Source organism: Wolffia australiana, chromosome 3 (assembly GCF_029677425.1).
Source record: "Wolffia australiana isolate 7733 chromosome 3, ASM2967742v1".
In the NCBI taxonomy this organism is placed as follows: Eukaryota; Viridiplantae; Streptophyta; class Magnoliopsida; order Alismatales; family Araceae; genus Wolffia; species Wolffia australiana.
In genome coordinates this window covers 16,077,667-16,221,845 of record NC_135837.1, presented here as the reverse complement: position 1 = coordinate 16,221,845, position 144,179 = coordinate 16,077,667, and the positions used below count along the sequence as shown (strand labels likewise).

At 38.5% G+C, this 144,179-nt stretch overlaps 8 protein-coding genes, 1 long non-coding RNA gene, 1 other non-coding gene and 1 pseudogene across 13 annotated transcripts; 4 read left to right on the top strand and 7 right to left on the bottom strand.

The window, feature by feature from the left end:
- Positions 1 to 1,420: 1,420 nt before the first annotated feature.
- On the top strand, positions 1,421 to 20,909 carry SOL1 (carboxypeptidase D). Of its 2 annotated transcripts, XM_078572756.1 has the most exons (15): positions 1,421 to 1,674; positions 2,602 to 2,656; positions 2,757 to 2,852; positions 3,096 to 3,126; positions 3,216 to 3,272; positions 4,206 to 4,301; positions 4,488 to 4,610; positions 4,744 to 4,848; positions 10,245 to 10,291; positions 17,251 to 17,376; positions 17,500 to 17,602; positions 17,755 to 17,817; positions 19,807 to 19,890; positions 20,049 to 20,112; positions 20,505 to 20,909. In XM_078572756.1, exons 1-15 carry the CDS (start codon positions 1,539 to 1,541, stop codon positions 20,819 to 20,821), a joined length of 1,503 nt encoding a protein of 500 aa, XP_078428882.1. In that variant the 5' UTR covers positions 1,421 to 1,538; the 3' UTR covers positions 20,822 to 20,909. The 2 variants fall into 2 exon arrangements, with proteins under 2 accessions (XP_078428882.1, XP_078428883.1); XM_078572757.1 differs by lacking the exons at positions 2,602 to 2,656; positions 2,757 to 2,852; positions 3,096 to 3,126 and having other exon boundaries at positions 1,486 to 1,674.
- A 168-nt stretch (positions 20,910 to 21,077) lies between these two features.
- On the bottom strand, positions 21,078 to 21,651 carry LOC144701071 (eukaryotic translation initiation factor 1A). The gene has a single exon (XM_078572758.1). The coding sequence runs from the start codon at positions 21,613 to 21,615 to the stop codon at positions 21,178 to 21,180; it is 438 nt and encodes a 145-aa protein (XP_078428884.1). The 5' UTR covers positions 21,616 to 21,651; the 3' UTR covers positions 21,078 to 21,177.
- Positions 21,652 to 44,388: 22,737 nt separating this feature from the next.
- On the top strand, positions 44,389 to 45,366 carry LOC144701069 (uncharacterized). Its single transcript, XR_013580920.1, has 3 exons — positions 44,389 to 44,620; positions 44,792 to 44,888; positions 45,145 to 45,366. It is a non-coding gene; the product is annotated as an uncharacterized LOC144701069 (long non-coding RNA).
- Positions 45,367 to 46,112: 746 nt separating this feature from the next.
- Positions 46,113 to 47,680, bottom strand: LOC144701068 (3-ketoacyl-CoA synthase 17 pseudogene; annotated as a pseudogene).
- A 10,571-nt stretch (positions 47,681 to 58,251) lies between these two features.
- On the bottom strand, positions 58,252 to 62,103 carry LOC144701067 (Exostosin family protein). Of its 2 annotated transcripts, none has more exons than XM_078572754.1 (6): positions 61,922 to 62,103; positions 60,966 to 61,247; positions 60,222 to 60,508; positions 59,400 to 59,632; positions 59,131 to 59,288; positions 58,252 to 58,810 (listed from the first exon to the last, which is right to left on the bottom strand). In XM_078572754.1, exons 1-6 carry the CDS (start codon positions 62,051 to 62,053, stop codon positions 58,709 to 58,711), a joined length of 1,194 nt encoding a protein of 397 aa, XP_078428880.1. In that variant the 5' UTR covers positions 62,054 to 62,103; the 3' UTR covers positions 58,252 to 58,708. The 2 variants fall into 2 exon arrangements, with proteins under 2 accessions (XP_078428880.1, XP_078428881.1); XM_078572755.1 differs by having other exon boundaries at positions 60,966 to 61,237; positions 61,922 to 62,060.
- Positions 62,104 to 86,875: 24,772 nt separating this feature from the next.
- On the bottom strand, positions 86,876 to 86,947 carry TRNAG-UCC (transfer RNA glycine (anticodon UCC)). The gene has a single exon. It is a non-coding gene; the product is annotated as a tRNA-Gly (tRNA).
- An 86-nt stretch (positions 86,948 to 87,033) lies between these two features.
- On the top strand, positions 87,034 to 88,221 carry GONST4 (golgi nucleotide sugar transporter 4). The gene has a single exon (XM_078572753.1). The coding sequence runs from the start codon at positions 87,070 to 87,072 to the stop codon at positions 88,096 to 88,098; it is 1,029 nt and encodes a 342-aa protein (XP_078428879.1). The 5' UTR covers positions 87,034 to 87,069; the 3' UTR covers positions 88,099 to 88,221.
- Positions 88,222 to 107,107: 18,886 nt separating this feature from the next.
- Positions 107,108 to 108,264, bottom strand: LOC144701064 (Nucleotide-diphospho-sugar transferases superfamily protein). Its single transcript, XM_078572751.1, has one exon. It carries the CDS (start codon positions 108,229 to 108,231, stop codon positions 107,269 to 107,271), a length of 963 nt encoding a protein of 320 aa, XP_078428877.1. The 5' UTR covers positions 108,232 to 108,264; the 3' UTR covers positions 107,108 to 107,268.
- A 4,576-nt stretch (positions 108,265 to 112,840) lies between these two features.
- Positions 112,841 to 114,901, bottom strand: LOC144701063 (uncharacterized). The gene is made up of 9 exons (XM_078572750.1): positions 114,684 to 114,901; positions 114,547 to 114,613; positions 114,332 to 114,360; positions 114,044 to 114,252; positions 113,788 to 113,906; positions 113,593 to 113,694; positions 113,447 to 113,522; positions 113,174 to 113,327; positions 112,841 to 113,094 (listed from the first exon to the last, which is right to left on the bottom strand). The coding sequence occupies exons 1-9, from the start codon at positions 114,882 to 114,884 to the stop codon at positions 112,933 to 112,935; spliced, it is 1,119 nt and encodes a 372-aa protein (XP_078428876.1). The 5' UTR covers positions 114,885 to 114,901; the 3' UTR covers positions 112,841 to 112,932.
- Positions 114,902 to 116,190: 1,289 nt separating this feature from the next.
- On the top strand, positions 116,191 to 121,961 carry LOC144701062 (Enhancer of polycomb-like transcription factor protein). Of its 2 annotated transcripts, none has more exons than XM_078572749.1 (5): positions 116,191 to 116,370; positions 116,485 to 118,589; positions 119,126 to 120,277; positions 121,118 to 121,322; positions 121,396 to 121,961. In XM_078572749.1, the coding sequence occupies exons 2-5, from the start codon at positions 116,589 to 116,591 to the stop codon at positions 121,770 to 121,772; spliced, it is 3,735 nt and encodes a 1,244-aa protein (XP_078428875.1). In that variant the 5' UTR covers positions 116,191 to 116,370; positions 116,485 to 116,588; the 3' UTR covers positions 121,773 to 121,961. The 2 variants fall into 2 exon arrangements, with proteins under 2 accessions (XP_078428875.1, XP_078428874.1); XM_078572748.1 differs by having other exon boundaries at positions 116,446 to 118,589.
- Positions 121,962 to 135,597: 13,636 nt separating this feature from the next.
- On the bottom strand, positions 135,598 to 137,281 carry LOC144701061 (alpha/beta-Hydrolases superfamily protein). Its single transcript, XM_078572747.1, has 2 exons — positions 136,800 to 137,281; positions 135,598 to 136,152 (listed from the first exon to the last, which is right to left on the bottom strand). The coding sequence occupies exons 1-2, from the start codon at positions 137,180 to 137,182 to the stop codon at positions 135,729 to 135,731; spliced, it is 807 nt and encodes a 268-aa protein (XP_078428873.1). The 5' UTR covers positions 137,183 to 137,281; the 3' UTR covers positions 135,598 to 135,728.
- Positions 137,282 to 144,179: the final 6,898 nt, after the last annotated feature.

Below are 144,179 nucleotides of genomic sequence, written 5' to 3'. Positions count from 1 at the left end.
CTATTTTCCTAGCAAAAGAAAAATCAAGATAGGTTCCTCAAGGTTCTTCATGCATTTACTCTCATCTGGTTTTAGTAGTTCAGTTAGATAAAAGGAGGGATTATTTATCAATTTTCTGTTTTTGTTTTAAAAAACCCTAAAATAAGTACTCTACTCGTTAATCAAGTTCTCACTTAATAAAGGGAAAACTAAATTTCATTCAGTCGTTGTTCATTTGAAATTGAAAATTTTCTAAAGTACTTATTCAATTATGACATACCAAATGAAATATAGAAGTTTTCTAAATTACTTATTCATCATTATTTTTTTGAAAATAATAGTTTTAAATTTGGAAGGGATTTACTTGTCTATATTATATTCGCTATCCAGTTTAGTTAGGTTGTGATGTCCATTGAAGCATATATGTAATGGACAAACTCCGATAACCATGCTATATTTGCTTACTTAAAATTGAAATGAACATAAACAGTTTTTTTTTCATGAGGTAGATCTTCCAATTCTTATTTATCTGGTAAAGAATTGACCATGGATCAATTTCCTTTTTTTTGTAAGTAAACTCCCATAAAGATGAGCTTCATATTGCTCGTCCCAATATATATCCCAATCAGAGTCAATGGGATGACGGTTTCTCAGTCTGAATCTGTAAAATGTTAATTTTGATCAAAACACACATCACATTATACTAGGTCTTCTTATTCCTTAAGTTATTTTTCTAAAAGATTCTCGATACAATTAGGAAGACATTTTTAATAACACTCATGAATTACTGGACACATGAGTCAATGTATCTCATTTGTCATTTAATATCAATGATTCAACCAGATCGTGATGTAGCATGAATGATCTGATCAGATCAGTTGATAGATCACAATATAGGGCATCAAGATCGATTCCTCTCCATATAACATTCAAATGTTGGCCTCAAGATGGGTGAACCCTACCCATATAGCTCTGAGGGCTTTCCAAAGTTTTCATTATATTTAATGATTATAAAGTATTTTAATTTATTTTGACAGTTGTTTTAAGAATATATACAGATTCAGTTCTTGAACACAAGATAATCAAATAATCTCATCAATCATGCAGGCACCCATATCTAGAACGAGGATTTAACCAATATTTATATGAATGCATATGAAGACATTTCATAAAAACCCTAAAAACTATTTCAAAATATAATTTAATTGAGCAAAAAGGCTTACCTTCCAAAACACGATGTTCACATACATGATTTTTAGAGTTCTTGATGTAGCCTTGCTCAATTTTGTCTCAAGGGCGAACTTCGTGCGCGGTGCGGTGCGATTTTTGAACCGCGCAGCATGAATAAGCCAGTAGGACTTAGTAACTTGTGATAAAATAATTTCATGTGGACATTCTTAACGAAGTAACTTAAGACTTGAAGAGAATAACATGAGCAGACTTTAGACTGATATAAGTTTTGATTCTTTTGCGTGTCGAGACTGTCTAGTTTCCCACAGCGCCGAGAGGAGAACGCGGATGATCGATCCAAGAGAGAGCTGTCGAGGAAGAGATAATCGATGAAAGGCAGCGGCGAACGAGCTACTATTGATGAAATTTCAGTTTTCTTCGTCTTCCTGTCCGCTGTTTCGTTTGCTTCTTTTCTACCCTTGAAGACGGTGGCCAATGGCGAGGTTTCTTCCCGAAAGATCACAGGTGAATTTTCCATCAACGATATCCCACATGGCGGCCGCCCAACTTCCGTCATTTTGAAGATCTTATTTGCGTTCTCTTGGATTTTAAGTAGATACATTGATTGCGGGATGAAGTCATTGTTGTTAACTTGGAAATCGTCTCGTGTTCCACGTTAGACCTTGCAAGTTGGTTACTTTCCTTTTTCTTGTTTGACGTCAAGTTTACTTTACAGAGTCTTATCATTAACTTCTTTGCAAGCAAATCAGTATCCGGAGTGTGATTCGTAGTTAGATCGATGTGGAAGCACTTATTTCGTGGACGCATTTAAATTATTTGTTAATCCTCTTGGATTGGGAGAAGTAAGGAATAATTGGGTGGGAAAAAGAGCCGGCCCTGTGGGAGTAAGATTGGGAGATATGACTCGGCGAAAATCGGAAAGGTGAAAGTATAATAGAGAACAAGCAATTCTAGCTCCGGTGCTCATTTTTGTGTCTGGCATACGTTTGAGCTGAACTTATTTTTCAGGACATTCATGCAAAGTTTCTTACTGAATCACACTCCTGAAGTTATTCTGAGCTAGTAATTCGAGTCTCTAAGCTTGAACAAATAGCCGTATGATTACTTTTATTTCATACTTTAAATAAATAAACGACGGGGCACGTTTTTTGATATTATTTCATCAAATATTCATGTACTCAGATACAGGTCTTTTTATTACTAGGTTTGGCGCTAAGTTACGAGTTGCTGATTTCTCAATTCATGTACTTTAAATGATAACCGAATTTTAATATGTATGCTACTATAATATGCCCCATTATGTTGGCCAAAAAACTTCGAGGCTTTTTCACCCTTGACTTGTCAGCATTCTTTGTTTAATCGGGATATTTTCAATGGACATTTTTAAGTAACTAGGTTTATTTTCAATGGATATTTTCGTGGATTATTCAGAAATGCCCAGCTGGAAAACTGGTCGACACCTTATGGAAAGATCACCAGAGATAACGTATGTATGACACATACTGATTTTTCTTTTACTTCTGTGTGCACGTTTTCTAGAAAGGTGACTAAAGCTTTTACTGGATTTTTTCTCCGAACTGTGCCAGGAAGGAATTCACAAATGGATACATGAGCAACTTGGAACTCGAGCATGCATTTAAAAGAATTAGTCTCAAATGCAGAAACATATCTAGAACTTACAGGTAAAGATGTCAAGAGTCAATTTCAAGGAAAGCAAAAAGGAAGAATGATTTTGAAATCGTTGCTTGAGTTTGTCTTACAGACTGAAAATACATGAAATTGTATAGAAAAGGTTAACAGGTGTTCTAAGGCACAGTATTTCATATTCGTTTCACATTATCCTCGATCGAATGTCATCCCAATAAATGTGTTCACTGACTGATATTCTTCCTCTCATATTGAGGGATTTTCGGGACTTATTCCAGTATCGGCCAGAGTGTGAATGGATTTTCGCTGGTACAAATATTGAAACTCGGCGGATAATGATATTTCTTAGAAGATTCTGCTTGTTTGAACTCTAACGCGGATGGTTTTGGCTGCTGTAGTGGGCAATTGAAATCTCCGACAAGCCAGGAATGACAGAACCAGAACCTGCATTCAAGGTATTGTGTTATTGACTGAGACTGCTGGAAGTAGGAATCTTTCTCCGAGTGGAATGGGGTTATCTCCATCCTATTGGGCCTATCATATCCGTCCTTTGTGCTTTCTTATTGGACATTTTAAGGGCCTTCCCTTCTCCATCTTAGCATTAGCACTATCCCCCACTTGATGTATCCCATTCATTCTCTCTAGTTGAATTATTTGTTGCTCTTAGTTCTCTATTTATGAACTTTTTCTCGATAGGGCGGTGGCCTCTTCCTGTGGCCCTATTACCCTTGTCTCCTTGTTCACGTATCTTCTTCTCATCTCTCTCATCAGCTTCTGCATGCATGATTACTCACTCTGGTGAATATTGTTTTGGATAGCACCTTCAAATTACCAGACTTGTGAGATTTCATTCTCTTTGTGACGTCAAAGACTTTGTGAGCTCAACTTTTCAGTATTATAATTACGATTAACATCTTTCAGAAAAATAAAATTAGTAAGCGATTTATTCCTACATGTTTCTGCTGTCATGGATTTATTCTGGATTAGAATCTGGAGTCTGCGAGAAGGTCTGAATTTAGTTTCAAGCTTGTTAGATGACAGTATTTTCTTTACCCACTTTAGTTTTCATATTCTGCACTCCGCTGAATTTAGCTTTGAAACATCATATATTGCATTAGAGAACCCTGTATCCGTTCAAATTTTACGAATTGGATTGCGAGAACACAATAGGTGAGCAGTGTTTTTCAAAGGTCAAAGTCATTCCTCCTGAAAATATGAAACCCAAGACCACCTCTTTTGTACCTCCCTCATTCTCCTTGCTTCCATGTCAAAACATTCAAGAATTTTGCTTGATCTTTCTTATTCCCGTTTATGTTTCGTGGGGCATTGCTGTGGACGTCTAACTGATTTTCGTCTCTTTAATATTTGCTGATTGGTAACTAGTGCAGTTTATTGGAAACATGCATGGCGATGAACCAGTTGGTCGTGAGCTACTTTTCCGACTTGCTGATTGGTTGTGCGACAATTTCATGAAAGATCCTTTGGTATCCTCCCACGCTCATGTATCATTTTCCTCAGTTATTAATTCGTCTTGGTTATACTATTCATGTTTCTTCGTTGCTACTTTGGTTTGGTTGCTTATTTCATTAGAATCTCGTACACTTTAATCATCTCAAGGACCTGTACCTTTACTTTTCCTTGATCCTGTTTATTTTCTTTGTTTTCTGTAGGCAACTTTTATTGTGAAGAATGTCCATCTTCATATCCTTCCAACAATGAATCCAGACGGATTTACTCTAAGAAGGCGTGAAAATGCAAATAATGTGGACCTAAATCGAGATTTTCCTGATCAGGTGAACGCTACACCATATTTATTTACTATTTTTGGGAGGAGATGCCACTAGTTCTTTGATATCAATAAACCTCTATATGTGGGGGATTCTCCGTTTGGATACTTCATTGCTCTGATCTGGGATTTGTCTGTAGTTCTTCCCCATGAATGATGACATGTACTTGCGCCAGCCAGAAACTCTGGCTGTCATGAACTGGATTAAAGAGCAACATTTTACGGCTTCTGCAAGTCTGCATGGGGTACCATCTTTACTCTGCTCCCATATTTCTCATTGCCATTTTTTCTGATCTGGTCATTATTTGGTTTCAAAATTGCATGATTACTATTCTGATGCGGAATGTCTTTAGAAGTGGAAGAAGCTGTTCAGAACGATTTCCATAAAAAAATTACAATGGAGACAGCGTTCTTCTCTGCTTCTCTTCCTCCATTCGGATGCTAGTGCACATGCTCTAAACACCTATAATAATCCACGCGGATTAAATTTTTTTAACCGTTTAGAAAACAATTACATCTTTTTTTCTTGTTTCAAGCGTCTGCTCTCTTTAAAAAAAAAGGTGTGCAATTCGATTTTAAGTATCTTATTTATAACGGCTGAAACCTACCCATTTTAGCAAAGAACTATTCACTAAAGGTACCCCTTAATGAAATTGCTGGGTTGTTATCTTGTCCAAGCTTTTCTATCTGCTGGATAAAAATTCTTCTCAAAATTTGATTTAGTGGTCCGCATTTAGGGAAAAGAAGACATTCTCTTTTCCTCTTCCTCCCTGTCCAATTGAAATGGTCCATAAATATACTTTGAGTTGAGGAAAGTATCTTCTCGTCATTGTCTAAAAACCTTTGGGTGGTTTCCACTTTGTTGGGCGACTGCCCTCCTTCAATTATTATTTTTTTAATTGAATGTCTTCTAAAGAACTGTCCTATTATTCAGTTGTAACTCTGGTGGGAAAGGTGGCTTTGATGAGGTGTGGGAACCAGAACTCAAATGATCATGAGCATTTGTCCGATTCGTGCATCTGTCCCTTGATAGATGAAATTAATCCAATCTAAATTGAAGTATACTGCCAAGTGCCGCATACATGACCCATCCAGTACTAGATTGATCACCTAGAATCATCACTAGTAGATTCTTTCAAGTTGGACTCTCTCTTTCCATTGTCTTCCTTTGATTCACCTTTCCAAATAGTTTTAATCATATACACAAATGCACCCCTTTCAACCGACTGGGTGGGATGGATAAAAAGATAAATTACATCCCACTTTTTCGCGGTGCTAGTGAAGGGTCTTCCCGAAGGCCGCAACAAGGGGTCAGACAAGGATGCCCTCTAGCGCTACTGCTCTTTGTCTCGGTCGTGAACGCCTGTGCCATAAGCACTAGAGATTCTTGCTCCAACGGGCTGCTGAAAGGTTTTCAGACCCCTAGTTTCCTGGCAGGTATTCCTCTACTACAATATGCGGACCATACCACGTTTTCCATAGAGAGGTCGAGGGGGAGGCTAAGAACATATCCGTCCTACTAGATCTTTTCGCAGATTGTTTGGGACTACATATTGTTGAAATATTATTGTGTAGTGGGCTCATTAATGTTCCACTGTCTAATGGGCCCTTATTCTGACCCATTTGACTAATCTTCTCTCCCTCTTCTATAAGAAGATATATCAAACTCTAATGGGGTAAAATTTTCTACTTTTTGCTCTGATTTCTCAATATGAGTTTCTACACGTATTAGTCGCGCCAAATCAGCCTTTGTTGGTTTTGGATTATCGCAAGAGAAAGTCCTCTGTTTCAGTACCTTAGGGACACCTAGTGGTATACTTCCCGTGAGATATTTGGGTCTTCCATTAACAGGGGCTCATATCAAATCCGCAGATTGGCATCCAGTGGTGGAGAAGGTAGAGCAGAAATTGGAGGGATGTTAAACCAGAGTGATGTCGAGGGGGAGGATGACTGGTGGTGCTGCTACACATGTGCTCAGCGATATCCACCTTCTACCTCTTACCGCTGAAATTACCGGTGGGGGCCAGGAAGTGTCCGCAAGGTATGATGAGATGATTTCTATGAAAAGCTCAGGATCGGAGGTGGGAAGGGGGATGGCCATTGTATCGTGGGATATAGTGTGCAGACCTATTCATTTGGGGTATTGGGAGTACTGAAATTGCAAGCTCTCAACCTATAATTACTGGCCAAGTGGGTGTACATACTCATGGGACCAGATACATCTATGGCTGCATGGGCATCGAAAGACATATATGGATCAAGCTTGGACTAGGAGGTTTGTGCAGTTCCAGTCCGAACGGTATCCGCATTCTGGGAAAAGCTGAGGCATGTGTTTCCTCAAGTCCCGGATTTCTGTGAAGCCAAGCTGGGAGATGACACGACATTTTGTTTTTGGCTAGATGCATGGTCCACCCGATGAACATTGAAGACAGAATTCCTGTGCCTGTTTGCCCTTGCACAGACCCCCATGCCACAGTTCAAGAGTGCTGGGATGGCGTATGGACCCCATGTCTGGGTGACACCCAGTCTGACTAAAGAGTGGAAGATTTTACAAGGATGCAGCAGATCCTATTATACTTACGTCTGCTGGGAGGGACGCATGATGGGTGGATATGCACATCCTCTGTTCGAGATGCTTATACAAAGCTCAGCGCAGACACATAGGGGAAGACCTGATGATCCTCCGTGCGTGTCGCATCATATGGCAACACAAGTTCCCCGTTAAGGTGGGATGTTTCTGTTGGCTGCTCCTTCGACGAAGATTAGTAACGAAGGATGTCTGGAGGAGATGGCTCCCAGAAGCTTTGGCAGAGTGTGTGATGTGCACAAACGGTGATGAGGACTGCATCCATCTCTTCTTTGATTCCCCGAGCCATATGGACCCATCAGCCAATCACAGGGGTGGATGTCTCTGTGGAGGCCTTTTGAGACTCTATACAGAGTGGTACTCTCAGGGGGCAAGAGGGGCAGGTTTGACCCTTTGCAGTGCTCTGGGCACTACAGCTGCACAGGAGCAAAGTCATTTTCAACGAAACAGGAAGCAACAATGGACGCTGTGGTACAAGCAGCTGCAGATTTTTCCTCTGCATGGTTTAAAAGCCCGTGGCCAAGGCTCAGGCAGCCTTTTAGGCCTTACATGTACTTAATGATCATATCTTTTTTTCTCATTGGGAGGTCAACCAATTTTGTGTGATCTCCCCTCCATTTTTCTTCAAAAAAAATGACCTTCACCTCAAGCTCATCCTCATAAGTTGAGATAGAGGTTGACTGCTGTTCAGTGAGCCCAATATCTCACAGAGCTGGTAGATGTGGAAGGACTCATGAATGTGAAAACTGGCATATTGAGATTTTAGGCCTGAAGATTTTATTTGGTCGAAATATTTAGGACTTTGATTATCATTAGACGTGCAAGTGAAAAATCTCCTATGTTGAGGCCTAAAATTTATACCACCACGTTATTTAAGCAGAGGGTGTCTTTAGTGGCTTTTACTGCGTTAGATGAACTATGATAAGACTGAATATCATTCAGGTTAAATCTTGAGATTCTTTTTTTTAAGAAAACAGGGCAGACCACCCGGAACCGGTGGCCCACCTGATACTATTAAAAAAACAAAGTCATGTACACATCATTTACAGATATGACTGCACGGCCTGTTTTTATCCCCCTACACCCCAAAAAGACACTAGCGCCACAACATTGTATATGCCACTCTCAACTGAAGCCTTTCCTCCCTTCAACACCACTTCGTTTCGGTGCAACCATAACGCCCATAGTACTGCGAGAATTCTCCCCCACTCCATTCTGCTCGGTATCTACCAGTCGTGACTGATGCCCAAAAATCGTCGCCTGAGGATATATTCACCCCTGAAATCTGCTGCTATGCCCATACACCCTGAGCGAGATGACACGTGAAGAGAAGGTGTGAGCAGTCTTCCTTGCCCCCAGCACACAAGGGGCAAATGACGGGCTCTGCTGGTGCCCACCTCCGCCGATAGACCCTTGTGACGATTTTCCGTCTCCTCAACAACGAACAGAAGAGTCTCACTTTAAAGGGAATCTTTAGTTTCAACAGTATGTGACATGCCTGACTGACTGCTGGGTCATCCCTTGCTACCCCTCGAATCTTCAAGTATGCATCCTTCACTGAGAAAGGTGGCCCCCGCCATACCCATCCATCTCGAGAATCCGCCGATGGGCTGAGAGGGAGGAGGATCTCTTGCATCCCCAACCGGAGGTCCGATAATGTCTCAGAGAGGGTTGGGACCCAAGCCCCGTCCCAACATTTGCTGACTGTGGCAATTGGGTTCCTTGTCAGAGCAAATAGTCTGGGAAACTTCAACTTCAAGGGACCTTCAACTTCAAGGTTACATCTTGAGATGATTTTGTTCTAAATCTAAGTATTTCAAACTTTATCACAAAAGTGATCAGTTCTCAGGGACAAATGATTGAGACAGGCCAGGTAATCTGATAAGATCCTTGAACAATTAATTCGAAACACGCCGTATTGGTTCACAATAACCAAATATGGAAATGTAGAATCAAGAAAACCACCGAATGAATAACATTCCACCAGAGGTGGAAATCGTCTGATACAAGTGTATGGAAGAAAGAACAGCAAACCAGGATCTTAGGATCCGATATCTGGATGCAGGCCTCTCCTGCTCTCCAGCCTTTCCCGCGCGCTGGCGAGCCTTCACTTCTTGAATCTCGATGCTTCTTTAGGCTGGCGTCCTTCTTTATTTATAGGGTGGTTATTACCCATGTAGTTGGGCTGACGTGGCATCACTTTGAGCGATTGCTCCTTCTTCTCTTATAAGTTCTTGGAAAGAACTTATCATAATCTCACCATTTCCTCAGTGAAGATAATGCTATATCTTTTGCTGTATATGAATGTTCAGAGAAATGAATAGCCTACTTACAAATTCTGGCATCTGGTATCGGAATCAGAGACCTGGACTGATAATTTTGGCATGGTGCCCCTATTTACGTGAAACCTCCTGTCGATATTGATTATTCCTTGTTGTTTTGGCACGTGTGGCAATTAGTTGTCAATTATAATGTTTCTTTGTTCAAATGCATATATATTTTAAGGAAATCAGAAAGAAGTTTCTGAAAAGGTACAAACCCAACTATTGTCTTGGTATTTCTTGAGAGGTAGACACATTGAGTTTTATTGTTTGGAAGAAGATCCAAGCCTGGCATATTGCACCAAGAGCTTTCTATGTATCCTAAAAGGTGTGATAGAAGTTTTTCAGAGTCAAGATTAGAGGGGGCGTAATTAACTTTTAGTTGCTTCTGTGAAATACATAGTTTGAAAGTTTCTTCTTAGACATTTGAATGAGGCTGAAAGTTATGTGAAATACATAGTTTTCAAACGGATACATCTTTTAAATGACTTTAAATGACTTATGGTGCTGTATGATGAAACAATCATCAAACCAGAGTTCCTGAATACTTAATCTCTTGGTTTTCTAGATATATCCAAAACATGTCTAACAGAGGTGTACAGAAAATTATTAGACTCAGAAGATAAGGTGCCGACTCTGATATCACTGTTTTGAGTGCTCTTATTATTATGCTTACATTATCAATATGCTATTTTGATTAGTGCTTTTCATCAGTGACCAATGATTTTTGTAGGGTGCTCTAGTTGCAAATTATCCATGGGATGGGACTCCAGATTCAAGGTGATGACCTCAAACTTGTCTGTTAATGGAAGCTTAAGCTGCTTCAGTTCATTCTTGTTTTAAGTTTTTGCCTCTGCATTAGGATGATCTCAATCAATATATTGATAATACCAATTAAATTATCTATTTTGGCTTTTTGTCAAAGCGTATGATGAAAGGGGACAAGGATCTCTTCGACAATCTGAGTTCTTGGACCCCAGTGGTACCGCCACCTTAAAGATACCCTAAGGAAAGGAAACCTCGATTCTTACTTAATAGAGAGGGAGAACTCATCTTATTAAAGATACACTATGGACCCTAGTATCTGGCCCATTGATTCAGTTCACCTATAAAGAGAGACATCATATGGGCCTAAATAAATTGGGCCCCTATGGTTACATTAGAAAAAAAACTGGGGCTAATAAATCTCAGGCTGACCGTTTTTATCGAGAAGAAAATATAACCTTGATATTTTAATCAGGTTATTGTGCAAACGAATGATTATCTGAATGAGGGATATTGGTTATCTCCAAGATGACTTCTTGAATTCCTAGAAATGATTATTGCAAAGCGGCAGTGCAATTGGACAATTAGTGTTTCTCATAAACCTTGTATGTCGTATTATCTTTACTGTGTTAAGAGGTATAGCTGATAGCAAGGGCACTACTTTGTGGACAAGGTCCCACATAATGTGTTTGGGCCACTTATCAAGTGAGTGGCCCACTGACACGGAGTAAAATAAGTCATGCGGGTCACTTATAACGTGTGGGATACTCGCATGAAATAGACAAAGGAATGAAATATAAATAAACTGACATAACCCTGATTTATATCCTTCAAGTGTTCCATCTGCATTAGACTTTGGGACATGTATCCATCAGTATCTAACTAATTTCTTACCATGCAGTAGTGGTATTAACTCCCAGGTTTGATTCTTACCATGCAGTAGCCTTTCTCCATTCTTTACTGCCCAGTGACTCTTCCCATATCTTGGGAACAAATGTGAATTCAAAAAAAATCTGTACTGTGAACTGAGGTTACCTTATGAGATATGGTCACCCAGAGAATATGTGATTTAGTGTCTGCACAGCCTCACTCCGTTGCGTGTAGCAGTTGGCCACCCATGTTCATCCTCATCTTAGATGTTGTTGGCTCTGGTTCTCTACATCACTTTGAAGCAGTTATTTCTGATGGTTCCTTCTGGGAGTCAAGTTCTCCTTTGACATGATTGCACATGAATCAATTTTAAAGATATGATGAGTCAGAGACTTCTCTGCTTTTAGCTTGCCTCAAACATCTTGCGGTGTGACATTGTACAATGTGATTGATGTGTCTTTGATAAGTTCTTTCCAAGAACTTATAAAAGGAGAAGGGGCAACCGTGCAAGTCATGCCACGTCAGCCCAACTACATTAGGGGATAACCACCCTATAAATAAAGGAGGACGCCAGCAAAAGGGATATCGAGATTCAAGAAAAGTCAAAGGCCCGTCAGCGCGCGGGAGGGCTGGAGAGCAGGAGAGGCCTGCGTCCAGATTTCGGATTGAGAGATCCCGGTTTGCTATCTTCTCATTTCTCAATTGTACCAGACGATTCCCACCTCTGGTGGAACGCTATCCCATTCTGTGGTTTTCTTGATTCTACAATTCCATATATGGCTATCTTGGACCGAACGGTGTTTTGTCTGAATCGTTATTGTTCACGGATCCTATCAACTGGTATCAGAGCATTGATCCTGCGACATTTCAACGCCAAGAGGAATTTCAGACCGATTATATCCGCTGAAGAAAGTTTACTTCGATTATCTGACAGTTTCAAGAAATTGGGTGAAAGTAACCGTTCTTGAATTTTCAAGAAATAGTATTCTGGTTTATTACTTCAGGAAATCCTTCTATCATTCCATCCATATTACAATTGATAGAGTTCGAGCAAGATTTGTATCGAAAATTAACTGATTCTTTGATTTCAAGAAATCGTCATCAGATCATCCTTACTTTCATGAATCACGATACGATTACTCCAACAATTATCAGAGAAGTCCTCTGGAGAAATTTCACTGTTATTGATTCAGTTTATTTGGTTACATCTGCATGGAAGGGTCAATGGAAAAAGGAAAAGGTTTACTACAAGAGCAACCTGACACCGCCGACATTCTTTCAAATATTTTGATTCAATTGCAGTCAATGAATTCGAAATTAGAAGGTTCAACTCAAGCTCTGAATCAACAACAAGAGGAACCCAAGAGAAGATGTGCACGAATACCAGTCAATCAAGAAGCATATACAGAAGGAAAATCAGAATTTCGCAAAGGAGATTTGCCATACTTCAATGGGGCAAATGCTCAAGGATGGCTAAATTGTGTGGAAAGATTTTTTAAGGTACATCGCATTCCTGATTCTGAGAAACTTCATTTAGTATCTTTGCATATGGAAGGTCCTGCTCAGGGCTGGTTCATATACACAAGAAAATTTTGGATTTGATCACTGGTTTGTATTTCGGCAATATTTTGAAAAAAGATACAAACTCTCCTCTAAATCACTTTGTGAAAGATTAATGAATCTACAACAGAATGGTTCAGTATCAGATTATAGGTCAGAGTTTGAAGACCTAGCTGCATTCTTATCACATTTACCTACAGATGTGCATGAGACAGCGTATCTCAGGGGCTTACAACCAGACATTAGATCAGAATTGAACAAATATCGACCATATGACATACAAGAAATAATGGATTTCTCATTAGAAGCTGAGAGCAGTCTACAGGTACTGGATAATAGAACTGTAAGGAAGACGAGCACCGGGAGAAATTCTAATCCAAGCAACAATTATCGTCAGGGCACCCCTTATATTCAATGTGGCAAATATCAGAATAATGCGCAAGTTTCACGCCCTTCTGCTCCAATCATAACAACGGACCAAGCAAACAAGCAAGGAAAGAAGAAATTTACTCGATTATCCACAGAAGAATTCCTTCAGAGAAAAGAGAAAGGCTTGTGTTACAGTTTCAACGAAGTATATACCCCTGGCCACAAGTGTCAAAAGAAGGTGAACATTTATATGCTGCAAGAGGAGGAAGAAGAAGAAGACGCCCAACCTGTCCCAGAAGAAGACCTCATGCAACTAGACGAAGATCCAGCAAATTATGGAATCCTTATGGCAGTCCAGCCTCAACCCAATTTCCTTCCTTATAACTTATAACACACATGGTTCTTTGAGGCTATGGGGATTTCTCAGAGGTAGGAAGGTGAAAATATTGATCGATGGGGGAGCTTCTTACAACTGCATCAACAACAATCTAATCGCTCAAATGAATATTCCAGTACAACCTTATCATAAACTTCATATAGTTCTAGCTGATGGGTCATACAGACAGACCACAGGACTTTGCACTAATGTACCTTTGCAATTCCAGGGAATTTCCATACAACAGAATATGATTCCGTTTGAATTGGGAAAGTTGGATATCATCCTAGGCATCACTTATCTCAGATCCTTGGGTTGGTTTCACTCTAACTATGACCATCTTATGTTGAAAATTTTATGGCAGGGGCAAATTGTTACTATTAAAGCAGACCCAGAGTTAAACGGGAAACGACCCTCTTCGTTTGAAGATGAAAGGGCTAATGAAGATTGGATAAATTCAATACGACACGTGCACTGGATAAATCAGCGACACCTCTTTGCCACAGCCGAGGTAAAATCTCTTGATCCTGCTTCATATTTGCATGCATTACAGTCCAAATTTGCATCGGTATTTAAAAAACCAAGAGAGTTACCACCTTCTAGAGATTGCGATCATAAAATTCATCTTATGCCGGGATCCACACCAATCAACATGAGACCTTACCGATATTCTTACTTGCACAAAAATGTTCTAGAAACTTTGACACAAGAACTGCTTGATATGAATATTATTAGATCATCAAATAGTTGTTTCTCAAGCCCAGCTTTATTGGTTAAAAAGAAAGGAGGTTACAGATTATGCATCGATTACAGAGCTCTGAACAAGATGACCATTCCTAATCGTTTTCCTATACCAATTGTGGATGAATTGTTGGAAGAATTACAGGGAATGTCTACTTTTTCGAAATTGGATCTCAGGTCTGGCTATTATCAAGTAAGAATGGACCCTTCAGACATCCACAAAACTGCTTTCAAGACACACCAGGGTCATTTTGAATTCAATGTAATGCCTTTTGGACTTTCTAATGGCCCAGCGACATTTCAATCCCTCATGAATACAATATTTAAAAAGTACTTACGGAAGTTTGTACTAATGTTCTTTGATGATATTCTAGTTTACAGCAGAGATTCAAGTCAGCATGAAGAACATCTAGTCACCGTATTTGAAGTTTTAGCCCAAAACAGTTTACACATCAAACCAGAAAAATGTCAATTTGGTAGAAAGTATGTGGAGTATTTGGGGCATGGAATATCAATTGCAGGCGTATCCACTGATCCTTCAAAAATAGAAGCCATTTCACAATGGAAGTCTCCAACAACCATTAAACAATTGAGAGGTTTTCTGGGTTTAACTGGTTATTACAGAAGGTTTGTCCATAAATATGCGGAGCTTGCTCTACCACTTGCTACTCTATTGAAAAAGAATTCTTTTAGATGGTCAGATGAGGCTGAAATAGCTTTCAAGAATTGAAAAGCAGCATTGTCATCAGCTCCAGTCTTACAATTACCTGCTTTTTCTCTACCTTTCTCCTTAGAAACTGACGCATCAGGTCACGCTGTGGGAGCAGTCTTACTACAAAAATCGCATCCAATTGCGTATTTCAGCGAAGTTTTATCTCCAAGAACCAGATCTAAGTCTGCATATGAAAGGGAGTTGATAGCGGTGGTGTGGGCTATCCATAAATGGAAGCACTACCTTATGTTTCAGAAGTTCTCTATATATACCGACCAATTCAGTCTGAGATTTTTATCTGAACAGAAAGAAGTTCCCTTACATTATCATAAGTGGTTATCTAAACTGCTTGGTTTCAATTTTGATATTCATTACAAGACATGAAAGAAAAATATAGTAGCTGATGCCCTCTCCAGATCTATAAATGAAGAGGAGGGAGGATGTTGCTCACTTACATTCACACATTGGCTAGACAAGCCCACAATCTATCAAGAAATCCTTCAAGATCCGAGGCTTTCTAAAATCAAGAGCACATTAGAGCAAGAGGTTGAAGCAGTTCCAAATTATTCTATTTGCCAAGGCCTCCTTTGCTAAAAAAATCGTATTTTGCTTACTGAAAATTCATCTTTAATACCATTGGTCTTAAGAGAATTTCATGATTCCAAAATAGGAGGACACGGTGGATTCAGGAGAACTATTAAAAGAGTATCTCAACAAGTATTCTGGAAAGGAATGAGGAAAGCGATCAAGATATATGTAAGTCAGTGTCACATATGCCAACAACACAAAGCATCGACATTATCTCCAGCCGGATTATTACAGCCACTTCCTATTCCTGCACAAATATGGGAAGATATCTTTATGGATTTTGTAGAAGGCTTACCAATATCACATGGGTTTGATTCTATAATGGTAATTGTTGATAGACTAAGCAAATATGCACATTATTTAGCAGTCAAGCACCCATTTTCAGCAAATTTGATTGCAGCATTGTTTACTAAAGAGATTGTTAAACTGCATGGAACTCCTAGGTCAATCATTTCCGACAGAGGGAGCTTGTTCACCAGCAATTTCTGGAAGGAAGTTCATAAACTACAGGGCATGGAGTTAAAATTTAGCTCTTCTTACCATCCAGAAACAGATGGGCAGACTGAAGTCACTAGCAGAGGGTTGGAATGTTATCTTTGTTGTTTTTCCTCAGATAATCCAAGAAAATGGAGCCAGTGGCTTCATTGGGCAGAATATAACTACAACACTTCTTTCCATACATCCATAGGGACATCCCCATTCAAAGCGGTCTATGGAAGGGGTCCCCCCTCCTTGCTCAGATATGGTTCTCCAGCTTCCCCTTTTGACTCCATTGATCAGCTATTAAGAGAAAGAGATTTAATGCTCACAAATCTCAAAACACATTTATCTAAATCCCAGTCCAGAATGAAAGCTCAAGCCGATGAACATAGAAGAGATGAATCCTTCAAAGAAAACGAACTGGTTTATTTGAAAATTCGACCCTACAGGATGAAGAGTTTAGCAAGAAGGACTTTTGAAAAGTTAGGCCCGAAATATTTTGGGCCATACAAAATTTTAAAAAGAATTGGTCAAGTTGCATATCGCCTAGATCTACCAACATCATCGACATTGCATCCTGTATTTCATGCATTATTATTAAAACGAGCCTTGGGAGATTCATGTACTGCACAATCTCTTCCTCCGTTTCTAACTTCAGAGCTGGAATGGCAGGTTTCTCCAGAAAGCATTCTCCAAACTCGGCAAACTTCAAAGGGGTTAGAAGTGCTAGTAAAATGGTCCAATTTACCGTCCTGCGAGGCAACATGGGAAGATGCGCAACTACTCCACAAATCGTTTCCTCAATTTAAGCTTGAGGACAAGCTTAAAGTCCAAGCAGGGAGTATTGATAAGTTCTTTCCAAGAACTTATAAAAGGAGAAGGGGCAACCGCGCAAGTCATGCCGCGTCAGCCCAACTACATTAGGGGATAACCACCCTGTAAATAAAGGAGGACGCCAGCAAATGTACCAGACGATTCCCACTTCTGGTGGAACGCTATCCCATTCTGTGGTTTTCTTGATTCTACATTTCCATATCTGGCTATCTTGGACCGAACGGCGTTTTGTCCGAACCGTTATTGTTCACGGATCCTATCAGTCCTCTTCTCAGCGCTCTCGTTATCCTGGTATATTAACGATAAACCATCCAGTTTTGTTACCTTGTTCATGAATACTATTCTAAATTTTACCTCTGCAATTATCATCGTACATTATTTCATTTGAATTGTCATTATACTTAAAGAACTGTCCAAACCGATATTGTTTGCATATTATTTCAGGAAGGAATATAATGCGAGTCCGGATGACAAGACTTTCCGTGAAATGGCCAAAGTTTACAGCCTTTCTCACTTGAACATGTCCATGAGTGCTGAATTTCCTAATGGCGTGACAAACGGTGCCCATTGGTGAGTTTCATAAAGAATCTTACTCTCGTAGTTTTGAAATGCTCCAATTGATTATCCAATCTACTGATGGGTGAATGATGTTGCCACATATGTGAGTCATGAATAGCTTCCTTACTTCTTTAGGTACCCAATTTATGGAGGCATGCAAGACTGGAATTACATTCATGGTGGGTGTTTTGAATTGACTCTTGAACTTAGTGATATTAAATGGCCCAAGGCAGCTGAGGTTTGTTCTATTTTCTGCAGTGTCATATTCATCGGATATTAATGATACTAGCTGATTGTACATGATTCCCCTTTTAGAAATTTCTAAATAGCCTCCAGATTTCTCTTTATTGAACTACTTATATCTCCCTCCCTCCTACTATATGTTTGCAGCTAGAGGCTATTTGGATGATGAACAGAGTGAGCATGCTGAATCTTATTGCGTGGACCGTCAAGGTAAGATTGATCTAAGAGTCTTTTTAAGTCATTTGACAAACCGGTGAGTGTTGTTATGTTCTCAATAGCTAACCACTAAGTCCCGAGTTTATTGACGGGACGGTTTTTTTGTCGGTGGACGAAAAACCGTCCCGTCCTTCGTCCCTGAGCTAAAATCGGACGTAGGACGGGACGAAATTAGTCGCGTCCCGCCCCGTCCTTCGTCCACGTCCGGGACGATCCAGAACTATATTCCCCTTGTCAATATCAGTTCCAAATAACACATGGGTATTTCCCCAATGGACATTTCCAATGTTTTATTCTATCATGTTGAACTGGGTTATGAGCTATGTCAATAGCACACTTAATATCACAATAAAGTACAGTGGAACTGTCATGAGTTATAGTGAGCTCCCACAAAATACCCCTGATTGAAAGAATTTCACAAATCCCTTTTTTCTACTGCTCTAAGGTTCCATCGAGAACCTATCATAATACAAAGAGAAATCACCAAAATACACACATGTGGTCTGATGTGCCCATGTGTATTCAAATTAAGGGGGTGGAGTTAGGGCCTATAAATAAAGAATGGGAGGAGGGCAGTCATTGATACCCTTTTTTAGACTTCAAGTGGGAGATCCTCCTGCTGCAGATCTTGAAGAAGGTCAAATTGACTGAATTCCTTTTATGACGAGGGAGGCATCGATCCGTCTCTCATCGGATATCATTCTCAGTTCTCTAATATTGCTCTACGTCTCATCCACAGATAAGATAATTGTGTGAAGTCTTCGATTTATGAAATTTTTTTGTCAATCTTGTCATAGAAGCTTCACAAGTTTTTTGTCCTTGTGATCACCTCTTCTTCATTGTGTCCTCAGGTCTCTGCTCAATCCCTACCTCCTCCATTCGTTCTCTTCCCTGACCATTCCCGTTCTCCTCTCCATCCCCAGAACTCTCTCATTCGTCTCCGTCTTTGACCCATCCATCTCTATCCAATTGAGGTTTACATTATGGGAGTCACATCGAAGAAAAACTTCTGGAGAGAAATGTATCAGTATTCAACAAATACGCACTTAAGGACTTTCAGACTGAGCTTATCGGTTGAGTTGTGTATTTGCACAAAGGCTGTGCACCCAAAATTTCTGGGTTTCAAGCCAGCTCCCATTTTGACAAGGGAAAAAACTAAGTAATGAGGTCTCGTAAACTCTTATTATAACCAAGAACTTTTGGGGGCAAGCAATTGATCAGATGGACAGTTGTTAGCAAAGCCTCTCCCAGAAAATATTTTGGTACTTCTCGGTGAATGACTCTAGTCGTCTCGACAGCATGCCCAATCTTCCTTTCAGCTACGCGGTTTTGTTGGGGTATGTTAAAAAATGCCAACTCATGGATAATGCCGGTAGTCCAAAGGTACACCCACAATTTTGCATTGAAATAGGCTCTTGCATTAGAACAGAGAAATACTGATTCAAATGATGCAGAATTTGAAAAAGAATATAGAGGACTTTAACATAGATCCAACAAGCAAAAAACCTTGTATCCTATAAAGATCGATTGGTACTAGCTGCCACATTTTCCTTGCTCCCTTGCATTTTAAAAGAGTAGCATGCAGTGGCAGGTAGTCGTACTGGATTTTAACATAGGTAGCACAGATTGATTTGAGATCTTTTTTTTTTGAATTAAAATACTTTTGAGTTATGACAAATATTTTGATTTGAGATCTTTACTAGCCGGCACTAAGAAAGTTGTTTAAGAGGGTATGGACAAATGTCATGTGTAAAAAAAAGCGGAGAAGTTTGCAAAAATAAAATAAAAATGATGGAAGTACATGGCAGTCATACTTCAATTGTATCCAAAATAGACAGTATTTAGAAATACATTTTGGAGGGAGCTTGATCTTCCAGATTTTTATTTTCAGCGTATTCTTCCAGCCGTTTTTTTGGTTTTTAATGTTCTTTTTTTCTCTGATAATGGTATTACAGGATTGATATTTATTCTCTTATCTTTTAGGCCGGACTGCACGGAAGAATTGTATCGTCATCCACGGGGCAACCCTTACCAGCCTCTGTTTCAATTAAAGGGATAGATTATAAGGTATGCATGTTTAATGCACCAAATTATACCGATTGAAACTAATGAATGCATGAACTTGTAGAGATGGACACTGTTTCCCCAAAGTCCCCTAAATAATGTTAGCGTTTGATACTTCTTTCTTAGCACAAAACCCCTTAACCTAATCCCGGAGCTTTCAGGTGAATGCTAGCTTACAATTCGGCGATTTTCATCGCATGCTTGCTCCAGGCCAGGACTATGAAGGTTTTATTTTTACACTTCCCTATGATTCTTTAAAGATAATCATTCTAACCGAATACTTTCTCCCTTCTGATACCTGGGACCATATTAAAACCTACATATTTTTCTTCTGAACCATATCAAAAATTTCCAAAAAATATGGTCATTGAACATTTTTTCACGTTTATGGAAGATGTAATCCCCACAAACTTTTGTAGCAGGGATCATATAAAAACCTACACACGTGATTATAAATCATTTTAAAACTTTCCATTTGTTCTTCTCCAGTAATCCCTGTGCCCTGAACATTTTCCCACTTATACGGAAGATTATGATCCTCATTGTTAATTAGCATAAACATGTTGTACGCTACAGTAAAAACTTAAAGAACAAGTTTAAACTTTGTTTCCGTGCAGTGACAGCGTCGAAAAGTGGATACAAGTCTAAGACCACTCGCATCACACTGCTTGAAGGGGAAGCCATGAACTTAGACTTTGTTCTTGAGCCTGTGGATGAGATGGGCAGCAAATTCAGCCTCATTTCACCCCTCAATTGCCTATGCAACGACAAGGGGCGATGGAGCCCTTCAGATTCTTTCAGAGACTTCTACTTACCCCTGCTTCTTGTGACTCTTACCTTGATTCTTCTCTGGGCTTTGCTGAGGAGAAGGCAGATCTCAAAATTCATCCGCCGCAGACACCCCAAGAGGGTGCCCCAGGTTTCCTACGCATAGTAGGGTTCCTCGCAGTCCAAGAACAAAGATCTGATCTTGTTGTATTTGTAGAATAAAAAGTGTTCAAGCTAAAAGTTTTTCCATTCAATTTTTCAAATTGCACTTCTTCCTGACTCGTTTGTCAGCAAAGAAAAAGGTTTTCTTCCCTGCCCTAATTATATCAAACAAAAAAACTACCAAGGTATTAAACATCCGATGCCTGTTTAGGGTTTCTATTAAAGCAAAGGGTAATCAATATAATTCGAGATATCTGTCGGATCAGAAAACAAGTATACGATAAACAATGGAGGTGTTACACAAACCAGTCTGCCAAGACGAGATTATCTCTACACTCTCCCCGCTTTCTCAAGAATCCCTCAGATCTTGTCAATATCCTCGTCCTCGAACTCGATGTAGTCATCACCAGCACCCTCATCTTCCTCGTCGAGCCCACCGGCAATACCCTCGTTGAGCCTCGTGTTCTCAGGAAGCTCGCCATACGCCTTCAACAAACGAGCTTCATCCGGCATATACTTGAGAATCACATCGGCCTTATCGTCCTGATAATCGCGAAGACCGACTAGCACGATGTCTCCAGCGGCGATCCATACCTTCTTGTGCATCTTCCCTCGTATGTGGCAGAGTCGCTTCGTCCCATCGATGCACATCGCTTCACACCTTCCGTTGCCGAGCATGCGCAAAACCTGCGCGTACTCCTGCCCATCCTCCTTGAACACGAGCTCACGCTTGTCATCGTCTGCCTCGTTCTTCCCTCTCTTCCGATTCTTCCCTCCCTTTCCCTTGTTCTTCGGCATCTTCGCAAAAACCCTAGATTTCTGATTTGCTCGATCTTGGAAATTGTTCCTGCCTCCACATTTATAGTGTTCTTCGCGCGAGGCGGTGGGCCGCTCTGGAGACTGCCACACGAGTTCAACGGCCTAGATCGATACACGTCATCGCCGGCCCGGCCTCATGATAATTTGTTACAAATTAGGAAAACAGGAAATCTGATTAAAAAATATTTTCCCGCTCCGAAATCAACGCAGTCGGGAAGCTTTGAAACCATTTCAACGGTTCAGATCGGAACACGTTATTTGGTCTGGTCCGAACCGACATGATAAGTCATAGAATTTTTAAATTGTGTTGAAATGTCAAAGAAAAAAATTTCCATAGAAAGTTTTGCTATAGACTTCTACTGTGGAACTTTCAAAGCAAAATAATAGATTCCAAAGTAGGCTTTTGAGCCCATTTTGGAAAAAAATTTGATGCCCACATTACAACTTTGGCCTCCTATCCTTGCATGCCAATCGGGTTTGTACTATGCAGAACAGTGGCATCTAGTTGCCTCTTGGCCATGCCTCTTTGCGGCCAAAACACTGGGATTTTGTTGCCATGTTAGAGGCAGAACACTGGGATTTGTTGCTTCGTCAACATCAGAACACTGAGATCTAGCTGCCTATAAATTAATGCAAAACGGTGGCATTTGGTACCTCTTGATAACCAAAACACGGGCATTTGGTTGCCTCTTGGCAGCCAAAACACTAGGATTATGTTTCCCTATTAGAGGCAGAACACTGGGACTTGGTTGCCATGTTGAAAGCACAAACTGGGATCTAGTAGCCTTATCAATAGCAGAACACTGAGAACTAGTTGCCTCTAAATTAATGCAGAACAGTCGCATTTGGTTTCCTCTCGACAGCCAAAACACTGGGATCTTGTTGTTTGTTAACATCCAAAACACTAGAAATTTAGTCCCATGTTAGGCACAGAACACTGGGATTTAGTTGGCTTGTCAACAACAAAACACTGAGATCCAGTTGCCTCCAAATTAATGCTAAACGGTGGCATTTGGGACCTCTTGACAACCAAAACACTGGCTTTTGGTTTCCTATTTTCAGCCAACACACCGGGATTTTGTTGCCCTGTGAGAGGCAGAACACTAGGATTTGGTTTCCATGTCAACATCAAAACACTGATATCTAGTTGCCTACATAGTAGATTAAGCCATCATTCAATTTTGGATGATGAAACCTAAATTACTGTGGAAGGTAGTTCTTATAATGACTGTGGAATCTCAGGGGAAATCATTGTAATGATTCAATGGGAACTAGGTTCTCAATGCTACTCGTGGAAAAGAGAGAATTATTATATTCCTTTCTATATTAATAAGAGAGGATTACATGCCTTAATATATGCTAATGGCAGTAGGATTAGAGAATTAATCCATGTGGGAAAAAATAGAGAGAGAGAGAAAGTGATAGTGGATTAGGTCTAAAGGGCCTTATATAACAACCCCCCCACGAGCTAGAGCATATAGATAAATCATCCCCAGATTGGTACTAATCCTATCATAGGAGATTCCTGACAGGCTCTTGGTGAAGATGTCCGCAAGCTGCTGAGATGATGCGACAAATGAAGTCGAAATGATCTCTGCTATTACTTTGTCACGAATGCAATGGCAGTCCCCTTCAATATGCTTGGTCCGCTCGTGGAACACTTTATTTTTGCATAAAGATAGCAGCTTGATTGTCGCAGTACATAGTATAGGAGTTAGAGAGTCTACACCAAGCCCTTGTAACAAAAGTTGAAGCCATACCATCTCTCGAGCTGTGGAAGCCGTGGGACGATATTTGGATTCCGCACTAGAGCATACAACCTCCTTCTCCTTCTGAGAGCGCCATATGACCAGATTGCCACCAACATAAGTACAATAGTCAGTAGTGGATTTGTAATCTCTCAGGTCTGTCGCATATGACGCATCAGAATAGGCTTCAACTCGAAGATGATGATGGCATCGATAAAGAAGTCCTCTCCCAAGCACACTTTTGATATATACAGGTACTTGTAATGTTCTTGTCTAATGAACTTGACATGGCTCCTGCATAAATTGGCTAAGGACACTAACCGCATATGCAATGTGGGGCATGTCACTATGAGATGAATGAGTTTCCCCAGCAATTGTTGATACTGGTCAGCATGAGCCAGGAGTGGCAATTAAGTATCCCAAAATGATTGACGAGACTTCATAGTAGATGATGCTCGCTTGCATCCCATAAGTCCCGTTTCTTGGAGTATATCTAGGACATACTTTCTTTGGGAGGGAGAGAGAGAGAGAGAGAGAGAGAGAGAGAGAGAGAGAGAGAGAGAGAGAGAGAGAGAGAGAGAGAGAGAGAGAGAGAGAGAGAGAGAGAGAGAGAGAGGGTTTGTCACCCTGATAAGCAAACTCAATGCCGAGGAAGTATCGAGGAGTCCCCAAGTCACGCAAACTAAGATGTTGCATGAGATGGGCCTTGGTGGCCCTAATATCCTCGTTGGCGCTGCCGATAATAAGCATATCATCCACATCAACTGCAAGTATGATAATACCTGCATTACTGCTCTTGGCGAGCACTGTAAGATCAGCCTGACACGGGGTGGAGCCAAAATTCTTGAGAAGTCTGCCAAATTTGGCAAACCACGCGCGAGGACTCTGGTTAAGGCCATAGATTGCCTTTTTCAGATGACATACCTTGGATGACCCTCCTGGAGGAACATACCATAGAGGTTGCTCCATGAAGACTTGCTCCCCCAAATCGCCATAAATAAATGCATTAGACACATCAAGGTGATGCATACTCCATGCCTGGTTAACTGCCAAAGAGAGAATTACTCGGATGGAATTGAGACGAACTACAAAAGAGAAGGTTTCTATATAGTCGATCCCATATACTTGGGTGAAGCCATGAGCAACCAATCGAGCTTTATGTTTGGCAACTGACCCATCAGAGTTGTGTCTGAATGTGAACACCCATATGCACGTTACAATATTGGCATCCTGTAGACGAGAGACTAATGTCCATGTGCCCTGTGAGATAAGTGCATTTATCTCAAGATCCATGGTGGCTTTCCATGAAGGTACCTGTGGTGCCTCACCATACGTCCTGGGTAATGACTCAAAGGCAATGACCAGGGCAAAGGTGTGGAAGGAAGGAGAGAGGCGATCATAGGAGACAAAGTTAGAGATATAATGTTGAGTGCACATACATATACCTTTGCGTAGGGCAATGGGAAGGGAAAGATCATTTGTGGTGGATGTTGAAGAGGCAGGTATTGAGGCACTATCAGGGACTAGCGGATCTGCATCTAGCGCCGGTGAAGGTGAAGAAGCTGGAGAGGCAAGTGTCGAGGCACCATCGGAGACTAACGGATCTACATTTGGCACCGGTGAAGGAGGCTGAGCCATGGATGATCTAGTGGGAGCTGATGAATTAGATCGTGGACAGATGGGAAGAGAAGGGGGGAATCCATTAAATTGAGCATAGGAGAGAAGCCCGGTGGAGGTGTTACAGAGACACGAGGAGGAGTCATTTCTGGAGAAAAGAAGGGAGACTCCTCATGGAATGTAACGTCGCCTGAGATGACATAAGTCCAGGTATATGGAAAATAAACACGATACCCTTTTTGCGTCCAAGAGTAGCCAATGAAGACTCTTTTTTGAGCACGAGGGGCTAGTTTAGAAAGAGATAAGGGTTGATCTTGGACGAAGGCACTACAACAAAACACTTTTGGACGTAAAGAAAAAATAGTGGTATTCGGATGAAGACAATGAAGTGGGATGTCGTCATTGAGGGCTGAGGAGGGGAGGAAATTTTGGACATATGTGGCAATGAGAATAGCATCCAACAAGAGATATTGAGGGACATGCATTTCGATAAGAAGTGTGCAAGCTATGTCAAGTAAGGAGCGGTGTTTTCATTCGGCGATGCCATTTTGTTGTGAGGTGTGAGGATATGAGGTTTAATGAATTATATCATGATCATTAAAGAATGTTTGAAGTGAGGTTTGAACTATTTCCGAGGTATTATCGCTACAAAATATTTTTGGGGTAGTGGAGTATTGAGTTTGTACCTCATTGAAGAACTGGATGATTGTAGAGGAAACTTTGGAGCGATCGTGGAGAAGATAGGTCTAGCTGACTCTGGTATGGTCATCAATAAGGACTATGTAGTACTGATGGCCAGTAATAGGAGTACGCGAAGGACCCGAAACATCACAATGGACTAGGTCAAACAGAGAAGATGTGGGTGGTCCATCATGGCGTGGATAGGAGGAACGATAATGTTTCCTTAATTGACATGAATCGCACAACAAAGGAGTGAGAGAAGGAAATATTTCTTTAAGTTTTCAAAAAATGGATGTCCCAAGCGTTGATGCCACGAAAAAAAAGATAATTATGAAGCAGGAGAAGATAAAAGTGCCCGACGACTAGAAGGGATGTCATCGGAGACAAGTTCGTAGATCCCCCATCCATTCTTACGACCCAAGCCAATCCTCCGCTTGGTATGTAGATCTTGGAAGGTGCAATAAGTAGGAAAAATATTACAGAGCATTGGAGGATATGGGTGATGCTGCTGACTGAGAAAAGATTGGCTGAAAATTTGGGGACATGGAGGACTTGGGTAAGAGGTAGGTGTGATGAGGGTATGATATTGCTGAGGCCTTTGATTGGACATGTCGGACCATCGGCAATGGTGATAGAAGGAGATAGCGAGGTTGGTTTGTATGATGAAACGATGGAGGATGTGTTGGTCATGTGTTTAGAGGCCACTAAGTCAATAATTCATGGCGAAGATGAAGAAGCAAGAAAGGCGTTTGTACTAGACGTGAACAGAGCAGATGTCGTGAATCCATGATGAATGAGAACATCCAGATAGGCCTCTAAATTTCTAGAATGCATCTGACTCAGCTGATGTGAGTGTTACTGAAATGCCAGTAATGGGACACTTGATGGCGAGGGTGGAATTTGATTAGCTGAAATTTCCACCGCTAGCTGGGCTGATTTCGGTTTCATAATCTAAGTGATGTCAGGAGCACAATCTCTAGAGAGAAGAGGACCCCTAATCTGGGAGGAGATTGACGGATGTAGTCTGCCAAAATAGGCGCCAGCTATCAACTCCGGGTGATAACGCTCCAGCGCTCACAAGTCTGTCGTATGGCTGGTAGACATCCAATTCTTGAATTATTACCTGGAATTTCCCAAAGTGAGCTTGGAGGTAGATTCTCCTTGCTTACATTAGAGGAATGTTTCAAAGATTTCCATTATGCGACACTGTTGCTTCGATTGGCGTACATGTTCTCCAACATTGTCCACAGTCACTTTGTCGATTGGATACGAGCTAGGGGCTCAGCGATTGGCTGTTCAATGCTCTTGAATATCCTTGTTTATATGGCCTAGTCAAGCTGATTCTAATTTGCATATGCCTGTGATTTCATGATGGGATGTTCTTCCATTAAATGATGACCTAGGTTGTGAGCCGTCAGGAAATGCTCAAATCCCGATGCCCATGACCCATAATTGTGTCCATTGAAGATATACGCCAACCGAGTGAGTTGCGCTGTGATAGAATGTCGTGGAGCACCTTGTCTGAGCGGAGAAAGATCCAAGGTCAATGGGTTTGAATCATTTAGATGATCCATACCTCAAGACTTGGCGAAGGATTATGGTTCAAAGATGATTGCCGACTAGGAAGATCGCTGGAATCAACAGCAAGGGCGCTAGAAGAAGGCCTCAAAAACACTGGGAGGACCGATTGCCTTGGAGTAGAGCGGTGGGGTAGCAGGATGTGACGACGTTGCAGAGTTTGACAATATGGCAGCAAGGCATACTCCTACGGGAGCGACGCAAGCAGCTGCGACGGACGCTTGGGCAGTTGGGAAGTTGTAGAGAAGCTATAGTGGAGGCCGCTACGAGGCCGCGGTGGAGACCATGAGAGGGCGTGGCAGAGTTCTCGTTGGTGGCTGCGGCGGAGCCTTCGACGACGCTGTGACAGAGCCCAGGCGGGGCCGTGGTTGAGCCCTAGGCAGTCGAGCCAGCGGCGGGTGGCCGCACTGGAGCTGTGGCGGCGACTACGGTGGATCGCTGCGGCGACCGCGGTGGATCCGCGGAGACGACTACGGTGGAGATGCAGCAGGGTGCTGCAGTGGGGTCGCGGCGACGGTCACGATGGAGACACAACGGAAGCCACGAAAGGCCATAGCGGAGGCTGTGGGAGGCCGCAGGAGGCTGCGGCATGGCCACAAGAGAAGCGACGAGCAGACGAGGAGTTGCCATAGGGCAATCTTATGATTGGCGAGGAGGAGGATGGTGGGGAGACACGATCACCTGATTGAGCTGGCGAGGAGTGGCCGGTGAGGAGGATGACTATTGAGGAGGATGGCCGGCACTAGAAGGACAGGTGGCACCTGAGAGAGATGTCGGCACTGGAAGAACGGAGGAACCGACATCGGTTTTTATAAAAAATATTAAATTTTAGGATCAATCGATGATCTGATACCATGTGGAAAGGAGAGAATAATTGTATTCCTTTATATATTAATAATAGAGGATTGCATGTCTTAATATAGGCTAATGACGGTAGGATTAGAGAATTAATCCACGTGGGACAAAAGAGAGAGAGAGAAAAAAGGATGGTGGATTTGGCCTAATGGGCCTTATTTAACACTACTTGAACGAGCTGTTGGCGCCTGAGGTCTCTTGTGTGACATGCAGTGATATCACTATTGTATTTTTTTCCTTTGTGTCATGGACATGGGTGAGTGGGCTACGTGTATAATTGAGATATTTATGCAACTTCTCTCCAATAAACTCTTCTAAACTCTCAACCTTACACATATAAAACCCCCTTGGGTGACGTCCAGGGCACGACTGGATTGGTCTACAGCACAACCCTTGGGTTGGTCGTACTCGGTACCATATTTTTGTCAATAAAAAAGAAAATAAAGAGAATGGGAAAGCAGAGATCAGGAAAGGGAAGAGAGAAAGGAAATGAAAAGAAGAAAAGTGAGAGAAGGGAAGGAGATTAAAGAATAGGAAAAAGAAGATAATGGAGATGAAGGGAAGGTTATGTAATCTAAAATCCCAAAATCTATATTTTTTGTAATCCAAATGCAGTTTTACCTCCATCTAAGTCAAAAGCAACAAGGAGTACATCTTTCAAACCCAAAACCTCCAAATAGTAGGCCTTAAATCAAGTTCAAAGCTCACTAGTCACCTCATTCTTTTCTTTTTTAAGTATTCGAGCATGTTGGCGATAATTATTTCTCTTCCTCTTACAGATTGATGAGATTTTGCACCAAGATTAGAGCCTCCAAGTAAAAAGTGCAAACCACTATATTATTGACAAAAAAAGCACAACTATGTGCTCTATTCATCACCAATTTCTGAGGTGTCTTCCTTCTAAAGAGAGAAAAAAACTTGAATGTTCTCATATGAATGTGAGAGATCTCAGCTGCCCATTTCTTTTATTAAAGTTGGATGGTTCAGATGATGCCAACTGGCATCGCAGGAGAGGCCACGACGTACACGTCATTGGGTCCATAGTGGGGTTGAAGTCTTAATTGTTATAGCATCATCCAATGGCATGTTCTTCCACATGAACCTGATTGAACTTAAAAATAGTAATCCAATATGGAAATATTTGAATTTCTGGAAGGGTATAAAAGACGGTTAATAAATTAGAATGAAATAAACCCTCTTGGCTTTCTATGGGTCACCTTGTGCCAGGTAGGTGATGCGTCCGGTCCATGTAGCTGTGGTGCCTGGTAAGAATGCCCCTAAATTAACACATCCATGACAGATGCTGATGTGGGATGATGCCTATACTTTTGGTACTTTTTAGGTTATAAAACTCATAATAATTCTGAAATAAATAATATAGCTTAGAAAATTAATATCGTTTAATTTATGGAACACTTTTTAATGTAATTTACTCCATTGGTTTCTAATATTCATCTTCTTTTAACCATGCCACCTGAAATAAATAAATAATGAGAAAGAATCAAGATTATTTTTCAGGAATAAAAAGTTTGACTTGAAAAACCAAACTAGAAAAACTGTGATTATTTTAATATTTGCCTTTATCCTTTGCTTCCTTGTTCGCCTAGTTATGTTCTGAGTGAAATAAAATAAAAAAATGCAATCGATTTCAAAAATTTTTACTTTGAGAATAGTAAAACACGAATAAAAGGTATAATTAATCTTTAATAATGTAAAAACTATGACTTATGGGAATGGTATGGTAATAGTGAAAATACCGTAAAATAACATTAGCATCCATCATAATCATAAGTATTAGGCATTAAATATAGTGATGGAGGATATAAATGCACAAGATTCATGTTATCAGTCAGCATAGGTTGGCTCAACTTAGAAGATTTCTTGGTATTTCCTAGCCCACTCCACACTTTCCACTAGGCTTTTATCGTTGGCTCGGTAGTGCGATATCTTGCTATCACATATTCTTGAATTACTATCCCTCTTTAATCTCATGATTGAGGCAAGTAACTGGATTAGTTTGACCTACTTTCTGCCAACCCATTGACCGCCTCCCATGTGTCCAGTATCATCGTTCATGACCAAATTTGTAAAATATTCCCTCAATAAATCGAATAGATCTAGTAGTTACATATTTTATTGAATATAAATGCAAAAAATCTATAAAAATCCTTAAAATTTATGAAAGTACCAGAATAATTGTGCTTTCTCACCCAAAATACTTTCATTTAATTATTAGAAAAGAATATAAATCTAAGAATAATTATTTTTATGCATGAATCATTAAAATACATATAATAAATGATCACATGTAATATTTGAATAACTCAGATTCCCAAAAACAATTTAATGAGATCTAAATACATGCAATTTATATGGTCTCACACATGCACAATAGTTTGATAATTTATGTTCTCGTCGATGCATTCTAATTTATTCATAGATCATCCAATACCCTAGTAACATAGAACATAGCCACTTTAAATAGGTAATGCATAATCATACCTTACATCTGGATATGCTATTGTATATTTAGTTTCCGTCAAGCCAATTACACTTTTATTCATGTTTAAGTTCATCGAGATAAATATTTATTCATTATTATGATTATGTGGTGTTTATAATGAAGTCCCTGAAAATGCTCAATTGTTTGTATTATTATGATGAGGTCATAATTATACAATGATCACTAGTCTATATATTGTAAATATTTCCTATTTGATGGATACCCAAGACATACATTAAACTATCCAAAAAGAAGAGACATGTCTGATCCTACTTATACAATCATTATGGCTAATCTTGTAACCATTAGTGTAAAGACTCTAAGGGTAGTCGGTTCTTTAAGGAAATATTTCACTGAATTGATACATGTAAAACCTTGAATGATATTATACATAAAGATTAATTAAAGTGGTGCTTAAATTGATAACACATATTACGAGTTTAATTCTATGATATGTACATGTTTTATGCATTAAAATAATTTATTATATGTTATCTAGCTTAATAGACTTAAATCTAATTTTAAGATTGATCTTATGGAGCATGATGTATCAAGCGGGACCCCATGGGTTAGAAGCTTCACCTATCAAATGGATTAAATAGATCCTTGATTAATTCAAAATGTTTTTATAGCTGATTAATAAGGTTGGCCAATAAATGTTATATTATTTTTTGAGAGATTTAGACACAATTCAAATATTTAGCTTATGAAAATGCATAATAAATTGCATCCACAAGTGGGATGATAGTTTTTACTGGCTTAAAACCTTCAATCAACTGGTGTTTGCCTTAAGTTGTTTCACTTTTTGTTATAGAAAACCTGAAGGACATGAATGGTCAAAGTTTGTGTATGATGTCTATTTAAACCCTATAATGCTCGTTATTCTAGAGTTCATATTCATCTGATTTATTTTTATTATGTGTTTGATGAATTACGTCTTCTTGATCAACTAGAGATTAAATGACTTATTTTGTGTTCCATCCCCAAATCCATTTTCCATATTTTTTTAACATTTTATGCCTTTGATCAACTAGAGATTCATGCTGAGGTAAAGATGTTACACGATGATAAACTTGCTTATGTGCTGCCTATTTACCCTTTATACATTAAATACATGATACTAGTATCAGCATTTGGTTATTAGTAAGAGACTGATTATAATTTTCTAGGTTCCTCCCTTTTCCATATAATTTCACAACATAAGTTTTTTACTACATTTTGAAGAATACAATTTGTATGAAGTTCATCCCTTGAATATATAGCAAGAATTACGGATAAAAAGGGATTTCATCAAGATTAAATAGAATATTTTTTAACAAAATATTCTTTACACATTGACATTACCATTTATTTGATATTCATAATGAAATTTTATTATTTATATAATTTATGTATCTCAGAAAATTTTTTTAGAGGAGATTTGCTGGATACAATTTTCAGACCGGCATGACTATTTTATGGATTTTAAAATATTTTTATAAGGTTGGTTTTATGCGAAATACTTTTTTGTTTTATAATTTGAGCAGTAAATTGTCATTAAAATAATGTCCAAAATCAATCTTGAACTATACAGGCTAACGTAGGTTTGATACATACTTTGAACAGTATGATTTTTGTGGTCATTGGTTAGTTAGTATTATTTTAATATTTATTTAGTTTTCTATGTATATGCTATCATTTTCTTTCCATATTTAATTTTAAAATTATGGTTTATTTGTTCTATTTTAAATCATTAAATGGCTATTGCACCTCCAATATTATCTCACCTCGTTCTTTACAGTGCCTTAACTTCAAGTAACCTGGATTCAAAAGGTGATACACGATGAAATACAAAAAGGATGCAAGGAAATTTCTTATCTTTTACAAAGCAGAACAATCACAAGTAGCCATGCTAGCTATTTTTTTTATTTTATTACAATTAGTATTGAATTAGTGGCAGTGCATATTTTAAATGGGGGAAAAATATTGTTATATTCTTTACAATTTTTAAAAGTATGTGCTTCAATTCAAGTTGGAGAATACAAAAAATTTTTAGAAATATTTTTTTTCAAAGTTTCCATCATGAATATAATCACATTCTACCTTCTAAAATTAAGTTAGTTTAAGTTCAAGAAGCATACGTGCAGAAGTTAGCATATTTATAAGAACAAGTGAACCCCTTGATGGTATGGGCCCTTGATCTAGACTCACATGGTCATGTTAAAAGTGGCTAGGATACCTGTCAGGGCAAGGAATAAACATGAAAATCAAATGGTTAACATATTATTTTCTATTCTCCACAATTTTCATATCATTCTTTCATAATATATTTTCCTTGTTATCTCCATATTTTATTTTTTTGGTCTATATCTTGTGATTATGCTTCATCATTTTCTTAATAGAAAGGGTTTATATTTATCAAGAGTATTTATTTGATCAGCATGAACCTTTCTCATTTCTATTAAGACATTATTTTATGAGTCAATTATTTACAATATTTATTGATTTAATCAAATAAAAAGAACTGTTAGACCCCAACATTTGAGTTCATGAAAGGTCCTGATCATGAGTTGGTCTTAAAATTTTCCGATAATTTTGATGATAAACATAGTTACCTTTAGAAGCTAATAGTAGATGTAAGTTCATGATGAAGTAAATGGATGACACTATCTAGCTAACTGAGATAGTGGTAGAAAATAGCCATTAATGAATGAACCTATCACATGGAGGGAGAGACTTAGAACAAAAGAAGTGAGAAGTTATAAACACATTTACCTGATTATTTATTGATTCTAGACCAATTACATGAATTGTCCTGGACATAGTGTTTAGTTAGAGATATACTATTTATCAAGAATGACTCAAAAGGTTATACCCATGTGCCTGACTATGTCATTATCTCATATGTCAAGTTATCTAGTTCTGATCATGTCCAAGATAATGTAAATCTTTCCAACACTAGATCTGGTCCATTCACTCAAAATGAACCAGCTAAATAAGTAACTTCAATCTACCCTAATCATTCAGACCATATCACTGACTTATTAATAGTAATCTTTTTCCTAACTCAAATTGTGAAGCATTCAAAATTTTAAATAATTTATTTTTAGTTTTCATGTAATTTTATATTTAAGTTAATTAAAGAGTACATAAAATAGACCTCCACTTGTGTTCGACAGAATTTGACGGCACATTTGTGGCAGCAGAACTTTGTGCACATGGGTATAGCGAATGTGGTGACAATGGGAGTTACTCGCATATTTTATGCACAAAGCCAGTGCTAGACACACATAAAGTTTTATGTGGTGGCAGAAATGGGTCCGCATGGGCAGGCGTATTGGTAGTAGTGGGTATGCGCAGGCATGATTATGGATAACATATTATAGATAAATGTTTTCCTTTTAATTTTTACAACTAATATTATTGGATATTATCATATATTATTGTTCTTTAGATTTATTTTAGTGTGATTTTTCATTGGTGCGCAATCATTATATCTTATTTCTTATAGTATATCAATCAATTTTTTTGATAATGTGAGTAATTTTACTTTTTTATAGGCATATTTGACTTTTCAGAAAGCACCCCAATTTACCCAAATACTCAATATCAAAGTATTTCCTTAGCTTATTATTCATGAATTCACATCAGTGATATCACTTCATCAAGTATCCATAAAGGATTATAATCTTCAAAACATATTATTTTAGTTTTTACCGTTTACTTTTTGTAAATTCTTATGTAGGATTCAGATTGTGTTAATATCATCTACAATATCAAAAATTATAAGAATGCACATCACAGGTTTGAGTGTACCCTTGTTTAGTTCAGACACAACCTATAGTCCAAGCCATGATGGGAAAGCAGAATAAATAAAAATAAAATCATAACTTTAATGTTAAAACCCAAAATACATTGATGATAAATCCACACATGTCTGACCCCTAAACCTATCCACATAGCCATTGCATGTCAAATCTCATTATTTTCCTCTTTGATCATTGTTGTTAAAGACCTTTATATACCATCTCACCACTCAAGTTATTCTAAGGGAGGAGGTTTATGTTGGGTTCTAGAGGCTTTGACATTGATGAAGAAATCAAAATGACATGCAACGGAAGACTTTTGCGAAATTGCATGGCATCGATAAAACTATGAAATGAAGTACCTTTGCACGGATTGCATTCGTGATTTCTTAGATCTCGGAGCGAGACAAGTCAAGCTACTCAAATGTGCAGCCTCTAGATGTATCCACATGATCTCGTTGACACGCCCTGGTCTGCCTCCATCATCGTCGTTACGCATTGTCGTCGTTACACCGTGCCGATCACATCGGGCATGGAGAGGGTGTGTGGGGAGAGGGAAGGAGGAGGGGAAGGCCCCTGAACAATTCTTGCATGGATGAATTTCGTTCAGGGCCTTCTTCTATTTATACTAAGTGGGTATTTTTCATAAAACCCCCCCAAAACTTAAGTATATCTTCTGACGTCCAAAAGAGCATTTGCGTGTGACACTCTAGGGCCATGTATCAGTCTAGTTAAAGACTGTAGTGGTCCAATAACCTTTATTGGCCTTCCAAATTAATTAAATATATCATCATTTAACCCAACCGATAGGTTGAGTATCCAACACATGGGGTGCCAAGCTACACCCCGTGTTCTAGAAGATACAAAGGAGTGTGTATCTACTCACTCATGGAACCTGTTCGTCACTGGTTACCGTGTACATATAATCCTACATCCGCTTGATGCTCCTTGGACGACTTAGGGTATGGTCAGCTGTCAAACCCTAATCGGTCATCCGAGTTGGTACTAATGCATTCGGAAACCATCGGAGGACTCTTCTCCGATATTTTACTGCCTTGGCCAAGGACTTCATTGCATCGTCTTCCTTGAGCTGTCACCTCTTATACCGAGGGTGGAAGATCCCATCTTGACCACTCAGTCTTCTTCGTGAACTTCTTGATGTACCCGAACTAAGACCGTTTAGAATCCCATGATTAGAGACTCGTTGGCCATAGCCAAAGTACAACCATCTGTCCACAATACGTCTTTGGCATCTCAGGTGTAAGGACCACTTACACAACCATGACGTGAATCAACCTGATTGACAGTTCGGTATAATACCATTCAGGGATTTGTACAGATCAATTCAATGAACTCTTTCCACTAGAGAGCACCCATTGTCTATCCTTAGTGTCTCCACACTAATGGCTATGGGAACAACCATACTCATCATATGAATGAGGCTACATAGTGTTATTCTATCTGGATACTTTGATGTCCTTCTCGTGTATCCTTTGAATAGGAATGTTTAGAACGCATGCATAAAGACTAGTGATCGCCGTATTATGATCTCATCATAATTCACTAAGTCCGATCATGTATTCACGGACTTCATTATAAGCATTACACTAGCACTATAATAAATACGTTCTATTAATGAACATGCAACGAGATGTGGAACGTGTGATTGGCTCCTAGGCCACATATATTTCCACATTAGTTTATCCATAAGAGAGGGATAATAAGTGAGGTGCCTGAAGATTAAATTACATTTGTTTTTTTTCGACTCAATTGGGAATCATTTATACTTAAGAAATCTTTGGACAAATATTCTTACACTTTTACATCCTCCAACGTCTAATACAACCTGTGGGCATGACCCCATACTCTATGTACCACTCTGGTAAATGAATTTGTGAGCCCAAAAATTCTTATTCATAAAACCTAATTAATTAAATACAGCTAACATATGAAATAATAAATCATGGATTCATTAAAAACTGATAGATAGGTTTTTTCCAACACATGATATGGCAAGCTTCAATGCATGTTTGACAATGTACAAGGGATTTAATTAACCCTTTCATTGAACCTTTTATAATAGCTCGTCAAAGTACACTATTAGAAATACTCAGGGCATAGAAATATGTTCCTAATAGTGTCCTAGTTGGAACTGATGCATCGGGAATTTATCAGAGAACCCATTTCCCATATTTTTCATAAATAGGCCAAGAATTTCATTACATCATCTTCCTTTAGGTTATCTTCTCTTATACCAAGGGCAAACAATCTCATCTTGACCATGCTTTCACCTTTGTATAGTGTTTATTGTATTTGAGGTAATACTGCTTAGAACCCACTGACAAAGGACTTCTAGGTTATATTCAAAACACAACTATGCATAAAACCATCAAATGATTCATACATATCAATGTAGTGAAATCTTCCCTTAGACATGCTTATCATATGGTCATGGGTCGAGAGTTGTATTCTATCTGGATATCTATATGTTATTCTCAAATATCATATTAATATTAATGTTTACCTTAATTTATTTTTTAAATAAGTGGTTACCTTTACATGATTTCATAATTATTCACTTTTCATTGCATAAATCCATGGGTTTTATTATAAAGTAATAAAATTAGTATGATTTTTTTCAATTAAATTAAGTGAGACATGGATCTAAAATTGACTTGTATATATTAAAATGACAAATTTACTTATAAAAACATGAATTTACAATGACTTTTGACATCTAAATCTGTGTTTGTAACCAAGCTATTTGAAAAGTGCTAAAATTAATCTAAATACCATTTTATACACATTAAAGATAATTAAAACTAATCCTAATTGAATTTTATGAATTTGGGCTATTCGGCCATTGGGCCAAAATGGTGTCCTTCACATTTGGGTTTCAAAAAAGAAGTTAAAGAGGTGTGGCCCACATCCTGCCTCCATCCAGTAATCCCTCTAAAATTCATCTTAAAGAGGAGGACAATATTGAAAATCTGGAGCTCTCAACTAATCAGAAAAGATGAATATATGAAATGGAGAATAATTAGGAAATGATAGAAGGGCCTTTCAGTATCATGCCCTAGATATGGTGAGAAAATACCTATCTCTCCTTTTTCTGGGCAGGATCTCGTTGTGTCTAGCTAATTTGATAAGGCTTCAGGATTTGAGTTTTTCAACCTGGTTGATATAAGTGTTTCAAGTGTCCATACATTGTTCTTCCTCATCTTGCAATAAAAATGTCTTACACTCAGAAAATATAAGAGTTTGAGTTGAAGGGAGGTCACTAAGGGCTCAAGATACAAACGTCAACAGCTTAGGAACTAGATCTGATTGTTTCTCATCGTTTTCAATACATTTATATCTATTTTCCTTTCATTCTATCATTTTGACTCTATCCACTCAAGTCTACTATATATTTATAAAAAGTGCCACTTTCTCTCTCCAAAATCTACATTTAATCTCTAGTTTGGTATCTAATAATTCATTAAAATAATTCATTTCTCCTCATATCCATTTTCACCATCACTCGTTGGTGTTGCCTGCAGCTACTCCCTCAGTTCATATTTTGTGGGTCAACTTGTGAAAATTTTGCAACTGTCAGACTTACCCAAAATTTGGATAAGTTTAGAGGTTTTCAGAGGGGCCTCATCTTCTGATGACATGTTTGTACTACATACCACACACCATACTCCCATACGCCCTCTACCCCTACAAGCTTTGATAGACAATCACTGGTGATGTAACTTAGAGGGATTTTTGCATTTAAAATATTTTAAATAACAGGAAATGATAATATAAAGCTCTCATTCTCTGACTCCCTCCCTCCCTCTGTCTCTCTCTCATTCACTATCTCCTTCCCTCGGCCTCTCACTCTTTCTCTCTCTCTCTCCCTCTTCCTCTCTCACTTTATTTTTCCCTTCCTCTCTCAATCTCTCTTACTCTTCCTTGTCTCTATATCAATTTCTCTCTTTGTGTGTTTCTATCTATCTCTCTCTCCCTTTCTCAAAACCTCTCTCTGTTTCTGTCTCTCTCTCTCTCTCCCCTTCCCACAATTCCCTTTTTCCCTATGTCTTTCTCCCCTTCTCTAACTCTTTCTTGTTGGATCTCATACGAGGACTTACACACATTATACTATATATCTATGGTTATTGTTGAAGTTTTTTATCCCATCTAATGTGATTTCATACGGTTTGGATTAAGGCATAATTGATAATACTATGGTTGCAAATATGTGTAAAAACTGACTCAGTTACATTATTGGGATGAGTGATTTTGTAGTGTGACATGCCCATGTGGGCCTCTAAAAGATGGTTGTGTTCCCTGGATTAGGCTGAACGTGAGAGCCTCCACCATCTGCATCAAAGGAACCAGTCTACACTATTGCGATCTAGAAGACTCACTCCAATCCATCAAACAAGATGGACTTTGGTACACTTCCTTTGCTAATCATTTCTATCATTTCCCTCCCTATTTTCCTCTAACTTTCTCCCTCTACTTACGTCTCTCTCTTTAATTCTTTGATAAACCATAATTTTTGTTGACTAAGTCATTTTAAGCTCTTATTTATGCAACAATATTTATAAAATTTTCCTTATTTAGAATAGGAAAAGTAAGGATTGAATCCACTAGTAGATAATGAGAGAGTAAATTCAGATTCAAATATATTTTAAAATACTTTTTACGTGATTTTTTATTTTTTGGATTTTAAAATATTTTCTAAATAGGAAAATCAGTGAAATAAATGAAGACTAGCCAAACCTATTTTAAATAAATTAAAGACATATTTATTTTAGATAATTTCTAATAGTTAAATGTGATTTCTATAATTTTTTGGGGACCTTTTAGGGTAATAAATAATATTTAATTTTAAAGAAAACTCTTGACCACAATTTGCAGGTGATAGCGCTCCACTTAGTGAGTGAATCGGGTACCAACGAGTAGTAGACTGAAAACAATGTAACTTTTGCTACATGAGAAATTTTCTAGTGGAGTTTGATGCGTCAAAAGCTTCAAGTCCAGGCTATTCATTGAAATGCTTGCCTAAAGAAAAAGGTAAGAAAATCAAAATAAAAATTCAGGAGATCATACGAATCTTTTTGTAACTTCCCCCAAGGCCAAGTGGTTCTCTTTCTCCAAGAATCTTGATCACCCTTGAACTATCTGACACACACTCTTTTACACAAAGAATGGATCAAAGAAATCTGATTTACTAGGCATCAAACAACAAATTGAGATCAGAAATCTAAGATGATATATAAGGAGAGGGGAGAAGAGAATAAATAGAAGTGCCCAAACTCTCCCAGCTATTGGATTTAATTCCATGGGTTTGGAGGGCTAGGATTTCTTAATTTCCATCTTGGACCCAGATTCTCTCATTCCCATATTGAAAACATGCCTTTCTAATTCAAATTGTGGGTTAGTCCCACAATTCTTGCCTATAGTTGATGCGGTCCTTAAGGAGGTTTGAATGGGCTTCTTGTGTTTTGAGCCTCTTCTTATTATCTGTAAAATGGCTTAACTTTCTACTTTCCTCCCATTTTTGTCTCAAATTCAACATTGTATTTTCCAAAGTCTTATTTTTCAAATAAACTCCAAGATGTGAGAAGTCCACTAGAGTCTAAGGAGTCAAGTGGGGTTAGTCTAAAAAATCAATAAAATCTATAAAAATAGAGCTTAGAAAATACATTAACAATTTCTCATTTTATCCTTAAATGGTGAATAATGCTATTTCAAAATATGTGGTAAAAAATAAGTATAAAAACATAATTTTATTGATCTAATTTGACGTTATCAGTCTCCATCTCTCAGTCTCTCTCTCTCTCTCTCTCTCTCTCTCTCTTTCACTCTCCCTCACTTAATATCCCTCTTTCTCTCTTTCACTCTCATCACTTAATCTATCTCCTCTCTCTTTGTTTCACCCTCCCTCACTTATTCTTTCTCTATCTCTCTCTCTCTCTCTGTTTCACTCTCCCTTACTCAATCTATGTGTATTTCCTTCACAATCTCTCCCTCTACCCCCCTATTTCTCTTTCACTCTCCCTCTCTCAATATCTCAATCTATCTTTCCCCTTTACTCTTGATAGGCCAAAAATAGGGGTGAATTTTATGCAATTTTAAACCCTTGTCGTTGTCAATTTTAGCTTATACAATAAAATTTATAAAAAATCTACTTAAGATGTGTAGTGATAAGTACGAGTGTTGTCCAAGGGAAACTAGTAAGGAATCCAATTTATTTTCTTCTTGAATAATTTGAACCTAATTGGGGTTGATTTAATCTTCAACAGAGATTAAATCACCCTAATTAGATGAGAAATGTGGAAAGGGGGGTAGATGAGAGGAGTAGATAAAATAAGGGGCTCTAAGTTGAATTAATTGGTCCAATTCAAAGGATCAAAGTATTAAATTAGAGAGATTAAGAAGAAAATTTAGACGTGTTTTGGGTGGTTCTTTAGGTTTGACAATTCAGTAATAACTACTCTATTGGATAATCAAATGGAAAATTTAATATCCTAGAATAATAACCTTTTTTATAAGTTTTTTTTAATGTTTTATTTTATATGCACTTGGAATAGCTAGTAAATCTCTCAATTTCTCCTCTAAATCCTAGTCAGGGCTTGTACATTCCGCTCAAGCCAAGCGCTTAAGAAGTTCAGACAGGGTTCAAGAAGAAAGATTAAGAAATTCAACTAACAACATCCAAAATACACCAAAAGTTCAAATACAAAGACGGAAAAAGTACCAAATAGGTTGATCCAAACTAGAGCTCCTCTATTTCTTACACCTGTGATAGAGCACCATCAAGAATGAGCTCCCCCTCTCAAAATTTAGCTTTTATACTTAGGTTACATGGTAAAAATCACTATTTTACCCCCATCTAGTAATTAATTTTTTTCTATCAAGGTAGGCTGAATCTGAATGATCCAACCCATACAGATAGAAAGAGGGGATCAAGACGAGAAAATCCATAAAAAAATCATCTCAATCAGACTTTAGGATCAAAAGTTATTAATAAATGAATTTTAAACCAATTTAATCCATTGGATTTAAATTCATTTATTTATTCATTTCCTTTTTTTAACACGCCATGACGTGTCGCTCTCTCATTGACTGGCGCATTTTGAATTCTCCTTTTTGCAGAAAGTCCTTTAAAAAGCCTGGAATTTCTGTTGGATGCCGCCCAAAAGTAATTGTGTACATGCCTCTTGCGCACTCTCTCTCCTCTGGGTTCTCCTAAAAACATTAAAACAAATATTAAATAATTGCAATAAAACCCTGCAATAGTTTAAATAACAGCTTTACGCCTGTAACCACGACCGAGAGCTGTTTTTGAGGGCATTATTGCAACTAAAATTTACGAAAAGCCCCTCAAAGTTTGAAAATAATCTTTGTAATCATTTTTTCCTTATAAATATATCCTTTTTCTTCATAAAAATGCATTTCTTCCTCAAATAAATCTCAGAAAAATCCAATAACATCCTAAAAAATCCTAGAAAATTCTAGAAAATACCTTGATTCATCCCCGTACTAATAAATCTTGAAATTAAATATTAAACCAGCCATTTTCATTTAAAAATAATTATTTCAAGCTCAAATAAATCCGTTAAAATTCATAAAATTAGAAATCACTTGAAATAGTATTTTCATGTAAATATATGATAGCAAACCCTTTTAATCTTGTTAAATGCATTAAATTGTGCTAAGTTACTTGAAATAAAAACCAAAATTAAGGTGTTATCAACTCTCTTCCACCACCCTCCTATCTCTCTTTCACTCTCCATTTCCCAATCTCTCTCTCTCTCACTCACTCAGTCTACCCCCTCCTAACTATGTCTCTTTCGACGTCAACCTTTATATCTTTCCCTCTCCCTCTTTCCCTTTATCAACCTCTTTATTTCACTCACATACTCCCTCCCTTTCTATTTCGCTGACATTCTATCCTTCTCTCTTTTCTCGTAACTCTCTCCCCATCTCTAACTAGATCTCTTTCCATCTTACTCTCTCCCCTCTCTAATTGTTTGTCTTTCCTTTTAGTCTCTCCCCTCTCTAACCCTTTCTCTTTCCTTGAACTATCCCCCCTCTAATTCTATTTATTTCCCTCACTCTCTCCCCCTTATAATTATATATTTTCTCCACTCTCTCCCCATTTTCCTTTTTTTTCCCCGCACTCTATCCCTCCCTAAATCTATCTCTTTCCCTGTCTATCTCTCCCTCTATCCACATCCATCTCTTTCCCTTTCAGTCTCTCCCTCTCCCATTAGAATCCAATTTTCTGACGGCCTTACTGTCCATAATTGAGAAAGGTAACCTACTTGAAAGGGATACCAGTTTTAGTGGAATCCATTGAAAGGTGAATATTATGTTTTTCAATACTTGTAATACATTTTTTTGTATGGATATTCATATCAAGTTTTAGTTTGATTTTTTGTATTGGTTCCACGAGAAATTTGCAAATTTGTTTATGTTTTAACATTAACATTGAACTCTAATTTTTTGTTCAAATGATTACATTGATTGTTGAACTTTGAGATCAACTAGTCAACATGAATGGACTGAGATAGGACCAGAATGAGACCATATTGAATTGCAGGTCTAGATTTATGTTTTTGCATGAATTGAACCAAGAGCAGACCTCGAACTTCCCTATCCTCATGTGGGCTGGGCTAGACTAGAGTTCCTCAACATGCGGGCACCGGCAAACTATGGGCCACCATTGAGCACGCCAGCTACTTGGTAGGCCTCCCACACATTGGGGGCTACTAGCAAGGTCGGCCATTGCCAACACCACCACCAGGCACCCAGGTGCACACGCAACACACACACCCAGCGGGTCCTCAAGTGAAAGCCATCTTAGCATGCCAGATCACTTGGCCTGCTAGTTGATGGAAATATATGTGGCCTAGGAGCCAATCACACATTCCACATCTCGTTGCATGTTCATTAATAGAACGTATTTATTATAGTGCTAGTGTGATGCTTATAATGAAGTCCGTGAATACATGATCGGACTTAGTGAATTATGATGAGATCATAATACGGCGATCACTAGTCTTTATGCATGCGTTCTAAACATTCCTATTCAAAGGATACACGAGAAGGACATCAAAGTATCCAGATAGAATAACACTATGTAGCCTCATTCATATGATGAGTATGGTTGTTCCCATAGCCATTAGTGTGGAGACACTAAGGATAGACAATGGGTGCTCTCTAGTGGAAAGAGTTCATTGAATTGATCTGTACGAATCCCTGAATGGTATTATACCGAACTGTCAATCAGGTTGATTCACGTCATGGTTGTGTAAGTGGTCCTTACACCTGAGATGCCAAAGACGTCTTATGGACAGATGGTTGTACTTTGGCTATGGCCAACGAGTCTCTAATCATGGGATTCTAAACGGTCTTAGTTCGGGTACATCAAGAAGTTCACGAAGAAGACTGAGTGGTCAAGATGGGATCTTCCACCCTCGGTATAAGAGGTGACAGCTCAAGGAAGACGATGCAATGAAGTCCTTGGCCAAGGCAGTAAAATATCGGAGAAGAGTCCTCCGATGGTTTCCGAATGCATTAGTACCAACTCGGATGACCGATTAGGGTTTGACAGCTGACCATACCCTAAGTCGTCCAAGGAGCATCAAGCGGATGTAGGATTATATGTACACGGTAACCAGTGACGAACAGGTTCCATGAGTGAGTAGATACACACTCCTTTGTATCTTCTAGAACACGGGGTGTAGCTTGGCACCCCATGTGTTGGATACTCAACCTATCGGTTGGGTTAAATGATGATATATTTAATTAATTTGGAAGGCCAATAAAGGTTATTGGACCACTACAGTCTTTAACTAGACTGATACATGGCCCTAGAGTGTCACACGCAAATGCTCTTTTGGACGTCAGAAGATATACTTAAGTTTTGGGGGGGTTTTATGAAAAATACCCACTTAGTATAAATAGAAGAAGGCCCTGAACGAAATTCACCCATGCAAGAATTGTTCAGGGGCCTTCCCCTCCTCCTTCCCTCTCCCCATACACCCTCTCCATGTCCGATGCGATCGGGACGACAGAACGATGCCGACGGAGAAACAATGGGGCTCGTCAATGAGAAGGAGGAGATCCGACGTGCCAAGGATCGCGTGGGTACATCTAGAGGCTGCACATTTGAGTAGCTCGACTCGGCTCGCTCCAGGATCCAAGAAATCACAGATGCGATCTGTGTAAAGGTACGTTGTTTAAATAATTTTGTTGATGCCATTCGATTCGTTGAAGTCTTCCACTGGGCGTTTTATTTTGTTTATCCATATCAAAGCCTCTAGAACGCAACACTAGTATGACCCAACTAAATGCCTCTAGCCTTCTCCTAACACGACATTTGCTACCCTTTGGTTCTATAGTTGCACTACTGGCCTACAGGAGAGGGAAGGAAATAGACCCATGTCTTGGAATCATAAGTGAAGCCAATTCCCTTGCGCAACCCTTCTTCACTCTGTGGTAAGATATTCTGGTCAACAAATTCTGGTTAATACTATCAAAGTAGCCTATCTAAAAATAGGGAAATTCAAAGGCCTTGTTTTGATAAGAGCTTGGATTATAAACATGTTATCATCAAATTCTTGCTTGAGTATGAATTCAGCATGGCATGTAGCAAGACAATAAGGACTACACAAACATATATGTGGAATCCAATCGGTGAAGGCCACCCTGCAATACCAAACCCAACTGACCTTCGTCTGGATTGGATTCCCAGGTCTACCTCTTAATGCCTTGATTTCCATGGGCGGCAATGTTCTCTCCGTCAAAAGGCCAGTCCTCGCCGGCACATATCTTGAAGTATTACTTCATTAAACCTCCCCAACGAAGCATTACTACTTATCATGACCGATTGAAACCGCTGATCCAACTATCAAAGTTTTTCTCCTTGTGTACTACCTTTGACTTCATTATGACGAAATGCAAGACTGGTGGGCAAGACGGATAATCTCCATTCGTTCTCCAGTTATAATCGACAGTAAAGCTCGAAATTTTCATTTTCTTAGATCACAAGTCAACGCACGTCTCCAATGGAAATTTGGAATGGTCTGCTCGGTAGAGAAGTCATACTGAAAGCTTATCGCCTACCCAACTCCGTTTCTGACCAGCATTCATTTTCCAGTCAGAAAAAAATAAAGATCGCGAAACTCGGGGGGGTCCCCCTAGCGTAGGAATCGAAAGGCTCAAAAGTTATCGAAATTACAAGACTTATCATCAAAGACGAAGAAAAGGACGAAGATGATGCTGGTGACAGCAATGATGAAGAATAAGAGGAGTAACATGAATATTTCTTCCACGCAAAGGAAAAGTTGAGAGCGAGACGATGACGACGACGACGAGTATCGTAGGATGATAACGATAATAAATAGCATCAGAAGAGAACAATAAAAGACAATAATAATGATTATTATCAGAAAAAGGAAGAAGACAAGGATAATGATGCGAAGCATACGCGATGAAGAAGAACAAGATACAGAAGATGATGGTTTCGATGATGATCCCAAGAGGAAGCAAGTGGGGGAGGGGTTTAGATGGGGAAGGGGACAGGGTTGATATGGGCACAGTCGGACCAAGGGGTATCCCCCGTGAAACGAGAGTCGCGGAGAGCGAGACAATGACGACGACGACGACGCGTATCATAGGATGATAACGATAATAAATAGCATCAACATCAGAAGAGAACAATAAAAAGAAAATAATAATATGATTATTATCAGAAAAAAGGAAGAAGACAAGGATAATGATGGCGAACCATTCGCGATGAAGAACAAGATACAGAAGATATGGTTTCGATGATGATCGCAAGAAGAAGCAAGGGAGGGGGGGGATTAGATGGGGAAGGGGACAGGGTAGATATGGGCACAATCGGACCAGGGGTTATCCGCCGTGAGACGAGAGTTGCGGAGAGCAACCCAGACGAGGCTACACACCTTAAACCCAGACCCGAAGGCGATCATCCACATCCGATCTCCCTTCTTGATCCTCTTCTTGGCGTCGAAATACGCCAGCTCGTAGAATATCGAGCTGCTCGACGTGTTCCCGAAGCGGTGCAACGTCATCTTCGCCGGCTCCACCACGTCGCCGGGCAACCTAAGCAACCGCTCCAGCCTGCTTATCACGGCCTTCCCCCCCGTGTGAAAGCACATATGCTCCACCCCGCGCGTGAAATCCGGCACCGGCGGAGCCGCCTCCCCCTTCCCGCGGCCCGCCGCCCTGGCCGCGGCGACGGCGTATCTCAGCAGCTCCGAAACAGGCAGAATTTTAACCGCTAACAAGCGTATGTGCTCCCTTAGCGCGGCCCCCGCGACTCTCACCAAGTCCTTGCTCAGCTCCACCCCCATCGTCCCTTCCTCGTCCTCCTTCACGCAGGCGCACCCGTAGGCCGCGTCGTCCGCGCCGTGGTGCGTCCTCACCGAGGTCGTCAGCTCCATCATGGCTTGCCCGCGCCGAGCCGGGTCGCTCGTCATCAGCACCGCCGCCGCGCCCACCCGGAAGATGCAGTTCGCCACCAGCATCGACCTGTTGTTCCCGAAGTACCAGTTAAGGCTGGTGCTCTCCGTGGCCACCACCAGCGCGTACCCGCGGGTCCGCCCGCGCAGGACCCGGCCCGCCAGGTCCATGGCCAGCGCGCCGCCCCCGCACCCCATTCCGCTCAGGTTGAAGGTCTTGGTCCCCGGCCCGAGCCCGTAGCGGTTCACGATCATGGCCGTCAGCGACGGCGCCGGCCAGTGCACGCTGCTGGTCACCACCACCACGTCGATGAGCGCCGCGGGAACGCCGGTCTTGGCGAGTAACGCGTCCACGGCGGAGAAGATCCCATCCTCCGCTTCCTTGATCGCCACGGCCAGAGTCGCGTCGCCGGAGCACTCGATCATGGAAGAAGGAACGTAAGTCTCGTTGCCTAGGCCGGACTTGAGGAAGACCCCGCGCATGAACTCGACGGTGTCCTGGGCGTACCGCCCCGTGCGCTGCACGAAGTACACGCACATCTCGTAGCTGCACTTCTGCTCATCGGCCGGCTTGCTGCAGGCGTAGTCCAGGAAGAAGACCCGCTTCGGACGCGTCGCTACGTACGCGGCTATCGCCACCGCCGCGCACCACGCCAGCGCCGCGAACGCCGCCTTGTGCTCCCACCACTCTGTCATCGTCCATTCATACATGACTCCTTGTTCAAGTGTTATCATGTAGCCCGAGACGATGAAGAAGGGGAAGATGGGAGAAAGAGTGGGAGTTTAGTAGGCATATATTGGAGGAAGAAGAAGAAGAGCGTGGGAAGAGGGGTAGTAAATGAGGACAAGCGGGAGGAGGGGGGCCCAAATGGGCTGAAATATTTAATGCGGTTCTGGGCCTGGGTTAGGGAATGTGCGAGGGGAGTGGACCCAGGGTCTTGATGGGCTCGTCAATGATTCGGTTGTGGGCTTGATCCTGGGTCCCCCTGATCGCCCTCCGTGCACCATGCATGCCGTGGGGGAGCGGGCGGACAACGGAGGAAGAAGATTAGAAGAGAACGGAGTTCATGTGATAGGGATGAATGGTCAGGATCTTTCTTGGTGCGGTTGGTGCATCACCACCTGGCAGCATTAATCACCGTCCGTGGGATGATTGACCTTGTTGGGTCGAGTTTAATCTCCTCAATTCAGGAGATGGTTTAGTCAATGGAGCAGATCTAGAGAGAGAGATGAGTCGGTGACTCTTTAAGACAGAGAGAGAGAGAGAGGAACAGCCTAAATGTTACTCTTTATGAGGGAGAGGACAGGTTAGAGACTGTTAAAGACAGAGAGAGAAGAGAAGAAATAGCGTGTAAGCAAAGGGAGAAGAAGTCTGCCGCCGTTTTCTTTGTAGAGACTTTACAGGAAGATTATAGAAATAGGTCGCATCACTCCTCAGGAAACGGGGGAGAGGAGAGAAAGACACCCTTGGTTTTCTTGCTAGGATCGAGAGTTTACTTTCGGGGTACCGTTATTATGAGAAAGACAACGAGAAGAAAGTCCTTTGATAGGGAGAAGTTATGTGACATTTATGGAGATTGGGCGAAAGATCTATCCGTTAAAACGCAAAGATGAGAATGAAGAGATATATAGGGAGGTCTGGGGTTGTTCCTTTCAAGGCGATACTCATTAATATATTGAATACATAGAAAGCAATATCCCGGTTGTCGGTGGAAAGAGCGAAGAAATCTTTGATGCGTTGACAAAATGAGGTGAAGCTACCCATCTGATTAATTAGTTGGAGAAACACGGGGATTCTCTCGGTTTTATTTATCTTGCATGTAGCGTGCGGTGGAGGGCCATCTTTCACAAGTGGCGCATGACCTTACTTTCACCTACAAGTAAAACAAACGCGAACAGAGTGTGTGTATGTGCGAGAGAGAGAGAGAGAGAGAGAGAGAGAGAGAGAGAGAGAGAGAGAGAGAGAGAGAGAGAGAGAGAGAGAGAGAGAGAGAGAGCGTAAGATATCTGACCATTTGCATGTTGAGGAAATATAGAAAGACACGTTGACAAATAGAAACCTACCCGTTTGACTAATTACTTCAAGCATTAAGAGAGTTACTCGGTCTTCTGCATCCGGCATGCAGCGGTGGATGGATACCTTTCATAAGCAACCCATGTTCATTCTCTTCCTTCACGCAAAAAAAACCAGAGGGGGCGAGAGAGAGTGTGGTTTCTGACCATGTGCATGTCGAAGAAAGAAAGAGACGAGTCTGTGAAGCGTAAACAAATTGGGGCGCAGCTACCCATCTGACTGTTTACTTCGAGCATTAAGATCCTATCAATCCCCAGCATCCTGTTCACAGCCTGCGGTGCGCGGACGTCTTTTCACAAATGTCTAATCGCAAATTATTTCTGAGTCTGTGCTTGTATAATAGCGTTGGGAAGAGAGAAGACGACCACAACTATTGTGAAACTCTATTGTAACTCTCCGAAGAAAATGTAATTTGTGAGCTTTAGATATAGTCTGGGATAACATTTCTGGAATGTTCCATGTATTGAGCTTGAAGCTTGAAAGTCGACGCCGCAATCTTTCAACCCTTGCATGTCTTAAACATAACCAAAGAAGTCTTAAACGGTATTGAAGTTTTAAATTCTTTAGTTTTTTTTAAGGTGCAACTCTGATAATCGGTTATGACTCTGTGAAGCACTTATTCATCAAAAGAGGATGAATAGGAGAATTAGAGGATGAATAAGAGGATTATCCTTTTGAAAAAGGATAATGCTAGGAGAATTAATATGCAATGCACATAGACAATCATGTTTCGATGTTTCCTCTTGATGTATGGTTCACTGTCCTACATGGACATATATGTAATTGTGTATTATAAGCTATCATTTAATTCCAATTCCGGTAATTCACTTAATACAAGTATGAGATTAACACATTTGACTATTGGCTTTCTAGTGCGTTGATACCATGTCCATTCCCTTTATATGATTGGTCATAACTGGAATTGTGCAGAAAGTGCGTTGATACCATGTCCATTCCCTTTATATGATTGGTCATAACTGGAATTGTGCACTGGTTTTTTCTGTCAAGTCATTAGTCATCCAAAAGTTGGAAAACAAAGACATCCAAAAGTTCTTAGCCACGAATAATCTGGGAAAATATTGAAAAGAACCTCGAAAGGAGATTTATTTTTAAGAACAGGAGTAGCCATCCTATTAATAAGAAATGCTGCTGTGGAGATTGCTTCATCCAAGAATTTCCTAGGCATATTAGCTTGATGAAGCATAGATAAAGCTGTTTCGACTAAATGTCAATGCTTTCTTTCAGCTGTACCATTTTGTTCAGGAATATGTGGACAAGACACTCTATGAACAATTCCATTTTGTTTGAATAATGAATTCAAAGCTTGAAATTCTCCACCCCAGTCGGATTGAAAATATTTAATTTTGGTGGAGAATTGATTCTCTACTCGTTTCTGAAATTCGATAAACATATTTAAAACATCTGATTTTTTTTAAGAGGATATAACCATGTGAACTTACTAAACTCATCAATAAAAACAACATAATAAAGAAAACCCGAATGAGAAAGAACCGGCGAAGGTCCCCATAGATCTGAATGAATAATTTCTAGTGGAGTTTGTGACACATGATTGGTAGAGGTAAATGGTAGTTTATGTGATTTGCTAATACAACATGATTCACACATAAAATGTTTTCGAAAATGAGAAACAGGCAGACCAAATTTATTTATAATAAGTTGTAAAATTCGAAAATGAGGGTGGCCAAGTCTTGAATGCCAAGTATATGATGTAGCTTTCTCTCCAATGTAAGCTCTTGGCATTGTCGATGTTGAATCAAGACAGTATAGTCCATCTCTAATTGATCCTTGATGAAGGATCCTGTTTGTTTTCTTGTCCTTCACAAGACAACACGAAGAATGAAATTCAACATAAACATCATTATCCAAGTTTAGTTGTCGAATAGATAATAAATTTTTAGTTATGTCTGGAACATGTAAAATATCTTTTAAATAGAGATTTTTATCATTTGTGACTATTTTAGATGATCCAATGGAGAGAATTTTCAAACCTGAGCCATTACCTAGCTGAAGCTGGTCATTGCCAAGGTAGCTGGTTGATAAATGTAGCATATTTTTGTCTGCTGTAACATGATGGGTGGCACCACTATCAGGATACCATACTTCATTTTGGGATGTTCCAGCAATATTAACAAGATAGGCTTGAGGTTGACTTTGAGATGATGTTGTTCCATGAACCCTCTGCTGACTTGTGTTTCTCAAGGATAGGTTTCCTTTGTTGTGGAATTCGCTGCATTCACGTGCACGATGTCCGAACTGGAAACAAAGTTGACACCTTGGTTGAAATCTATTGTTTCTTCCTCTTCCTCTTCCATGACTTTGATAATTGTTTCTACTATAGTATACATCCTTCCGTGGCTGAGTAAAAAACTGAGTGTGTCGAATTTGAGTATTATTTTCAGCTGGACCAAACAAATCTCTAGTACAGTCTTGTTGATAGGCAAGATAAGCATCATGTGCTTTTAAGTTAAGGATGATGTCATCAAGCTTCAGATTATTGATATTAGCATTGATGCTAACAACAAACTGAGAGTATTCAACGCCTAATCCTCTCAAGAATGTAAAGATCATAGTAGGTTCACTGATCATTTGATTTGAAATCTCAAGTGAATCAACGATTGATCGAAAATAGGCGATATGCTCATCAGTGGTCATAGTACCTTTTTTATGGTGTGAAATTGTCGATGAAGTTCCATAATTTTACACTGACTTCGATTGGAGAAGATGTTTTCCAATTTTTCCCATGCTTCTTTGGATGATCGTGCTTTGCTGATGTAGGTATGATGGATTCAGAGAGTGTTGAATGCAGAAGACCAAGTACCTGTTGATCTGATTTCCACCATATCTTGAATGTTGGATTCTCAACAGTATTTCCTTCAGAATCTGTAACAGAGATCGGAGGGGGTGAATCTTCAATAAACTTAACTAATTCATACCCATTGAGGATGGGAAGAATGGAGCTTTTCCAGGCTTGATAATTGTCGTTAGTAAGCTTGATCGATATCATAGTTCCACTGGGAACTAGCGAAGGGACTTGGTCTGCGGGTGATACTGCAGCAATACTTAGAGTACTCATGCTTGAATTTGTGCAATCAGGCGAGAAATCAGAACCAAAAAGAGTACCAAGGCGAACGTGAATACTGACAGCAATTTGATCAAGTATTGTCGTTTTTCTTTGTGTGAAGCAACGGAGAAGAAGAGGCAGAGGCATAGACGCCGCAGAGAAGAACCAAATGGCTCACTGTCCCGTCGTGCAGCGTAGAAGATCCGAGAGAGCGCGTGGATTGAGAGATTGGCGTAATTCTTCTGCAACTGTGGAGGAGACGATGCCAAAGATGAGTTCTGATTGAGGATTCGATGGCACAGATATTCAATGCCCTGTTGCAACGGCTGGTTTGGCCTGTGAAGAGAACGACGCCGGAGAGATTGTTTGAACGAGAAATCTGCGGCAGAGGGCAGAGTTGACGTCTTTTTCTTCTCTCCGATAGCTTCTTCAGGTCGCTGGCTCTGATACCATGTGAAGATTACTCAAGAAGAGTAGGGAAATAGAAGAAGATTAACAGAGATAGAAGAGAAGAGAAGCAAAGATCGCACAGGCCAGAAGAGACAATAGGCAAGATCGTGTTTTCCTCATTAGAAAGATTAGCTACACATTTGTTTGTATTTATGCACTATAGATAAGTAGTAAACGGTTAGAAAAGACAAGTTACAGATCGAGATCTGTAACTTCTCTTTTCAGATTTAATTTTGACCGTTTTTCTGTAACGGTTAGATTATCCTATCTAGATTTAATCCTGTCCACTAGATTTCTCCTAACTATATTTAATCCTAACTAGATCTAATCCTAGTCTTCTATGTTTTCCTATATTCAATCCTGAATATCTATTTCTCATAACGAGTATAGATACATATTCGTTTCTTACTACTCTAAGTTATTTTAATGTCCTACTGGTCGACGGCGTAGTGACATAGCCACTGTTCGTCTTCAATTAGGACATGCACACTGGATATTTGTTTTTGCATCACATTACTTTTTGAGATTGAGTAGTCACGCGTGAAGTCACAAAAGGCTTGTCCCACACATCGCTTATCCACCCTGGCTGTCTAGACCTCATGATCCTTATTCATTTGCAATATATGTTTATTTATTCATCTTAAAGAATCAACACAAGCCTCCTTCAGATATTTAAAATGATATTTTAACCACTTGATCCTGAGCTGGTTGGAGTTGGGGCATCCAGAAAGTGGTCTTCTCTATGCTCGTGACTGCTCAGTCTTGGTTCTTCTCCGCGTTTGTGGCTGGCTCGTGTCTGTTATCTTGGTTCTTGGTCGTTGGAGCTGCTCGATCTGAGCTGGTGTTGGAGCTCAATGTGTTCATGGCTGGTTGGAGCTACTCGATTTGAGCTGTATCCGACTGGTCCTGCTCTTGAAGCTTGGTCGTTGGAACTATCTTGGTTCTTGGTCGTTAGAGCTGCTCGATCTGAGCTGGTTGGAACTCACCGTGTTTGTGGATGGTTGGAGCTGTTCGATTTGAGCTGTATTCGTCTGGTCTTGCTCTTGGCTAGTTGGAGCTGTTTGTGACACCCTATTAGTGTTTGTCTGATTGTCCCCGAGTGTTGGGAGACTTACATGCATTTTCTGAAATGGTTGGATCCAGCGTAGTTGGCTCAACACAGGAGGCTATCGATGATCCAAGTGCCACATCCTACGTCGGTGCCATTTGTGATTCCACCTATTGCAAAGCCTCTTTGCCTTAATGGTAGAAACTTTGATAAGTGGAGTCAGATAGTTGAGCTTACTCTCCTTGGTCTAGAGTTAAGTAATCATTTGATAACTGAGTTTGACCCAGCCGCTCCATCATACAAATTTTGGAAGCGTGACGATGCCAACGTCCACGTATTCTTCTTAGCAAGCATGACGAAAGATATGCTTCCAAAGATGTCTTTTTTGAAAACAGATATGCAAATTTGGGATTACATTCAGAAGACATCTCTCAAAAGGAGGGTTCTCTGGAGGATGTATGACCTGGTTGTGAAGGCTTGGAGTATACAACAAAGAGATAGAATCGTGACAGACTATGTTAGTGAGTTGCAGTTTATCTGGCCTGAATTAGGTTACTACTAACCAATATTGAATCCAAATGAATGGGAGAACACACTCAGAGACCGTGAGTTTAAGTTTCTTATGGGTCTGAATGCTGAATATGAGGCCTTGAGGAGTCAAATTCTAAATCGAGAGAGAGAGTCCCTGATCTTGAAGAAGCAATCAATGTCATACTTGACGGGGAAAGTTGACGTCTATAGCTAAATTCAGGGACATCAAAGGAAGAAAATTCTACAGGTATAATGGCTGAGTCAAAAGGACAGAAAACTTTAAATGAACAGGGGACGACCAAAGCTGGCAGTGTTCAAGGAAGTGTTGATCCAACTCGCAAAGGTCAAGGAGGGAAATTTTATAGAAATAATTCAGAGTATTGTAAACGAAGAGGCCATACAAAAGCAAATTGTTGGGACTTGCATGGCTGACCTCCGAAGACCCAGGCACATTCTGTGTCTAAACAAGAAAGGCGCCAAGAAGAAGGAGAAACATCAATCTCAAATAATACTTAGAATGAGTCCAAGCGAGGGGATGATGAAGTCTGCTATATGAGGAAGGAACTACAGAAGTTGAAGTCACTCTTTAGTTCTAGGTCCATGGCCAAGTATTGTCCTGGATCTGGTAAGCATCTTTCTCCTGACCAACTTTATATAGATTGGATCTTGGACTTCGGAGCCACGGATCATATGACCCCATATCGATAAAAAATTCAATCTTATATTTCTTATGAAGGGGTTAGGAGAGTCTTCATTGCAGGAGATGAAATCTTGTATGTGATGGGTATGGGTCACGTGAAGATAGAAGCATTGGGAGTACTCAAAAATGTTTTACATGTTCGTAACCTCAAGGCCTAGTTGTCTCCTCAATGTTTGGTTAAGAATATTAATTGTGCACTGGCTATTGATTCTACTGGTTGTTTTGTGTATGACAAGGCACAGAACCGGAATATTTCACCCTTTAAGGAGAAGAATGGCTTGATCTACGTTAAGGATGAAATGAAGGCAGGGATGATGGTGAATGCTCAAATCCTAGGAGACGGCATGACTTGAAGATCTGAAAATTATATATTCTAGTTGGGACATCCATCTTTCGAATTGATAAAACAAATATTTCCTGTTTTTGCAAAAGATATCGATATTTCAAAAGTTTATTCGGGAGTCATGTCATCGTGCAAAACATAAGAGGACCTCATAAAATAGACGGCAGAAAGAAGTAGAAATCCATTCTATCTTTTTTATTGTGATGTGTGGGGACCAGCACCCATGTCCTCTCTTACAGGTGCGAGGTGGTTTCTTATCTTGGTGGATGACTGCTCAAGATTGACTTGGACTACTCAAGCATAAGTCAGAAGTGACGAGAGTGATACACGATTTTTGTGAAGAGCCAATTTGATATTTCTATTGAAAAATTTTGATCTGATAATGCAAAGGATTTCTTTAATGAGACGTTAACTGTCTATTTCTTGACACATGGGATAGTGCAAGTGTCTTCATGTGTGAAGACCCTACAACAGAATTGAGTAGCAAAAAGGAAAATTGGGCATATGGTTAATACTTCCAGGACTCTACTCCTTCATCAGAATGTGCTTAAGTATTTTTGGGGTGGGGCTATGCTAACTGCAGTGCATTTAATCAATCGCCTCCCATCAAAGACCTTGGACTACGAGAGCCCTGTGGACATCATTTCACGATTGTTTCCACTGATTAATCTGAGTCGTCAATTGGAACCCAGGATTTTTGGATGTATTGCATTTTTTCATGAACAAACTCAGCCCCAAAGCAGTCAAATGTGTGCTTATGGGATATTCCCAAGGAAAGAAGGGGTATAAATGTTATGATCCCAAGTCTAGAAGGTTATTTGTATCTGCAGATGTAACGTTTGATGATAGAGAGGTTCTTCAAAGATGAGCAGAATGACCAATCATTCTCTCCAAATTATGTATTTAGAATGGAGATTACACACAGTCGACCTATAACTGCTCATCACGGACCTGTCCGAGAGATTACACATCGTTTAGTACATGGAGAACAAGATGAAGATGAAGCTAATAATGAAATACCAACTTGTATAGAATCAAACGATGTTGTGTCTGCAAACGAATTGCCAACAAAAGTTAAAGTGAATCGTATTATTGAAGAAACTATTTCTGAAGGTGACAACTATCACGTGCAAGTGATACATCCAGATGATAATGTTGGCTGGCCTATTGCATTGAGGAAGAGAAAGTGGTCATGCACTTAGGGCATAAAGTATCCGCTCTCCAATTTTGTGACATACGATCACCTATCTCCAAAGTTTCGAGCATTCTTGACAGAGCTATAGTCCACTACCATTCCTAAAAATGTAAGAGAAGCCTCAGCTGAAGACGAGTGGAAGAAGGCAATGGATGTTGAGAGGGAATCAATTATTAAAATTGAAACTTGGGAGATAGTTGACCTTCAGAAAGGAAAGTATCTAGTTGGGTGTATACAAGAAAGTATAGAGCTGATGGTTCAGTGGAAAGGTATAAAGCCAGGCTTGTATCTAAAGGCTACACTCAATGTTATGGGATTGATTATGATGAGACATTTGCACTAGTGGAAAAATTGAATATAGTTCGTGTATTAATTGCAATATCAACATGTTTTGGCTGGAAGTTGTACCAATATGATGTAAAAAATACATTTCTGCATGGTGATTTGGACGAAGAAATTTATATGCAGCCCCCAGGTTACTATTCTCAACTGCTAAAGTTTATATGGGAATAGTTTATATGGGCTCAAGCAGTCGCCTAGAGCATGGTTTGACAAGTATTCTCAAGCCCTAAAGAATATGGGGTACACATAAGGTAATGGTGATCATACTTTGTTTGTGAAGCCGTCTCTACATGGTCGTACTGTGGTTCTTCTTGTGTACGTAGACGATTTAGTCATTACCGGTAATGATGTGGAAGCAATGGAATCCCTGGGTAATCAACTGGTTGAAGTATTTGAAGTAAAATCACTCGGACAACTAAGGTATTTTTTGGGTATTGAAGTAGCATACTTAAAAGATGCTATCTTTATCTCCCAGCGAAAGTACATCCTTGACTTGTTGGAAGAGATAGGAATGAGTGGTTGTAAGCCATCTGTGACTCCGCTTGAACCTAATACAAGGTTGGGATTAAGTGAAGAATCAGCTCCAGTAAACAAGGAGAGATACCAGAGATTGATTGAAAAGCTCATCTACTTGAATCATAGAAGGCTAGATATTGCATGTGTTGTTGGACTTTTAAAGTCAGTTCATGCAGAGTCCCAGATAACCGCATTGGCAGGCAGCATACAGAGTGCTATCCTACTTGAAAGGTACTGCAGGATATGGGCTGATGTTCTAGAAGAGGTGTGAGATGAACTTGGAGATCTATACGGACTCAGATTATGGTGGCTCTCTCATTGATCGGCATTCTACTTCATGATATTGTACATTTCTCGTGGAAAATCTGATTACATGGAAGAGCAAGAAGCGACCTATTGTTTCTTTATCAAGTGCAGAGGCTGAATATAGTGAGTTGAGAGAAGGTATGGCTGCAGGTTATTCTAAATGACCTTCGCATACAGCACAGGGGGCCAATTACGATATACTGCAACAGCAAATCAGCAATTGATATAGCTCATAATCATGTACAACATGATAGAACAAAGCATGCAGAAATCAATAGACATTTCATTCGGGAGAAGATAGATCAGAAAGTGGTCCAACTACATCATGTACCCACCACTCAACAATGGGTAGATCTGCTTACTAAGGGTTTACCTGGAAGTATTTTTCAACAACACTCATCCAAGCTGGGAATTCGGAGCATCCTACCTACCAGCTTGAGGGGGGAGTTAATTTTTCTCTTTCTATATTTTCTGTAACCTACCAGATCTGCTTTCTGTAGTTTTTTCTTTATATATTTTCTCTTATATATTGTATGGCCCATTATGATAGGCCCAATATGCTGTAACCCATATTAGTACCCTATATAAGGGTACATGGGTCTTTTGGATTAGTAAATTTCAGGGCTCTCCCTCTTGTGGTCCAGGGCTTGTACGCTCTGTGTTGCTTGCAAGTTCTACCCTAGGCCCTGGGGACAACCAGAAGGCCAGACTGCTTGAAATCCATTCTCACCCTAACCAAAACACAAAGTCACAACAGAATCATGGCAGGTGCAATATACTCAAAGGTATTCAAATGAGGTAATATTAAGATCTCCAAGACAGTGGCTCTAAGATACATGTTGCATTTTCAGTAATTGTAAAAGAGAGAGAGCAGTGACGACGTCATCTTGTGGCTATTGCAATAGCAAAGAGAGTGCTAAGGATTGATTGTTTTCACATTAAAATTTTGGATTCGGACAGGAGGGTCCAAAGGGTTATGGTTCGAGCAAGATGCATGCTCAAAATTCTGGTTGTGTCTGGTCTGACCATGTTTTGGACCCAAGACTAGCGGGCACTAGATCTTGTTGAACCCCACCTCGTCGGTTATGCCTGTTGACAAGTGGTCAGCCATAAATCCAGGAAAAATAATGGCTTTGCCTCCAAGTTTCAGTCTCTGCCACCGCCATGGGAAGATGATGGGCCACGAAAGAATCAAGCTGACGGAGAAAGAATTACAATTACGGCACTGCCACCACTTGGTAGAGCTCAGTACTTAATTACATGGCGGCGGATCCACAGCTCGTACATCACCATATGGAATGCGTCATGCGCCACTGGGGGCGAGTGCCACTCAAAGTGATTCTGAACCTGATCACCAACAATCAAAGCAAGGGTTTACAGCTGCTCCTCTTTATATTAGCCATGAGGGTGCATGTGATGATGCCAGTCGGGATGCTGATGATTATGGTGACGATTATGACATTTTTGTTGGCGACAACAAGGATGACGATGTGATGATGATGATGAATAATGATGATGACAATGACAACATGGTGATGATGATGATGATGGTGACAGGTAGTCATGACCATGATGACCCTGGCTGTGGTCGTGGGGACAGCAATGGTGGCGATGACAATAGTAGACCATGCTGATGATGATGATTATGATAATGATGATGTCGTTACCTGGACCAGATTTTGGTGCAGAGCCGTGAACTTGGCGTCAGTTACGGACTTGAGGATATGCTTGAGATCATAGACATCACTCTCCTTGAGTATGATTGAAAACTTGTGCCAATTGAGGATGTCATTGAATGGGAGATCGTAGAAGTTGGATAGAATGACTGAAAGGTATGAAACGAGAACATCATCCATAACAGGTTATTCTTAAAAGACACAGGTTGCAATTAGATTGTAGAAGTAGAAGTAGTAGTAGCCCCTTGATTTTCTCTCACCTGGAACACATCCATAATGAATGGAATCCGCTATGCGAGCACTGTTGACCTGCGATCCCCCAGGACAGATGCAGAATTTGGTTCTGTAGAAACGTTTCTGGTAGACGAGCACCCCAATAGCTCTGTTTATTCGATTATTGCTGATTGCAAGCTCCGTGTCATTTTCCCATTGACGCGCAAGGATAACTCTAATTCTTGAGTTCCGGTGCCCAGCCCAGAAACCAAGAATCGTCCTGTGAAATAGGAGAGAAAAGAAATGAACAATAATGCCAAGAACCAGCACATTTCCAAAGAGGGAAGACTGAAAACGAACCGATAACTTTTGGAGATTGTATGCCAATCATCTTTGATTTTTTGATTTCCAATAATCAGGGAAGTATCATCATACTTTGACAGCATCAATCAATACCCTATCATCCTAAAATCTACTAATGAAGAAAAACTAACCAATCATGATTTTATATTGTCACTCAAACTTACAACCAAATTAGTCGTTTGGTCATATTACCATATCACAAAAAATAGCAGCGGGAAGAGTTGAACAAAAAAACTGCCCAGAGCTCAATGCAGTTTGGCACATTAGTAGGTTGAGACTCACAGAGCCCCTGAACATCAGACTAAGTTAATATCACTAATCAATAACAATCATTGTTTAATCTACTGATGTGTCAGACCTAATGATTACAGAGTTTATTTTGCCACTTAAAGCCACAATCATGATCCATAGATTACCCCGCCGAGAGCAAAAAACAATAAAAAAACTGATGGCAAATTCAGCTGAGAATGGGCAATCAACAAGAGCAGACTGCATAAATGGCCAACCTGTTCTCTACGTCGTTACCTCCCCGTGGAAGGGGAAACGGCTGCAGCACCTGAGGCAAGGCGACATCTTTATGAGGGATGTACCCCGCATCGTAGCTGGGAGAGCAGACGACTCGGATAGCATTCTTAACGAGGAATGAAAGCCCTTCAGTTGCTCTCACCCCAACATCATGGCATGTCACAAAGAAATGATCAGCTCCCAGGGTCCTGTTCCAGTAAGGATACTTGGCTATCAAACCCTCGACGTAGTTCTTCACAATGTCTGTCATATTTTCATATGATATTCCCTGAAAAATGATTTATCTTTTTGTGAGCTTATGAAACATTCATCTTCAGATTTACAAGTAACTCTAGGAGTAAAAAGAGTAACATTCAGATGAGGAAGAATGTTATGCTATTATCTGAAAGATTAGTTGATTTCCCGTGACTGGATCAAATGAATCATCTTCAGCACCAGGAGCAACTTTTTGGCCAGAAGAATTAAAGATGCATCTGAATGTTACGAAGTAAATGAAGATGATGGAGAAGATTCAGATGAAGAAGAAGAATGATATGTTATTCTGCAAATGCTTATTTGATTTCTGGTGAGGATATGAAATTATTATCTTCAGATTCAGGTAAAATTTTAGGAGCAAAAGGTTCATCTGAATGTTATGTTACTTTCTAAAAAGGCTATTCAATTTCTGGAGAGCAGATCAAACGATCAATTCCACTCTTTTGACAGGATGGTGCACTAGGGTTTACCTTGCCCCGCATTTTATGGCAGGAGATGGGAATGAAGAAGAGATCTGCTTCCATGGGGTCATCCGTTCGGAATGAGCTCTCACGAAGATTTTGAAAGAAGTAACCCTCGCTAGAGTACTTCCCCGTCAATTTCCGAGGAGTCTGGTAGTATGTATTAGGATCACCGTCCGGGTAGATGTACACCTTGAAGCTACGCACCATCTCCTCGTAGTTTCTAATGAACACCTCTGGCGAGTGGTACACTTCTGAGAGAACATCATCACCAATTTTACCTGGAACCACCTTTCCCCACAGATAATAAATCCCATGTTTATTTGAGATTAATTAACCAAATTGAACATAAAACATCCTTAGTTTGTTTATGAAGAAAGATAGGGGAGATCACACAAAATCGGAGATCCTTTCAATGTGATAAATAAATACGATCTTTAAGTACACATAAGGCCTAAAGCGCCGTAAAATATCCTTAATGAGATCCTTAGCGGATGAAGGTGCAAAGTTCAACCTTGAACAGAAATGTCAAAATCAGCCGGATCTCAGGACAATCATCGAATGATATCCTTATATTTGAAAAAAAAAGTGAATAATTCTACGGCATCCTCGAAAAACAGGGCAACCGGAAGATCGACAGAGATTCCGACGTATCATCCAACGATCCAAAGTGGGCATCCCATAATCCTCCAAAAGAACGACAACAGAAATTCCGACGAATCATCCAACAATTCCAAAAACAGAAAGATGGGCGCTTCCATTAATTTCAAAAAAAAAATCCCATAATCATTTGACAACCCCTAATAGCACGAAAACAGGAAACTTCAAAAATCCACAAGATTCCAAACGAATTATCCAACATTCAAATAAACAGAAAGATGAGGCAATCCTTAAATTTAGGCAAAAATTCCCATGGCATTCAATCAGGACAAAGATTCAAATAACAAAGACAGCAAAATGCATACCAGATGGGGCACGGAGGAGATGCCGACATTGTAATGTGGAGGAGGCTGGATGGATCGAAGGGAGAGTAAGCTAAGAACAGCGGCGGCGGCCAAAGGGAGGATTAGAAGGGAAAGACGGCGCTTCCCGCCCATCCCAACAGCAAGCAAGTTCGCAGCTACGATCCCCTTCTATCGCAGCAGACAAATACAGAGCTGCACAAGAACAAGTGCATCCTACGCCGTCCATCTTTCACTTCTTTAATCGGACGGCTGTTATTGAACTAGATTCATCTCCCAGAGATTTATCCAAATGAACATGATTTCTGAGCAAATAAAACAGAGCAGGAGGTGAAAGAATAGTCACAGGAAGAAGAACATGGAACTTTTTAAGATGGTTCATTTGTTAACCAAGCAAGAATGAAATTATTCAAAGAATCATGAACTATGCCAGCAAGGGGTTAAAAACTTCAATTATATGTTGATTTTATTTATTCCATTTTTTTTTCGTTTTCCTCTTCTCGCAGTTTTTTTGTGTCAGCATCTCAATTTTGATATGAGTGATATTCTCTTATTACGTTTAAGGGGGATGCGAGATTATAGAAATATGATCATGGTAATTGACTCCTTTAATGAGCACGCAAGTTCTCCAAAATAACTTTTGTACAATTTTGGGGTGATTCAACATTTTTTTTATTCTCTCTGGATATTGAACATTTTCTAAAAACTATTGTTTGAATTTCCCATGCAGGCTATTTTTGAGCCACAACAGTAATTCCCTGTGGAGTTCTAACTTGCGTTCGTCAAGTGCCGACTTTTAATTGTGAAGGATATTTTCATGGAAACCATTTTTTAAACCCCATTCAATAATTAAATAATGTATTTTCTGGCATCATCCTGACGTGTTGCGTTCCATTGGAACTCTTCTTGAATATTTTTTTCCATGTGTTTTGCAGAATCTTGATGGAGGAGGGGAGCTTTGTTGACCTTGGCCTTGCTTAACATTGTGTATGCTCATCATTGAGAGATTTGTTATCTGGTCAATTTTGGTTGTACTCCTTATTGAATAGGTGAGCCAGTCAGATCATATTCATTGTAAAATAATAATTTTAATGTTACATTTCTCAATTTAATCAAAATTTAAAATAGAAGTTGCAAATTTTAGAATATTTCCTTATATCTTTTAAAGTAGGGAAAACTTTGGTTTTAATAACATCACTAAATATTGCAGGAATATGATTGAAATGACATTTCTAAGCCAATTCATCTAGATAAGAATATGGATCTAATATGTGCAGTTCGTGGAGGCTAGGTAGAGGATTGAAAATGCGTTATCACTTTTAAAATTGACTATTCTCAATGAATCACATGACTAGATTTGCTCTACATTGTATCCTAATTCTAACTCATTTGCATTCTCTTCTTCTCTTCATTATGAGGTAGACTGATTATTTATTATATTAGTCCCTATTATTGTAAAGAGACACACTTTAATGATATGTAAAAAGACACAAGAAATGGAGAAGAGTATAGGCGCTCCATATGTTGTTGCCATTTTGTAGAATATGATATGTGATTGACAGATGCTGTAAGGGCTGATGAACCATAAATTAGGGTTAAATATGTCATTTAATGTTTCTGGTTTATAAAACAATATTTATAATTTCCTTTATGAGCATAGATCGAATAAGGGTTGAATCCACTTTAATTTTAAATATGTAGGTGACCAAACTATTGAATAAATGAATTTGAACCTTAATGTCTATTCTTCACAATTTTCATATTTATTTTAGGAAACAAATCTAATTTAACAATAGGAAACTAGTGGAAAGTAATTTCAAAATAATTCTATGAAGGTCATAAAATTTTATAGAATAGTTTTTTTTTAACTTTTATAGAAATTTGTAATAGAATAAATACTAAATAATTCTAATTACAATACCATATCTGGCACTTCCACGACACCGTGTGACAGTTGACGAAGATGAACATGAGTGGAGTGGAGCAGATGAAAGAAATATCTCTGGTTGCGACAGAGATGAGGGTGGATACGCGCTGACGAGAGGCAGAGGGAGGTAAATAATGATGATTTTACTGCCGTTGGTGTAATGGATATGGAAGCGGATACGTGCCGAAGAGTGAAAAAGTTTGAAGTAGTGTGTGTGATAGTGGAAACCTAGGGCATCCATGATGATAACCTAGGAAAAAGGACACAAATGTGAGTTGAAAAAAGATGAAGATCACATGAAACTCGTTGTCACATGGCCAACAGGTTGAGTGGTGCTTTTTATCATGTGTCTTGCTCTGGATGTCACTCCTGTAGTCCTTCACACTTAGAGTACAATAATGGACCCAAGCGAGATGTTGAATGAACAAATTCCTCCGCTAATTGTAATTAGGAACAAAATTAAAAGGCATATTTTTTACAAGGATGGAGACTCTATTTATAGATCCAAGATGGTCAATAAATAGAGGAGGAAAAGGTGGAACTACGGTCAAAATTTTAGCTCAAAACTCCTTCTATATTTTTAGATATTTCTGTTTCAATTTGGACCAATCTGAGCCATCCAATTTTATTTCTCCTTTGATTTTCTCTCTCCCCCATTTGTGTGGTGGATTCACAGCGTACCAAACAATTATAGGAGTTTTAAAAGTCAACAAATTCATTAAAAATATTCAAAATTTAAGTTGAGAAAACTAATTAGGGTTAATCAAATATATTTATAGAACTCAATTAGAGCAATTAGATTCAGAGGATTCAATTAGAACTCAATTAGAACTCAATATAGTAGTGAGTTGAGGTCAAATATGAATAGTGATCAGGAAATTAATATCTTTCAAGGAATGATGAGGAGATGAGAAGGTTTATTTTATTAGGTGGTAGACAGAGATATTGTAAGAAATGTGGAGGTGAAAAGGTGATAGATGGATTATAAGATATATATATATAGGACAAATTGATAGTTCATGCATTAAGCTGGATTATGTAAATGGCGGTGCATGACAAATGGAAACAGGTGGATCATGAAGATGTGTTGAATAGGTAAATACGTGAATTGTATTTATATAGGCCTTGAGAAAAGAGGAAGACAATTGTTGCCTTAAAGAACTCCTATTTTTAAAATTAACGTTTTTACTTAAATTAATTTAAATATTTTAAGGGGTTCAAAAGATATTCTTACTTTTATAGAAAAGGAGGTGGGATATTCTAACAAGGATGATCGAAACATGATTTCTGGGATTTATGTAGTTAAGAAAAAACCAGTATAATTCTAATGGCATGCTATCTATAGTCAATCAAATGAATATTTTAAATGAATTTTTTGAGTTTTCCTCCTCCTAGAAATGCATTCCATGCTGGAAATTTGCCATACAAGTAGGAGGAGAGAGAAATCAGATGGCTTAGATTGCTTCAAATTCAAATGATGATATCTAAAGATCTGGAAGGAATATTAGGGTGAAATTTCAAGCTCCTTATTTTCTGATGATCCTACTCCAAATGTGAATGGTAATTCCATATTTCCCTACTGTCTCTATCTCCCAGCTTGCATATATTATTAGAACCCCCTTGCCATCCTTGTAAAAAAGCCACCCTTCGATTCGTCCTTTTTCTAACTCATATCTTCATCTTTTTTTATAGGTTGTCATTTCTGATAGCAATAGGTTTCCACTATCACGCTCGCCACCTCCAACTTAGCTGCTAGTGAGTGTGTATCAGCCTCCATCTCCATCGTACTTGTGATAGTAAATCATCATCACTCACCCCTTCTGTGTCACTCCCCAGCATGTATCTGCAATCGTCTCCATCACAATAAGTTGTGGTATCTTTTTCATCAATTCCACTCCACCCATGTCTATTTCCATCAACCATCACCTGATGTTGTCAAAGCATCGACCAAACTATTTTAATTAGAATTAGTTAGCATGTTCAATCCTAAATTCTATAAGGATAAAATACTTTCATTTTATAATTATTTTTAATAAAAGTTAACCGTTTTTATTTCATTAAACTGTATTACATTATTAAAAGTATATAAAAATAAATTAAAGTTAAATTAAAGTTAAAATCCTCTTATTTAATTATTGCTCATTGTGGATTCGAGCCTTACATGATATATTCTCATGAGGGAATTAGAAATATTTTCTTATAAACCAGAAGGCTTAAACGACATATTTAACCCTAATTTATTGTTCATCACCCAATCGCATTAAAGTGATAACATTCATGTGTTTAATATTTTTTGATGATTGGCTTAACACATGATATTGCCTGGCGCTTCGTGCTTGATTGATTTTTAAAATTAAAATATGCATTGGAATTCATTGAAATTGAATCATTAATAAGGTAAAACAAATGATGATCACAACACCTTCTTCAGAATTCATTCCATGAGATGATGATCTCACTTTGTCTCTAAAAGATTTTCTTCAAGCCACTCACAAGCCCCAACACTAGACATATCTAAGCAATTGTTGTGATGATGGATTCCTTGAAGATCTTGCTAATCTTCTCACCATTCCATATCACTTGAGGGATATAGGTATTGATTAGTGAAAAATAAAGAGGGGCTCAGATCTAACTCATACAAGCTCCTAAAATGGATTTCCCCTCTACTTATACTTAATTTTTACATTTTCTTAAAATCTCATATAATTGAAGTATATCCACCAATGTCCAAAGCTCGCGCGTGTGATCCTCTTACCCCATGTATTTGTGTCGTTAATAATTTTTTAATATCCCAATAACATTTATTGAGAAATGTTATTTATTAAGAATAGGGTGCATTGGTTAATTAATCATGGATCAATTTAAACCCAAATAATAAGTTTCCAGTACATGATATGGCAAGACGCATCTTGTGCTCTATAAGGCATGTAGTAGTGCATGAATTCTCTCATGCAAAGCTAGATAGAACTCTCTCGAGACTCCAAAATGGCTTAAGGCATGATTAATCATCAAACCCTAATCTGTCATTCTAGTTAGTAATGATATATTATGAAGATCATTAGACAAGATATTCTCCAATATTTCTACTACCCCGAATAGGCATCTTATTCATCAAGCCAATCTCATCTTATACCAAGTCTGGGAAATCCCATCTGAAAACTTAATCACCCTCATGTACTTCTCAATATATCCAAGAGAAGAATTTGAATCCCATGTTTAGGAAAACATCATAGTCCAAACCTAATTATAGACCCCACAAAATATATTTTGTGTCTCACGTCTATGGATCACTTCAACAACAGTGACATGAAATAACTTGCTTCTACAGATCAGCAAAGTGAACATTTTTCCTAAAGAGAAACCATCATCCATATGTCACTGGATTCACTCTAATGGCCGCAAGGTCATCCAATATTAGCATATAACAAGGATAAAATAATGTTATTATTTTCAAATTCTTCAATGTATGTCTCAGGAATCCTTTGAATAGGAATATTTAAAACACATGTTTATAGGTTATTTATCATTCTATTATGGGCTAACTGTAGTTTGCTACATCATTGTGTTTATTTGAGGACTTCAATATAAACATGAGATGAGAAAAATATTGAGTAAACATATATTTCAGTGAACTTAAATATGGTATTGAAATGTGGTAGGCTTGAAGGCCACATAATATGTTGGAAATCTTGGTCTGTCAATCGACATGATCCAAAGTCAATTTCACAACAGAATATTGAATTGAACACGGATCTGAAACTGAAATATAAAGAAGAAAAAACATCACAGTTGTATAGATCAACTCTGTGATTTCTTAGGTCCGCTAGTGAGCATTTCCAAGTTGTTCAAATGGCCTCTAGATGTATCCACGTGATATTCAGACCATTGTGTTTCCTATTCTTCCCACAAACTCTACTGTTGGAAATGTGTATCTAGTCTCCACTAGTAGTGGCACTCAAGAAAGTGGAAGAGATGAAAGAGGGGACACACTCAAACTGACTTGCATGGGTATAAAACGAGGGTGCCCCTATATTTATATTGTATGGGGAAATTTTCATAAAAGCCCGTAGGGAAAATTTCATAAACGTCCCCATCTTTGAGAAAAATTAATAAAGTTCGAAACTTAGAGTATATCTACCAACATCCAAAAACCTAGTGTGTGTGATCCTTTATGTCGATGTATCATAGTAGTTAATAACTTCAATAGTCTAGTAACATATATTAGGCCAACCTTATTTTTTTAGCTATATCACATACAGATTAATTATCCAAAGATTGATTTAACCCAATTCATTGGTTAAGTTATCTACTGTGGGGTGCCAAGCTACACCTCATGCCCTAGCATATATAAAGTATGTGATAATCTCAAATTTAGGGATTTTAATTCATCGTTGGTAATTGAGATTATTAAATAAAAATATATTTAACCATACTTAGGAATATTTTAGCTTGTGATGAGTAAGAATCGTCTTCCCAGGAATGATGATTAAGGATTTAATTTTCTTACTATAGTTATTAATGATACGAGAAAAGATAAAGACAAGAATAGACTAGTCGAGATAGTGATATCGAGTAATGTGCTATATATAGAAATAATTCAACTTAAATTAGCAAGAAAAGAAGAAGTGAACTTAGAATTATGTGAAGCGATATGCGGATAAGATAGAAAACGTGAAGGATATGATAGTGATTGATTGTAGGAACAGTGTGATGGAAAAGATACAAACGAGATAACGTTATAGTAAAGGATATGATAATGATTGATTATGTTCCGCCAGGATCACGACAATGCTCCCCCCCTTCTCCAATGCTGTTAAGCTCCCCCTCTTCTCCAATGCTTCTCCCCACACACCCAGGACACCAAGAACACACTTGATAGATCTCAAAACTCACTATCTTTCAATCTGCCCACACAAGTAGGAAGCAAGTTCAGGATGAATTTCACAGTGATCCGCCCTATTTATGGATGGAAAGAGGAGGGGGAGATAACAATTTCAGCTCAATTGGAGTTGTAGATCATCAGATATCGTCGTTTGAAGTTGGACCAATCCTAGCCCTTATTTTTTTCTCTCCTCGTCATCGTCTCTGATGCTTCCTCGTTTTCCATTTTCGATTGAACTGTCACATCGTTCAAAATTCTGTGTCTTCTCATCTTCTGTGCTCGAGCTTCTCATCTTCCGTGCCCCGTGTACCTGCATTTGGAAAAGGACAAAAGTAAGTAATAAGAATTTATTATAGATTAAATAAGGTACTAGCCCACAGCAGACGTGGCGCCGCATCATTGTGCGCCACATCAACTTTTTTTCTACTTTTTACAATCAGCAAATAACATGCAAGGGCCACGTGTACAAGCGCGGCCACGTGTATACGTGGCGGCATGTCATGGAGCCACGTCACCCACTGTTATTTCAAAGAAAGAGGAAAGGAAAAGTTCATTTTTGTCATTTTATTCCTCGACCCACGCATGCATTTATTTCAAAAAAAAGCCTCATTTTTTATTCGTCCACCTTGCCCTTCCCCTGAAAAATCCACAAAGCAATTCGTTAGTCATAAATGTAATCATGGCTTTGCGAATCACGAAGACATGATTGCTCGGTTAAATGATTGGTTGACGCCAATCATTAACTAAGTTAATGATTGGTTGTCACCAATCATCATCAATAGCTGTGATTCATCATCGTTTGACGAACCAAAAGTGACACGTGGCGGCGCGAGATAAAATAAAGGCTAAAAAATCTTCTAAAATTCATATTAAATAAAATAAAATCCTAAAAATACAAATAAATATATATTTTGACTTAGAAAAAGCATATCTTTCCAAATTTAATGTCAAAAAATTCCATAAAAATCATCTTATGTCTCAAAAGGTTATATTCTTTCAGAATCTATTATCATAAAAATCCAAAAAAATACATAAAAATGCAGAAATGATCAGATTAAGGTACTAAACATGCATGTTCTCAGTATGTCAGCTTTCTCATGGAACCTTTATTGTCACAGGTTACCATGTAGGTATAATCCTTCATTTACACAAGATTTTAGAAGGACATAGGGGTTGTTAATATTTAACTTTAATCGATCATTCTACTTAGTTGTTAATGTGTGGTAAAATTATCAGAGAATGCCTTCTATGATAATTCCACTACCATGGCCAGTGATTTAACTGTGTCAACTTCCTTGAGTTGATATCCTGTAATATCGATGGCATATGATCTCATCTGGACCACCCAATCATAGGTGTTGACTTTTTTTTACATTTGAGATAGGTTTGTTTGCAATCCCCTTCTAGAGACTCATAGGTTAGAGTAAAAATACAACCTTATATCCACAAGGTGTCTTTGGTGTATGAAGTCTTAAGGACAATTTGCACAGCCGTCACATGAAACAACCTGACTGAAGATAGGTGCAACACCATTAAGGGATTCATATAGAACAATTTAGTGAACTCTCCCCAAAGTTCACCCATTGTTTAATCCTTAATGTCTCAACACTATTGGCTACGAGATCATATATACCAATCATACGCGTGAGTGTTTGATGGGGACCATCTAGCCCTGAAGACCTGGTCTCAACCACCTCAAGGAGCACAAGTGAAGCAAAAGACCTGTCCTTCAAGTACTCAGCCTAGTTGATGGGCCCTAGAGGTTGACGTTATTTTCATTTGAGTTTTTTTTTAATTCTTTTTGTTTTGAAGGCCTTATATGTGGGCCTATGTGGACCTGTGTGCAGGCCTCTCCTTTCTAGAGGGGAACCTTAGGACCCAACATGTGGGCCTTCTCCCTTTATTTCTAAAGGAGGGGCCCATATTTACCCGTTATGTAAGGAGGGGCAGGGGGGTATCCCTCATTGGATATAGAAGGAATAAAGTGAAAAGGGAAGTTTTTTTTTTTTTATCTCATTTTATTTTGCCTTATGTTTTAGATTTCCCATTTTTCCCTCCCTTTAAAGAAAAAGAAATAAGAAAACTTTAATACCATTTTGCCGCCACTGCTTCACACCACTGCACGTTGCCGCTCGCTCGCCGAGTGCCATCGCCTATCACCACGTTGCCCGCCTTGCAGCGTTGCCCCCCCTCACCACCACATCATTGCCTGATTGGCGCTTCACACTGCTTCTACATGCCGCTGCATGTGCACTACATGCCACCATCATTGCATGCCGCCGCCTATGCACTACTGCCATCGCCGATGCTACAACGCCGGTAGATAGACTATGCCGATGCCACCCTGCCGCATCGTGCCACACCTTTGCCATCCGCATCGCACCACTGTTGCCCGTGCTGCATCGCTGCCATTTGCGTTGCGTCGCAACCTTACCTGATCGCATGCCATGTGTCTTTGATTGTGATGTTGCACTACCGCTGTGTTTCTGCCTTACTATCTCCCCCTCCACTGGCGCTACCTCTGGCGTTTCCCCACACCACCTTCACTGCTGTCATAGCAAACCGCCATCACTGGCCTCCGCTCACACCTCTGCCTGCGCCACCGCCCGTGCATGGTCCTTGGCAATGCCAGCAATCACCAACAATGCTGCTCGCGCACCGCCAATGTCGCTACCCACATTACTAGCCACTCTGTCGTACGAGTCATCGCCTTATGTTTTTCATTGCCGCCATCCTCTGATATTGACAGTCAGATACTGCCGTCGCCCCTCGACCAACAAAGATGTCGACACTGACAAGATGTAGACCAAACCCTCATCGCCACTGAAAGGGTCGACAGACTTCAACATGCAAATACGCTCGTCCCTTTCAAAATTTTTCCTTATTTCTTTCAGCATCTCCCGAGCGTGTCTCCACCATCGGGATAAGAATAGAGTTAGATAGGGTTTTTGGTCGATACGTCCCAGTTTGGACCCATCGAGGGTGTACGCACAAGCAGTAGAAGTCGTGCTAGCATCATCTGCCTTCAACTGACATCTAGGTCATTGGGAGCCTATTAGCATTCCCAGATCCCTCATATCGTGACTTAGTGGTTGTCAGTGTCATCGACGTCCTGTTTGTGCTTCTCATTGACTTTTCACGTGCATTCACAGTGGCATTCAAACTGCATTTTTACCCACCTAATTGATGCCAAAATGGTCGTTCGATCTAGAGCCATCATTCTACATCAGTACTGTTCTACAAAGATATTTGGAAGTCCTTCAAATAGGAATGTTTATAACAGATATTTTAATATTAGTAATCCCCGTATTATGATCTCATCATAGTTCACTTAGTCGTTGCATATATTCATGAGCATGAATTATAGGCATCGCATGCACATTATAATGAATATATTTTATATAAATTAATATTTAAATTTATATGGAATGTGTGATTGGATGGCAGGCTACATATATTTCCAACAAGATATTCATCAGACGCCGCGTAGTTACATCACCAAATTCCCCTATGTAAATCAGGAAACTTTTATACAAATAAAAACATGTTTAAAGTTTTAAATGTGTTCATTCCAGAATCCAATTTTGTGAAAATCCATTTTTTTTTTCATAAAGAAAACATATATGTTAGTTTAGGTGGTCGAGGAATAACCTAAGAGGGGGGGGAGTGAACTAGGTTCTCTATTTATATTATATTTTTATTTTTAATGAGCCTAGGATTTTTCTACCTAAGAAATGAGGTAGAGGAAATGGGAGACAGAATTATTCTTTTTAGACAGCTTTGGCTAATCCTTAATGATGTTCTGGGGTATCCGTCCCGAGGTGATGATGTGCCCTAAATGAGTTTGTGTGAATGCCCCCAAGAAAATCACTTTTTAAATAGGGTTGCACAAGGATACCAATAAAAAGAAAGAGTCTATGAACCTTTGTCATCTTCAACCTTCAAAGGTTTCCACGGAATGACGTCGCTTGATCTACTTCAACTTTACCCCAAAGCCTTCTTCTTATGGCCCCCAAAGCCTTAACCTGAGTGATCACAAAGATCTAGAAATAACAGTATATTTCTGAATAATGTCTTCTCCTCAACAGCACTTAGTATGATAGCTACTTACAAATAGTATTCAAGACAAGGCTCAATTTTATGTATTTCAATAAGAATACTTTTATGTTCAAATTTTATTGATTCAGAGATAAACATTCATAAATTCTATCTCATTCATAAACATTCATAAACATTCACAAAGATCTATGACTTCCCTTCAGTAATACCTCCTTTTTTGTGGATGAAGTTCTTGAGCCGTGTTTGATCTTTGGTGCTTAAAACTTAAATATCTTTTTTAATCCTTCACCAAATGTGATGCATCTATCTGGAACGGTTTTTTTGCACAATTTCGCACAACTGTTATCTCACACAAAGTATTCAAAACCAAATCAGATAAATCTCTAGAGATCAATCTTTCCACGTCCTTAGTTTATCGCTCAATTACTTCATGTCCAACTTTAAACCCCTGTAACTATTTCCAAAATAAACCAAATGATGCAATTATAAGTTCTTTGGTTTTGTATGGATGTTAGAAACAATTCATATGTTGAAAAAAAGCTCAAAATCAGTATAAAGAGTATGCTAAAGATTGTTAACTTATCACAAGGTTGAGAATGTATGAAGTTCAGATCCCAGCCTTCTTTTCTTCGAATCTTGAAATACCTTGTACTAAAAACCAAGATTCCAAGTTCTATGGACTTGGATTGATGTTAGAAACAAATTCTATCTTCAAGAATGATCCAAAACTGCTTGAAAATTGCTACAGGAATTGAGAGACCTCTCTAGCTTTTGGACTGTGATTTTCAACGGGCAAGGAGAAGGAAGTTTGAAATTATGGCTCAAAACTGTATATATGGTCTTAGAAATACAAAGGTTCTAATGGTAATCTGTCAAAAGTCCAAAAGTCATATGCGTTGATTATGATTAAGCAATATAAAATAATAATCATTTTAAATTTGATTTTTTATATTTATAATTTTGCAATCAGTTCAAAATACCTCTCAAGAGTTAAGAGCAAAAACTAGCCGTTATGCCAATGATTTAAGTTTAAATAATCTTAAACTTTTAGGTATGTTTACCACATCATTTAAATAAAGATATCGCCTTTGGATAATAATATATTCATGTAATTCATTTTCATTAAATCATCAGGAAATTCAGCCTTAAATACTCGAAGGTAGTAAATAGGATTTGAATAAGTTATTCATCAAATCAAATGAAGACAAATTCACACAAATACCTGAACATTGTTAAAAATTATGTTTATCTTCATGTCTTAAAAAATAGATGTCCTAAATACATGATTTGACTTGTTCAGCATATGGTCAAACAAAGTGGCCTTATAATATATCTAAGGCTTCTATTTTTATCTTCACATACAATTAGTCAACTACTTGACTGAGGGCATATTGTGCTTTGATCACAACCCTTATTTAGGCATGCATTACTTTCAACATTCATCAAAACACACATTAAACCATTGTGCTAAAAATATCCTTAAAGCTTAATCTTCAATTTCTTATTATTTTATTCTTGATAATGTCCAGTTATGTTCATTTTATCGAGAAAATGAATAATACAAAAAGGGAAATGCTTATAGATAAGACTTGAGGAATGAAGTAAAAGTCTCGTTCTGAATTTTTGGTAGTGAAAAATGTAGTTTTCTGGTTGAACTTTGAGGACATATATTTGTTAAGAAGAATCATAAATATTTTTTGTGGGTGCCACTTGTGTTTGCATCATTTCTGCCCACACGCTCCCTGTGTTATCACTCGTGGCATGGATTTATGCCCGCCCTATCAATAACATGATAAATGTATGTATAACTCCATGAATCTAATATATTTGTAGGCATCAAAATCGTGAACCTATTATGTCATTAACCAAATTCTATGAAGTTAAATTTATATGAACCAATCATATTCTAAGATTTTATATGAATATCATTATCCACATAATGGACATTTCAAAATAACCCTGATTAACTTCTATTACCATTTTTTTGGGATTCTAACGTAGGGAAATTAGGTGAGTACTTTTTATGTGATTTTAAATACTATTTTCTTCACTCAAATAGAATTTGTAATTGTTAAACTCACTCCGGTATGTCTAGTGGTGAATGAGGCCATCTCCACAGGGTTTAGACTTTAAAGATAGATCTTATAGTTGAGTTAAGGTTAGGGAAATGAAGATGATAAAGTGAGTAACAAGATATATTAATGATATAATAGAATAATAGAAGTGATAAAGTGGTCGCAGGAAGGTAGTGAAACGGTTGAAGATAAGTGAGTAGAAAGAGGTAGTTAGGTGATGGAGGAAAATTGCGTAATAAATTTTAAATGTCGTTGTAAATTTAATTCGTCTACAAACAAATAAATTTGATAAAATATATAAAATTACTCAAATGTATAGTGTGAGTTAGGTCCTATCCACATGGACTGGCTTTTAGAGATGTATTCAATAATTCAGTTAGTTAATAAGATATAATAATAACAATACTGAAGGTAGTGAATATAAGAAGAATTAAGTAATAAGTAAGTATAGGGAGATATTGAGGAGTAAAGAGTTAATAATAGTAGTTAAGAAGTATTTATATAACTACAAGATATACTATAATTATAGAATACTACTTATATAGGTAAGGTATTATTATAGGATTAATATAGGCAGTTTTAGATGTTTTTATATGATTTCTATTTATATTTCTTTTATATAATCGATTTCGATAATTAATGGGTCGATTTAGTCAAGCACCCGAGAGGTGTTCGACCATATGCCCGATAGAAGATCGAAATGTAAGAGAGATGTGTTTTATTTAATTAATAGTAGTTTTTTGTATGTATTTTTTATTGATTTCATAGATAAAATTGAAGATTAGAGGGTGTTTCTGTCCAACGCCCGTGAGGTAATCGACATAATGCCCGAAAAAAGGCGGAATAGGAGAAATATATGTGTATTTGAATTTTTATAAGGTTGAAATGGTAGAACTTAGGTAAACCATACAAATAATCATCAACCACACGAGGTGTTCGATGAAATGCCACATAGAAATGGTGGTAACATATTTTTGCTCGAAATGGATTGAATCACTAATTAAAGTGATAGGAGTCAAATCGATGATAAATTCCTACCGAATATCAGCAAGAGTGACTGGAAAAACTCACTAATCTGCCCTGATTTGAAGATGAGAGTGGCAGCGCTGATCGTCGTCGCCTAGCTACAGTTTAAGGTTTCCCTCGTTCTTCTCCTCCGTCCGGGTGCAGATCCGAGCTTCCCCAGCCCCTCTTGAAGCCTCCCCGAGTTCTTCCACAATCGCCTGCACTGTCACGACGCCGTAGTCTGGCCAACTCCGAGAGAGACACCCACCATCGCTCTGGACTTATGGTCAAAAGATAATGAATTGGGGGCCTTCGCAGCCCCTTTAATGGCTTGGGACGGACCTCCCAGGCCGTTCGATGGAGGGGGACAGCCTTGGGGGTCCTCCCGGGCCATTTGATCGCCCAATGGTCCCCCTTTGTGAGCCAAAAATGGCCTTCGGCAGGCGACGTTGATGGCCAGGGGTGAGATTGGACGGAAATGCCCCTTTCCTTCTGATCCCTTTCATCTGGGTCTGACAGCTGTGATTAAATCACAGCCGTGGACCCAAATTAGTATGGTGCACTCACCTCATCCACGTCAATGCGCCGTTAGCATGCCTAATCAGTTGCCTCGTCAGCTTTCCTGTCTTTTGATTCATCCGCCGACGGATCCCACATCTGCGTCATCCTCGTCGGGCAATAAGGAAACCTGAAAAGATATAAAAATAGATTAAAGAAGACGAGATAGATCTCACTGGGACGGCTGAGATTATATCCCGCTACTTAAAATAGGCCCAAAAGAACACGTGCTTCAGGCCGGGTTGGCTCGAAGCCCGGTCTCTTTTTAATTTTGTTTTCTTAACATCGAGGCCCATTGGGCCGCGATCCTTTCATTAGCCAGTGGCCGTCAAAGTGAGATCTATTGAAAATTCTTATCCTTTGATTGGGGAATTCTTATCCTATATTCAAAATTTCTGAGAACTGCAGCATTGTATAAATGCCAACAATTTTTTCTTTTCAAATGAAAAATGCCATACCTCCTCTTTGAGCGCTCGATCTCCTCTCTGGGCCTCTTTGGGCTCATGTGTTCTCTCTACATGCCGGCTAGGCTTGCTGGCGCCACCCCTTACCGGCTGCGGGCAGGCTTGAAGGCCTTGCGTTCTCGCCTACCTATGGCTGGCTTGGGCGCTGGTGCACCTGGTCTCCTCCTTAGCCGGCCCACCTAACAAATTTTTTTATTATTTATTATTTTTTATATGTATATATTTCTCTTCTTTCTTTTTCATTTCGTTCTGTCCTTTCTTTCTGTGTATTTCTTTCTCCAACTTCGTCTTCTTCCCTGGAATAGCATACACACTAAATAGAATATTAGAAATCAAAAATGTCTTAAATATATTTTTACTAAGAAATACTTGAAGTTTTAGAGCATGCATAAAAACGACATAAAATGCATTATTTCATTACTTGCTCTATTTAATGCATGAAATTTAAAATTACTATAAAATTGGAGAAAATACACATGAAATGATCCCAAAATGACTTTAAAATATTTATAGTTACATGACACATTTTGGCTCTATCATTAGAGTAGTGGAAAAGTTAATAATGGTGATAGTGAGAAGTAGGGAAAGAGAGAGGTAATCTATTTATTTTATTATTAGGATTAAAATATTTGAGTAAGTGAGTTAGTAAGATAATGGACTTCACTTTTAGACTTATAATAAAGGAAGATATTAAGACATGCAGTGGAACAATTTTTTTTCAATTAGTAGCAAAGGTGCTATTCTTTGTAGAAGGTATTTTTAGTAGTACTATTTAATTTAATTGATATTTAGTTTAAAAGGAAGTTAGGACATATAGGGTATTAAGATCTAGGTAGGGATTTATATTTTAGTAAGATATAAGAGTAAGGATAAATTGAAGAGGGGGCTAAGCGTATTAATGATTGTAAGAAAGAGGATAGTTAATTACATATATATATATATATATATATATATATATATTAATTGGGTGAGGTGATTATACATATAGGATTGGAATGTAAGAATTATGGAGTATATTTTATTTTTTTAAGAGAGATCAATTAATTAGATAGAGCGTGAGATCATAAGAGAAGATAGAAAGGAATATTAGGAGAATGAAGTGATTAATATTTATATGATAGTACGATTAGGGATATATAATAGAAAAATAAAATTATTTATAAAGGTATATATATTTAATAGGTGATATTTTAGTAATTTTATAATATAAATTTGAAAGAAAAATATAAAAAATAAGAAAATTCTGGTGTCTGATACATGCTCTATAGATTGCCTTAAAGAGGCCAAAATATGAAATCTCATTATAATCCACCTCGACAAGTGATATGATGAAACCTTCTGTAGTTCAAGATGTTAGCATGCTAAATTTCATCCAAATCAAGCCATGAAAGTACCATAACTGCCCTGATATGAAGAACTGGTGGCAGGGTGACGATAGCCACCCCTTAACCTTAGTGTGCTTCCCCACCTCTTCTCCTCTGTTCTGTCATGCACCTTCATCTTCCTGGATTCTCTCTAGTGCCATCATGTAGCTCCTATGTTCTCCTGAGGCAATCATGACCTGGGATGAGCTGAAAAGCTGCCTAAAGGATCTACACCATACATCGGATCTCTATTAGATGGGACCAATGGCTGCGATTAAGTCACAGTTGTGGACCCATCTCATACGGTGTAACCTCCTTTTGCAAGATCATCTTGTCAGCGACCTCGCTATAAGCTAATCCTCTGATCGATCCAATGAGCAGCCCCACTATCCTTGTCGATAGCTGTTGATGAATCACAAGTGTGTGGAAAGGAAGAAACCAAAAAGATGTTGGATAAAATACCATTACATTTGATTTGTTAAAGAAGTTTGGATGGTCGACACCACAGGAGACTCATAAGTCAGCTCATTATAAAGCAGGTTTCTGGTCGAGTCGGCTCTACGTCATGTCATCTTTTCTTATTAGTTTTTTAAGATTGCAGGCGATAGGGCACAATTCTTCAACTATATTCGTCGGCTATTGACAAAAGTTAACCCGCATGTGATTTGGAAAATAGACAACAGTAAATCCCATATGGAGAAAATTAAAAATATGTATATCATATAAATCTTTTTCAATACTCCCTATTGAATTAAATATTGATCTTCCCCGAATCTGTGTGCGGACTTGTTGTCTCTCTGTTCTGGAACTATATATGGGTTTTTGCTCAATGGGGCTCTCTCAATGGGACCTCGGTATTGGATTCTGATGTTGTTGGTGACGGAAATATATGTGGCCGGCAAGCCAATCACACATTCCACATCTCGTTCCATGTTCATTAATACAACATATTCATTATAATGAAGTCCATGAATACATGATCGGACTTAGTGAATTATGATGAGATCGTAATACGGAGATGACTAGTCTTTAAGCATGCTTTCTAAACATTCCTATTCAAAGGGTACGTAAGAAGCACAGTGAAATATCTGGATAGAATAACACTATCTAGCCTCACTCATATGATGAGTATGGCTGGTCCCGCAGCCATTAGCGTGGAGACACTAAGGATAGATAGTGGGTGCTCTTTAGTAGAAAGAGTTCATTTAATTGATCAGTATGAATCCTTGAATGGTATTATACCAAACTGTCAATCAGGTCGATTCACGTCACAGTTGTGTAAGTGGTCCTTAGACTTGAGACACCAAAGACATCTTGTGGACGGACGGTTGTACTTTGACTATGGCCAACGAGTCTCTAATCATGGGATAGTAAATGATATTAGTTCAGGTACATCAAGAAGTTTACGAAGATGATTGAGTGGTCAAGATGGGATCATCCACCCTCGGTATAAGAGGTGACAGCTCAAGGAAGACGATGCGATGAAGTCCTCGGCCAAGGTAGAGAAATATCAGAGAAGTGTTCTCTAACAATTTCTAAATGCATTAGTACTAACTCGGATGATCGATTAGGGTTTGACAGTTGACCATACCCTAAGTCGTCCAAGGAGCGTGAAGTGGATGAGGGATTATACATACATGGTAACCGATGACGAACATGTTCCATGACTGAGTCGATACACATTCCTTTGTATCTTCTCGAACACGAGGTGTAGCTTGGCACCCCACGTGTTGGAGACTCGACCTATCGATTGGGTTAAATCGATCCGATATTAATTAATCCATATGATGATATAGTTAATTAATTTGGAAGGCCAATAAAGGTTATTGGGCCACTAGAGTCATTAACTAGAATGATACATGGGCCTAGAGGGTCACACGCAAATGGTCTTTTGGATGTTGAAAGATATACTTAAGTTTTGGGGGGTTTTATGAAAAATACCCACTTAGTATAAATATAGGAAGGCCCAGAATGAAATTCATCCGGTCCAGAATTTTTCAGGGGGCCTTCCCCTTCTTCTACCTTCTCCCCACACACCCTCTCCATGCCCGATGTGATGGGGATAATGTAACGACGACGATGGAGGTAGAACGGGGCTCGTCAATGAGAAGGAGGAGATCCAACATGCCGAGGATCGCGTGCATACATCTAGAGGCTGCACATTTGAGTAGCTCAACTTGGCTCACTCTGGGATCCAAGAAATCATGGATATGATCCATGAAAAGGTACTTCGTTTCATGACTTTATCGATGTCGTTTTGATTATGTTCAAGTCTTCCACTGCGGAATGTTTTGATTTGTTCATCTATATCAAGGCCTCTAGAACCCTACAGTTGGCAGGCCTATGCTCATCGGTTTCATGGTGGGTTTGAGTGCTCTACGCTCGATGCCATGTGCCTATCTTAACCATTAACGCCTGCCTTAAACATTTTATTTTTTAAATTATTTATTTTAATTCATGTCTGAATACTTTAGAGAAACCAATAGAAAGAAGAATTGAACCCTAACAATATCTTTCAAAATATCTTTTGCATAAAAATATATTTTGCATAAAAATAATTGAGTTTTAAAAAATTGTAAAAATCCTAACAAAATGCGTAGTTTTCTGAAATCAATATGAAGGTTTTGATGCATAAATTTGGATTCATTAGCTTCAAAAGGTGTGTGCTATCTCCTAGATCTGCACACTAAGCTTTGTAACTTTTCCATTTAAGAGGAGCTTAAAATTCAAGCTACGGGCCCTCAACAAATCAAAAAAGCAAAATAAATGGCATAGAGAGGATATAAGTTCATTTTATTTATTATTATCTTACTTTCTATCTTGTAGAGAATTAATAAATTTTAGTCATTCTGATAATACGCCAATTTCTGTGAAATTTACACACTTTTATGCATTAAAATAAATTAAAATGTGTGTTATCAACCTCTAAATGATTAAATCTTTTTTAGAATGACAGTTTGATTTTTTTTCATTTAATGGTATTTTCAGAATTTTTTCAACATCATATTCGTAAGAAACTTGATTTTTTGATTTGTAAAAATTTTGCACTTTTTTAAACTTATATTCTAAGTCAATATATATATTTATAATGATTTAGTAATGTATTTTTCCTATAATATGTGCCCTGCCTCATGTTGCAATTCAATTATATCGAATTGTGATAAATCAAAAGTATTTGCAATAATTATTCTGAAAAGGTACAGTTATGGCATCACGAATTGTGATGTCCTAATTCACCAATCATTAATTCAAAGTTTGTATATTTTTCTTTGTAGGGGCAATGTGGACCAATAGAAAAAAAGAGTGATTTAAATCACAATAAATGTGATTTTTATATGAAGAAGAAGAGTAATAAAAAGAGAGAGAAAATTCAAAAGTTGAGGTGGTACACGCGGCGCTCACCAGTACCACCACAACTGGTTAAAAATTTAAATGATGTTGACATGGCGCATAAAAATGCATTGCCACGTTACGCAATCATTGAATGATTGGCTCTTTTCTCTGGTGAAAAGGACACAGGTCAGCATGTCTTTACATAGAAAAAGTGTAAAAAATAGGAAAGAAGAGAGAGATGGTGACATGGCGTGCGGCGACATTGCGCGATGTCACCATAATAAAAAATAGTTCAAAAGAAAGCTTTTGTCTTCTTCTTCTTCATGTACATGTGGAATTCTCAGAAGGGGCAATCAAGGAAGATCATTGGATACCAATCATTAAGATCTGATGATTGTGCATCTCAATCGCCAACAAAACAATGAGGGAGCATTGGCTCTGATGACAAGCTTTTGTCTTCTTCTTCTATAACAAAAAAATGGACTGCTAGGATTGCTCCAACTTTGATGATTGATATCCAATGATCTAGAGTTCTGATTGAGCTGAAATTTTGAAGGATGCTTTGTCTTTACCCCCTCTTTCCATCCATATCCTTCTATCGATAAATAGAGCTGTGGATCCTTGTCAAGTTTACTTAAAATTGTATACTACTCGTTCGGGCTGATTCAAAGATATTGAGTTTCTGAGATCCATCAAGCATGTTCTTGGTGTCTTGTACTCGCAACTATTTGTGATCCTCATAAAATGTAAGGATGTAAGGTAAGTATCATCATCGTACATTGTTCTTTTTTGACATTGTTGTTAGCTTAGATTGATTTCACTGTCATGTCCCACCATCACATCAAATATGTACACTCTCTATTCACATCTTACCACCTTCACATCAATATCTCATTAACCTACTCTTTATTTTCCTTACAAAACTCACTCTCTACCTCACTCCCATCATTCTTTGTATTATCATTACTTCATCCTTGCACTCTCTTGATCTTCTCAAATCTAAATTATCAATGTCCACTAAATACTATTATCATCTTAATTATAGCACTAATTGTCACTATCTTGTCTCACATTTTCTCATCACTTGAGTTTGTATTTTATAATCAATATTTAAATAATATTAAAACCTTAAATCATCTTTCCTTGTGGAAACGAACTGTACTCATCACTAGCTAAAATCACTAAGTGAGTACACATTTACATTTTTATTGAATAATCTCAAAAATACCAACGATGAATTAAAACCCTTATTTTTTAGCTTATCACATAGAAGTTATATTTAGTCATAGTCATTCCCTTTGTCCAAAGAAAATTAACGTTAGATAAACCTAGTAAATTTTATTAAGATATATTTATTATTTCTCAAAATATTTTTAAAATTTATGGGCCTATAGAAAAGAAGCCATTAAATTATTGCCTCCTGATGTACCAATCCCTTACTTTCCCTACTTGTGACATAGCATAACTAAGCAGATAAATTTCAGAAATATTTCTGGCCAATTCCCAGTTAAAATAATGATATAAACCCTGTAAAGTTATACATCACATTTTTAAATTTCACAGTTATGACATATTTCTGCTGCTTGAAGGTGACTCTTTCTGTTTGACAACCTTGTCTTTCTCACCGTGAAGGTCCTAGTTCACGTGCATCCTACCCTCAGAGCTGCTACCAAAAACTATACTCTTTGTCACTTTATATGATGATTATATTAAGTATTTTGTCTATTTAGAATGTTTATGAGAAGGAGAGACTCTAAAAAACACAAAAATGTGTTCTTTAAAATATATGATAATTTTAAAATAAGGGCATTCTACCATTGAAATGAATCTAAGGGATTAAAATAATAAAAATGAAGAACACAATCTCACATTATAAGAAAGTAAGGTCTATAAAAAATCTCAAAAAATAAATGTGTATGCATAATTTTATTCTCAATATCCTTAGTAAGGATTCATCCAATTGGCCCATAAATTTTAGTTTAATGTTCTCCAGGTGGACTCATTATATTTAAATTAATAGTTTTAAAATGTATATTTTTACATAAGGTATTTCAAATGTTTTGTTTGTTAGACCTATTTAAAATTTTAGACCTGCTAATGTTTGTCTGCTGTTTAGAAGTAATATGGATCTTTAGTATCGCACTTCTTATTTTATTTTCTTCTTTTTCCATCGGATATAAAAGCATTGTAATAAACTTTGATAATGCACTTGTAAAACCATCTTCATTTTGAGAGAGCTACTCTCTATGAGTTCTCCTTGTGAGAGGCCTACTTTGTTTGTGTATTCAAGACTAAAGTAAATGGATCCATAGATAAGTGAACATACTTTTGATTCAGGACCAATAGTTTTAATTTCTATTACATTGATGTTACAATAACAAGTTTTGTACTATTTATAAATGCAAAAGTCAACTAGAGAGAATATAACCTATAATTGAGAAAGTAAAAAAAATAAGTTTTTGAATTAGTATGTAATTATGGGCAAGAGAACCAATTAAAAAATACTAAAATTTTAGCGAAATAATAAAATAATGTTATCTTAAAACAATAACCAATGTAATTATCTGACATGTTAGCCAATAGCATATACGTCTCTTTCAAGTTCATTAATTCAAATAATTTTCACTATTATTCATGTGTGATGTTTCTAATGGAGTCCATGGATATGAATAATGATATTTGAATAATGATAAAATCATAATATGTGCTCCTGTGTAATCAGATCAAAATAAATTGTCATTATAAAATTTAAATAGTTATTTTTAAAAAATTAAATCTCGCATATGTGCTCCTGTCCAAATTATCCTTAACTGTTTTTTTCTTTAAAAATGTAGTTTTTTTTTTAAAACCAAGGTAAAAATAATTGAAATGCAAGTTACATTTGAAAAAATTGATAACTAGGATATCTTCTTAAATGCCAATAAAGTAATTTATCAAAAGTTTACATCCCTTTTGTTCTCTGCATGTTTATCATTTATCAAAGTATTTCATCCCACATTTTTATTTTGAAAATACACAAATAAACTAACATCAAACCAATGGATTTTTTAAAGTCATATAATCTATCCATATGTTTAAGAGAAGTAGCCTTATTATGATGGTGTTATGGAAACCTCTCGTGTGTGTGACATTGACCATTCAGGTAATCTATTATCACTTCCCAATTATTTATGTGGCAACTAAGTGATTTGAATAATTAGGGGCATATTATTTTACAAAGAGAAGGCAACCCCATATCCACTTTTGGTTTGCCTTAATGCCCTTCCTTCCAAGTTAGTCTCTCGTGTATCTGTGTTTCTCTCAAACTTACTCCTTTTTAATCCTGTTTTCTCTTTCATGTTATACCTTTTTACATTGTTATTCCCTCAAGCTGGTCTTATTGTGTTGCCATAACATGCTGGAATTATTTATTTAGACCTATGGGACTGAATTTAAGGGAACCAAAATTTCTTGAGTAACCGATGAGTAAAAGGGAAGTGTTTGAAAATCAAAATTTCTGAAACTTTTGAATTACATATCAAAATTTAATTATTCTCACATTCGTAGAAGTATATATTTATTATTATTCCATCTGTGCCACCAGTATAAATGATCATGTCTTTTGTTCAAAATCAGAGATACGTATACTATTCCTCCTCATATTTCAGTAGCATTTTTCTCATCTTATTTCACTCATTTTCAGTCAATGTTTCTTGAACTTTGTAATCCAACAACCATATGACCGTAGATAATGGAGATATGATTATCAAATAAGTCAAATGAGTTAAAAGGAAAACACCCGAGGTGTTCTTGAATAAGTTATGGAGCAAAATTCAAAGCTAATTGGATTTTCATCAATCGAGAGATCCCAAGTAAATTCATTAAAATGAATCACCATCATTTATTCGGTAATAGCTCACAATCAAATTGTCAATTCATGGCTTAGCCTTCAATTAAATTGATTTATATATGACTATGTGATCCTAAAACTAGCATAACCTGCGGAGGGGATAGGAAAGGGGTAATTAGTCATGTCAATTTTTTAATAAACAAAAAAATTAGGAAGCATTAAAGTCCATTCTATATGCAGGAAAACATTGAAGGCAATTAGTTAAAATGTTTCGCAACTATTGGTGGGTGAACATGGATCAATGCATTGGGTCTATCTAAAATACGCGGCCCGAAAGTATTATTTTTTAAAAAAGGTCATCACCAGTTTTTCTGTGAGGAAGAACAATCGAATGAGCAATTTCATGGCCCTACCTTCATTAAAGTGTGATATATGACCAATTGACCATTCAATCTCCAAACCTGATATTGAGATATAATAGTGGGAATTTAATTAAGTCAATTTTATAATAAATGGAAAAGGACGAAGCGCGTAAGCCCATTCAAACTTCGAAAAAAATCAGGATATGGAGTATTTAAAATGATTCATAAAAAGTGGTAGGTGAAGTTGGGCTGTGGGGTTGCTGAACACATTAAAGTTCATTTAAAACGTTCATTCAGATAAGAGTGAACTTTTGAGGGGTTCACAAGCATGAAAGCTTCACATCATGGACAATTTATAAATTTGTTCGGAAATGCTAACATTTCAATACTTTTTTTGTCAGATTCAAAGCGTTTAAGTCCATTTTAAAATGTCCCATATGGATCGTCCTGTTTAGACAACTTTTAGAAGTGTTCATAATTTTTAAAATTACAGTGCAAAATTAAAGAAAAAATGTCCACTAAATTTTAAAATTATAATACAAAATAAAAATGGTAAATACGAAATCAAAATGTTTAAAGAAAATTAGAAATGTTAGTATAAAATTAAAATCTTAATAGAGAATTAAAAATGGTATTAGATAATTGAAGATATTAGTAGAGAATTAAAATCTTAATAGAGAATTGAAAATGCTCCTAGACAATTGAAGATATTAGTAGAGAATTAAAATCTTAAGAGAGAATTGAAAATGCTCTTAGACAATTGCATATGTTAATAGAAAATTTTAAAGGCTAATAGAGAGTTTAAAATATTAATACACTATTGAAGATGTTAGTGGGGAAATAAAAGTTAATCGATAGTCAAAGTTCATAATAATTACAGAAATGTTTTTCACGGAAAATTAATGTTTATAGAGGATAATTAAGCTGTCTAATGAGATAAAACAGAAAAATAGATGCTTTTTAACGGAAAATTAATGTTTATAGAGGATAATTAAGCTGTCTAATGAGATAAAACAGAAAAATAGATGCGTTGTAACGGATAATTAATGTTTATAGCGGATAATTAAGCTGTCTAATGAGATAAATCAGAAATATAGAATGCGTTTGCCGGGAGTCGAACCCGGGTCTATTGCTTGGAAGGCAATTATCCTAACCGTTGGACTACAAACGCGGATGTTGGAAAAATGCTTCTATATATAACTATAAAAAATAATATTTATACATATAATTCATATAAACACTCTATGAGCTTTTATGATCTTAGATCTCGAAGTTCTTGAGTTCTTGCTCCAGATGGCTGCAATCAGCTTCGATTCATCGAAGCAGTACTATGCAACGGGCACTCTCGTCGTCGGCTACGCTATTTCTTCGAGTTTGCTCGCCGTAATCAACAAGTACGCCATCACAAAGTTCAATTTCCCAATTCTATTAACCGCGTTGCAGTATTTGACTTCAACATTGGGCGTTTGGCTGCTCGGGAAGAAGGGTCTCCTCCAACACGACCCATTCAACTGGGCCACCGCCAAGAAATTCCTCCCCGCTGCCGTAGTGTTCTACCTCGCCATCTTCACCAACACCAATCTTCTTCGCCACGCAAACGTCGATACTTTCATCGTGTTCCGATCCTTGACCCCTTTGCTCGTCGCCATCGCCGATACCACCTTCAGAAACCAGCCATGCCCTTCGAAATTGACGTTTTTGTCTCTGCTCATCATCTTGAGTGGCGCAATTGGCTATGTGATGACTGATTCGGGATTCTCGCTCACGGCGTACTCGTGGGCAATCGCTTATCTGGCTACGATTACAGCTGAGATGGTCTACATCAAGCATGTGGTGATGAATCTCGGATTGAACACTTGGGGTTTTGTTCTTTACAACAATCTGTTGTCTTTGATGGCGTCGCCGATGTTCTGGTTGATTACTGGCGAGTACTCGGATTTCTTTGAAGCTGTTGGGTCCAAATCTGGGAATATCTTTAATTTGCAGGCTGTTTTGGCTGTTTCTATGTCGTGTTTATTTGGGCTGTCCATCAGTTTCTTTGGGTTTGCCGCAAGGAAAGCAATTTCAGCCACTGCGTTTACTGTGACTGGAGTTGTTAACAAGTTTCTTACTGTTGCGATCAATGTGATGATCTGGGATAAACACGCCAGCCCTTTTGGAGTGTTCTGCTTGTTGATCACCATAGCAGGAGGAGTTCTGTATCAGCAGTCAGTGACAGGAATCAAGGCGCCATCACCCACTCGTGAATCCCCGTCTTATAAGTCGATCAACGTGAAGGAGGTGGACTCTGATCATGAAGAAGATCAGGATTCCGGCGTCTAGGTTCGTTGATTGATCTTGTGCCCCATGAAATACTTTTTGATAAATACTTTAATTGAGAAAAAAAGCATCTCATGGAGATCATTGCCCACGAGTTAATCTCAAGTGGTTCCATTTTTTTTCTGATCCGTTATGTTCTATCCTTCCTCTTGGTGATTTTACTAAGATCATTTAGATTATTTGAATAAGTCTTTGCTCTGCCCTTAAAGAATTCAGAAGTTCGAAGATATGCTTTGGAAGGATAAGATTTCACAATCGATTTTTTTCGGTGATATCCCGCAGAAATCAAGACGACTTAAAGAAATTTCCAAATTTTGAATTTTTTTTTTTGAAAAATCATTCATGTAGGTTGTTCCGCGGGTAACAATATTCATTTTGTTTTTTTGAGAAGTGATTTAAGGCAGTCACCCGAGAAAGCGGTTACCACCCAATGGTAACAATATTGATGGAACAGTTATATCTCGGATTATCATTTTAGAACATATGGATGTAAGATCTTTGTAAGTTCAAGATCAACTAGTCTAAAAGTCTCTGTCAGGATAACCTCAAGAAAAAGATTATGTTCGTTGGAGTGGATTTCTTCAAAAAAAAAAGTTCATTGGAGTGGAAACACGCTTGTATCACTTCTTGCGGTAGTTCCTTTAATAAACCACTACTTGCGTTAGTATGAGCATCTGTCCTTTTTTCTATCATGCAGCCTCAATCATCCCGTTCAAACATCTGGCATAGAAACACGCAAGAAAGAGAGAATTTTCATTAAACTAGCAATATCTTTGAATCACTTGTCCTAGTCATTAGCATCTATGATTTTTGATTAATCACGCAGCCTTGATCTTTTGAAACCACCAGTTTGAATGCAGTGTATCGTACAGTTAAGGACTCTTTATACCAAAAAAGTATCAAAATAAAGTAGTATTCTGAAACCACCAAAAATTGATTGGAGTTGATAATGCGCGAAAAAGTCATCACTTTTTCTGCTTGGAAATATTTTGTGAAAAATTATATGTTCCCACTTTTCCTCTTGTCTGTCTTTTTTAATGCTTCGGTAAAGAGTAACTTTTCTTCTTCATTCATCTTAAGCGATTTTTGCGTCAAAAATAATTTTTTATCCAACAATGAGCGGGTGTTTGATGTCAATATTTGCAATTTTTACTTGACATCTATTCCAGCAGATGTGTTTTTCTAACTTTAGTTTTTTTTTTTTCTATTTTTTCCCCCTTCTACCCCATTGGAAGATATTTTTGATATGGGCCATTTACCAGGAATGGTTTTTGCATCAAACCAATATCTTAACATCTTGAAAGTGTGGAGACTTATGAAAAAGAATCCCTGCTCATCACATGCAACCTTATTCATTTAGAAACAATAATTAAGGTTTGCTGACATGATAGAGTTTGTCCAGAGGTAGATGAGACATAATGGTGACACAAGCCATGGATGGAAATATTCATGCGGATGTCATTAAAAATTTGTTAATAAAACGATGTTAACATTATTTATAAATTTTAAATTGTATTTATTTGTGCTCAAATGAGCAATGGTAGAGTCATTGAGCTCTCTCATTTTTTAATGATGTTGACGATCATAAATTTAAGAGTAGTCTTGCCGATGTTGACTTCTTATTCCCTTTGTCGATCTATCATTCAGTTTTTGTCCTCTTGACATTTCAATGGTTGACCAAAATCTCTAAAAGTCAAAATCCATGCTGTCCTGGATAATTTTTTTTGTAGACTTGTACATTCTTCCCAAAAAATGTAATCTTGACAATTCAAGAGAGAACATACTTATCTTCTATGAAACTTAATGAATTAACTAGAGGAGCAACAAAATTAACCATGACAGTATGAGAGAAGCACAACGTGTAATCTCAAATCCAGAAAAGATTCAGCGTGCTAGAAAAACTCAAATTATGATCATCCAAATGGGTTTAGAACGACTAAAGTTTGTTAGGACAGAGGGGGAGAAGAGCTTTTTGTGTTATCAAATCTAGTAATTTTAAAATAAATAAGACAAATTTGGAAAAAATCTGTCTTATCCCTTTCTGTAAGAGTTTCAGGCTGTGATGAATACTTGAACTCGCTCACATAAACTATAATGACTTTTGTATATAAACACTCGGGATGTGTGATTTGCCTCATCAACCAATCGGAATTCAATAATTGAACATTCAAAGAGATGTACTCAAAATATAGTTCATTTATCTACATAAAAAAGTTGGTCTCGTTGATTTCATAATCTTAGGTCACCATCTGTCCATGTCACATTAGTGCCCTCATTGTGATTGACATTTTTCCTCATTCTCTAGCTTGAATTAGTCACATCCGAAACAATGATTAAATTCCTCTAGAGGTCAATGTTTTTTCTGATTTTAGTATCCTTACAATTCGTCATTTGGAAGTGTCATAGTGTATGTCCCAGATGAGGATTATATGCCTGAATGGCTGTGATGATGGATTTTATAATTCATGGACTCCAAAATTTATGTCAATGATTCCCCTTCAAATATATCATTGCATCAAAAACAAATTTTACAATCCCATGTCAATTTTTAATATATAAAAATGGGAGCAGTTGGAGCAAAAATTGGTACACTTTCATTTCTTCTTCAGATCGAGGTTTGGCTTCACACCAGTTTTATTTTACACATACCTCATGTGTACTGAAATCCAAACCCTACTTTATTAAATAAGTTTATAGATAAGGAATATTTTGATCATTCATGTTTTTCTTGCCATTTCCATACTTCCAATAGATGGTTCCTTGATTTTATCTCTATCTAATGAAGGCTGATAGCAATAGAAATATATTATACAAATGAGCTAATACTTCTTTTACAAATTATTTATTCACTTCTGATTTCACATTATCCAGTTCCTCCATCAGGAAACAGAATATGTTTATGTAAAGGAGATAAACATAAAATTTTCGTTCTCATATCGATACTAAGTAGAAAATCGGGTCATGTTGCTCATGTAAATTGATTGGGAATAAGTGGAGTTGGTGGTCTAGGCTCTCACTTTATATACCCAATGTTCAACTTTGTCCATATTTTACTGGGATTTCCTCACTCATAGATAAGTATGAGTGATCAGATACATAACCGGTTTTGACTGAAAAGAAACAAAGCATCATTGGAAAAGAAGACACTCGAAATTTAGACTTAAAGGCTTGTTAGTCGGAAGTGTTTCTAATTTATTTTATTTTCTTTATCCTGTTTATTTTTTTCCTTAGTTTCCCTTCTAATGGTTGTAATCTAATAGGCCCAATAACATGTGGGCCCACTTGTTATCCCATAAGTATGGGAAGACCTAAGACTGGTAAAGTAACTCTTCTATTTTTTCCTTCAATCTCTCTATCCATCGTAACCCTAACCTCCTGACTCGCGGCCAGTGTGTAACAAGGGAGATCAGCAAACGACATGGTATCAGAGAACTTGGACTACTCCACTGCCTGATCTTACCTCTACCTAGCTGGAGAACTCGAAGTCAGCACATTATCGTGGCACGTGGATGATGACCACGGTCTGGGATCCACATTAATGAGGTAGGGTTAGTTGTTGATAGAAGATATGAAATGAATCGGTGGGAAGCCTACCGGTCTACCGAACCCACAACTTGGCGCAGACCAAAGTTGTCAAAGGTTCAAGCCTAAAAAATTGTTGACTGAAAAGCCTAAGACTATGGCGGAGATCACAACTGCAGCAAGCCTCAAAGTGGATGGGGAAGAGCGGGAGACTATTACTCAGGTAATGTTTCCTATTGTTCCAGAAGTGGTCAAGTTTAATGGATTCAACCTGATGGGTTGGAGCCAGTATGTTGAACTTATCCTAGAGAGTAAAGGGTTAGTTCATCACCTCATTGAGGAGGTCGACCCAGAAACTCCAAAACATAGAATGTGGAAGGAGGATGCAAGTGTCCATGCCTGGTTGCTGGGTAGCATGACAGGCGACTGATTCCGGAAGTATCTGTATTGAAGACAGCTAAGAGAATCTGGGATCAGCTACATAGAACCAGCATGAGAAAAAGCCATGCTTGGAGGATCTTTGAACTGGTGACCAGAGCAACCCCACTAGTACAAGGAGATATGTCAGTCATAGATTTTGCGGTGGAACTCCAGGCTCTATGGTGTGAAATTGATCATCTACGACCTATCAAGAATCCATAGGAATGGCGATCCACACTCCAGGACTGTATGTTTAGGTTCCTTATGGAACTAAACAAAGAGTATGATGGACTAAGAAGCCAAATCCTCAACCACGAGCGGTTTCCAGACTTGGACAAAGCAATTCAACTGGTACTGGATGAAGAAAGATGCAGAACTTATGGGAACGACAAAGAAAATGTTGGGTCAGGACTCATGGCTAAAGCTAAATCACAAAAGAATGTGACAGAAGGCACAACTACAAAGAATCAAAAGAAAGCCAAGAGAAGAAAGTAATGACCAGAAAGCACCATGAGGCAAGACCAAATATAGATCAAATTTATATTGCTCCTATTGCAAAAGGAGGAATCACACTAAAGACTCCTGTTTGATTCTACATGGGCGACCACACAAGTCAGCACAAGCCTATACAACTGACTTTAAAGAAATTGACTCATGTGAAGGAACTGAACCTCTCAAAGCCACTACAAAAGATAATATCAGTCTGAAAGAAGAGTTTGAAAAACTCAAGACCATGATGAGTTCCACGTCCATGGCAAGATACAAGTTTTCACAACGGAGTCAACGGCCATTTGCACTTATACACTGTGATGTATGGGGTCCATCATCTACTACAGCCCTAACACGAGCCAGATGGTTTATTATTTTTGTTGATGATTGTACTCGGTTGTCATGGGCATATTTATTGAAGTCCAAATCAGATGTCTCGATAGTCGTCTAGGATTTCTTTTGTATGGTGAAGAGTCATTTTGATATTTCCATAAAGTGAGCTATCCACTTATCCTAATCATATTTTGTCTGATTGGATTATCGATACTGGTGCAACAGACCATATGACTCCTTATCTCTCCAAGTTCTACAATTAAAACCCCTACAAGGGCGAGATACGAGTTTTCACAACAGGGGGGGGGGGTGTGGGGTGTCTCCCAGTCACTGGTATTGGAGACGTGGAAATAGCTGGCCTGGGTCTTATTGAACACGTCCTACATGTACCTGGTCTCAGGGCGCAGCTTCTATCTCCACAAAAATCTGTTAAAGATTTGAATCTTGTTTTTTATATGACTCCTGATGGTATTTTTGTTTATGACAAAGCAAAGAGCCAGAGGACTTCACCTTTCACCTTTTAAGGTGAAGAACGGGCGCGTATATGTGAGCGATGTGGATGGTGCTAGTTGGGTGATGTGTTATGCTGCACAAGATGCGAAATGGAGCAGACGAGTGTATCAAATTAATCTTATGCATTTTTGACTGGGGCATCCTTCTTTTGAACTTTTGAAACATATATTCCCTATGTATTTCAAAGATGTGAATGCTTCCGATCTTTATTGTGAAACTAGCCAATTCCCTAAGCATAAGCGCACTTCCTTCAAAGGGAGAAGTGAAAGGAGTGAACGACCATTTGCACTTATACATTGTGATGTATGGGGTCCATCATCTACTACAGCCCTAACACCAGCCAAATGGTTTATTATTTTTGTTGATGAATGTACTCGGTTGGCATGGGCATATTTATTGAAGTCCAAATCAGATGTCTCGACAGTCTTCCAGGATTTCTTTTGTATGGTGAAGAATCATTTTGATATTTCCATAAAGTGATTTCGCTCTGGCAATGCAAGGGACTTCTTTAATGAGAATCTTTCTTCTTATTTTAATATACAGGGTGTAATTCATCAATCTTCTTGTGTCTATACTCAACAGCAAAATGGGGCAGCTGAAAGAAGAATAGGTCATGTAACCACCAGTGCCCGGTCATTACTCCTCTATGAAATACCCAAGAGATTGTGGGGCGAAGCTGTCTTAACAATTGTGCATATTATCAACCGATTACCATCAAAATCACTGGATTATGAAAGCCCAATAGATCTGATAATGAAGTTTCTATCCTTGTCATCATTGGAAGACTGATCTAACACCAAGGGTATTTGGATGTACATATTTCGTACATATCCACAATCCAGGAGATAAATTAAGTGCTCGAGCTTTGAAATGTGTTGTTCTGGGGTATTCACAAACCCAGAAAGGGTACATATGCTATCATCCTGAGTCGAGGAAGTTTTATGTCTCTACAGATGTCACATTTCATGAAAATATTAGTTTCTTCAAGACTATTGAATCGACTAGAAAGAAGGTACGTCATCAAGTGTCTGGATCTCAAGAAGTTGCAAGGCAATCTGAACAGGTCATATCTCTTAATAGTGTTCGCCCAACCGGTGTCCGTCCGTCATCCGATATTGGACAACCAATATCCGATATCCAGGAAAAAGTGGGACAGTGCCAGATATCGGACGATATCCGTCTCTGAGGGTTAGACGGATATTGGTACCATATACCATAGGTAAAGGGACGCGACAGATACCAGATATCGGATATCAGTTTCCGATATCTGTAAATTTTTCCCATTCCACCGTGATCCCATAAGGGAAAATTCTAAATTCTTTTGAAGTTTATATTTGCCTCAGCCGTCATATATGTAAATCTCATTGCGCGCGCCCATAGATGCTATGTATTGAATAAATTAGATATGTCATTTTCACATATTGTTGTCATATGTCAAAATTCATATGTCAAAAATGCACCATATATGTGGGCCATAATTAATGTTAGAACGAAATTAATATAATGGAATTTTAAGAAAATAAAACTGCATACTATAATTAATACTTTTCAATATATAATAGAAATAGTTAGTAAGTGGAATAATAAATTTGACGGTTTAATAATAAGGGGAGAGTGTCAAATATTTGTGGAAGGGTTATTTTAGAATTACAATTAATGTTTTAACAAAATTAATATAATGTAATTTTAAGAAAATAAAAGTGCATAACATAATTAATACTTTTAATAGATAATAGAAAGAGTTAGTAAGAGGAATAATAAATATGAAGGTTTAATAATAAGGGGAGAGTGTCAAATATTTGTGGAAGGGTTATTTTAGACTTACAATCAATGTTTTAACAAAATTAATATAATGTAACTTTAATAAAATAAAAGTGCATAATATAATTAATACTTTTAATAAATTATAGAAATAGTTAGTAAGAGGAATAATAAATCTGACGGTAGATATAGGAGGAAGAATACTAAGCTTAGCATGATACTTAATGATAATGATTATTCATTTTGAGTGATATTAAAATTATATATAGGATAGGGTAGAGAAATATAGTAATGACGGATATAAAGAATTGTTAATTTTGGGAAATTCAACAATAATTTCAGGAGAATTAAGTTCTAATTAAGTTTTAACAAAAGTTTTAATTAAGTTCTTCCACACCTTTAGGTGCCTCAATAAGTTTATTTAACCAATATTTATAATAAGTAATGAAATGCATATTTGAATTAAGTATTTTACTTGGACGATTAAATGTGAATTATTAATTTTTAAAAAATCAAGAACTTTTTAGGAAAATGTTGGAAAAATATTTAATAAATTCTCCCCCACTTTGTGGTGCTTTAACATGGTTCGTGTAACCAATATTTATAATACTAAATAAAGTGCACATTTGAACTAAGTACTTACTTGTTTGGTTAGGTGAGAATTATTAATTTAGTGAAATTCAACAATTTTTCATGAGAATATTGCAAAAATCAATAAAAAATAAAATTATATACATGGACAAGTCTTAATTTTTAACAAAATTCACTAAATATATAGGACATCGATGCAAAGTCAATCTTCCATGTGTTCGAAGTAGTCAATGATGACTGAACGATTCGAACGAGGGTGACTCTGTACGGCACGAGAAGTTCCCGCGTCCGTACGTTTAGGACCTATAGCTCCCGACCCAGATCTGTCTTGGGTTGGGCCACTACCTCCTGGTGGGTTCATGTTTCTGAAGGCATAATTTGGTAAGCAATGACTGAATAATACGGCATCACATGATGCTGAACTACGTTTTAAACTCCGAAGACAGTAACGGGTATAATGAATATAACCAATAAATAAACAGAGAACTGATGTAGAATGACAGAAGAGTGGAATTCACGGGGAGAGAATGACAGATGGGTGAATTCAAGAGGAGATATGTAGAGTCAATGAGTAAAAGAGAATGAGTGGGGAGGGAGAATTAGAGAGTAACAGAGGGTGAGAGAGAATGAGGGGTAATTAGGAAATAGGAGATAAAGAGGGAACGAAGGAGAATTAGAGAGTGGGGGAGAATGAGAGGAGATATGCAGAATTAGGGAGTAAGGGAGAATGAGAGTAGGGAGTGAGAATTTGATGTTAAAAATTTAAAAAGATGGGAGAGCAATATAGACGATAGACGAGGGCAAAGGAGAATTAGAGAGTGTGATAAAATGAGATGAATGAGGGAGAATTGGAGAGCGGGAGAGAATGAGAGAAGAGAGTTAGAATTTGATATTGGGAGAGAATGAGAGTGGGGAAGGAAAACTAGACGTAAAAAAGTTAAAAAGAAGAGAGCAATAGAGGAGAGTAGTGGAGAATGAGAGGAGAGAGGAGATTTTGAGATTTTGAGATTAAGTTAAAAATTTACAGAGCTTGAGAGAGATTTACAAAGTGGGAGAGAATGGGAGTAGAAATTCAGAATTAGAGATTAGGAGACATTGAGAGGAGAGAGGGAAAAAGGGAGAGTAAGGAAGAATGAGAGAGTTATAGAGTAAGAGAGGGTGAGATAGGATAGAGAGAGTGATAAGTAAGAGTTAAAAAAGACCATAGCGTGAGAGAGAATGAGAGGAGATAGCGAGAACTAGAGAGTGAGAGAGAGTTGGGGAGAATTAGAGGTAAAAATATGAAAATGTTACACAACGTGAAAGAGAATGAAATAGGGAGAGAGAATTAGAACGTAAGAGAGACTGCGAGAGGGGGAGGGAGAATTATAGAGTAAGGAAGAATGAGAGAGAGAGAAGGGAGAATTATAGAGTAAAGGAGAATGAGAGAGAGAAGAGAGTAAAGGAGAATGAGAGAGAGAAGAGAGTAAAGAGGGAGAATTAGAGAGTAATAGAGGGTGAGATAGAACTATAAGTTAAAAAATTTACAGACCGTGAGAGAGAATGAGTTAGAGAGATAGAATTATAGAGAAAATGAGAGAGGGAGAGGGAGATAATAGAGTAAGTTAGAATGAGAGAGAGAGAATAGAGGAGAGCAAGAATTAGGGAGTAATAAAAGGTGCGAGAAAAGAGGGCGAGTTAGAACTATAACTTAAAAATTTACAGAGCGTGAGAGAGAATGAGAGAGAGAGAGATAGAATTAGATTGTAAGGGAAAATGAGAGAGGGAGAAGGAGAATTAAAGAGAAAGTTAGAATGAGAGAGATAGGGAGATTTATAGAGTAAGAGAGGGTGAGAGAGAATGAGGGAGAATTATAGGTAAAAATATGAAAATGTTAAAGAGCGTGAGAGAGAATGAAAAAGGGAGGGAGAATTAGAATGTAAGAGAAACTGAGAGAGGGAGAGTGAGAATTAGAGATTAAGGGAGAATGAGAAAGAGAGAAGGAAAAATTAGAGAGTAAGGGCGAATGAGAGGAGAGAGTTAGAATTAGAGGTAAAAAATCAAACAAGAATGAGCGAATGAATAAACAAATAACATCTTTAATGATCTCTACTAATAACATCTTTTAATTTCACTATAGCATTGGGATGAAATGCTATAGTCAATTTAACTACAGAAGTGAGAATCAGCGGATGAATTAGGAACATAAAACAAAGAAAATTTAGAAGTATTGATCGTCATAGAATAAGATTAAACTGAAAAAAAATACAAAGATTAAACCGACGAACATGCTGGAACTTACCTGTGAGTTTGAATTCTGCCAATTTTGTCGATGCCACCGTCCGCCGCCTTCAGCTTTCTTCCCCTCTTTCACGAAAATTCTTAAGTTAATGAAATTCAATGTGGATATCAAAAACTGATATCCACACTCAATATCTGATATCGTCATCCTTCCCCTTGAGACAACGACAGATGCCAACATCGAGACGGATATCGGTATCAGATATCGGCACTATAGCAACCGATGTTCGATACCGATATCCAATATCTGGATATCAAAAAAAAAACGATACCGGAAATTCCTTTTCCGGTATCCAATACAGCATCCACCCCGATACCGGCATCCCGTACCGATATTGGGACGAGCGAACACTATCTCTCAATGACAAACAGATTGTGTTAGAGTCAGTACTGGAACCTGCACCAGAACATTTGGGAACACTAGTGAATGGTGACCAGTCTCTAGCAGTCAGTGCAAGAGGTCCCAAGGGAGAAGATGCAACCATAGAGGATGAGGATATTACAGAAACATTGGAGGAAGTGGAGCCTCCACCACAAGTAAGTGATGAATGCAATGATGTTGGGTGGCCGATTGCCTTGAGAAAGGGCCGGAGACAATGTACCCAAGGTGTTAGATACCCGCTTTCCCATGTGGTCGGGTATGAAAAATTGGGACCACAGTATCAAACTCTCATGGCATCACTTAATTCAATTTCCATTCCAAAGACATATTATGAAGCTGCTGAGGACAAAAATTGGGAGACGGCGATGGACGAGGAAATGGAAGCATTAATAAAAAATGAAACGTGAGAGATTGTCTTAGCTCCACCATGCAATTGCCTAGTTGGATGCAGATGGGTGTTTACAATCAAATACAAAGCTGATGGGAGCCTAGAGCGATACAAGGCCAGACTGGTAGCCAAAGGTTACACACAATCCTAAGGGATTGATTATGGTGAAACCTTTGCACCTGTTGCAAAACTAAATACAGTGCAGATCCTCATTTCCCTGGCAGCATGTCTAAGATGGTCACTATTACAATACATTGTGAAGAATGCCTTCCTCCATGGATATCTAGTTGAAGAAACCTATATGGAGTTGCCACTTGAGTATTATGAGGAATCAAGACAAAACGTTTGTAAACTGAAGAAATCTCTCTATGGACTTGAGCAATCACAGAGAGTGTGGTTTGCGAGGTTCAAGAGCATGAAGAATTTGGGTTACGTTCAGAGTAATGGTGACCATACACTCTTTGTGAAACGCTCCAATTCTGGTAAAGTCTATGTCGATCTTGTTGATGACATCATTATTACAGGTGATGATGAGACTGGAAACTATGCTTTAAGTACCAAACTTTCTGAGACTATTGAGATTAAATCCCTTGAAAGACTGAGATATTTCCTAGGGATAGAAGTGGCATATTCTCCTTTGGGAATTTTCATATCGGAGCATAACTATACTCTTGATCTTCTGGAAGAAACCAAGATGAGTGGATGTAAATCATCGCCTGTGCCCATTGATCCAAAATGCAAAGATAAGTTTGTGTGATGTAGAAGCACAAGTGGACAAAGGGAAATACCAGAGATTGATCGGTAAACTCATCTACTTGAACCATACCCGACCAGATATAGCCTTTGTAGTTGGATTGCTAAGTAGATTCATGGAAAGTCTAAGACAATGCCATTTACAAGAAGCATATCATGTGTATTCTCTTCAGGTGACATGGTATCATTACCATTGAAGTGTATACTGATGCAGATTTTGGAGGGTCAGTGGTAGATAGATGATCAACCACAAGCTAATGTATATTTCTTGGAGGGAATGTGATTACATGGAGTAAAAAGCAACCTGTAATCGCACTATCCAGTGTTGAAGTCGAATACAGAGCCCTTGTCAAAGGAATAAGTGAAGCACTGTGGATCAGAAATATTCTGACAGAGCTGGTTTTAGTCAGAACAGTCCCATGGTTATGTATTATGATAGTAAAGCTGCCATTGATATTGCCCATAATCCTGTTCTACATGATCAAACAAAGCATATAGAATTGAACAAGCACTGGATCAGGGAGTAGATTGACCACGGCTATGTTCAGATAAAGCATGTGAAATCAACCAACCAAGTTACTGCTATTTTCACCAAAGGGTTGTCTAGATCCCTCTTTGATCGACTGTTGAGAAAGCTGGGAATCAAGAGTATTTGTTCACCAACTTAAGGGGGGGGGGTGTTAGTTGGAAGTGTTTCTTATTTCTTTTATTTTCTTTATCCTGTTTATTTTTTTCCTTAGTTTCCCTTCTAATGGTTGTAATCTAATAGGCCCAAATAACATGTGGGGCCACTTGTATCTCATAAGTATGGGAAGACCTAAGACTGGTAAAGTAACACTTCTGTTTTTTTCTTCAATCTCTGTATCCATCATAACCCTAACCTCGTGACTCACTGCCACTGTGTAACAAGGGAGATCAGGAAACAACAAGACTCAATCTGGACTAGATAACCCGTCCACTAGGCTTAACAGATGGGTTCCAAAGAGAGTAGTGAACTCTACATTAGGCTAGCCACATTGCTGGCAATTTGGGATGGGTGACTGATAACACCCTAAATTCGGTCTTTATTTCATGCTATTAGCACAATTTATGCAGTTAAAGAGCTTAAAATAGGGTTTTTATCATTGATTTACATGAAAATACTGTTTTCAAGTGATTTCTGATTTTTTCCTAATTTAGATAATTCTATGAATTTTAAGGGATTTATTTGAGCTTGAAATGATTATTTTTGAATGAAAACGGCAAGTTTAATATTTAATTTCGAGATTTATCAGTACAGGGATGAATCAGGAAAATTTTTAGAATTTTCTAGGATTTTTTTGAGATTTATTTGAAGAAGAAATACATTTTTTAAGAAAAAAAGGATATATTTATAAGAAAAAAAAGAGTATTAACATTATTTTCGGACTTTGAAGGGACTTTTTGTAAAGTTTTGTTGCAATGATACCCTAAAAACAGCTCTCGGTCGTGGTTGCAGGCATAAAGATATGATTTAAAATGTTATGGGGTTTTACTGTAATTATTTAATATTTTTTTAATGTTTTTAGGAGAAACCAAAGGAGAGAGAGTGCGCAAGGGGCATATAGACAATTACTTTTGGGCGGTGTCCAGCAGAAATTCCAGGCTTTTTAAGGACTTTTATGCAAAAAGGAGAATTCAAAATGCGTTAGCCAATGAGAGAGCGACACGTCATGGCGTGTTAAAAAAAGAAATGAATAAATAAATCAATTTAAATCCAATGAATTAAATTGGTTTAAAATTGATTTATTAATAACTTTTGATCCTGAAGTCTGATTGAAATGATTTTTTATGGATCTGTTCGTCTTGATCCCCTCTTTCTATCTTTACGGTTGGATCATTCAGATACAGCCTACATTGATAGATAAACATTAATTACTAAACGGGGGTAAAATGATGATTTTTACCATGTAACCTAAGTATAAAAGCTAAATTTCGAGAGGGGGAGCTCATTCTTGATGGTGCTCTATCACAGATGCAAGACAGGGAGGAGCTCCAGCTTGGATAAACCTATTTGGTACTTTTTCCTTCTTTGTATTTGAACTTTTGGTGTATTTTGGATGTTGTTAGTTGAATTTCTTAATCTTTCTTCTTGATCCCTGTCTGAACTTCTAAATCGCTTGGCTTGAGCGGAATGTACAAGCCCTGACTAGGATTTAGAGGAGAAATTGAGAGATTTCCCAGCTATTCCAAGTGCATATAAAAGAAAACTATAAAAAAAACTTATAAAAGGGTTAACATTCTAGGATATTAAATTTTCCATTTCATTATCCAATAGAGTAGTTATTACTGAATTGTCAAACCTAAAGAACCAACCAAAACACGTCTAAAACTTCTTCCTAATCTCTCTAATTGAATTATTTGATCCTTTCAATTGGATCAATTAATTCAACTTAGAGCCCCTTATTTCATGTACTCCTCTCATCTCTTCTACCCCCCCTCCAAATTTCTCATCTAATTAGGGTGATTTAATCTCTGTTGAATTCCTTACTAGCTTCCCTTGGACGACACTCGTACTTATCACTACACATCTTACGTAGAGTTTTTATAAATTTTATTGTATAAGCTAAAATTGACAACGACAAGGGTTTAAAATTGCATAAAATTTACCCCTATTTTTGGCTTATCAGTGACCTACAAGGAACATCATTGTCTGGACTACCCTTGTCAAAATTTTACAATGTATCCTTAGCAGTCCAAAAATTGACCAGATAAATCAGTGTTATGTCAGAATCATGTCTTTTTGAATATTATGTCATATGTATTTACAAATATGAGAGATTCTGGTACGTCAATATTGCCAACATCATGTGTGACTAGAAATAAGGATAAGAGTGACATAGCTAGTAATTAACATGTGTGGTAAGTGACAGGAATGATGATCAGAGATGGTGGAGGCAAAGTGCAGAGCAAGCTTCCTAATTTTTTTGTGCTTTGAGTTATTCTAAAAGAGAAATGTGTAAATTTCCAGAAGGTGGACACCGTACTATAGTCATTACTTTCATAAATAAAAAAACTGCACAGCTATGTAAAAGAGTTCCCATGATGTCAGATGTGGTGTGGATGAATGAATCTTAGGTATGATATAAAATTTCACAGTCCACACCTCAAACGGCACCTTCATCACACATGGTTTGTCTCTACTCTTTTCCACTACTCTTTGTTTTTTTTCTCTTGCCTTTTTTATCATTTCACTCTCTCACTCATTTTTCACTATTTATTTCCACCATTATATTTTTATCTCTTGCTCAATTCCTTCATCTTTTGTTTTACATGGATATAATGATGATCCAAATTTAAATGGTTATCATTTCAGTTTAGATTGCATCAACATCATAAACTTTGAAACTCAAAATCACCTAAAAATTTCATAAGTTCCATAATATTGATAAATGTATTTTCCATGGGGAGAAAGGGAAATAATTATATTTTTATTGGGTTTTAATAATTAAAAGTTTATTAAGGATAGATAGTGGGTGCTCTTTAGTAGAAAGAGTTCACTGCATTGATCCGTACGAATCCCTAAATGGTATTATACCGAACTATCAATCAGGTCGATTCAGGTCATAATTATGTAAGTGGTCCTTAGACTTGAGACACCAAAGACATCTTATGGACAGTCGATTGTACTTTGGCTATGGCCAATGAGTCTCTAATCATGGGATACTAAACGGTCTTAGTTCGGGTACATCAATAAGTTCACGAAAACGATTGAGTGGTCAAGATGGGATCATCCAAACTTGGTATAAGAGGTGACAGCTTAAGGAAGACGATGCGATGAAGTCCTTGGCCAAGGCAATGAAATATCAGAGAAGTGTTCTCTAATGATTTCTGAATGCATTAGTACTAACTCGGATGACCGATTAGGATTTGACAGTTGACCATACCCTAAGTCGTCCAAGGAGCGTGAAGTGGATGAGGGATTATCCATACATGGTAACCGATGACGAACAGGTTCCATGACTGAGTCGATACACACTCCTTTGTATCTTCTAGAACATGAGGTGTAGCTTGGCGGCCCACGTGTTGGAGACTCGACCTATCGATTAGGTTAAATCGATTCGACATTAATTAATCTATATGATGATATAGTTAATTAATTCATAAGGTCAATAAAGGTTATTGGGCCACTAGAGTCATTAACTAGAATGATACATGGGCCTAGAGTGTCACATGCAAATGGTCTTTTGGACGTTAGAAGATATACTTAAGTTTTGGGGGTTTTTATGAAAAATACCCACTTAGTATAAATAGGGAAAGGCCCTAAAAATATTTCACCCTGGCCAGAATTATTCAGGGGCCTTTCCCTTCTTCTCCCTTCTTCCCACACACACCTTCTCCATGCCCGATGCAATTGGGACGACGTAAAGACGATGATGGAGGTAGAAAAGGGCTTCTCAATGAGAAGGAAAAGATCCAATGTGCCAAGGATCGCGTTGATACATCTAGAGGCTGCACATTTGAGTATCTCGACTCGGCTCGCTCTGGAATCTAAGAAATCACGGAGGTGATCCATGTAAAGGTACTTCGTTTCATGGTTTTATCAATGCCCTTTTGATTCCGCACAAGTCTTCCGCTGCGGAATGTTTTGATTTTTTCATCCATATCAAGGCCTCTAGAACCCAACAAAGGTTACATGAGAGAGTTTACATACTCCATTTTATCGGAATGCCAAGGTATGGCTTGGCGTCCTAGTAGCTAGAAAATTAACCAATCAACTTGGGAAAATTGATCCTTGATAAATTACATTGTATGTAAATAAAGTTAATTTGTAAGGTTGTCCATTAAATGTTATTGTGCCTTTAAAGTTAATTTAAACTGATACTCAGGCCTAGAGGTTCACACACATTAGATCTTGAGATGTTGGTGGATAATCATGTTATACAGGCTTTTATAGAATATACCTAATAAATTATAAAATGGGAGAGGGGCATCCCTTTTCAGGTGCCCATGCAAACCAGGCTTGGGCAGCCCTTATTACTCATCCTATCCAAAATATATATATTTCTAGTGTGACTTGATAATCACAATATATATAATATTTTCAAGAGGTAGTTAGAATAATCAACACGGGATTTAACATTCAATAGATTGTGTGGATATATCTAGAAGGTGAACATGCAAATGATTAGAAGAAACTCGTCCAAAATAATTAGAGGAATCTATTGCACATAAGGTGATGTGTTCATCCATGGTTTTATACTCTCAATCCGATTTAATTTATACATTATTTCACTGCCATAATTGTTCAGATATCCCATCAAGACCATAGAACTAAAGAAATCACACTTCTAAACTTGGAAGTCTTTTCACAAGTTCCAAAATACTCTGGAGGGTTATGTCAAAAAAATGACAAATATGAAGAACCTTCAACATTTTAACTTGTTCTTATTAATAAAAAATTATAGGTAACAAAAGGAAACATTTTTTCTCTTCAATCCAGTATAATATTTCAATTAACCATGATATATTCATAATTATCTCACTATTTCATTCTCTTGAAGTTATAATATACAATCTAAATTATTCTTAGACTTAGAGACATGCACACTAGGTTTACTTATTATTGTGGTAAATAAAATGGGTAATGTGTAATTAATTTTTTCCTAAAGACAATATCCTATGACTCATCGCATGTCGAACATAATTTCTTTGTAGAAAACTAGGTTTACTTAAAAATGTGCTTATTTTTCCTCCTAATTCTCATTATTTTCTCCAATACAGTCACATTAGAACTAATAAATAATTATTTTTTATGGTCTACGTAATGAAGAGTGTCTCTCTTTCCTTTCCCTCAAGCTTTCTCTCTCAAATCCCTCAATCATACCTTTTACTCTGTCTCTATCTCTCTTATTATACATCAAAAGTATACCTTCTATTTTTATGATTTCACTTAAGTGCACACATCAACTGCCTTATCATATAGTTGTTCTCATTTACCTTTAAGTTATTTGAAAAAGATGCTGATATTGATGATTCCTAACTGCTTCCTAATCCATAGCGTTCATTTACCATCATTTTGATGTAACGGGCTTATCAAAATAATGCACGCTATCATTCATTTTATACATATTTATGCCATTCATGCACAATCATATAGATCCATATGTTAATATTACTTTGAAAATATTATTTATAAAATGTTGTGCATATAACATAGTAAAAAAATATTCCGGAATTTTAAATATTTTTCCCAGAAATTTCCAACATTTATTTCAAAGAGAACCTAATTTCTTTAGTAGTCATGTATATATACACTTTAAAAGGTGTTCTGTAAATGTCGAGGTGATATATCACAAGGTGATATAATCCCCCTTCCGACAATATCGATTTGGACAGATTTCAATAGTAATACAAAATTCAATATCAAGAAAATCAAGATTACCAATTCGCAATACTCGAAAATCCAAATAGAGTTGATCCACGTACAATGTAACTCCAATTTAGGAAGAAATAGAGAGATGGAGATTTATAATTGAGTAGAAGATAGAGAGGATAGTGGTAGATGAGGCGGATCGCTCTTGTCTCCCTCTGAGTAGGAGGATCTCCTGCTCAGCCCGATGCCGACGCCATCAACTTGAAGAATGCCGAATGACTCCTTTATCCTCTTATTTATAGGCGGGGTCCTCTGCCTATAAGTTGCCTGATGTTTGGTCTCACGTAGCAGCAGTTAGCCTTCTTTTCTTCTTCCTCTTCTCTAGGTAAATCCTCCAGGGATTCTTATCACAAGGATACTTTTCATTAATTATCAAGAGAACTAAGAAAGAGGTTTACGGGTCATAAGTTTCATCTCCTCTTACCTGTGATACGAGGTGAATGGTGAAGAAACCAATTTCTCAAGTAGGTATACATATATACTTAAATAGGTGTTCTATAATTGTCCAGGAACCATTTGTTCAAACATTATCTTCAAAACTAGGCAAAAGCAAGTACACGAAAAAGGTCATAAAAGGGCCACAAGTATAGTGCAGGGACGCGGACGGGACAATTTTTTTGTCCCAGGACGAAAAAATCATCCCGTCTGCGAGATTGGATGAAAAACGGGACAAAAATTCCAACCAGGACGACCGGACGGGACGATTTTCCTATCGTTGGATGAAAAAATCGTCCTTTCCAGAGGTCTCAGACAATGGATGGTAAGGGATGGACGAAAATCTGTCTTGATTCACTTCTGACGGTTGAGAACTTGCCATGTGGCATCGCTTACTCGATTCCTTGACATTTTGCATCGAAGTCCCTGATTTTTTTTGGGTGCGCAAACTGATGCTGCCAAAAAGTAATTGTACATATGTCCCTTCGCTTTCTCACTCCTCCATATTTCCCTAAAAACTTAGAAAAGTATTTTAAAAATTTTAAACATGATTTTTTTCGTCCGGAAGAGGGACGGGATGATTTTTCTCCGAACAGGACGAAATTGACAATGTCGGGTTGCGGACGGGACGATCTTTTCATCCTGGGACGAGAAAACCATCCCATCCGCATCCCTGCACTGATTCCGGACCTCGGGCGGAACGATCTTCATCCCGTCCCGTCCATCGTCCGCGTCCCGGACAATCCAGAACTATGGCCCACAAATTTCATCTCCTCAAACCTGTGATATCTGATTAAAAGTATACAAACTAACTTCCAAAGGGATCTCCAGGAATCATCACCCCAAATCACACACTTTCCTGATAAAAATCCCAAAAAAGTTGTAAATTTTTTCAAAAAGAAGAGAAAATCTCTACTGGGCATCGCAGAGGACGAGTTTCCCACCCTTCCTGCAAAGCGCCTGCTCTCCCACATCCTTCACCATCTTCCCAAACCCATACCGCAGCGGCATCACGCCCAGAGTGCGGTGAAACTCGGTTATACACTCCCCCCTCCTCTTCCTGTGATCGATCAAAGCGCTCAATCCGACGGCTCCCATCTTCTCCGAGCCATCGTTCCGAACGTCCCCCAGATCTCTGATCCGATCTCCCCCCACCATCAACGGCCCAGATCCCGTCTCCATCGCCGCCACGAAATTCATCAGAATATCCTCGCAGTTCCTCGCCTCCTCCACCACCCCCCTCGCCTTCTTCATCCCCTCGCCCCCCCCGCAGCTGTAACGGAACAGGTACTCCGTTCCCAGAACCATGAACTTGGTCAGCAGGATCGAGTACCGGGCCGGATGGACGGTGTAGATCCACCCGCGCGGGGTCAGATCGTGGGATCTGGCGAAGAACCCGACGATCCGACGGCGGTGGGTGCTCCACACGTCGAAGGCGAACCGAACGGAGGCGGCGTCGACGATCACGTCGTCGTCGCAGACGGCAACGGCGCGGGTGGTGATCTCGCGGCGGGGGAGGAAGCGGGCGTTGAGGGAGATCGTACGGTGGAGGACGACGGAGATGGGGGTGGCGCCGGGGCGATGGACGGTGGGGATGGCGAGGCGGGCGGACGGGACGGAGGGGTTGCCCCAGATGACGATGACGGCGGCGACGAACGGGAGGGACGCGTAGGAGACGGCGAGGGAGCGGAGGAGGGGAAGGCGCGCCTCGGAGTAGCCGTTGAGGAGGACCGTTAGCTGGTCGGATCGGAGATCGATCGGGTCGGGGAAGTCGCCCGCGTCGCAGATCCGGTCGTAGTCTTCGGTCGACACGACCCGATCGACGCCGTCAACGGCTAGGAGGAGGAGGAACCAGAGACTGGCTGCGCGATTCATAATTTTGCCTGAATGAATATCTGACCTGCTCTGCTTCTTTGCCTATTAATCTCCATTTTCCAGGGTTCCCCGGTCCCAGGACAAAAACAAGTCATCTCATCCGCGAGGTAGGACAAAAACCGAGACTAAAAGTTTTCCCGAGATGAACGGACAGGACGGTTTTCGTCCACTCGGACGAAAAACCATCCCGTCCGGAGGTCTCGGACGAGAAAACCGTCCCGCCTGCGTCCCTGCGCTGATTCCAGACATCGGACTGGACGATCTTGGTCCCGTCTTGTCCATTGTCCACGTCCCGGACGAGCCAGAACTACAGTAGTGCAGGGATGCGGACGGGATGGTTTTTTAGTCCCAGAACAAAAAAATTGTCCCGTCCGCGAGGTTGAATGAAAACCGCAATGGAAATTCGTCCCAAGACGAATGGACGGGATGGTTTTCATCTGCTCGGACAAAAAACCGTGCCGTCCGGAGGTCTCGGATGAAAAAACCGTCCCGTCCGTGTCCCTGCACTGATTCCAGACGTTGGACAGGACGATCTTCGTCCCATCCCGTCCATCTTTCATGTCCCGGACGATCCAGAACTATACCTCCATGTCCATCGTTCTTTACTAGAATTTTACATCTCCTCTTCCTTGTTCTTCTTCTCCTTCTCCTCTTCCTTCTTCCTCCTCTTCTTATTCTTCTTCTTCTTCTCCTCCTTATCTTCTTCATTCTTCCTCTTCTTATTGTTATTCACATTTTTCTCCTTCTCCTCTTCCTTCTTCCTCTTCTTTTTATTCTTCTTCTTCTTCTTCTCCTCCTTATCTTCTTCATTCTTCCTCTTCTTCTCTTCTTCTCTTTCTCCTCTTCCTTCTTCCTCTTCTTATTGTTATTCACATTTTTCTCCTTCTCCTCTTCCTTCTTCCTCTTCTTATTCTTATTCATATTCTTCTCCTTCTCCTTCGCATTCTTGTCCTTATCATTCCCCTCATCCTTCTTCTCCTTCCGCTTTTCCTTTGTTCCCGTCTCCTCCTATCCCTCCTGATGATAATTATGGTACCTATGTTCATGTTTAATAATTATTCTTATTGTTTTTTTAGATTATGAGTAATTACTGAACAGTAGTCCATTTGAATTTATGTTGATCATTGAGTCCTTGATTTAGATAATTATCATAATTTTCATTATTTTAGGTCTTCTGAAATGTTAATATGTTTTTTTTATAAAAAAAATTGATTATATTACTTTTTGTATATATATTTTTTAGTTGCAACATATGGATAAAAGTTTTGTGCATAACTAAATAAGGCTGATTGTCTCCTATGATGTTCAGAATCATGACCACTTCTGGTAGTAGTGTCCCACCCAAAGTCACCTCTAGGGTGGAGACCTAAGCACAGATTGGTCATCATAGAGTAATTCCCATCAATTGGTGGTGGGTACTACACATCCTATTATGTCTTAAGAAGAACTCATATAATAAGAAGAAAGTGATTGAGAAAAATCTGGACATGAACACATGTATTTTGGAGACATTTCAAGGCTTGTCATCATTCACTACATGACAAGCTGAAGGGTGTTATCAACAAGCTGCAGTGATAAAATCAAACCATGGGTTAATTTATGTTGTTGATGTTTTTTGAGCTTATTAATCAACAAATTACATGAAATCAGATACTCATGCAAATAAATCAAGCTAATAACTACAACGAGCGATGAGCAGGGATTTAATCCTCATTAAATAGATATTTACCAGAGATTGGAAGATGTACACATAAAAAGGAGATAACGAGGCGAGGAAAACAACAAGATATCAGATTAACTAGAACATGAGAAATAGTAATACAAGTATCAGATTGTAGGACGTGAACCAAGAGATTGAAAAATAGGAGATTGAGATGAAGGAAGACATGAATAAGTAATGATTAAAAGAGACGATGAAATTAATGGAAGAAATGGAAGAAATGGGTGAATATGGATTTATGACTTAATGGAGATGAGACGACTATGTGAGACAAATATGATGAAATGAGAAATGGAGATGATTGTGAAATGGACTATGGAGAGAGAATCAAATGGATCTAACCTAATAAATGTGATGGAGATGAATCAATGTAAGGTGAGAATATTTACCTTAGGCCCTTATGTTCCACTGGACCATAACATTTTCCTGATGCAGACATCTCTTCTTCTTTGTTGACCTATGAGATACACTTAATGGATCCTTAATACTTCATTCTCTTTTAATCAACTTAAAAAGATAGAAAGTGAGTTCAAAGCTGTTTATACGATGATCATGGATTCATCATATAGATCCCAGCACATGGACAATAGAGGAGAGAAAAAAGGGCTGCTTGTAAAATTTCAGCTCAATCAGCCTTGTGGATTGTCAGATATTAAGCCCTGAAGTTCGAAGAGTTCTAGTCGTTGATTTTAATTAAATATTTCTCTATCCTTCTTGTTGCCACCACAGTGTCATGTCTAGGGTTTCATGCCCTTAATTAATCTGAAGATTCGTCAGCGGTAGGCTAGATTTTGTCACCCCGTTCTCAATGTATGACTATAGAGGGCCATGTGTACCAACACAAAAAAACAAGAACATAACATCTTTAAATGATTAAGTGTGACGTGGCAACACATCAGTGTGTGTCACATCCACACTTTTATATTTTATGTCGTCCACGCATGGAGACACTTGTGCCACATCTATGCGTGGGTGTCACATATACATGTGGCCATGCTTTTCACACCGAAGTGGTCAGTGATAACATGCATAGCATCCATTCGTTTATATCATCCTTCACTATAACTAATGACTAATTCTCATGATTATGATGCATGTTATCATTATTTTATGATATTTTCACCATTACCCAGCTGTTCTACTCGCCCCATAATTTTTACATCAAATGACGGTTACTTAGATCTTTTATTCATATTTGACCTTTCTCAAGGTCAAACCATTTCAAATTGACCACAATTTGTTTTTGTGATTTCCAGACTTAAGTGGATGAACAAGGAAGCAGTCAGAAGAATCAAACTTGTCCTAGTTTGATTTTTTAAGTCAAACAAGTGATTCTTCTAAAATAATCATTTGTATGTATAATTATTTATTTCACGAGGCATGGATTCAAAAAAGATAAAAATTAGAAACCAATGGATACATTTTAATTAAATATACCTTATAAATTAAAAGATATGGATTTAATAAGTTATATTAGTAATTTCATAATTTTAATAAATTTTAGGGCCTAAAAATCATTAAACGGTATTGGCACAATGCCCACGACAATAGATGACATGGATGCACCAATGGGAAGGTGTTACAACCAGTCAACACAGCTACATGGGGTCATCACATCACCTTCATGGAACAGTAAGACCCATAGGAGCCCAAAGAGGATTGATCTCATACTAATATTCATTGACAACTTTTTATACTCTATCGTGTTTTTTAATATTTCCATATGAGATTGCCATTTTGAAGTTCTATGCAGGTACATATGAATGAATGTGAGTCGTTGGATCCCACTATGGACCAACGACGTGCAGGACATGGCCTCTCCCGTGATGCCATCCAGCATCATCTCGATTGTCCAAGTTTATTAAGAACAATGGAGGACGGAGATCTCTCTATTTCTCTTCAAAAGAAAGATACTAAAAAATCCTCGATCAATTGGATGTGTAGTCATATTTCTTTGGTCAAGAGTAGATTGATTTGCATTGTTGAATTGGCGACGGTCCTCTTGGTGCAAATATCTCCTCAATCCATCCAAAGAAGAGGGAGAATTCTTGACAAACTGATGAAATACTACAAAAAGGAAGCATGAGGTGATTAATGAGCTTTGAACTTGATTTAAGGCTTAATTTTTAGGGATTCTCAGTAGGAAAGATGTACTCTTACTTACTTTGACTAAAAATATGATGAAATTGGAATTAGATTAGAAACAATATAGAGTTCGATTGAATCCTCCCTAGTTACCTCAAGTTCATCACAAATCTTTCCCAGTATATTTAGCAACATTTTTATCACTCATGACTCAACCTAATCTCATAATTTCAATGACATTCTATGCAATTTTGAGTCCTCTTTCCATTGATATATAATATTACAAATTCTATAGAGACCTGACCCCCAAATCTTTGTTTGACCTCCGCATCCCTATGCGAGTCACAATTTTTGGGTATGAATTGAGAGATCCATATCTCGCCACTAGAATCTCCAAATTGCACAATTTTTATGTCTTGGAATCCTATGTTCATCATGTTTCTCTAATTCTGACATCAATAAGTTCATTTTTAAAGCCTTGACTTTGAAATTTTGATATTAATTTTATCTCGTCTCAAAAAATTCCCAAATTTATATGATTATTATTATTTTTCTCTCTAGTTTCTGAGAATATAACTTCTGTAAAATTATATTATCATTTTGACCCTTCAAAAAATTTCCCCTCACAAATATTTTGATATACTACAAGATGACTGCCTTTATGTTAATTATGGACGTCTGAGAACCTAGATATCAGGAATATGTTATACAACAAATTAGCTTGGAAAACCTGAATGTTTGACTTCTGTTGAAAAATACAGATTTCTAGGATCCCTATTGTTGAAAGTGATTAAGATAGGGATATCACAAAAAGCAAAAAATTATATCAGGTATATTTTTCCTCATTCAAATTGGAAAATTCCGTAAAACCCTTTGTACCTCCAAGGCAAGGATCTTCAAGAAAAGAGGCACTCGCCAAACTTTAGGTCGGAATTTGCTTGGCAGAGAAGTCTCCATGAACTGGTCCAAAGTTCTGACGCAAGTTTCTGATCATAAGAAATGGCAGATGGCTTGATCCTTCTCCCCTGACCGCCAAAAAAATACTGCCCTGATGCTTCCTAAGAGAATATAAGTTTTAATTAAAATCGGCAACTAATAATTAAACTTAATTTCAGTTTTTTTGAGAGTTAAGCTTACAAGTGGTGCAAGAGCAGCATCAAGAACTGCAGAAACTCCAGACTCCGCATTTTGCAGGAGTCTCAAACTCCGCAGACATTTGAAGGCCAGCCATGACAGGGTCTGGGGAAGCTCCCGCATGATCTTTGTTTCAACAAAGCCAGGATCAGCGGCGCTGAAATTTTTGATGAAATTGCCTTACTGGGGTCGATTTAATTCATAAATATGAACTGAGGATAAATATCAGTAAAAGAAACCAGCAAAAAAATGGAGTCTAAGGGACAATAGGCTTACACCACAGAGATTTTATCAGCAAGCTGGGAAGATTGAAGCCGTCGATGAATCTCACGAGTGAATAAAAGCAAATAAACTGTTAGAAAAAATAGAAAGTCAGCTCAAGAAGTACGTTCTCAAGAGGCTTCAAAGCGTTGATAGTCTACATTTTGAGATCTCATAGGTGCGCGCAAATGGATATCCCTCTGATGATGATATCCAATCCATCGTCTTTGCCAAATCTCCATCATTAGCCTGAACAGAGGAAACTGAAGAGTGTACCAAATTAGCCATGATTCTCAAGACTTGATCGTAACCCATCATTGCAAAAGAAACGATGGAGTCAAGAAAAACTTGCTCACCACAGCGGTGGGTGAATGACGTCACGTTAACGACTCTAGAAGCCACAGGGCTGTTCTTGAGCAGAGGTAGGAGAAGATGGGTCAAACAGAAGGCACCGAGGTAATTCGTCTTCATCATCCTGATACATGTAATTAAGTTACTGGAATCTAGAAAATTTCTTGCCAAAAAGGAAGTTCCATCGGAAAAGAAGGAATTTTTTATGTTAACTGAGGAAATATCAGTTGCAAGTTACATAAAATTATTTAGAGTAATTACTGGTCAAATCCATCTGGAGTAAGTCTATGAGTTGTTGCTAATATCCCAGCATTGTTTATCAGGATTTGGACAGAAAAATGAGATGCGGAGTCTGTGAGCCACTGTTCCAGCGCAGATTTGAACTTCATAATTGACCGAATACAAGACAAGTCAAGCACGAAGGTTTTCACGTCAGCATCCTTAACTTGCTCCTCTATTTCTCCCACAATCTAAGCAAAGCACGAGCAAAAAAAATTAGTTTTTCAAAAATTTCGAACGAATTGTACCCAAATTCAAGTCCAAATGTACCTTGGAAAGCAGTTCCGGAGAACGGCCAGCTGTCATGAAGAAAGTTTCAGGGAGTCTACAGCGATACATGATGAATTTTGGCACTAAAATTAAGCTATCGATGATCTAAATGGTAGAATCCGCAATACCCAACTTATTTTTCAACAAATCTCGTTTCCAAATCGATTGCAACAATCTATATAACGAAATACTTCACTTGGTCCTCGGATGTTTACCTAGAACAACACAATATCCCATCTTAGCCAGCGATCTGGCTGCCGCCTCGCCGATGCCAGATGTCGCCTGAAATTCATTAAAAGTTCACGCGGATCCGCTGCAAAGAAATGAAGCATGGGTAATCCAATCGACTCACTCCAGTGATTATGCAGATAGGCCTCCCAGGCCCCTCAAATCTTCTTCCCGAGCGCCAATCGCAAGGCAATTCCGCAATAGATTGCCGCGAAAACAAGAAAAACTCATTCATCATCAACATATAGTAGGATTGGAGGAGAGATAGCGTCCACAAGACCGCCATTCTCCAGAAGTCCACCGAGAACAGCATTCTGACTGCCATCCCCCCCAAAGCAACTGAAGGGCAACCCTTGGGCCACGGACAGAGAGGAGTTTATATAGTACTGTCTCGGCCCAATAAAAATCGGCCCAGTTTATGATCTAAAGTTAGTGATGAATATTTCAATAAAGATCCGTGGACGTCATCGTCACAAGACCGTCATTCGTCCGTTCCGTCACTCGTCCATTGGAAAAAATGAAACGGAGCGGACGTTCAGATGACGGAACGGACGATTTTGGTCATCGGTCATTAGTCATCCGTCACAGATGACGGATGACTAACGACGGATAACGAAAAGCTATCTGTTCAGTCATCTGTCCAATGCTCCAGCTCTAATCCGCTGCTGGGCAGTGACAGATACACTGCCCATGCTTCACCCCTCGTGACTTTTTTTTCCTAATTTTTATTGGCAATAACACAATGCCACGTAAGACCGACTTGATGGTCATGCATGTAGACCAAGCCCCTCGTAACTTAACCCCTTTCTTTTGGAAGGAAGACTATAGTACAAGATCGTCCAAGATGTGGACGAAGGATGGGATATGACGGGACCAATATCGCCCCATCCTATGTCCCAATTTTTAGAAATTCGTTCAAACCGTCCAGTCCAGAGTTCGTCCCATCCCAAATATTTTAGTCCATATCCCATCCCGTCCAAAACTGTCTCGTCCAAGACATTCTCGTCCATCCCACGTCAGGGACGAGGCAGTGCATTAGGCCACTTGGAATTTGACACATAGCACAACACATGTCAAATTCCATCTCGAGCTCTCAGACAGATACATGACTCCCGTAGGATGCTCAAACTGTCCCGTCTGCCGTCCAAGGCCCCGTACGGGACAGTTATTTCATCCGTGGACGAAACAATTGTCTCGTCTGGGGACGGTTGGACGATTCTTCATCCTGTCAATCGTCCGAACTCCTGGGCGGGTCAATCTTCCCGTCACTCCGGGTGAAGTTACCGTCCCGTCATCGTCTGTGCACTATAAGGAAGACGGTGTGAAGGAGCAGAAGCAACTCTATGGATGAGAGAAACCGACCGGAATCTCTTACCGTCTTCCGTCCCGTCCCGTTATCCACTCATTTACCACGGTTAGAACGCTATGGACGGATGACGGATCGAAGGGTATAACGTTTCAGTTCCATCTGAACCGTTTAGATACGTGGGAGCAAATCCCACCGTCCACGTAAGCTTTGTTGACTTTTCTAATTTTAACCCGTTGGATCGAAATCTGACGGCTCAGATGGGACGATTGCGGGAAGATAGTCCTGTCTTTATTGTTATTATTATTGTTTTTTATTGAGGCCCTCTTCTTCCATAGGAACCGGGGAAACCCTAGATGATCTTCACCTATTTTTGCAGAAATATCCAAGAAATCGGACAGATTCTTCCCCTTGAGCTTGGAGATTAGCTGGAATCTGATTTCATCTTCTTATTCTATGTTTGATCCTAGGAGCGATTTCTACGAACGGCGCGGTTTCGGCGTAGGTACGTGGTTTTGGGGGAGTTCCGACTATCGATCGCATGTCTATACAATTTTCTCATCGTTGATCATTTTTGTAGGATTTCATATCTGAAGATTTCGTGTGCCCATGGATGTAGTTCCAATTTCAGATCTCGAATCATGGTGCTGCATCCCGCCTCGCGTATGATGGAGGATCATGATCACGGGCTTTGGCATCCTGTTTCCAGATTGAGGAATTTTAATGGAAAATAGACGCGATAAGCATGCTTGCAAGCGTTCATCCAGAGTATCGGCTACGCTTGATCTACCGACGTTGCAAGAGCAGAAATCTCGTCCAACAAAAGAAAATAATTTCCCTCGTGGGCATTCGCGCAAAGGAAGGAGAAATTCATCGACACCAAGTATCATCTCTTCTGATGTTCGGGGAGGCGGCGCCAATTCAAACATTTCAATCATATCGGAATTGGATTCCTCCGCTGATAAGTCTCTGAATCTGAGCGACTCGAAGGTATTTTCGATCAATGTCGCCGATGATCTGAAGAATGCGGCAGATAAGTCGAAATTATGCGCTTACGGCAGAGATCCGATCACTCTTGGAATTGGATTGAATGTACCAAGGCGACCGCGTGGAGTCTTGAAAAGGAGGAATTCAACTGCGATCTCGAAGCAGTCTCCGGAGCTCCTGAAATCAAAACATGGGAGCAATTTTCAAAAGGATCTGTCAGTACCCAGATCTCGATCTGGCAGGAAAAAGAAGAAACTTGAAGAAAAGGAAAATGGGTCCGGCCAATGGAATTCCTCTGAACATTCAAAGCCGATCAACGATTTCTCATTGCTCAAAACTTTTAAGAAGGCCAAAAGAAGCCATAGGCCGTGTGAGAAAACTGACCGATCTTGGGGGTGCGAAGAAGAAGATGAGGAGAAGCTTGAACAGAACGCAGCTGAGATGCTATCTTCTCGTTTTGATCCGAGATGTGCTGATGATTCACCAGGCAAGTCATTGCCTTCTTCATCTTCTTCTCTGAATGGAGCAGATCATCAAAGATTGGTTAAGAAAGGCTGTGTTAAGAAAGAAAGACACTTCTATGAAGTCTGCACAAGGGCTGTTGATCCCTATTGGATTTTGAAACGCAGAATTAGTATCTTCTGGTCTAAAGATCAGATTTGGTACCTTGGGCTTGTTAAGGATTACAATCCCATAACAAAGCTGCATTATGTCAAGTATGACGACCGTGATGAAGAATGGATCGACCTCCAAGATGAGAAATTCAAACTTCTGTTACTCCCTAGCGAGTTCATGAGCAAGTTTTGCGGAGGTAAACTGAGATGTAATGTGAAAGACGAAAATATGTTGGATGATAACTGTTCTACCAGTGAGTTGGAATCGGAACCCATCATATCTTGGCTGAGTCGGTCCACAAATCGACTGAAAGCGTTATCCAATGGTATTTTTAAGTATAAATCAAAGGCCTGCCGTGAGAAAAATCTTCCAGAATTTCTTGTTGAAAACGGAAATGGTATTGAAAATGCTGCTGAGTTTCCCAAGCAGAAGAACAGAGTAAACTGCAACGATCATTTGGAATGCACTCGTGTCTACATTAGAAGGCGCCCAGGCAAGAAGGGTGAAATTTTGGAAAATAAGCAGAAAGAAAACGGTATCCTTTTCGACTTTTCTTGCTCTAAGAATTTTTTTCTTCTAAGTGGGTTTTCCCCTCTTCATAAGAAGACAACTGACATCTCCTTGGAACAAAACATAAATTTGCGGAAGTTCATGTTACGATCCCCAAGGTGTTCGGAATATATTTGGATGCAGAAAGACTTCCTTTTGTATCATCACCGTAAAATATTGCCGTTGTGGCCGGCGGTTCTCATGGAAATTGTGTTTCTTGATAACAAACTGGGTCTGAGGTTTCTTTCTCTTCGAGGACAGCTTTTGGACGCAGTTAAAGTTCTATGCCTGTTCTTAACAATGTTTGATCAACTTAGTAGGTGTGATAAGTTGACAATGCAAAAGTTTCCTTCGACATCGGTGGGATTAAAAATTTCGAATGTGCAAGGTAAAGGACGGCCGCTGTTCTTTTGCATGTACAAGTTTTTTAGCACAGATAGCTCTCGGTGGTCGTACCTTGATCGTAAGCTCAAGGAGCTTTGTGTGGATATAAAAGTTTTGCCTGTTTCTGCGAGCACGTATGGAAATCTGATGGATCTTTTCTGTACAAGTGGAGTTAAGTCCTACTGCAAGGTGGTTCTCTGCTGTTAATCTTTTCGGAATCATTGTTACCTCTTTTCAGTTGGTTTCTATTATATCTCTGAAATCGGTTACCTTAGTTTTATTTGAAAGTTCCTTCAAAAAAAATTTATTTGAAAATTTTCAAGTTTTTCTTTTAACGCAAGTTGTTTCCCAGATTTTTTTTTGGCTATTTAATGACGTGACAATTATCTGTTCCATTTTAATGTTATCGATTTGTTCGGGTGACTGCCTCATATGTTTTCAAAAAAAAATTTGTTCCATTTTAACAGTAGTGGAAACCATCAACTTCTTAATGGTTCTTTGATGTGTGAATCGATGGTTGATTTTATTTGAACTCTTATTATCGTAGTCCTGTTATATGATCGCTCATCTATTAAGGCGAACCTAGGTTAATGATAAAATGGACTATCTTTTCTCAATTTTCGGACAAAACAGTTTGTAGTCATACAAAATCTACGATTTATTTCTGCTGTGATTGTGATAAAAATGTAGTATCTGTCTGCTGATCCCTTGTATTTATGTCGCAGAAAGAGGAAAAGTCATTGTGGGAAGGTTACGCTCGTCATTCCTGGATGGGAGACCAGCGTGAGAGTTGTCAATTTTCTATCTCTTTTGACCGTATGTCTGCATTGCTTCTCTTTCTTCATTTCAAGCGTCTAGAAAAAATTGGTACCTCTTTGAAAAGCCCTGAAATGACAGACAAGACAAAACTATGTGAGAGAAGTCTGTCCAGTTCCATTGCCGGAAATTGCTCTGACCCAATCTTTCCTGCTAAATCAGTCGGTCAAAACCAATGGAATATATCTAATGATGTCTATGAGAGCTTGATCAGCCCAAACTCTCTCAGACCTCACGGAAAACGGCAACATCACAAGAGAAAACGATCAAATTTCGAAAAAGACTCTGATTTTGTCTCTGGAAGCAGCTTGAAGAAAAGCTTTGACTTGGTGTCGTGCAAGGCAAATATTCTTGTGGTCTCTGGAGACAGAGGATGGAGAGAGCACGATGCTGATATTGTTCTTGACTCAGATAACAATAAAGAATGGCTCGTAACTGTTAAAGTTTCAAGCATGAGACGATACTTTTACAAGGCCCATCAGCCTTTGCAACCTGGGGCAACAAATCGTTTTACTCACGCCATGATGTGGAAAGGAGGTAAGGACTGGACTTTGGAATTCCCTGACAGGAAAGAATGGTCTGTTTTCAAAGAAATATATCAAGAATGCTGTGATCTTAACCTAAGAGCCGCGTCTGTGAGACATATTCCCATTCCAGGGGTCTCTTTTGTTGAGGATTATGATGCATTGGCGAGTGAAATTTTGCCATTTGTTCGGACTTCGTGTTATTTTCGGGAAATTGGGACAGATTTGGATATGGCACTGGACCAATCTCGTGTAGTTTATGATCTGGATTGCGAAGATGAGGAGTGGATTTCTGAATTTAGAAATTCGGGTTCTGGGATTGGTGTTGCGTTCGATGGATTGTCGGAAGAGATGGTTGAGAAGGCGATGGATAGACTTGAGAAAGAAGCATTTTTGCAGCAAGGGGTTGAGTTTACAGAGGCTGAGATTCAAGTGCTGGCGGGTGAAGATATGCCCGCAGAGTTGTTTAAATTTATCTATGAGCACTGGCTGTGGAGAAGACGAAGGAAGGGCGTCCCCTTAATTCGTCAGTTTCAGGTTTACTACTATTCTGAATTGAATATAAATACAGTTCGATATTTTTTTGCTAGTCTGGTTTCTTGGGGGGAGAAACACTGATTCTCATTTCTCCATGTTGTTTCTGGCATACGCCATATTAAAATTTCTGATTCTTTGCTATTATTTGTTCATTGATTTTAATTGCTGCTTTACCAAATCCCCGTCTTGTATTCTTGTATTAGGGTGTAGGATTTGTGCATGGTGGGCCTTAATATACCTGCAAATTTCCCTTGGAACTAACACATATTGGAACACTATAATATGTCTTTGTAATGGGTGCATGATCTTCTTGGATGCTCTTTTTGTGTTTAAACTTTTGGTTTCTGTTCTGAAGTTGTCTGTGCATGATCACTGGGTCGGTTATAGTTGGTCCATTTATAATAACTGGGGCACACCTAACATAGAGATTTTAGAAATAAAAATTCGAAAAATTGGATTTCCATGCTGAGCGTTTTCACCTCAGAATAAGGGCCACGAATGTGATTGTTATAATCGTCACTCATAATAAGCTCATCCACTGTTCATGCAATTATTTTCGGAGTCTAAACATGTTAGCCAAGGACAACATCGTGTGCCATACGAACTTAATGTTATAATCTTATATACTTCGGCCAGTTGGCCAATTGAAAGGGCCGTCTTCCCTGGCCTCTCAGATCCATCTATTTCCTTCTCTTCTATTAGTTGTTTATTGACTAAAATGTCAACGTTCTAGTGAAAATGGTTAATAGAGAAAAGAAAGAATCTGGACCGATTGATATCTTTGTCCAAACTAGTTCTATAAACAATTTAACCGGATGATTTCTTTTTTCCTTTTTTCAGCCTCCCCTGTGGGAACAGTATCAGCAGCAACTAAAAGAATGGGAGTCAGCCAAGTCAACGTGTCTAAGCTCCTCAAACGAAGTCAACAATTCAAAGCCCCCCATGTTTGCTTTCTGCTTAAGACCGAGGCGCCTGGAGCTGCCCAACAAGTACGCCAAGCAACGATCGCACAAGAAACTTTCTTTTGGGGGCCACTCTTTCCAAGGTTTCTTCACCTCTTTAATTTTTCCTATTATTTTTATTTAATTACTCTCTTTCATTCCATTTCTCTCTCTTAGGGAAAAGGATGAACAGGCCTTCTCTTCCATCTGACCATTGCGAGAGAAGTTACTCCAAGGGGAGGGCCAAGGGTGAACCTGCGGCACACCAGAAGCTTAGCGCCGCTCAGCGTCTGTCGAGCATAGCCCGGTCGAAGAGGGAGAGAGCCCATTGGCTGGTGCGTAGGGCTGACGTGGCAGTTCATCGGGCCGTCGCCATCTTGATGACGGCGGAGGCGATGATGGGGTTGGGAGAGGAAGATGGGTCTGAGACCGAGAGCAGTGATCTTGGCGGCGCCGCTGCGAGAGGCAGCTCAGGAGTGGCTTTTGATGATGGGGCATCTTCCAATTCTATCAGGCATGGTTGCAGCTCTTCAGATGAAGAAGGATCTTCATAGGTATCATATGTCTCTCTCCTGGCTGGATGTTGTGAAGATCTTTGTGGACTCTGTTCTTGGGTGTCTCTCTCTCATCCTTTGTATAGCATTCGTTATATTTCTCTCTCTTCACTTTAATCTTTATCTGAGTCTCGGCTGACCCACCTATGGCTCATAAATATGGCTGAAAATAAGTCAGCTTGTGTACTAGTGCCCTCTCCCTTTCTCTCTTTCTCCCTCTAAGTCACCATAGGTCTGATTATGTGAACTTCTAAAGGGCTCTCTCTCTATCTCTCCGCCGAATCTCTGGTTCATAAAATGACTGCGACTAACTAGGGTTTGACATTTAGGACTGGAGACTGGTCAGACTGGATTGAACAGGGCTGGTTTCAGTCAGTGGGTCAAACTGGACTGAGACCGAATATTATCTCTTAAATATATATTACATCCCCCCTTGGGTGCCCTTTTTTATCTTCTTTTAGTTTTCATTTTTCCTCTTTTCTTTTCTTCTATTCTTCTTTGTTTCTTCTTATTATATTTGGCTTTTTCTTCCTTATCTTCCTCATTTTCTTCTCCTCTCATTCTGCACCTTTTTCCTATATTTTCTTTCACTTATTCTTCATTTTCCTCTTCTTCTTCTCTTTCCGCTATTCTCCCGCTTGTCTTCTTCTTCTCATCCCCCATTTGTCCCTCTTCTCCTTCTCTCCGTCTTTTTTTCTCATTCCTTCATCTTTCTTTCATACTTTTCTCCCTCATTTCTTCTTCTTTTTTCTCCTCTTTTCATCTTCGATTTTTTCTTCCTTATTTACCCCTTTTTTTTCTTCATCATTATCCTGTTCTTCTTCTCTCCCTTTTTCTCTCTTTCTTCTTTGATTTGTCCTCCTTATCTTACTCTTTTCTTCTCTTATCCTGCTCCTTTTTACTCCATTTAGTATAGTTCTATGCCCAAAAATTGCACTACACAGGAGGTTTGGTGCTGTCTATTTTTTTCATACTTGGTACAAAAATTCGCCCAACACTGAACTGCACATCTCTCATATGTACTTCAACATCCCAACAGTTTCATCTTCGACTGGATCATTTACATGCATACCATGAAAGTGAACATTAATGGGCCCAATCACATATCCTACTGTACATATCTGGGCTGTTAGAATGTAATCTGACGTATTTTTTAGTGAAAAATTGTGTTGTACAACAGCAGGGGTCCCCCTGGTGCATCTAGTTGGAAATTTTTGTAAGAGACACATTTCTCTACACATCCATAGAGGTACTCGTAAATATCCTCATTCAACTTTACATAAAAGAAGACAAAATCTGATGAAGATGATGTATTTTAAAAGTCACATTGAAATCAATACTGTTATGGACTCTAGGTTTGATCTTATCAACTGGATCATGAAATTCTCCCAATCTCATCACTCTATTACTATCGCTAGGAAGATTAGACATATCCTCAATCACTTCCCCAATATCCTATTGAATTATCCACCAAATTCCTCCAGATTATTAGATTTTCCAAAAGTTTCTAGTTCCTCTATGTGTGGGGTCGAAGATCTTCTACCGTACATAGACAATGAAACAAAATAAGAGTGAAGAAAATAACAAAAGATAAAATTTTGGAGATCACCTGGTGCTTCGTCTCACCTGCAGCATCATAAATATTTCAGCTCTTAAAAATTTGGCCCAAGATATAGAAACCAGATTATAAATAATCTTAAACTTCAGAAAAAAGAGAACTCAGAAATCAAAATTTCCTTGCCTCCCCGACAATGACATCAGATGATGAATTTAAGGGTTTATGTTGCTGTTTTTGTTTACACTTCAACGACAACAATAAATTTACAGTAAGATACTATAATATATATATGGGGTAAGCAAGGGGTCGATCCATAAGGAGGTGATACCACGTAAAATTTTGGGTTATTTATGTGAAATATACACATGTTTATACATTAAAATAACCATAAATGCACATTATGAACTGATAAGTCGATTGTTTAAGCATATATAATGTGTACTTTTAGGCAAATCAACATATGCAATAAATTTATAATTCCTTATTCACTAAATAACCTAATATAGAGTGAGCAAAGGTCGATCCACAGAGAGGACATGTGTTAAGATTTTAATTACGGTTTCTTTAAGAGTGAGGAAAGATGAGAAGGATGAGTGGATGATCTTTATATTTTTATCTCCTTCCAAAGATCAAAACAGAAAGAACTAAGTGGTATATGCAAATAAGGGTGTTTTCTAAACGTAAATTGAAGTTAATAAAAATCTTAAAATGAAATCCATTCCCAATATAATTTTTTTTTCACCTCTGTTTTAGTAATGCTCTCTTAATGTTCATATCATCATGAGCCCGTACATTTTGCCTGGTGCCTTGACGTCTTACTCCAACATATATAAGAAATTCACTAACCTTTTGATGAAAACACTCCTCTTCACGTCCCCTTGGGCTTTGTTTCACTCAGACTAGCCATTTTCTAGAAGCTACACGAAGAATACAAGAGATGGATGCTCTGAAAACTCTTTTATTTCGCAAAGTTTGCAAAATTTTGAGTACCACACAAAACATTAAATTAACATCACTTCACGGCCTATTTATAGGCAGTCCGGTAGTTGGAAAATAGGCAGTGATGAGAGGAAACCACCAAAAAAATTCTAGTAAAAAAGCCCACTTCAGATCAAAAGTTATGGCCCTTATAAACATGCCACTTTGTAGGAATTTTCCGATTTTTAAGGCATTTTTCCGATTTTTTACGAAATTTTTAATAGCCGTTTGATCATTTTCTGATGGATGGGAGAGTCCTCAGCTGTCTGATTGATGTTCATCAATTGTGGATTTGTTTTGGACCATCGGATTGATGCATGTGATGATCAGATCGAGCTTTGAATGTTCAGATTAAATTCTAGTCATACGATTGAGTGGACGATGGTCCAATACACATACTTCATTAATAACATCAAAACAGCCAATGCTAGAAGATTTATAGAAACAATTCCAGGACCTTTTACATCTTCTTCCTCTGAATCCTGAAACTTAATTCTAGCTATAACTAACCCTCTATGCACAACATAAAAATCTTCACTAACAGTATAAGACACTAATATATTAAATATAGATTCAAGACTATCATAAATAAACATTTTGAATAAAATCTAACCGAAAGGTGCGGAACTCTTGTCCCGGGTGTCTTCCTGAGGTCTTCTAGCGTTAGAAGAAGTCGTGTTTGTCCCGGATTCCCACTTTATTTAGTCAGGACAGGAAAAGATGGACCCATTCGGTGACTTTCGCGGTCACCCTCACTGAACCGACTTGGATCTGAACTACGATTCAGATCAAGTCTTACCGAAATAGGATTTCTTTTTCGTGCCATATGGCGCTTAGACTTGACTTTCTCCACTTTCTTCCCTGTCTAATGTTTTCCAAGGTCTTCGTTTCCATGTAGAAGCAAACTCTCCAAGACCATGAAGTCAGGAGTAATCAAAGCGGCGAAATATAAGATCTACGTGACCTCCTGCTATCTCTGTTCTTCTTCATTCAAGTAAAGCATCAACAAAACATCACTCTTGATGATGCCACATACTCCCTTCGATCTGCAGAAGAGACAAAAAAAAACCTAAGCTTACCCGGATTGCTCGCAATCTGGCGGGTCCGATGGTGTCATGTCGCCCTCCATTTAGTCCCACATCGCATAATTTCTGGATAAGTTGACGTATAGATTAAGAGCACTCTTTAATATGTTGAATTGTACTTTCTCTCCACAATCTCCATCTACACGCGCACATGTCTGCACATGCTGCGCTTCCGTCAACTCCTCCTGGGCATGCCACGTGGATGCGCCTGTTGGGCCACTTTTGGGCCTTTATATCCTTAAAAAAATACTTATAAAATAGAATAAGTTCTGAAAAGTTTAAAATTTAAAATGTAATATCTTTTGATTTATTCATCATTTTAACATGAAAATTTCACCAAATTTTATCGTTAAAAATTTTATTTTCCATTAAAATAACTTCAAAGATCAAATTATATTCAAATTAGTTAAAATTTATTGTTTTAATGGAGATTTTATATTTTTAGCAAAAGTTAGATAATAAAATGATAATATGCAATATACATTACTAATTTAGCCCAAAAAATGAATGAATTGTCATGCATAAACAAGAGATATTCATCATTTTATCATGAAAATTTCACCAAATTTTATGGTTACAAATTCTATTTTACATTAAAATAACTTCAAAGAGTAAATTGCATATTATCACGAACCTTTAAATGATAAAATATAATTGGAAAAAAAGGCAGAAAGAAAAGTTTAAAAGTGTGGCGGTACACACGTCAGGCACATGTAACACCGCAATAGATTAATAAGGGATACATATTCTGACGTGGCGCATAGGAACATGGGCCACATAAGGCATTCTTCAAGGAATCTTCCCCTCTTTTTAATGTGAATGACACACGCCAGCCTGTCATTCATTAGGAAAGGAAGAAAGAAGATAAAGAAGGTGATGCGGTGCCGATGACGTGTGGCCGCATTAGAATTAAATAAGAGTTAAAGAGATTTTTTGTATTTCTATCTTGCAGGTACATGTGGCGTTCTTAGAGTGTGTGATTGCAAAAGGTGAGGTGATTGCGCTAATCATTAAACACCTGACAATTGGACATCTTAACTTCCAGCAAAAAAGGTGGAAGCGCCAGCCCCGATGATGAAGAGGGATAAAAATGGATGGCTAGAATTCCTTCAACTTTAAAGCTTGATATCTGAAGATCTTGAGGTCTGATCGAGATGAAATTTTTATAGTTGTTTATTTGTTCCATCTTTCTATCCATACCTTCTGATCTGGAAATAGAGGCATATATCAATGTCAAAATCATCCTTAAACTTTCGTACTACCCATGTAGGCTGATAGAAAGATAGCGAGTTATGAGATCCATCAAGTCTGCTCTTGGTGCCCTGGGTGTGTGGGAAGATGCAACAAATAATAGGGGGTTCTTACCTGCACTAAAAAATTTCTGTGATCCTGGTGGAATGTAAGGATCTATGGCAAGTATCCTCACCTAATGTTTATCTTTCTTGACATCATGGTTATCTTATATTGATTTCACTATTATGTCTCACCATCATGTCAATTCTATACATTCTCCAATCATGTCTCAATATCTTGACGTCATCGGCTTCTCATGAACTTGTGATTACTGCGAAAAACACATTCTCTAACTTGTTCCCACCATTCTTTGTGTCATCGTCATTTCATCCTTGCATTCACTTGATCTTCTCAAATCCTAATTATCACTATCTACTACTATCATCATCTTAATATCACTATGTTGCCTCACATTTTCTCATCGTCTTCGCATCACAATAATCACATTATTAAGAACATTAAATCCTTAATAATCGTTTTGTGTGGAGAAGATACATACTCATCATTAACTAAAATTATCAAGTGAATACATGCCTATATTTTTATTGAATAATCTCAAAAATTCTAACGATGAATTTAAACCCTAACTTTGAGCTTATGAGGAGGTAGAACTTCAATTTCAGAGTTATCTTGAGGTTTGTAATAAAATAAAGAAATTCAAAGGTAAAATACATATTTTTTTGGATTTTTCTTAGATTTTCTGAAATTTTTTTGGATTTTTACGATAAATGAAATGAAAATTAAGAGCAGCATTTTGATGGTTTTTCTTAATAAGGGGTGGATATATTTTTTTTGGAATTTTTACAGTTTTTCAGATTTAATTTCTCATAAAAGACAAAGATTGAACTAAGTTAATTTTCTATATTTTAATCATAGGATGGATGGACTATAATTGACAACTACCAATTTTTGGATTTTTTTCTAATTTTTGGAAAAAATTAAATGCATAAATTACCTTATTCTATTTCTATGGTGATCGGCAGCATCGGTTGGTGACGACCAGCCCAGGCCCAGATAAGTCTGGTTTAGATCTGTTAAAACTGGTCCAAACCCAGTCAAGGGGTGTTTCATTTAGATCTAGGCCATAGAACCCACTAATGGTTGAGAGGAACACTAATGGGATGGGAACTATGTTTTAGAGTCATACATAGTCCAAAAGATTGAGGATGAAATGATTTTTGGTGATCAGAAATCTATTGGTGAAATGTTAGGTTTTCCATCAGGGACAGACAGTTTCATACTCAGTATCACATCTGAGAGAACCAATGTGATACTGAGAAAATTTATATCGTTGATGACAAAATTTTAAGAGAAGTGTTACTTTATTTTGCACAACATAAGATGAGAATACTGTGTTTCAGGACTATTTGTGACTAGGCTAAGCTCTTTTTCATTAGAGAGAAGAAAAATTTGAAAGAATTACTCTCAAATGTTAGAGGTATTTTCCTCACAGTTGAGACATGGACGAGCGAGAACAATGATTCCCTTGTTGAGAATCAATGTGCTTGGGTGACTGACAGCTGGCGAATTCAAAAATGTGTCTTGGAGATTAAAAAATTGCTGGATTGAATAGTAGGAGGTACCTTACGCAACTACTAACATAGGTATTGGTGGACTTCCAGTTCAAAAAAAAACTATCGCTATTACAACAGACAACATCAACAATAGTACGCCAATGGTTACAACATTTACGGGTGAAATAATTCAAAATAACCATAGATTTGATAGAAATTTCCACATGCATTGTATTGTACATACCATCAACCCAATCGTTCAAGACAAACTAAAGCCATTGGGAATACCACCACCTCCTACTCCCAATGAGGCTATGTATCTAGTGGAGGATTCTGAAGATCCATATACACAATGGATCATTTGGTCTAGGACCTTGGGAGATTTTTCTTTATGAGGGAGCATCAAATTGTTGTCGTAATTTGTGCATCAGATGATAGAGGAGTTATTTCCAATGGTGCTCACAACTAAAGATGCCTAACAACAAAGAAATGATGTTGGATGTGAATACTAGATGAAACTCCCCACATGAACACCTGTAGGTAGCATATCAAAAGAAGAAAGTATTGTACAAGATGACCCTTTTTGAGTTGTACAACACGAAAAAAGGGAATTTCTTGATTGATGAAAATGAATGGCAGCTGGTGGCATATTTTTCTAAAATTTTGAAGGCATTCCATTTAGATTCATAAATTGTTTTCAGGTTTAGATGTACCATGGATGGATCGGCAAGCGTCATCTGTCACGTCACACGTCACCGTGACAGAAACGTGATAGATGACGTGATGGTGACGGTGATGGTGATGGTTTTTAGGGTACATGACGGTGATCGTGACGGATGACGAGGAGGGCATGACAGGAACGTGACGTTGACGGGGTGCCCTGGGCGCGTGATGTGACGGGACGGCCGTCACGGATGACGGCCGTGACATTAGTTTTTAATAAATTTGAAAAATATTATTGTTAGAACTTTTGATTTTCTGTCGTTTCACACAGAAGTCCTTGTTTTTTTTGTGCCTGAAAATCGATGCCGTCTATAAATTTTTGGAGATAAATTCCTTAAAATTTCAGTCCTCTTAAGCTTTTCGTTGTCCATACGTCATTTAAATATTTATTACGGTAATATCCCATTTTGTTGATAAGTTGATCTACTTTCAACATAATAATTAATTTCTTCAACAATAAGTTTACAAAAAAATATAATTAATTTTCTGACAAATTATGAAACATTAATGGGATATAAATCCCTTAATTGTTTTGTCCTCTAACTTTTCCATAGTAAAAACCATATGGAATGTAAAATATTATTCCAATAATTGATATATTACTGTAATATCCCATTTTCCTGATAAGTTGATCTATCTTCAACATAATAATTAATTTCTTCAACAAAAAAATTCCTATAAAAATATAAGTAGTTTCCAGACAATTATGAAAAATTAATTGGAGATATATCCCTTAAATTTTCAGTCCTCTAAGTTTTCCACAGTAAAAACCAAACGGCATTTAAACAATTATTCCAATAACTGTATATATTACCATAATATCCCATTTGGTTGATAAGTTAATCTACTTTCAACATAATTAATTTCTTCAACAATAATTTTACAAAAAATATAATTAATTTCCAGACAAATTATGAAAAAATAATTGGAGATAAATCCCTTAATTTTTCAGTCCTCTAAGTTTTCCATAGTAAAAACCATATGGAACCCATCCCAACATTAAATGTTAATTAATGTCGGGATGGGTCCCTCAATTATGAATAAATGAGGGACCCATCCCGACATAAATTAACATTTAAATAATATTGAAACGTTGGTGAACTTGAAGCTAAGGATTGGGACATGTATTCCTATGAGCTCTAATTTGATTTTTACCTGGTTTTTTTGGAAGGGCTTTGTAAATTATTCATTTAAAATTACGATAAAGTATGTTCACATCATAATTTGATAGTTACCTTTTCTGCAAGAATATTGAGATTGCTAAGGAACACTGGCAAAAAATTGTCCAATATAGTTGCAGTTGAGAGACCAACCTTACAATATTGGCATGATAGAAACAAAAAATGACACAAACACAGAAAAGCAATACCTTACACTAGTCATCGTCAGAAAAGTCTATCACCCTATCTCCATCACACAGTTGAGCATTCTTGGCACGTAACTAACACTTCACTATGAACAAGAGCTAAATGCTTTTAGTAGTAAGACGTGCCCTCTTGACAGTGACGACTGCACATCCTCTGGAGATAAACGCTCTGGTGGGGCACTAGTCGCACATAGTAATAGAAACTCTTGCGCACGGGTAGATAGTCGAGTGTGAGTTAGTGTGCCTATGCGTGCCACCATCCTAATACTGTCTCCGTGTCCTTCCTCCCCGTTGATTGGAGATAAGTTTCCAATTCCTCTATAGGAGTTGGTACCCATCATTCCTTCTCCCTAGCTGGTACTACACCATCGATGATCAGTGAGCCAGCCATCATCCTCAAGGTCGTTACCAATTATATCCTGATCACCATGCAGGGGCATAAGTCGACGGACAAATGCCAATGCATCACGCATGATGCTAGGATTGAGTGATGATCCCCTGTTGAAAGGGTCAAGAATGGCTGATGTTGTCGTCACTCGGTTCTTAAAAAATTGACTCGTACTTCAACATCTTAAGCTTCATGCTCTCACAAGCTTGTCTGATAGATACAATTTGTTCAGTGGTCATCTTTCTTCCCATCGTGAAGATTGTAGAAATGTCAAACTTATGCAAGATAATATCGATATGTCGCATCAGCTTCTTTAAGATGCGAAGGACTTCCACGACTCTCACTATCTTTGAGCCACTAACACAGTTTGTCGTCCTGTAAAGTGGCCCAAGTATGTCGCGGAAGGCGGCCAACATTTCCCACTCGTCACGTGAGAGTCTCATGTTCTTATCTATTATAGACAAGATTTGTAAGGCCATAAAATCAATGACTTCTTGCTTCTCCAACGCGGCATGTAACATGTCATGCGTACTGCTCCACCATGTTGGGCAGTCTAATGGGAGATTGTTGTGATTCTTCTGCATGTTTTTGCATGTCTTCACGTACTTTTGCCGTCATTTAGTCGATGCTTGGATGCTTGTCACTAAGAATCTACAATGGGCAACTGCATCCCCCCAGGACAAGGCCGCTGTCATGAATCACCATTTCTGCATGACTTGCCGCGGCCTCGCCCATGGTGTCCAAATCATCTATATCAGCATCGTATGCAGTATCATGTACTTTGTTCACTATGCAACTGTCCGCACTCCTTGGAGGAGGTGTGATCATTGATATACACAACGATTTCAATGCAGCCTGAACAATGATGTTCAGCATGTGGGCTGCACATGGAACATGTCGGTCCACTGTGAAACGATCATTCACCTACTTGAGCTCCTTTGCAAGAAATGATATCATCCCCCCGTTACTTGATACATTGTCTATAGTTATAGATCCAACCTACATATACAAAAGGTTAGTTTTGCGATAAAGCAATATGACACAAAATGAAGCATAACGGGCTGTTGCCGACCTTCGTCTTCAACCTGAAGTCTTCCACCGCTTGGAGCACTACTTGTGCTCATATTCTCACCATCGTGTCTCCCCACTAGCTCACGTATAGCAAGCACACGTTCATATAGTTCCCACGAGTTGTTCACCCAATGAACCATGATGCCGAGAAGACCACATAGATTCTCAGCAGTCCACACATCCACCATCAATGAGACCTTGGGGACATTTACTAATAACTCTACGAGCGTCCCTTTCATGACCCCGTATAGATTACGTATCGCAGCCTTTATTGCCTTCGAGCCTGGTGGGTCAACTATCATCTCAACAGCATACTTCCACATAATCTTGAACCCCACATTGTCCACCATGGCCCATGGGGAGTCCGTGAGACAAACAAATTGTGCTATGATCTCCTTCGTCTTTTCTAGCATATTTGTGACTACACCACCCTACCCGTACACCTCAGCTATCGTCCGTTGATCGGGATTAGTGCCTTTTAGCTTGCTGTATACTCCATCATGACTGAACTACAAGTGCCTCCCGAATATGTTTGCCGGCACGTCTTGCCTCCACTTCAACCTATTTCACAGTGGGTCAACTTTTTGGTCGGGGCATAATAGGCACTCCCTTATGCCTGACCCAACCTCCATGAAATATCTCACTATTTCTGCCTTCCCTTTGCATTTGGTATGTGACGGCCCAACCAACGGTAGAGTGGTTTCCCAAACATCCTTTGTCAATGACTCTACTGCCAAGTTGACGTGACGGCGACGTGACAAAATTTTCATCATGTCACCTTCCATCACATAACGTCATCTGTTCCGTCACGTCCAGGACTTCACGTCCCGGACATGCTGTTCCCTAGTACCATGGCAATGGTTTTATTTTTGATCCAGGTTCTTAATGAGCACCTTCTCTAACATATTGATGTGATTGAATGAGGATGCCTTTTACCCAATTGCGTTGTTCTCATTTTGGATGAACAAGTTGCCACTCAGATGAGCTGCCAAGCCATGAGTTCAAACCTTTCCAAGTACAAGGTTCATTTTGGGGAAATAATGCATTTTAAGTTGCTTCATTTGTAGCTCCAAAAATTAAATTAAACTCAATCACAACTGAAGATTGTGAAGCCTTGGTGATATATGTCCAAAGACTTGTGAATGCCAATAATGGGAGGAAATTCATGATTCAAGGGTTGATGAAACTTTAATAGGCCAAGAAGGCAGCAAACCCTTGTCAAGAATGGTGGGCTCGATGAAAAATTTTCACCTTCCATGATGAGATGGATTGTCACAGAGGGTATCTGTGTCCAGGTGATTCAATTCATTGTTTTATAGATGTCGTTTTGATTCTGTTATCATTCTTCCCGTTACAAGTCATTCCAAGTTTTCATCCATATTGAGGCCCCAAAACGCAATACTTACTCTACACTTGTTAAGTATACACAACAACCCCTTTATCAGTAGATAGAAGTAAAAGAGGGGGCTAGGAGATATAAGAAAATGAAGAGAAGATGATTCCTAGAGTCTGATTTTTTCTGCATTGGTAAGGGGAGTTTTTTTGATTGAATAGAACATAATTATAAGCAATCATTGCCTTTTGACTCTTATTAAAAGTGCCTTAAATCTGCTGATGTTGTGATTGAACATTTTATCCTTCAAAAAAAGGGAGTAACACTTGCTAGTTACTTATAAGTTTCTTTAAAAAAGCATTTATATTAACTTATTACTAAATTAAATTAAATGACAACTAAAATCCTGACTTATATTTGATATCAATGAATCAAACCTTTGTGGACAGAGGTTATATTTCTGAATGACAGAAAGGTCTCTGCAAGATGCCCATGGGTGGGAATGAGGTCTGAAGATGACATTAACAAAATACATCACATTATATGGGATGAACTTGAAATTAGGGCTTACAAATGTCGCTTACATGCACAATGCAAGGAAGGGTCAAATGCATTTGGGCCAAGTATTAAATGAGCAAATTTTATCTTTAATTTCTATTCTTTTATTTTTATTTTTATGATAGGAATTAAATATAATTTAATGAAATAAAACTACTGAAAAGTAATTCAAAATAACTATGCAAAGATCATCAAATATTAATCCATTTTATGTTAATTTATTCCTAAATTTATTAAAGATTTATGGGAATTTATAGAAATTTATAATTGAAAACACTAGTTAATTGTAATTAAAATACCTTATCTGACATTTTGGGAGTGTCGAGTGATGTATGTGAGTGGAGTGGAACAGATAAAAGAGATACCATGCTAATTTCAATATAGATGACAGAGAATATGCGTTGACACGCGGAGGAGTTGGATGTGGCATGTGTGATAGTGGAAACTTAGGCTATCGGTGTTGATAACCTAGGAAAAAGGATGTGGCTGTTACTTGGAAAAAATACAAAGATCATTCTAACCTCGTCATCACATGCTGAACAGATTGAGTTGTGCCTTTACCTTCATGTTTCTTGATCTGTTCATTAAATCCTTTGCCATTGGAGTACAAGAATAAATCCAAATGATATTTTGAATAAGCAAAACACTCCGTTTATAGCAATTAGGAAGAAAATCCAAGGGTGCCTTTTAACAAGGATGGGGGTTTCTATTTATAGATTTGAGATGTTGGATGAATATAGGAGGAAAAGATGGAACTACCCTCAAAATTTCCACCCATGATTCTTTTTTGGGTCATTAAATATCATCGTCCGAGTTTGGAGCAATCTGAGCCATTCAATTTTATCTCTGTATTTCTATGGCAGATTGCTAGTGTGGAACACATATCTAGGAGTAGAAAAGTCAATTAACGCATTAAAAACATTTAAATGAATTCAAAATTATATTTCCTGTATTACGAATTATATTCTTTGCCAATTTAAGTTCAGAAAATTGAATAAGAATAACAGAAAATCCAGAAAAAATAAAAGAGTATAATAAACCACTTAAAATATTTGAATGAATATAAATAATTATTTTTGAACTTTAAAATTATTTTATTATTGAAATTAATGTCAACTAATTATGGGAAAATATGATAAAATCAATAAAAATTGGAAAGTCCTTATGATTATCATTTGAACCATTAATAACATACATTTGATGATCATTTATATGAAAATAAGCACATTATAATATGTAAAATTATTACTAAAAATGACATAATATTTATGATTATCAGTTGATAAGGAACTTGTGTTAGGCATTAATATTGGCCTTTTTCTACAGTTCTCGCTGAGTCTTTCTAGGTTAAATTTTCCTCCATAAGAGTGTGTTTGGGTTTGGATTTTTTTATGGTTGGTAAACAGTTAAATATTATTTTAATTTTTTAAAGCCATTGAGTTCATGTGAGAACATAGATGGATGACTAGCTATATGGGTTTTTGTACAGATTACTCTCAAGTCATACTGATCATCTTCATTGAAGTACATTCCAATTCTTATTGATGCATCCTAAGGCAATCCTCAGTTGACCAATCTATTGAAATTTTTTTAGACTGGTCAACTGAGTATACCACATTACAAAGGATTGACAAATTCTATCATTATTCTATTTAATATCAAGATGAAGCTACATTGAAACCCTTGATAGTGGAGATGAAAAAATGGAACAAGTGAAATATTTGTATATTGGACACTAAAGGCAAACAGTGGTTCGTTCACCAACGAACACAAATGAATGCAAATGAAATGAACAGAGATACGAAAAACTATTTCTAGCTGTTCATTCATCAACAAATGTAGTTCTTTCGCCACCGAACGACAAACTTATGATCCCTAATTTATTATTCCTCTCTAATTTTAAAATTATTAATATCTTTCTCTCTTGATTCCTTGTGAATAGATATTGAAGCCCTAAGTCAACAATACACGTTCAAGCTTCCATCAACTTTATTTTTAAACATACAAATTTCTCACACCAGCTGGCATTGATTTGACAGGTTATGAACAAGTAATTGACTATTGGGTCCACATGGCTAGACAAACAGCATCAGGACAGCCTTAGGATCACCTCAATCAGGGGCTGGGGCGCAGTCAACTGGGGGAAGTGTCCCTCAAAGTCAATATTCACAAGGGATGCGGGTCCATTGACCTTTCTCCGAATGTAGTCTGCAACTGAGATGGGGACCACCAAGTCTCTGGTCCCATTGACTATGGTGCATGGGACTTTGACCTGCCCAAGCATGTCTGTAAAGTCACTAAGGAAGACGGCTCCAGCTAGGGGGAGGGCCACTTGGGACCCCATTCTGAGCAGCAATTTGCCAAACTTGGCAACCTCAGTGGGGTAGCTTTGTCCCACTACAATCGCGGCAAAGGCTCTCGCCCAAGCCTCGAAGCTCGACTCTATTGCAAGAAAAACACCCTCCACACCTTCCCTCTCAAAACCTCCTTCATAGTCAGCAGAATTCAGATATCTGCACCAGTTACAAGAATAACAACATCAGAAAAGTTTTAAGAAAAAGAGTGGCATCCTTGCTATCAGCTATAGCTTTCAGCAAAGTTGTAAGCATTTGAATCATTACAGAGCCCAGGGTTAAGGTTTGAATCCTAGGTACAAGACACTCAGTCTTTAAGGTTTTTACAAAATCTTTCTACAAGCTTAGATTTTAACATAGTAGGCCCTTGAATCTTAACATATATTAGAGCCCATGCAAACGGTTGGAATTTTAGTCTGATGTTTTAGGTGAGGGCCCTCGCTATGAGCAATAACTTTTAACACAGTGTTAGGTAGCTTTGAATCTTAACATAATTGGAGCCCAGGTCAAGGGATCCAATCCAAAACACAACACTCGGAGCCTTTGTGGCAGGTTTTGAAGGATACTGTTAAAGACTGCACCCTACAAAGATAAGTTGGAGAGAAAAACTAGCACCCTTGCTATGAGCTATAACTTCTAGCACAGTGGAAGGCGATTGAATCTTAACATGATGTAGGATGCCCAGGTTAAGATTCCAATCCTAGGCACAACACACTAAGCCTTTGCGGCAGGTGCTATAGCTTTTAACAAAGTGGCAAGCGCTTGAATCTTAACAAACAGAAACTCAGGTTGAGTTAGGGGAGAACCTCGGTGAGGCGCAGAGGAGGAGGAGACGGCCGAAGAGATCTGGCCGTTTGATAGAGGCGAGGCAGCCTATCATGCCGGACATGGAATGGCCGACGAAGAGGACGTCCTTGAAAGAAAAAGAGTCCAGAAGAGAGATGAGATCGTCGGCGAAGGCGTCGTAAACGTTGGGCTTGGACTGTTCTTGAGTTGTCCGGCGATCAACGGCGGCAGAGAAGTTCAAGTCAAAGACGAGAACCTTGCAGAAATTCGCTATCTCAGGTAAGACATACTCCCACACCGATTGATCTCCTCCGAAGCCATGAGCCAGCACAACTGTCTTCTCTCCTGACCCTATCGTTTTGGCGTTCAGGGTCAGAACCTTCGCCTTCTCCAGCATAACCATGGCTTCCTAATTCTAGAGAGAGAAAGTAGAGAGACGGCGAGAGCTTGTGAAAGGGGAGGGAGGATGCAAGACTTATAATAAGAGAAGATTTTCCTTTACGGGGACGTCGTGTTGACGACTTGGGTCGGTAAGGGTTCCTACTTTCTTGAATGTTGAAAGAAAATGCTTGAATTATTCTGATATGAAATCCTTTCTTGCTTGGAAATGCGTCGTGGCACGCTTCTCCGTTTCTCCGCAGAGAGAGAAAGTAGAGAGAAGAAGACTGCGTGGAGGAAACATGCGTTAGGCTATTGAAGAAGATAAGATTTCCCTTTTTGATGACGTCAAGTTGACGACTTGGGTTTTAAGACTTTCTTGAAAATTAAAAGCTTAAATTATTGTGACGTAAAATCCTCATTCATGCTAAGATATGGGACGTGGCCGGCTGATATTTGATGAGATAAGTCTGGTAGCGACAGCTTCTCCATTTCTTCCTAGAAGAGAACGTAGAGAGGAGAGCGGAGGGGTTGAGGGAAAAAACGCTGGAGGCTAGACTTACGAAGAAGATAAGATTTCCCTTTGATCTGTCGACTTTAGTCGGTGAGGATTAATACTTTCTTAACTATGAAAAGAGAATGCTTAATTTATTGTGAAATTAAATCCCACTTGATGCTTGAGTATTGGACGTGGCAAGCTGAGGATTTTGCCGACATTTATTTGCTAATGACAGCTTCCCCCAATGGCGAGTAGAAGACAAACTACTTGTGGTTTGTCTTTATCTTATCGTCCTCGTGCAAAGCGAGGGGGCGGATACGTCCAAACCAAGATTTTTTTTTGCCGCCCTAACCATTAATTTGTTGGCATTCGGCATTAATTAAATGCAACGACTTTATTCATTCGCTTTCATCGCGCAGACTCAACCAAACCATTCATTCTTTATAACTGGGTTCGCGAAAACTTCATCTATTATTCTCGTAAATTCTTGTTGTTTCTACCGTCAGTTCTATTCCCCACATGAGTAGATTACAATTTACAGCTTAACTACATTTAAAAGGGCGACAGTAGATCAGATTAAAACTGAAATTGTTGAACCCATTAAAGATAAAGGCTTTGGGAGTAGATTCCACGAAAGAAGGATAGATATTTACGCAAGAACGAGCTTTTCTCTCTTGTGGAAGATCACTCGTTTCTAGGTGTCTGATTGTTACAGGACAAAGTTGAATATTTGGCCTGAACGGAAATCATCTATTTTTTTTTACACATCTTTTACACGGAATACAAGAATGAATATTGAACGGAAGTCATCGCTTTCTAGAAGAAGGTGTTGATTGTTACACGGCATAGTTGAATATTGAGCCTGAGTGGAAACTGTCGTCTAATATTTTTTTACACAACTGTTACACGGAATAGATTATTTTATGTCTCTGAAAGTCATCGACATATGCAGTGTGGTTGAGAGAGAAAGGCAGGCACGAGAGAGAAAGAGAATTAAGTGACATCCGCAAAGGTATATCCGCAAAGATAAGAGAGATGAATAAGACATAGAAGAAAGATTAGGAAATTTAACATGGGTAGCGCCATTTGTGTCTGGCTACCGGAGATAGATGGATAGACAGACAGATGTAGTAGATTATAGATGGATAAAATGATAGATAGCTGGAACGAGAGATGGAAGAGGTGCAAATCAAAAAAAGAAACCACCATAGGATGTACAGTAGCCTACATATATATGTTTATATGAGAAGCAATAAAAGAAAAAAATGTGCATCTCTTACAATGGAAGGATCATCAGATAGATAAATAAAGAGAACGAATAGATGTCAACTATAATATGGAGAGAATCATGAGAGATATAGTTTGAGAAGTAGAGATTCAACTAAGAGATATGTAACTCCAACAGTGGTAGACCGAGAGAGAGAGAGAGGGAGGGAGAAAAAGAGAGACAGAAAGAGAAAGCGATAGATCGACAGAGAGAAAGGGAGAGACAGAAAGAGAGAAAGCGAGAACGGAGAGAGATAGAGAAAGAAAGGACAGAGATAAACAGAAAGCGAGACACTGAAGAAGAGAAAGAAAGAGAGAAACAAAAAGAGAGAAAGCGAGAGAAAGACAGAGACTGAAGGAGCGAAAGAGAGAAAGAGAGCGACAGAAACGGAGAAAGAGAGAAAGAGAGAGACAGAAAGGGAGAAAGAGAGAAAGAGAAAAAGAGTGAGACACAGAGAGAGAAAGAGAGAGAGAAAGAAAGAGAGATAAAGAGATAGAGAAAGAGAAAAAGAGAGAAAGAGTGAGACACAGAGAGAGAAAGAGAGAGAAAGATAACGAAAGAGAGAGACAGAGAGAGACAGAGAGAGATAAAGAGAGAGAGAGAGAAAGAGAACGAAAGAGAGAGAAAGAGAGAGAAAGAGAGAGACAGAGAGAGAGAGAGAAAGAGAGAGAGAGAGAGAGATAAAGAGAGAGAGAGAGAAAGAGAGAGACAGAGAGAGATAAAGAGAGAGAGAGAGAAAGAGAGAGACAGAGAGAGAGAGAAAGAGAGACAGAGAGAGAGAAAGAGGGAAACAGAGAGAAAGAGAACGACAGAGATAGAAAGTGAGACAGAGAGAGAGAAAGAGGGAAACAGAGAGAAAGAGAACGACAGAGATAGAAAGAGAGACAGAGAGAGAAGAGAGAGAGAGAGATAGAGAGAGAAAGAGAGAGATAGATAGAGAGAGAAAGAGATAGATAGATAGAGAGAGAAAGAGAGAGATAGATAGAGAGAGAAAGAGATAGATAGATAGAGAGAGAAAGAGAGAGATAGATAGAGAGAGAAAGAGAGAAACAGATAGAGAGAGAAAGAGAGAGACAGATAGAGAGAGAAAGAGAGAGAAAGAGAGACAGAGAGAGATTGAGAGGGAAAGAGCGAGACAGGGGGGTAGGGAGGAAGGGAGGAAGAGAGAGAGAGTTAGACAGATACAGAGAAAGAGAGACGGAGGGAGGGAGAGAGACTGTCAGACAGATAGACAGAGAGAGAAAGAGAGAGACAGAGAGATTGAGAGAGAAACAGCATGACAGTGAGAGTGAGAGGGAGGGAGGAAGGGAGGAAGAGAGAGATACATAGACAGAGAAAGAGAGGGAGGGAGGCAGGGAGAGAGAGATATAGGCAGATACAGGAAAAGAGAGAGGGAGAGAATGAGGGAGAGAGAGAGATAGACAGATACAGAGAAAGAGAGGGGGAGGGAGGCAGGGAGAGAGAGATATAGGCAGATACAGGAAAAGAGAGAGGGAGAGAATGAGGGAGAGAGAGAGATAGACAGATACAGAGAAAGAGAGAGGGAGGGAGGCAGGGAGAGAGAGATATAGGCAGATACAGGAAAAGAGAGAGGGAGAGAATGAGGGAGAGAGAGAGATAGACAGATACAGAGAAAGAGAGAGGGAGGGAGGCAGGGAGAGAGATATAGGCAGATACAGGAAAAGAGAGAGGGAGAGAATGAGGGAGAGAGAGAGATAGACAGATACAGAGAAAGAGAGAGGGAGGGAGGCAGGGAGAGAGAGATATAGGCAGATACAGGAAAAGAGAGAGGGAGAGAATGAGGGAGAGAGAGAGATAGACAGATATAGAGAAAGAGAGAGGGAGGGAGGCAGGGAGAGAGAGATATAGGCAGATACAGGAAAAAAGAGAGGGAGAGAGAGATAGACAGGTACAGAGAAAGAGAGAGGGAGGGAGGGAGGGGGAGAAACAGAGATAGACAGATACAGAGAAAGAGAGAGGGAGGGAGGGAGCAAGAGAGAAAGATAGACAGATACAGAGAAAGAGAGATGGACGGACGGAGGGGGAGAGAGAGATAGATGGATACAGAAAACGAGAGAGGTAGGGATGGGGGAGAGAGATAGACAGATAAAGAAAAAGAGAGAGGGACGGAGTGAGGAAGAGAGAGACTGACAGATAGACAGAGAGAGAGAGGGAAAGCGAGGGAGAGAGGGAGAGACCGACAGACAGATAGACAGAGAAAGATAAAGAAAGAGAAAGAGAGTGAGAGAGAGATACAGACAGAAAAAGATATAAGAGAGAGATACAAACAGACAAGAGAGGGAGAGAGATACAGAGAGACAAAAGAGAGAGAGACACAGATAGACAAAGAGAGAGAGACAGAGAGACGGAGATAGAGAGTTAGAGAGGGAGGGAGCGAGAGATAAAGAGACAGACAGACAGACAGAGACGAAGCGGGCCATAATGTTCTTCCTCTCTCCAAATATATTCTTTGAAATATCGACGTGCTTTTTACATCGTGCGGGGGGTCGACATAGACAAGCCATGATTCTCTGCCTGGCCCGAGATCTGAACGGTGGCTCCACGTTGACAATCTGCAAAGTTCATGTCTGTCGTATCTGTGCCTCTGCCTGTCGTTTACGTCCAATTCTGCAACGTCGACTTCCATTACAGCTTGCGCTTCCTCTTTAGCCCACCAGCAAAGTTTTTAAAAAAGTATAAGTAAAATTAATTGGCATCTTCTTTCTCTATTAAAGAGCACACGGCGATATAACTACATATATTACCGTATGTTTTGACCGATCTTCCACTTTATCAACAAGGGATAAGATATTCAAACCTGCAAACTCTACCCCTTAATGATATCACAGTCAAAACGCGATGTCATTAATTAGGATAACTCATTTCGCTTGACCTGTTTACTTGGAGGCGTTTGTCCACTTCCTCTGGCAAAAGAGAGCTACCGGATGCGAATCTCTGAACATGGATATGAAAACTTCTTGGGAGATCTCCAATCGAAAATGAATTTCTAGTTGAGTATTTCTTAAGAAGAAAGTTTTTTTTTTCGTCAGAGAAGATGGAACTTTCTGATGATGTCGAGCAAGACGACAGACATCACCGACAAGGGCGAAATGGGCCAAACTCCATGTGAGTTTGTCTTTTTTCACTTGCGCTGCCGAACGCTGTGAGGTATACAAAGAGAAGGCATACGAACTCCATGTGAGGTACAGAGAGATAACCTCTGATTGGCTAGAGATGAAGCCGTAGATGCCATTAACATTTTCTCTCTATATGCGTCCGTCTCCACCAATCTATCCCTACTTCTCTTTGTATGCCTTCGTCTCCACCAATCTCTTACCTCTCTCTCTCTATTCGTCCGTCTCCTCCGATCTCTCCCTGCTTCTCTCTTTTTCTGCCGCCGCCTCCACTTACTTCTCTCTATGCCATCAACATTCTCTCTCTCTATGCGTTCGTCTCGACCTATCCCTCCTGACCCATCAGTCTCTACGCCATCAACATTCGCTCACCAACTCTCTCACAAGCATTATCTGTTACATTAGTTTCTTTATCTGTGGACAATTATATTTTTATATATGAATATAATTGTATATTATAAAGGTATCAATTACATATCCTAATTATTATGATTCATTTAATTATAATGACGGGATTAAGACATGTCTAAAGATAATCATGGTTATTGAATGTGTAGAGGTTGTCTATCTTAATTATAATGAATGGATTAATAAAGATGGACTAAAGAGGACTAAGTATGTCCTCGTACTATAAATAGGGGACAGATCCTTGGGTCATAAGTGTCATTGACTTTTCTTCAGAGCATCCCATTACTCAGAGAAACTTCAGAGCGTCATCCTGTTCTGATCCAAAAGGTCTCTCCTCAAGGTTGTTCGATTCGATTACTGGAAGATGTTAAGGATTGAGGTATGTTTCACATTCATTTACATTCATGCAGGATCTTCTTTATCTTTAAGAACCAGCATAAGCCTTCTTCAGATCTTATAAGTTGTATCAGAGCCAACTTGTGTTATGTTCTAGGGGATGAATGTTCATTTATCTCATACTCATATATGTTGCATGTTAATGAAGATTTTCTTCATCGAACAATAGAATTATATTTATTTCATACTGTTGTCATGTGGATACATTCATGTGAGAATATAATCATTATTAAAATTGGATGACTTCTGAATGAACCTAGAAAATGAATATTTTTTTAGATAATGGTTTCACCTCTTTGAATAGGGACAATATTTTTTGCGGTCAGCCTCAACTACGGCAGTCGTAGAGGCATACCTTTTTTGTGAAGATATAACAGCAACATAATTTATAACAAAAATTGAAAAAAAGTGTGCAACTCATGATGAGTTAGAAATTCATTCCTTTTATACAAGTTAGTTTCCATGAAGTTTCACAGCAAGGGTCATGTTAGAGAACATGTTTTAGAGATGTCATCTATATCCACCAAAACCATATATGTAGGCATTGATGTGTCTGAAAAGATGCTCACACATTTTACGCTATATGCAATTATTGGACCATATAAATAGTTCAAGTTGGCATTTAAGGTTCAACAAGAAAAATGAGCTTTAGTGATTTGATTTCTCTCTATGCTCAAAATGAAAAACATTAAAAGATATAACATCATAAAAGCTCTAATTTTGCCACAACTTGAACGGAAAAAATGAAAAAAGGGCTCAAATGGGCCACACCAAAAGAATAAACATATGCATGATAAAGTGGTGGATTGTTTCTGTTGAAAGAAAAATGGGCATGTTAAGAAGAACTGCCCAAAGGTTTATGCTTGATGACCAAAGAAGGGTGATCCAATCTCTCTAGTTTGTCCCTACACATGTGTTGTCTCAACTCGAGGGCTACTATTCATGTTAATGTGTCTATCAAGGTTACCTCCATTGCAAGTTAATGAGTAATGCTAAAAGATGCAGCTACATGAGGAGCAATAATTCAGCAAAAGTGGTGGCAATAGGGAAATTTAAGTTGCAGTTACAGTTTGGTTATTATTTAGTCTTGATAGAGAATTTTTCTGTACTGTATTTTGACAGAATTTAGTTTTTGTTTTTATGTTGGAGATTCAGTTATACTTATCTATTAGGAAATAATAAAGTTATCTGATTGGCAAGAGCTCTCTCATGTATTCATTGAGAATGAAGAACAAGCCATGTGAGTATACGTGAAGACCAGTGTGAGCACAAATACAATCATAATTATCATATTATTTATATAGAATACATTCTAGTA

Excerpts from the sequence above, each read along its gene's own strand:
- LOC144701063 (XM_078572750.1), bottom strand. The coding sequence starts at position 114,884 with ATGGCAGTCAGAATGCTGTTCTCGGTGGACTTCTGGAGAATGGCGGTC. Across the intron at positions 113,695-113,787 it reads GTCATTCACCCACCGCTGTG|TTTCCTCTGTTCAGGCTAAT; the intron begins GTGAGCAAGTTT and ends TACACTCTTCAG. Across the intron at positions 113,328-113,446 it reads GCTGATAAAATCTCTGTGGT|CGCCGCTGATCCTGGCTTTG; the intron begins GTAAGCCTATTG and ends CAAAAATTTCAG.
- SOL1 (XM_078572756.1), top strand. The coding sequence starts at position 1,539 with ATGAAAGGCAGCGGCGAACGAGCTACTATTGATGAAATTTCAGTTTTC. Across the intron at positions 2,657-2,756 it reads GAAAGATCACCAGAGATAAC|GAAGGAATTCACAAATGGAT; the intron begins GTATGTATGACA and ends GAACTGTGCCAG. Across the intron at positions 17,818-19,806 it reads TTATTGCGTGGACCGTCAAG|GCCGGACTGCACGGAAGAAT; the intron begins GTAAGATTGATC and ends CTTATCTTTTAG.
- LOC144701061 (XM_078572747.1), bottom strand. The coding sequence starts at position 137,182 with ATGGTTATGCTGGAGAAGGCGAAGGTTCTGACCCTGAACGCCAAAACG. Across the intron at positions 136,153-136,799 it reads CTCCTCTGCGCCTCACCGAG|ATATCTGAATTCTGCTGACT; the intron begins GTTCTCCCCTAA and ends TAACTGGTGCAG.
- LOC144701064 (XM_078572751.1), bottom strand. The coding sequence starts at position 108,231 with ATGAATCGCGCAGCCAGTCTCTGGTTCCTCCTCCTCCTAGCCGTTGAC.
- LOC144701062 (XM_078572749.1), top strand. The coding sequence starts at position 116,589 with ATGGAAAATAGACGCGATAAGCATGCTTGCAAGCGTTCATCCAGAGTA. Across the intron at positions 118,590-119,125 it reads GAGTTAAGTCCTACTGCAAG|AAAGAGGAAAAGTCATTGTG; the intron begins GTGGTTCTCTGC and ends TTTATGTCGCAG. Across the intron at positions 121,323-121,395 it reads TGGGGGCCACTCTTTCCAAG|GGAAAAGGATGAACAGGCCT; the intron begins GTTTCTTCACCT and ends TCTCTCTCTTAG.
- GONST4 (XM_078572753.1), top strand. The coding sequence starts at position 87,070 with ATGGCTGCAATCAGCTTCGATTCATCGAAGCAGTACTATGCAACGGGC.
- LOC144701071 (XM_078572758.1), bottom strand. The coding sequence starts at position 21,615 with ATGCCGAAGAACAAGGGAAAGGGAGGGAAGAATCGGAAGAGAGGGAAG.
- LOC144701067 (XM_078572754.1), bottom strand. The coding sequence starts at position 62,053 with ATGGGCGGGAAGCGCCGTCTTTCCCTTCTAATCCTCCCTTTGGCCGCC. Across the intron at positions 61,248-61,921 it reads TCTCCTCCGTGCCCCATCTG|GTGGTTCCAGGTAAAATTGG; the intron begins GTATGCATTTTG and ends CTGTGGGGAAAG. Across the intron at positions 59,633-60,221 it reads GGTAACGACGTAGAGAACAG|GACGATTCTTGGTTTCTGGG; the intron begins GTTGGCCATTTA and ends CCTATTTCACAG.